Here is a 144,179-nt window from a genome sequence, read left to right as displayed (position 1 = left end):
ATAGATAAGTTAACATAAGAAGAAACATGGATAGAAACATTCAAGATTTTTTTTAGATGGAATAGTCATCTCACAGGTGATCATTTTAGATGTGGAGGAACTCACCATTCTAATAGATGAGGTAACAGAAGGAGAAACATGGACGGAAACAGACCAAGACTTTTTTTTTGGTGGACTTCCATTTGTGAACATCCTTCAGCTAACTGTAGTCCTAAAGAAAGACCTGGATCTGGACATCAAATACAAACTATCCTGCCTTGCAAAAGTGTTGACAGTAGACTAAGTAACTTCTGCAGATACATACAGAATTGCATTTATTATGAAAGCTGTAGAAGTGGCAACTTCTCTAGTGGAATGAGGCTAATACATTGCACTGAGAGGGTTGTTAGACTTTGTACAGTAAACTTCGATGCAGTCTGACAGTCACCTAGCTAAGGTAAGCACAGACATTTTTTGTCCATTCTTCCTTTTAAGAAAAAGAAGCAAACAATTGAAAGAGAAATAAAGCCCTGAAAAGTTAAAAGTGTGAGAAGAACTTCCCTTTATTTCTAGGAGGCTTATATGTAGGGTAACATCAGAGAACATTCTAACACCTCAAACTGTCTCTTCATTGTAGTGACCACCATCACTGAGCAGATGCAGCCAAAGCGAATGAAGCTGTGGAAGTGGGTAACTGAAAGGCATTCCCTGTCGTAAAAATAGTAATCACCATTCACCACTAAAGATGTTGTTTGCATACTTTGGATTTGAATTTGGTGTGACACGGTGCTGATATCTAAGACCTTGATTGTTGATTTGGAGACTAGCATCACCACCACCGGAATGGATATCACATTAATTCCAGAGTTTTAAGGCATAGTTTGGCTGAACTTTTGGTGGAGTTTTGTAACATAGAGACTTTGGATTGAAGTGATAGTATCAATCCATTGAAAGACAAACCCAACAATGAACAGCATTCAGACTGCAGACAGTAAATGTAAGAAGCTGGGGCAGGGTCAGTTACAAATTTACAATTTTTACTATAATCCCTAAAAATTATAACATTTTGCATAGAGACTCCCTGGCAACAGTTAAAGCCTGAAACAAAGCAGTAAGCTAAGAGAAAGTTATCTAGGTATGGGAAGATCTTGGCTCCTTAAAACCTCTGGTGAATTGCTACTAGGGACTAGCATATGTGAAACACTCTTGGGGTTAAGGTGAAATCACATGGAAGCAGCTGGAACTGGGGATGACTTGCTGTATTGAAAAGGCCAAAAAAAAGGCAGAAATATGCATGTCTATAGCTAGTAGGGTTTGTCTTTATTGACCTGAATGCACCTTTAAATGCTAACAAAATAAAAAGGTAAAAAGGCAAAAGGCATTCAGAAGCCATGTAGCCGAAACACCTGTATTTTCTTAAGGGGTCCTTTGCATATATTCTATAGACCTTCACTACAGAAGGTTTAAGGTTTTACAAAGTGAAGACTCTAGCTTGGCTAGGTCTTTCTTGAACACTGGAAAGAGACTCTGATAAAACAGTAAAATTACTACTGGACTACTGTGCCACAGTGTATGCAGGAGAAGGAGGAGTGGAAGATAAAGATGTTGGTGTGTAGACTGGTTGCCAGATGTGTCACTGAGCCTTGAATCATTCTCCCCACATAATGCCCCTCACCGCCTAGAAGAAACATCTGTGGTAACTGTTGCAGCTGGTGGGGAAAGGAAAATGGCCTCCTGTGGAAATTGCTTGGGGGGCAGCCACCAGTATAGATGTTTTCTGAAAATCTGTGTCATACAAATGGAAACATCCAAAGAATCTGAAAGCTGTGACCACTGCACACTTAATGTTCATGGAAAACTCTCATGTACAGGCAAATATGTGGGAGCATGAGTAATGCTTAAGTCATTAGACCTAAGACCTTTACAACCAGGGAAGCTGGAGGTGAATGATAATCCAGTAAACAGGAAATCATATATTACAGCTTGACTCCTGTCAAGAAGTCTCAATATGCACTCTGTTGTGAAAGGATGGCAACCTATGAACACTATTGACTGAATGGGCTGTAGCTGAGACTTTTTGTGAATGTCTGAGATACCTAAGGATAGGCAGAGATGCAGCTAGTAATCTCTGGCAGTCAGGAGGGACTTCGTTTATATACTTAGGAATAGGAAAATGTAGATCCCTTTGAGTTGCAGCTAGGCTGTAACTACTGCTATGTAGTTGGTGAGCATCCAGGGGCTATGGTGTGACTGAAAAGTAGGGCTCTGAACTGAGAATGACTGGCTCCCTGCTGGAAGCACAAGAACCTTCTTGATACCTTGGCAATTTTGATGATGAGGTAGGTGTTCTGGGGATCTTTTCAGCAAATCCATTTTTTGCCTTCGAGCAGAGCAATATCACTCTCATCATGACTGTTCTGACTGGGGTCTTTGTTATGCATTGATTTAGACTGCTGAGATTCAGGACTATCCTGAAGTCCTTCTTTTCTTTGAAAGCAAAATGAATCTTGAATAGAGTCCTGATCATCTTTTGTCTGGTGGGACCTCATAGATGCTCTTTTTTTTTCAAGACAGTAACAATCTCTCTTTTTGCTTCTTTGGGGTGGGATGCCTGGAAGCAGTAGAGTCTACTGATGTAAGGACAATAAATGGGTATTGTATAGCCACTCAGTATGAATCCCCTTACTCGCTTGTCCAGCATGATGGCCAATCATGCATCTGAATGAAGACATAAATGGCTCCTGATTGCCTCCAAAGGGAAGCAACCAGGCAATCCTTCAGGGGCACTGGGATGTTTTCATGAGAAGGGACCCCTGAAACCCTGGTTTTTCAGACCTCCTTTTCATCCAGAGTGGTGTCTATTAAAGGGGTCACCTCTGCCTCAGCCACACCAGTCAGAAAAGAAGTTGAAGGATTAATTCTGGGATTTGCTAAACCATAGGGATTTGGATTCCTCCTGATTCCTATTATAGAATCTTTTAGGGGTCTCAAATTGTGCACCCAAGCAAGATACTCTGTTTTCTTCCTGTTCCCTGTTCTGCAATTTTTCTTTAGCCTTGAGTCTAAATAAGGAGGCTCCATCATAAGAAGCATTGGTGAAGTACACTGTGAAATTATCCGTAAAGTCACAAAAGTGGAGCACATTATGGTTATACCAGCAACTAATACCTTTGCCACTCCATCTGCGGCATTGTATAGAAGTCCCATGAAGAACATAGAAATATTCAACATTGTAGCCATATGGGTCTCAATCTATATTCTGGACTTACGAGTGGCCATCTTTCTCAAAGAGTCCAAAGCCTGTTCTGCTAACTCTCTTTTAAAGCCATCCGTATGGGTAATATAATCTACTCAGGTTAAAGGTGTGTCAGATGTAAGAACACTACACTATTCTGTCCATTCTGTCCATTGCATGCACTGTTATGGCAAGTAAACTTACCATAACAGTACATGTCTGAATGATCACTGCTGCAGTAGCCTTAGCTATGTGGGTTATATCCTGCTAAGGATATAACAGCTGACTAGCTTCCAAAGCTTCAGGGCACCATCTATGTGTCCAACCTGTCAGGCAGCAAAAGCTGAGCTGATTAAAAGACAAGTTTGAGGGTTAAGCCCTTCAGAGCTTTCCTACCAACAGATAGTGGGAGGCTGAGTGCTGAAAAGACAATACTAGGAAGAAAAAGAAGTTATGTACCTACCATAATGTTCCATGTTAGTTGTCTTCATCTCGCCTTCTTTCTTGCTGGTTGGGATCGGAGCCGAGGATCGGCTCTGATCTCAACCAGCAAGAACGAAGGCGAGATAGACAACTTAACATAAAAAATTAAATAACCACATCTTGGCATAAACAACACACCAAAAAATAAGTGGGGGGGTTAGGGATGGAGTGGACTGCAACAGAGATCATTTGAACATCTACTGTTATGGTAAGGTTACTTACACAAATGTACTATGTTCATCATACTGATCACTGCTGCAGTAGTCTTAGCTATAAGGGTAGATTACCCCAGCTTACTACATGTAAGAGATAGAAGGAGTAGTGTCCAGGAGCCAGAGGTCCTTGCAAAGCCTGATCTGACCTAGAGAAGGAGTCAAGCTTATAGTGCTTTGCAAAAATATGCGCAGAGGACAAAATTGCAATACTTCTAGAATCCAACCCTTTCCAAAAAGCTTTAGCCGAAACCAAGGCCCTGGTAGAGTGGGCCTTAACCCTGCCTGGAATAGTTTTGTTTCAGTGAGTATAACAAAAGGCAATAGCCTTAGACAACCATTTAAAAAATTGTCTGTTTTGAAACAGGCTGTCCCTTCTTACCTTCACAAGAAAATAACAATTGATCTGAAGATCTAAAAGATTTAGTTCTGGAAAGATAGTAACTGAGTTGTCTGTGGGCATCCAAGCTATGGAGTATCCTTTCTCCCTCATTTTATGGGCTCATGAAAGAAAACAGGCAGATAGATAGTTTAGCTTAAAGTAAACTCAGATACTATTTTAGGCATAAAAGAAGGATTAGTTCTCAAAGAAACCCTGTATCTGTGAAAAATGAGATAGGATTGACTCACCATAAGAGCTTGTAACTCAAATACTCATCTTGCAGAGGTCAGAGCAATCAACAAAACTATTTCCGTTATTAAAAACCTCAAGTCAGCCAGATTTGCTAGTTTAAATGGGGTGTTAGCTCCTTTAAAACAAAATAAGATCCCAAGAAGGGACCACTGGTATTCTTGGAAGCCTCTTAAGGAAAATCCCTTTCAAAAACATTTTGACATGAGAAAGCTTTGAAAGAGGATGTCCCATGGGCATACATGCTGAAATGGCCAATAAAAGAACCATGACAGAGGAGCAAGAAAGACCATAGGTAAGTAACTCACACAAATATTATAAAACCAAGAACAACTAGCCCTGAATGGGTGATGGTTATTTTGTTGTAAGCACCGACTAGAAAACCTTTTCCATTTGCTAATATATGATTTTCTAGTTTCAGGCTGTCTTGTCTCCATTAGTACCTGCTGCATATCCTCAATAAATAGGTGCCTAAAGGAAATTAAGACCTCCCCTCATCCAGGCAGTGAGGTTTAGTTGATTGGAGCCAGAGTGTATCAAACACCCTTGATCTTGTGTGAGTAGATCATTCTGTGAGGAAGCTTGTGGTAAATGTCTTGGCTATTTCCACAAGAAGGAAGAACCACTGTTGACTGAACCAGAAAGGGAGTCACACCAATAATCTTGGGGGGGTCCTTCTGAACGTTCAGATGTCCCCTTTATGTCAGAGGAAAGGGTGGAAACTCATACAGGGGCATTCCTGTAAATGAAACAGAAAATGTATCTTTTTTCTACGGCCTCTTGCATGGAGTACTGGAGCAGAATCTTGCCGGCTAATTATTTATAGAGGAGGCAGATGAGTCTATTAGAAGAACTCCTAACAGATCGGTCAAATCTTGGAAGCCCAGCTGATCTAGTTTGGATAATGGAGGTCTGCCTTGTCCTGTTCAGCTTGTCTGCCACACAATATTGCTCTGAAACAATGAAAGCTGCCTGTAAAGTGAGATTGTACTGTGTAGCTATATCCCAAACTAACATGGTTTTCTGCAAAAGAAGTATGACTGACCTGATTTTGCCCTGCTTGAAGAGGTACTGGACAGCAATAATTCAGAGTTGAGTACATAGAATCAGGGAAAACAACTCTTATATTTATGTGCTGGCATCTATCTTAGGTGTTACTCAAATATTGTAGTATTTTCCCTCCTGAAACTGCTCCTCAAGCAAAACCAGACACATCTGTGATGACTGACTGATTCTGAACAGGGAGGGATAAGGGGAGACCTGAATTTAGGGATAGTTCCTGTCTCCACCAAGTAATTTTTCTACTGACAAACCCTAGCACTCTAGCAGTGGTATTTGAAAAAACAAGGGATGTTGATGCTGGGACCAAATAAACTTCAGATATCATTGTACCTTTCTCATGTGGAGTCTTGCCAGGGGTATCATGAGAAACATAGATGCCATGAGACCCAAAATCCTGAGGCATTCCCTCGTAGTGACCAAAGTCTAAGTAGAAAGCCTTACAAATAAATCTAGATATATATCTATTTCTTCTTGTGGAAGAAAAGCTCCTTGAACTGAGGAGTCCAGCTGACACCCGAGGAGCACACTCCTGTGTGAAGAAGTCAAAAAAGGACTTAGGTTCATAGGTTCATAGGTGTGTACTAGGCTAATGGCCCTAGAGCCTTTACAAGCCTAGCCCATAGGATTACCCTGGCATCATACCACCCAACCTTAGTTCCCAGTGCCTCTGCCGAGTAGAAGCACTAGAGTGATCCCTGGGGTGAGTTTTCTATTTCCCATCCACTCATCAAGATTTCTCTTGAAGAGGGCCAGTGAGGTGCTCTGTTTGACATGCATAGGTTCATAGGAGTGTACTAGGCTAAATGCCTTGAGACCTTTACAAGCCTAGCTATAGGATTACCCTAGCATAGTGCCACCCAACCTTAGTTCCCAGTGCCTCTGTCGAGTAGAGCCACTGGAGTTATCCCCAGGGTGAATTTTCTGTTTCCCATCCACTCATTAAGATTTTTCTTGAAGAGGATCATCAAGGTGCTCTGCTTGACATGTATGGGAAGTCTGTTCCATAGCATGGGCAGTCTCTGGGTTATGAACCTGTCCCTCCAGCATGTTCTGTTAATTGTGGTAATGAGGTTGAGGTCTCTGGAGCGTGTGGTGAGGGGGTATTGGGATTTCTTTAGATGTAGCATTTCTAACAGTGCTGGGTCAGACATGGCTTTGTAAGTCAAGTAGAGATCACCTCTAAGTAGGCGATATGAGACAGAGAATAGTTGGAGTTTTTTGAGTCTGTCCATATAGGACAAGTGTTTAAGGCCTAGGATCCTCTTTGTGAGGTACATTTGCGGCCTCTCCAGTTATTGCAGGTGTCTAGTGAGATACATGCCAAATGGGGCATTGTACTCGATGACTGGCGTAATGAGGGAAGAGTAGAGGGAGACAATGACTTCTTTCTTCCTGGATGCAAAGCCCTTAGTAATGAGATGTGCCACATAGAAGGACTTTCTGACCACAATGCGGTCACAAAGTGGCAATGTGGTGATCAAAAGAGAGGTTGCTGTCAACCTGTGTTCCCAGATCTCTTACAATGCCTTCTGTGTTCAGTGAACTACCATCAATGTGGTAATTCATGGGAACCGGGTTTTTCCCAAAGGGGATGACGACACATTTTTTGGCATTGAGCTTAAGGGCATGGTTCTGACTCCAGTCGTCGGTCTCAGTGAGGCCATTGTGTAGCATGTCAACATCACTTGGGGAGTTAATAATAGCTGCCAACTTGCAATTGCCTGCGAACTTTTGTCAGCCAGAGTCCCTTCGTGTTGGCCTGGATTTCAGAGAACTAGATACTAAACAGGAGAGGACCCAGGACTGAACCCTGTGGGACTCCACTCCTGACTAGTCGGCAGTCTGACTTGGAGTCAGCTACTTTCACACTGTGGGTTCTATCTGTGGGCCAGTTTGCAACCCACCTAGTGATATAGAGGTTGATGCCAAGCTTAGTGAGTTTTTCTATTATTCCTGAGTAGGGAATGGTATCAAAAAACCTTGGCCAGATCAAGGTAGGCTGTATGAACCACCTTGCCTTCATCCGCAGCTCTGGTGACTGACTCAAAGAAGTCGACCAAGTTGAGCAGGCATGATCTACCCTTCACAAAACCAAACTGTGTGGGATACAGAGTTTGGAGATTCCCTATATCCTTGTTTATTAAGTCCATGATGATGCTTTCCATAGCTTTGCATATCAAACTCATCAGGCTAATGAGGTGATAGTTTGCAGGGTCTGTAGTCGCTCCTCCTTTGTAGAGAGTGATGACTGTAGCAGTGCATCATTCAGTAGGGATAAAGTCTGAGGTGAGGCTGTGATTGAACTGGGCACACAGGTGAGGTGCCAGTTCATGCTGTGGTTCATGTAGAACACAACCAGGGATATTGTCAGGTCCCACAAAAGCTGTATTCTTGGCCTTGGACAGTGCTGTTTTAACCTGTGCAGCAGTAATACTGGGTGCCTGAAAATCTACTGGTATTGTGATTGGTCCTTTGGGGGGGGAAGAGGGGTAAAGTTGGCACTGAATCTGTCAGCCAGTATACTGGCAATATTTGTTGGCTCGGTATAGGAGGTACCATTGTGCAATAGCTCAGAGCAAATCTGGGTATTGCCATGGAGATTCTTTACACAACTATAGAAGGCTTTGTGGTTGTTTTTACTATCTGCTGCAATTCTGTTTTCATAGCTGGTTTTAGAGGATTTGATGAGGGATCTCAACTTTTTGTTGAGGCTGATAAGGGAGTTTTTCCAGTCTTGGGACTTCACCTTATTCTGCATCAGTTTTCTTCTTCTGTTATAGAGTTTGTTTATGGCAGGGGACCACCAGATTGGCTTCCTTTTTTTGGAGGAAAGCATCTTGGTTCTATTGGGTATGGTGAGATCCATGCATTTGTGTACGTGTTCGTACAGTGCATTGGTGTATGATTCTGCAGTCACACAGCTATTCTCCATTTGAATGGGTGCCGTGAAGTTAGACACCTCTGTCTTTAGGAGCCCAAAGATAGCTTTGGAGAAGTTTTTCATGGTGGTTACTTTTGCGGGGAGTGGGGATGGGGGGTGGGAGGGATGTGGATTTCCAAGGTGATTAGTTTGTGGTAGGATCTAACCAGGGAGGAGCTGACTACTGGTGTAGAGCAATGGTTGCCCATGTTAATAATGACCAGTCAATAATGTTGCTACCTCTAGTTGGGGTAAGAACGAGCTGGTCCAGGGCATTGGAATTAATGAACTCCAGGAAAGGCTGGGCAAGTGTATTGGTACATGAGCAGTTTACCCAGTTAATGGAGGGATAGTTGAAGTCACCTAGTAAGAGAGTGTTAGGGGTTGGACCCTAATATTCTGCAGGGTGCTTAGGAACATGGAGTGTGAGTCTTGGGACATGGTTGGGGACCTATAGCAGGCTACGACTTGAATTGCTGTCTTACCCAATGTTAGCTGCACCTGAAGTATCTCTGATGCGTTATGTTGGGCTACTAGTCTGGAGGTGTGTGCATCCTTTATGAATATGGAAACACCACCACCTTTGGAGCTTCAGTCCAAGTTCTGGGGCCAAAAGGTGTGGAATGAGTTATAACCTGGTACTGCAGGGGTGCTTTCTGCTGCCTTGAACCAAGTCTCTGTTATAGCACAAATGTTGATGTTCTCCATTTTAAGCATTGCTTCAAGTGAGTGCATTTTGAGATTTAGAATTCTAGCATTGAGCAGCATAACTTTTAGTTATGTACTTACCATAACTTCGGATGTATGGGATCCATCTCGCCTACATTCATAACTGATGGGTTCGGAGCCAATCCATCGGCTCCGACTCGGCCAACTAGTATACTAGAACGAAGTCTCTTATTGGCTGGGCTACCCACTATCCCAGGATGCACCACACCTGCTTCCCCAGATCTTGTTTGTTCGCTTTCATACTTACATGCAAACACAGAAAAATAGCAGTTACTCCAACCAACTAAAGTTCTTCAAGAGAAGATCTCCAAATGGACCTACATTTCCTCTAAATCCGAATGGAAGGGGGAAAGGAGGGTGGAGTATGAATGAGATGGATCCCATACATCCAAAGTTATGGTAAGTACATAACTAAAAGATGTAATGGGATCCTATCTCGCCTACATTCATAACTGATGGGACAGCGTCCCTAGCACCTAAATCCCGGGTGGCTCATTGGAAAACACTCCTGAGAACTGTGGAACCAAAGGAAGCCCTGCCTCGAGAAACCACATCTAGTTTGTAATGAGAAATGAAAGTGTGCGGAGAAGTCCAGATAGCCACAGCACAAATATCATCTATTGATAATTTGGAGTGAAATGCTACAGAAGTAGACATTGCCCTGGTAGTATGAGCCCTGACTGGAAAGGGAAGCTCTTTGTCAGCCTGCGAATAAATGAAACAGATGCAATCTTTAATCCATTTGGCTATGGAGGTTTTAGCCACTGGTTGACCCAACCTGTTTATTGCAAAGGACACAAACAGTTGATTTGATTTCCGCGTCTGAGTAGTGATGTTCAAATAAAAACGCAGTTGTCTATGGACATCCAACTGATGAAGGGTATATTCTGCGTTATTGGAGAATTTGGGAAAAAATACAGGGAGCTCTAGGGACTGTTGAATGCAGAAAGAAGATGCTACCTTTGGTAAAAAAGAGGGATTTAATTTAAGGGACACTCTATCTTTGTGAAAAATCAAATAAGGAGGATTAGAACAAAGAGCTTGAAGCTCTGAAACCCGCTTGGCCGAAGTTATGGCCACTAAAAAAGCGGTTTTCCAAGATAGGAATTTCATATCACAGGTAGCTGCTGGTTCAAAGGGGTGGGCAGTTAAGGCAGCCAGGACCAAATTTAGGTCCCAAGGGGGTACAGGATGAGATATTGGGGGCCTAAGGAGCCATGCTCCTTTAAGGAAAGACTTGCAAAGCTTGCTTGCCATTAATGAAGGTTCAAAAGAAACATGAAAATTAGAGATGGCCGCTAGCTGAACCTTAATCTTGGAAACTGAGGAGCCCAACTGAAAAAGAGAGGCCAGGAAATTCAAGACCTCCGGTACTGGGGCGGTAAGAGGGTCTATACCTCTTCTCTGTGCCCAAAGGGCAAACCTTTTCCATTTGCTGGAATACAGTTTGATAGTGGAAGGTTTGTGAGAAGAAGACAAAATGTGGATAACCTCCGGAGAGAGGGAACTGTCCCTGACTAAGGATGGAAGTGGAGTAACCATGCAGCCAACCTCAGGGACCTGAGAGATGGGTGAGACTGTCCTGACTGATGAGTCAACAGGTCTGGCACCGGGTCCAGAAACCATGGACCTTCCACCGCATACCTCGAAGGAAGGAACCAAACCTGACGAGGCCAGTGCGGGCAATCAAAATCATGTCGCTCTCCAGGTAAATTGCCTTCTGTATCACCCTCGGCAGGAGGGGAACCGGAGGAAGGCATAAAGGAGACCGGGGCCAAATGTGGGTTAGAGCGTCCCTGGGAATCTGTCCCTGAGAGGGGTCAGAGTGAAGAACTCTCTGCACTTGCATTGTGGGGGCTGGCAAACAAGTCGCAGCAAGGGAGACCCCAGTTGGCGAAGATTTTGCAGCCACTCTTTGGTTGAGGGACCACTCGTGGGGTAACAGGATAGTCCTGCTTAGTCTGTCCGCAATCACATTGGATTTCCCCGGTATGTGCGTTGCCATTAGGAAGCGGTTGGTAGCTACCGCCCAGTGCCAAAGTCTCATGGCTTCTCTGCACAGTGGGTACGACCTGGTTCCACCTTGCTTGTTTATATACCAAACTACCGACATGTTGTCGGATAGGATAGCAATCAGACCTTGCGGGAGAGCGTGATGGAGAGCTTGTAGTACCAGTAGCACCGCTCTCATTTCCAGGATATTGATGTGCAAGTGCGCTTCCTGGGGTTGCCATGTGCCTTGGACAGACCTGTCCAGATAATGACCCCCCCACCCTACCTGGGAGGCATCTGTGGTCACAGTGGCAATGGGGGACTGAAGGATAAAAGGTCGCCCCTGGTCAAGATTGGATCGGAGGAGCCACCAACGCAGATCTCGACGGCAACTTTTCGTAATCATAACCAAGTGGTTCAAGGGGAGTTCCTGATAGGACCATTGAACCGAAAGTAGCCATTGCAGCACCCGCATGTGCAGTCTGGCTAAGGGGACTAGGAGAATAGTTGATGCCATCGAGCCCAATACCTGCAGAATGAGATTGGCCGGAGCTCTTGATAGGGGGAGGCAGGATCGAACTTCGTTCTGCAAAGCCTGAATCCTTGCTGCCGGTAAGAAGGCGCGCATCCTTTTTGTGTCTAACTCTGCACCTATAAAGGTAATACGCTGAGATGGCTGTAGCACAGATTTTTGCCAGTTGAAAGTGATTCCTAGGAAACGGCCCAAGCTGACTGTGGCCATGAGCGCCTGAATTAGTAGATGCTTGGAGGTGGCAGTAAGGAGCCAGTCGTCTAGGTATGGAAACACTTGGAATCCTAGACTTCTCAGGTGAGCAGTCACCACTGCCAGACACTTGGTGAACACCCTGGGGGCTGTGGTGAGACCAAAGGGCAGTGCTCGAAACTGGAAATGACTGTCTCCCAGGCGGAAGCGTAAATGACTCCTGGACTTTTGACTTATCAGAATGTGATAGTAAGCATCCTTGAGATCTATGGAGCACATCCAGACATCCTTCTCCAATAGTGGGAGAATGGACTGAAGAGTGATCATTCGGAATTTGGACTTTTTCACAAAGCGATTCAATGAACTGAGGTCCAAAATGGGCCTGAAGTCCCCTGTCTTTTTTGGCACCAAAAATAGTCTTGAGTAAGTTCATGATCTGATCTGATCGGCGGGGACAGGCTGGATGACTCCTTTTTCTAGCAGCTTTGAAACCTCTATTGCTGCTTGATCCCGCTGACTGGGTGGCACGTCTGGGATTCCCCTGAAGGGAAGGGGGGGCTTGATGAAGGGAATGAGATAGCCTCCGGTAATAATCCAGAGCACCCACTGGTCGCTGGTAATAGCTTCCCAAGCTTGTGGGTGTTCCACAAAACGACCCCCGACTGGCTCCGGAGCTGCACAGTCGGGCACCAACTCAGGGACGTTGAGCATAGGAGGAACCACGAAAGGAATCACGGTCTCCAGAGTTACGGGGGCCTCTGCCACCTCTGGGGCGGCGTCTTCCCCAATCCCCGCCTCTAGAGGGGGATCACTGGGTGGAGTAGGAAAGACCTCTGAGTTTTCCTGAACCACATTTTCCCTCCTCTCTGGGCCTTGGGGTAAGGCCTAGAGGAGCGGAAAACGGGCCCCAACGGCAGTCAAGGTCTTGCCCTCCTGCTCGCACCGAGTCAGTGTGTCCTTCACCTTGGGTCCAAACAAAGAGGACCCATCAAAAGGGGCATCAGCGAAGGAAGACCTGAAGGCCTCCCAAGAGTGAACACAAGCGTAACCAGGCATGTCTCCTAAGGGCCACGCCTGTTCCTACTCGCCTCGGCCGCATAAGATGAGCCTCATGGACGAGTTCACAATGGATGATAAGGTAGTCATCTGGGCGCCAACAGTGTGGGCTAACGCCTCAGGTAGATTACCTGTGAGGGACTCACCTAGCTCTTTAAGGAGGTCCCTTTGGAGCCTAGTAAAATGACACAAGTAATTCAGCGACCGTAAGGTAAAGGCCGCTGAAGAAAGGGTACGCCTGCACCTATCCATGCTCCTGGAATCCTTATTAGGAGGGTGGATAGACGTTGAAGCCTCTGCCACGTCCTGCTGTGTGGCAGATGCCACCACCATCGCATCTACAGGAACTCCTTTTATTAAAAATTCCTTTTGAGGGGGAGCTGAAAGGAATTTGTTGGGTCTTGCAGGCACCGGTTCCACAGAGTCAGGGTGCTCCCAAGCCCTTCGAGAGATTAAATCAAGTAACTCATCGAAGGGCGGAGACACCCAGGAGGCGGAGGGCTGGGCCCCGAAGGCCTTGAGGAAGACTGACTCCTCAGCAGAAGGGGTTTTGGCCTGCCAATCTCCTCTCTGTCTCAGAATCTCAAGGATATCCGAGAAAGAGACATCATCCGAAGATGATTCTGGGGACCCCTCCGCATCATCGAGGTCAGTGTCAGATGTGACAGACTCATCTTGGGAGTCTACGTGCTTCTTCTTGCACAATTTCTTCCATGGAGGCTCATCCGAAGTGGTTTCGGACGGACCCCCCGGAAGAAGGGAACCCCCCCACTGGGGTAACCTCAGGCCCTGGGGCCCCACTGTCATGGGACTGCAGTACGCCAGAAGCACCAGTCTCCAGGTCTAGGGACGGTGAGATGGAAACCTGCTGAGCCGGCAAGGACATGGCCAGCGCGCTCCTCATGGCCTCAAAGGCAGGACCTCCAGACTCCATGGAGGTCACTGGCCGAGAGACCACGACGGCACTAGGAATCCCCGCAGCCGATGCTCCGAGGGGGAGACTAGGCACCGAGGCACCTAGTTCCAAGATGTTCCCCTCGGCCCCGGCTGAGGAAGTCCCGCACAACCCCGAACCCGAGGACAGGGTAGGAACAATGGTCGGAACCGATAAACCTCGAAGGGTCTCGGTTCCACTGTACGGCCTTGCTCCACCATCACCGACTCCAACGGCTCCGAGGAGGTTGGAGGAGGAATCAGTTTTGAGGGGGATTGGCTCCGGGGCTAATGGGCTGAAGCCGAGACCATTTTGCAAAACGGAGACTGGAAAAGCCTCTGAATAACCCTATCCAAATCTGAATCAGATAATCTGGAGGATTTAGAGGAAGTAGAAAGGGATTAGACGACTTCTCTCTCGGACAAGGTGGGGGAGGGGACCCGAAAAGGGCTCCAACACTATCGGCGCCGGCCGCCCGACACAGTATGAATAAGGATCGCAGAGGAAGAGGAGCAAGAAGGGGAAGAGTCTGAGCTGCACCTCCACCGGCTCAGACCAATGGAACCGAGGGAGGTGATTCGCCTCGATGCTCCAACCTGCGGCTCCGAACTAATGGAGCCGAAAGTCAGTGGAGCCAAGGAAGAAGAGGTCGACTTATGTTTTAGGAGTCGGTGCTTCATGAGGTGTCGGAGCCGCATTTTTTCTTTTAGTGGAAGCAGTAGCAGGAGATGAAGCCAAAGCTTCCTCAAAGGAGGGCTTAATAAGGTCCTTCAGGATCAATTTATTTTTACGTTCTTGAAGAACCCTAGCAGAAAAGGCATGACACACACTACATGTCTCTTGCAAATGCTTTGGCCCTAAGCAATACACGCAAATAGCATGACTGTCGATGATAGACATTTTATAATTGCACCTAGTGCACTTTTTAAACCCATATTTCTGCTCTTTAGACATTTTAGTGTGAATAACCCTATCCAACAATCTAATTTCACACAAAGAACAGTACTTGACCAAAACTGTTAGAGCTGAGAAAAAGGGCGAGCCTCTGAAGACAAGGTTTACCTCACAGGGGAGACAACAACAAGGGAACACAACAGCAACGGAAAGCCCTCTAACTTAAATGGGCTTTGCCGAAAAGAAAAGGAGTAAAGACAACACTTAGACCACTAAGAAGGGCAAAGGCCCTAACAAACGGCCTTGCCCGAATACCAACAGATATAAAACTGCCAATAACACTCAACAATACACGGAATAGCTGTTAAAACAGCTGTTGATTGAATTTTATGAAGAAAACCCCAGGTCAAAAGACCAGAAAAGTAATAAAAATACACTTAGCTCCAGCCAAGTCGAGACCACGTCTAGCTTGTAAAGCGGCAAACAAGATCTGGGGAAGCAGGTGTGGTGCATCCTGGGATAGAGGGTAGCCCAGCCAATAAGAGACTTCGTTCTAGTATACTAGTTGGCCGAGTCCATCAGTTATGAATGTAGGCGAGATAGGATCCCATTACATCCCTCAGATTGCATTTGTTTGTAGCTGTTACTGTGATAACTTGGTCTTTGGAACACCACCTAAAAAAAGCACTATAGGGGTGGCAAGAGCCTTGACCACTATCTGGAAGCCCAGGGGTGACAGATGCAGGCCATCTCTGGCAAACATTGAGGTCTGTCAATCATGTCATCCCAGGCAGACAGATACTGGATCCCCTTAGAATGATACCAGAAACTTAGCCAATTGTTGAAATCAATCATTTTCTGTTTGTACTGTGATATCATTCTGGGTGATGGTAGGATGCTGCTCAGGGCTAGGGTCATACCCGCCTAGGCTACATAATCCAAGAGCTCTTCCATGTCTCTTTTCATGTAGTCCAGGGAGGTATGTCTCAGGTCATTCACACCCACATGGACAATGACAGAGTCTTATTTGTACCTGTTGCTGAGGGACCTGAGTGCGTGCGTTATGTGGTAGTTCCTGGCACCTGACAGGCAGCTGACTGTTACTTTCTCCATATTCAACCTAATGAGTGGGACATCAGTGTGCCTCACTATCGAGTCACCTATGACTAGTGTTCTGGGCATGCTGTTTTGCCTTAGGGGCTTTGGTTGAGTGCCACACTGTTTAGGAGAATTATGTGTCTCGTGATTAGTGTTGTGTCATGGTGATCAAGCGCATTTCTGCCTTGGAGGTCTCTGCTGTTTGGGTGGATTTTTATTGAGAGCCTCCGTGAAGGTGGGTGTGTGGTTTGTGTTTTTATGTGAAGGCAGTGCTGGTGTGTGTTCTGGAGGGCTATGTGTTCCATGTGGTGTGGTGCAAGTGTTGACTTTCTCCTTTTGACCAGCTATTCCGGTCTTGGCTGGAGAGTGCATGGCTTCAAATCTGGATATAAAAGTGCATAGGTTCATAGGTTGGTACTAAGCTATCGGCCCTAGGGCCTATAGAAGCCTAGCCATAGGCCTCGCATGTCTGAGTGTTGGGAGTTAAGAGGAGAGCATTGTCTGTGTACATGAAGCAGTTGCTACATTGCCTCAGGATGCCCAAGTTCACCAGGTTAATAGGAGAAAGCACAGGGAACTGACCTTTAGACATGCCTGGAGGGGTGGTCATTGATACTATGTACTGGAGCTGTTGCCTTATAGAACATTTAGTGCTGGTATCACTTTTGTGTGTTACAATAATCGCTACAAGAAGTCTGGTATGGTAAAGTGCTAGACTACTAAACCAGTAAAAGTGCAGGAGAGGAGAGAACTAGCAGATCTAAGGGAAAAAGTGAGAAGCAGACTTTGTAACCTCTTGGAAGCTTACGACCAGTCCTGGATACAGCAAATCTGTATCTGGACTAGACTAGTTACAGAAACGGTGGGAAACAAGCACAAACACAGGCTTTTAAACCAGAAAGTTGAAAGAAATGGAAAAACTGCCCAAAAGGCCAATAAACTACAACACGGCCAATGATTTTTGAATGTTCTCTTGGAATCCCAGCTTGTGTAAGAGATCCCTCACACATGTGAGCAATTCCTGTCACTTTGAAAAAGACTCTGCAAAGATAAGCACGTCATATGGAAAAAAATGAATACCCTGTAGCCTGCGATGAACTATAGCTGGAACTAGACACTTTGTGAATACTCTTGGAGTAGTAAATAGTCCAAAGGGTAAGGCAGAGAACTAATAATGGGATGCAGGCACACAAACATTAAGAAACAACTGAAGTCTGGATGAAAAGGAATGTGATGATGAGCAATGTTTAAATGCAGAGTTACCAGGAAACTCGAATGAGGAAGAAGAGGTAACAAATTGTAAAATCACATAATTTTGAAGATAGGCACTATGAAAAACATGTCTAAGAAGAAAGCTCCAGAACTGGTCTCCAAGCAACTTCTTTTTTGGCACTAAAAACATCCTTGAACTTTTTTTCCATGCAGTACAAACAGAAAATGATTGATTTCAACAATTGGCTTATTACTTGGGAAGGAGGAATTGGTTCTATCACTCCATAGAACAGCATGTGATAAAGGACAGGTGGAAATAAAACAGTCAGTTGTGGTGGATTAGGAATAACATCCCAGCAAGGAGGAATATCTGTTTATTGCCATTTATACCCTTGATGACTCATCTTCCGAACCCATTTGTCCAAAGCTACCTGTTGTCAATGTGAAAAGTGGAGTCAGACTTTCTGGAAAGAAAGGGGCTGCCAAGTAGGGAGGGAGGTAAATAAAGTCCTTTAAATAGTGAAACTGACTAGTTGGATTTTTCTTGGTTTTATGGGTTCCTGAATTCATTCTGGAATGCCCTTGCCACTATGCCAAAATTGGATGAGGGGTTAGAGAATCCCTGAGAAAATTTGAAAAAGGAGAACAGAAAGATCTTAGATATTCCATGATTAGTTACCCCTTTCATCACACTTTTTGATCAACTCTGCAGCAAAGGAACCAAAATGTGAATCTATATTCAAAAGTATAATTTTTCTGCATTTTCTTGCTGCCTTTAGATAATTCCACCTAAAACGCCGATTTTCTAGAGTTTCTGTGATTTAAAATGCTTGTTTCAGCTACATATTGTACTTATTTTACAACCGTGGTGGTGCAGCGGTAGCATTGTTGCCTCACAGCAACAGGCTCTCCTGTTCGATTCTCGGCTGGAGTGCAGGGAGTGCCTTCTGTATGGAGTCTGCATGTCCTCCCCACAGTTGGGTGGGCGTTCAAAAGACATGCGTAAATGGGCGTGCCTTCGTTGAAGGTTGAACATCGAGCTGGCACCTCGGCGTTCATGAAAATCTACTGCCAATCATTAGTGGACATGAGTTCCGCTGTGGTGACCCCTAACCGGGAAAAGCCAAAAGACAACAACAACAACAACAACATTGTACTTATTTTACTGCCTGCACTTTAACAAAGTCGTTTTTGTGTTTAAATTACCTGTTTAACTGTTGTAGGCTACACACTCGTGTGATAGCCATTTCTGTGCATTTAAAGTGTTTTTTTTGATTGTATCTGCTTTATTTTCTGAAAAAAACAAAAAAACTTAAAAAAGAATACATGTTTTCCCACCTTTCTAAGCTAGTATAGTCCAGTTTTCAGGTTAGTGCTAAATTCAGGGCTGTGCTACAAGTTTTTGTGTTTGCCCATACCTTACTTGGATAAAAGGAAGTTTCTCTGTTCAGTGTGATAGAGGGAACTTTGAGCAACCTATCTGTCCCTGGAGGAGTAGTTTCAGGCCAAAAATTAGTAGTTTATTGTCCATTTTGGGCTACTTTCTATCTCTTTCATATCCCTGCTATAAAACACGCATTTGCAAGGTTTTTGAGCTAGTATACAGCTCAGCAAGCTCCTGCCTGGTGCCCTGCAGAGTTCTACAGCAGCAGAGAGACAAAAGAGAAACTTTGGAGTGATTAAGTATAATTTTTCTGCATTTTCTTGCTGCTTTAACTAATTCCACCTAAAACACCGATTTTCTAGACTTTCTGTGATTTAAAAAGCTTGTTTCACTTATTTACTGCCTGCACTTTAACAAAGTTGTTTTTGTGTTTAAATTACCTGTTTAAATGTTGTAGGCTACACATTCAAGTGTGATAGCCATTTCTGTGCATTTAAAGTGTTTTTTGATTGTATCTGCTTTATTTTCTGAAAAAAAAAAAAAAATATATATATATATATATATATATATATATATATATATATACTTGTTTTCCCACCTTTTTAAACTAGTATAGTCCAGTTTTCAGGTTAGTGCTGAATTCAGGGCTGTGTTACAAGTTTCTGTGTTTGCCCATACCTTACTTGGATAGAAGGAAGTTTCTCTGTTCACTGTGAGAGAGGGAGCTTTGAGCAACCCATCTGACCCTGGAGGAGTGGTTTCAGCCCAGAAATTAGTAGTTTATTGGACATTTTGGGCTAATTTATCTTTCGTTTCCCTGCTATAAAACCCGCATTTGCGAGGTTTTTGAGCTAATATACAGCTCAGCAAGCTCCTGCCTGGTACCCTGCATAGTTCTACAGCAGCAGAGAGACAAAAGAGAGACTTTGGAGTGATTAAGAATAATTTTTCTGCATTTTCTTGCTGCCTTTAGCTAATTCCATCTAAAACGCCGATTTTCTAGAGTGTCTGTGATTTAAAAAGCTTGTTCCGCTACATATTGTGCTTATTTTACTGCCTGCACTTTAACAAAGTTGTTTTTGTGTTTAAATTACCTGTTTAACTGTTGTATGCTACACACTCAAGTGTGATAGCCATTTCTGTGCATTTAAAGTGTTTTTTGATTGTATCTGCTTTATTTTCTGAAAAAAACAAAAAAAACTTGTTTTCCCACCTTTCTAAGCTAGTATAGTCCAGTTTTCAGGTTAGTGCTGAATTCAGGACTGTGTTACAAGTTTCTGTGTTTGCCAATACCTTACTTGGATAGAAGGAAGTTTCTCTGTTCACTGAGAGAGAGGGAGCTTTGAGCAGTCTATCTGTCCCTGGAGGAGTGGTTTCAGCCAAGAAATTAGTAGTTTATTGTCAATTTGGGGCTAATTTCTATCTCTTTCATTTCCCTGCTATAAAACCCACATTTGTGAGGTTTTTGCACAAGTATACAGCTTAGCAAGCTCCTGCCTGGTGCCCTGCAGAGTTCTACAGCAGCAGAGAGACAAAAGAGAGACTTTGGAGTGATTAAGTATCATTTTTCTGCATTTTCTTGCTGCCTTTAGCTAATTCCGCTTAAAACATCAATTTTCTAGAGTTTCTGTGATTTAAAAAGCTTGTTTCAGCTACATATTGTACTTATTTTACTGCCTGCAATTCAACAAAGTTGTTTTTGTGTTTAAATTACCTGTTTAACTGTTGTAGGCTACACACTCAAGTGTGATAGCCATTTCTGTGCATTTAAAGTGTTTTTTTTTATTGTATCTGCTTTATTTTCTGAAAAAAAAAACTTGTTTTTCCACCTTTCTAAGCTAGTATAGTCCAGTTTTCAGGTTAGTGCTGAATTCAGGGCTGTGTTACAAGTTTCTGTGTTTGCCCATACCTTACTTGAATAGAAGGAAGTTTCTCTGTTCACTGTGAGATACGGAGCTTTGAGCAGCCTATCTGTCCCTGGTGGTATGGTTTCAGCCCAGAAGTTAGTAGTTTATTGTCAATTTTGGGCTAATTTCTATCTCTTTCATTTCCCTGCTATAAAACCTACATTTGCGCGGTTTTGTGCACCGGGCAGCGCCGGTTAGCTAGGGTATAACTATTACCGGCTTCACAAAGTCTACTCTTCAATTTTTCCCTTGGAACTAGACAAACTTTCAACTTAAGCACTCAAACCATTCACTTCTCATCCCAGCACTTGCTCAAAACTCATAGAAAGCACTACTAAATCTTAGCACTATATCCCCCTATACTGTAGAGAAGGACAAGGCTCCCTATTTGACCTTACCAGCCAGTCAGTAAAAGAGTTTACTGCACCTATTCAGGCATGTCCAAATGGCAGTTTCAGGTAAACTCTTCGGTCCAACTGGTGAATGTGGGCATTTTGAGGCAATGTTACAATTGCCTCATGTACACAGACAACCGTCTCCTCCTCCCACCAAACACTAATACATGCGAGAGATGCAATTATACAGCCAAACTAGAGGCTATGCTCTCTCAACCCAATACTGGACCAGGCAGTCAAGAGGAGAAGGGAATTACTTGCATCACACTACCAGTCTCACATAGACCTATGTAACCAGCACCGGCAAAAAATACACATAAATACATGAAAACATACTCGGAGGCTCTAAATAAAAATCTGCAAAAGCAACAGAGACCTCCAAAGCAGACATCCAAGCAGCCTCCACCCCCGAACACAAACCATGAAACACATATTTCACAAAACCAGTGTGCCATGCAATCACAGCTCTTAAGGCAAAATAACATACCCAACACACTAGTAACAGGTGACTCTATAATCAGGCACACTGACAACCCACTCACTAGGCTGAACAAGGAGAAGGTTACTGTTAGCTGCCTGTCAGGTGCCAGGATCTGCCACATAACACAAGCACTCAGGTCACTCCAGAACAAGTACAAATATGACTCTGTCATTGTCCATGTTGGTGTGAATGACCTGAGCCGTACCTCCCTGGACTACATGAAAAGAGACATGGAGGAGCTCTCTGATCACATAGCTCAGGGTGGTATGACTCTGACCCTGTGTAGCATCCTGCCCTCACCAAGAATGATACCACGGTATAAAGAAAAAATTATCAATTTCAACAATTGTTTAAACTTCTGGTGTCATACAAAGGGGATCCAGTGTCTGTCAGCCTGGGATGACATGCTCGATAGGCCATGCTGCTTCGCTAGAGATGGCTTGCACTTGTCACCATTAGGCTTTCGAATACTGGCCAAGGCTTTTGCAACCCCCATAGTGCCTTTTTTAGGCAAGGCTCAAAAGACAAACCCACTGCCGTAAATAGCACAAGTAACAAAAACCTGAGGGTAATGCTACTCAATGCCAGAAGTCTAAACCTCAAAATGCACGCACTCAAGGCACTCCTCAGTATGGAGAAAATCAATACATGTGCAGTAACAGAAACCTGGTTTAAGGCTCCAGAGAGCATCCCAGCACTACCAGGCTACAACTCATACCATACATTTCAGCCACAAAACCCGGACCGAAATACAAAAGGCAGGGGAGTATCAATATTCATCAAGGATACCCACACCTCCAGGTTAGTGGCAAATCACAATGCTCCAGAGATCATCCATAAGAAACTAACAATGGCCAAAACTGCTATTCAAATTATTGCTTGCTACAGATCACCCACCATGTCCCAGGACCCTCACTCCGCATTCCTGGAAACACTGGGAAACATAAAGGTCCTACCAAACACCCTGATATTGGATGATTTCAATTACCCAAACATTAACTGGGAGAACTACTCAAGTACAAACTCCCTTGCCCAACATTTCCTAGAATTTATAAACTCAAATGCCCTGGATCAACTGGTCAACACTCCCATAAGAGGTGACAACATATGGGACCTGGTCATCACCAACATGGCTGACCGGTGTTCCACACCGGAGGTCTGCCCCTTGCTGGTTAGATCTGACCATAAACTAATCACTCTGGAAATCCACATTCCACCACCTCCCCCAGTCAAAGAAACCACTGTGAAAAACTTTTCAAAAGCAAACTTCACGTTACTTAAGACCGAGGTGGAAAGTTTCAAAACCCCCATGCTAAAGGATAACGCTGTCCAAGCTGCAAAATCCTTTACTAATGCACTCTACGGGCACCTACAAGAATACATGGATTGTGCTATCCCAAACAAAACCAAGACTCACTCCTCCAAGAAAAGGAAACCAGTCCGGTGGACCCCTGCCATAAACAAGCTATATAATAGGAGGAGGAAACTAGTGCAGAAAAGAGTAAAATCCCAAGAAGGGAAGACATCCCTGATCAGTATCAGCAAGATACTACATTCCCTCATAAAATCATCCAAGGCTAGCTTCGAAAGAAAAATTGCCATGGACTCCAAAGATAACCACAAGGCATTCTTTAGCTATGTCAAGAATCTAAATGGCAATTCTCAGATCTGCTCGGAGTTAGTGCAGAATGGCACAAAAAACACTGAACCGACTGATATAGCCAATATCCTGGCAGACAGGTTCAGTGCAAACTTCATCCCCCTCTCACCCCCAAAAGGGCCCATAACTATACCAGAAGAATGTAGTGCCCCTGAAATCACAGACACTCAGGTTAAAACAGCCCTCTGCAAAACCAAAAACACAGCATCAATGGGACTGGATGGTGTCCCAGGCTGCATCCTACATGAGCTCAAAGATAAACTAACCCCTCACCTAAACACACTGTTTAAACTTAGCCTCTCCACAGGCTACGTGCCCATAGAGTGGCACACAGCAACGGTTATTCTGCTCCACAAAGGTGGAGCCACAATGGACCCCGGGAATTATCGCCCTATAAGCCTGACTAGATTGGTCTGCAAAGCTATGGAGCCCATCATCACGGATCTCATTAACAGAGACATTGGGAACCTCCAAACACTGGACCCTACCCAGTTTGGCTTTGTTAAGGGCAGATCATGCCTCCTAAACCTGGTGGACTTCTTTGAGACAGTTACCAAGGCTATAGACAAGGAAAAGGTGGTCCACACAGCCTACCTAGACCTCGCAAAGGCCTTCGACACTATTCCCCACTCAGGTATTATAGACAAGCTCACCAGCCTGAACATAAACTCCTACATCACAAGATGGGTTGCCAACTGGCTCATGGACAGAACCCACACGGTAAGCGTTGCGGGAGCTAAGTCTGACTCTAAACCGGTTACAAGTGGGGTTCCCCAGGGCTCAGTCCTAGGACCTCTCCTGTTCGGCATATACTTCTCAGATGTACAGGCAAGCACAGGGGGACTATGGCTGACCAAGTTCACAGATGACTGCAAACTAGGGGCTATAATTGACTCTCTGGCTGACACAGACATCCTCCAAAAGGGTCTCACTGAGACAGATACCTGGTGTCAAAACCATGGCCTCAAGCTAAATGCCAAAAAGTGCATGGTCATCCCCTTTGGAAAAACAAAGTACCCACAAACTACCACATAGGTGGTAGCGCCCTGAATATGGAAGACGTAATAAGGGATCTGGGGATCCAAGTAGATAGTAACCTTTCCTTTGATAATCACATTGCCAAAGTGGTAGGAAAATCCTTCTATGTGGCCCACCTAATCACAAAAGGGTTTGCATCCAGATTGAAAGAGGTTATCGGGCCCTTCTACACATCACTCATCAGACCCATCATAGAGTACAATGCCCTATTTGGGATGTACCTTACAAGATACCTGCAACAACTGGAAAGACCATAAAAGTACCTCACCAAGAGGATCACTGGCCTCAAGCAGATGTCCTATGCAGTTCGACTGAAGAAACTCCAGCTGTATTCGGTTGCATACTGCCTACTCAGAGGTGATCTCTGCCTGACATACAAGTCCAACCCAGAATTGATGGACATGCTCCACCTAAAGAAAACCATATCCCCTCGAGCCACACACTCCAGGGATCTAAACCTCACCACAACAATAAATAGGATGTGCTGGAGGGATAGATTCCTGTCCCAGAGACTTCCCATGATCTGGAACAAGATTCTAATCTACATTAGGCAGAGCTCCTTGCTAACCCTTTTCAAGAGAAACCTTGACAAGTGGATGGGAAACAGAAAGTTTACTCCAGGGATCACTTCAATGGCTCTGCTGGACAGAGGCTCAGGGAACTAATCTAAGGGGGCGGCGAAAGCCAACACATTCTGGCTAGGCTTATAAATGCCTTCGGGCAGATAGCCTGGTACCTACCTATGAACCTTTGAACCTAAAAGAGAAAACAGAATCTGACTATTCACATCCTGTTGGGAGGTCCTAAGAATGCAGCCAGTCAAATATCCACAAAATAGTACCAGAGACCATAGCTATGGAAGAATTATCAACTGGGTCATACACACACACACACACACACACACACACACACACACACACACACACACACACACACACACACACACACGCACACACACGCACGCACGCACACTCACACACACCACAAGCAGAGAAAAGTGACTATATAGAAGAAACTAAATAATTTAAAGCAGATGTTTCCTTACAAGATGAAACTGCAGATCATGCACTCCTCATATTTTCACAATTAGTCAGAATAAAGATTAACACGTGAATCGACAATTCAAACTTCTGAAAATCAAACTTGTAGAAGCATATACCATTTTCTTGTACCCAACAATAATCCTCCCATCCTTATCAGAAACAGTAGAATAGAAGTTAACTGTTTATCAGCAGTAGGATTAACTGTCAGGGATTGGTAACATAAAAAGATTGTGGAACTTTATCCATCTACCTTTTTAGGGGCAGCAGGCTGGGTATTAAGAAAAAATACATGGAGAGACACACACACATCCTCCAAAGCTGACAGAACTGGAGGATTTGATGAAGGTTCAGGAAATTCCTTCTGTAACATCTCATAAAATTTTCTCAGGAACTGAGTACTCCCACTAAAAACAATGACACAATCTGGAAATAGTCTCAAAGAGAGAGGAACCCCAAATGGTGAATCACAAACTGAGGTCTCCTCTAAGTCTGAATCAGGAAACTGAGGATAAAACCTTTATCTGTCCCTTCATCTTTCTGTCCAGATTCAGAATCTTGAATCTCTTCAGGAAAGGAGGTATCCTTTGTTTTTACCAGAAAGCAATAAATAAGAAGGATCAAAAACTTGAATAAAAACCTAAGGCAATCCCAGTAAACTACTCCAGTCTAAGGAAATTTGTGGAGGATTAGGTATGTTTACTTTTTCTTTCTGACAGAAAAAAATGAGACCAATAATCTTACAAATGTCAACAACAGCTTCCCAAGGGATATGTACAACATCCTGACAAAACGGTGGCACCTTCACTGTTCCCTCTTCCAGAAGCAGCAAGAGTGGTTCTTCCTTGCCTGATGAGAAGACCCCAACAGCCACTGAGGATGTGGCTAACCCCCAGTTCACAGTGGCTGTAGGTGCTACACTAGAGGGATCAAGGGTAAAAGATGAGTGTACACAAATGGCCACAGCAGAGTCACCCACCTATGTCTGAGGCAAATTGCTAGCCTGCTGTGGTGGCAAAGGCTGTTTGCTTAACATTTTTGTTTTTTGAATGGAAGAAGGACTGACCATTGGACCAACAGTTTGTTACTTCATCAAACTAAAAATGGTGTCTCTTTTTCAGGGAAATTAAGCAGGAAAAGCCAGCAAAAAAAATAAGTTTAAAGGTCACTTCTTTTCACACAAAAACACATTGAAAAGCACTTTAAAACACTTTATCAGGCCCTAAAAGTAAACCAAACAGATTTTTTTCACATAAAAATGTTTTTAAATACTTTAAACAACTTTTAAACTGAAATGAAAAAAATAGTGCTTTCATTTAAAAGTCTCATGACAGTTCATTAAAACACAAATACCTAGTTTTAAAATAACTTTCCTGAAGATGAAAGTATCAATAATCAATGAAAATTATTGAGTGGAAGTTTTTTTATCCCTCCAAAGTGAAGTAATTTGCCCAGCGAAGGAACAGGACAAGCTGACCACTGATCTTCAGAAGCCTCAGAGGAGTATAGTCTTTGGCAGCAGTAAAGCTCTGAAGGACTTGGCACTCAGACTTGTCTTTCAGTCAGCTCAGAACAAGATGCCTGACAGTTTGGGTGTCTGGAAGATGCACTGAAGCTTTAGAAGCTGTCCGGCTCTTATATGCTGGCAGGATATAACCCTTATATCTAAGGTCACTGTAGCAGTGAACATTCTTTATTCAGTGGATGGACAGCTGCTGTATCTTCTGACAACTCTCTCCTGGTGGCACCTGCTACAATGATGGAGTATACCAGAAGGCCCTTACTCCAATGTTGCCTATCCTTAGGAGGGCCAAGTACCTTATCAGGTTTCTTGAGGATAGCCTCTGTGTTTTTTTTTTTGGATCCTGTCATGCCCTCCTGATGATTATGTATTTATTTATTTGACATTTGTTGACCAGGTTAGTCCAACTGAGCTGATTGCCCTTTTTCAGTGGAGGTCCAGGGAGAAAAGCTCCACAGTTAACATTTAATCAAAGTATAGTACTATAAATCAAAAAAATTGATTGTTGTTAATTTAAAATGTTAAGGCACGTTAAAGGTACACAGTCATTACTGAGAACACAGTTATAAGATTGTAGTTACATAGCAACATAATAAAGAAATATCAGAAAGCAATAATAACCATTTAAGCTAAAATCAAATAGTTTAGACATAAGCAAATTGGATTTACAAGTCAGTTACTACAGTTAAAGTTGTTGAAATAGGATGTCAGAAAAAAGGGGGGAGGAGAGAAGTAGACAGCTGAGGTGGTAAGGGTAGAGCAGTTAGGGAGAGTGTGTGCATTGGCAGATCCAGTTACTTGTTAGAGTGTTTGGTTGCAGCTTTGAATTGTTTTGGTTGCATAATATCATGGATTTCCAGGGGGAGTTTGTTCCAAGAGAGGGCAGGGGAGAAGCTATATATATTTTGTCCTATTTTTGTTTTTTTGTTTGTAAACTTGAAGTAGATTTTGGTGTGTGATCAAGTCAATCAAATAATCAGCAGGAGGTACCATCCAGGAGGCAGAGGGTGTTGTCTGAATTGCCTTAATTAACACTTCTTCATTCCAAGAGGACAAATCAGTATGCCACGATCCCCTCTGGTACATCAGTTTGAGGATTTTTCCAAAACTGGAATCATCTGGAGGGGAACCCTCATGCTCATCCAATCAATGTCTGAGGTAAGACACTCTATGAGAACTCAGCTTGAACATGGGGGTTTCTTTGAGGCTTTCCATTCTTCTTTGTCCATGGCAGGAATGATGAGAAGCTGAAGATCTGATTGCTGGGTGCTAAGGACTGAGGCCAACGTAAGTGAAGGTTCTGTGATTGCCATTATCCTGTTGAATGCCTCACACAACAACAACAACAACAATGCAAAACCAGTTGGCATCAGGAAACTCCATACAGGTGTAGTATTCACTTCCACAGAAGTGGATATAAATGGCACTGAGGATGGAAGCACCAACTCCGAAGATCTCAATGGGTCTGAAATCAATATCAGATCTGCAGCCATGAACACCACTGATTCCATCACCAAAAATGGTCCCAAGTGGGTCAGGGCAGAGGATGATGCTAAGGGTCTGGGGTTTAGTGGTCAGCTCTGAGACCTTATTTGCACTGAAGGCCTCAGCACTGAATAACTTTAATGCAAACTGGTCAGTGCCACAGTATCCACACTTCCAGGTACTGAGCTAACATGTTCTGGGCATGATATCATCTTTGAAACCATTAGTGTTAATAGTGGGACTGAATGGGAGACTATGGCCAACCTAATACACCCTACATAAGAGGAGCATGGGATGACACCCATCTCAATCTGAGTCATCAAAAATGTCCTCATCATTCAATTCTGAATCCAATTCCAATGCACTCAGGAAAGAAATGATAGACCCAAGGGATGATGTGGATGGAAGGCAGGAAGATAAGATTCTTGACAACTCTTTTTCAGAAGAGTGCCTACTGAGAATCTTCTTTTGTGAGCAGACTGGCATATCAATTGGATCTATGTGGGATATTTCAGGCACCAGGGATGAAGAAATCATTCAGGCTGGTGCTGACAGTCTGACGTTGAAGATCTTGTCTGAGTATCTTCAGAGTCAAATTTGCACATAGCTCCTCCAGTTTCCTTTTCTTCTCTTCCTTAACTTTCTCTCCCTGTCTCTCTCTCTGTATTTCTCCATTCTTTCCTACTCACTGTCTTAGTCTTTTTTCTTTGAATATTCAGGAGGAAGCTGAACTTTCAAGATCAGTTTATTTTTTTCCTTTTTGCTAAGGAGCACTGTCCAAAGACACTGCTTATGGAGTAGTCCACTTTGAAATGATCTGGTCTCAAGCACACCACATAAAATTGTTAGTGCCCTTAAGTAGGATTTTTTGGCCACAATGGCCACATTTCTTGAAGCTCCTCACCATTACTTATCCTGACAACAGCAATAACAACAATAATAACAACAATGATAATACCAAGGCTAGCTACAACAGCGAAGTACTCCAATGAAAGTAATGGCTAGCAGTACTCATGAAAGAACAGAGGAAAGAACACCCAGAAAAACAAGTATCAATGTTAACAATTCTATAACAAAGAAATATGTCTAAATATCACATGAAAAATAAAGTGTTGTTAATTTTGTAACAAAGAAGCATCTCTTAATTTCAAATGATAAATAAAGCAAGATGGTCTCCATGCCTGTCACCAACAAAGGAGCTAAGAAAATAAGAATCTCCTTTTTTGCTTGTGAAAATAATGAATGGGACAGCTATCTGCAACAAAACAAGGAGCAAGAATCATGTCCAAACTTGAAAGTGGCAAACAAGATGCAAGGCAGGAGTGCATTACACAGGTTCTTCAGAGAAACTCAGGGTTTGGACCACAAGTGAAATTGCTGTGTCAGATCCAATGAGTGGCTTTATCCCACAATTTGAATAAGATGAATAAGATGAAACAGGATCTTCTGATTACTTTTATTATATTTCACACACTGAAATCCCCCAGAATATCTCCTTATGACAAGACTATATTTCACACACTGAAATCCCTCGGAATATCTCCTTATGACAAGACTATTTCTCAACATTTTTCCCATGGGTTCATAGGTGATTACTGGGCTAATGGGACAAGAACCTTTACAAGCCTAGCCAATAATACACGGGATAGAACAATATTATCTTAATTCACCAGATATGGGGTGTTATCAGGGTAGTGGATCTTTGGGTGTTGGAGCCCTGAGTCATTTTACAGACTGCCTCCATCCATAAGGGACATGGGAAATACCCCAGGAGTGAATTTATGGTTTCCCATCCATTTATCCAAATTCATTCTGAAGACTTTGTTTTACTAAGATGGGAAGTTTATTCCAAAGGCGAGGTAGCCTTTTGGATATGAATCTGTCTCTTCAGCAAGTTCTGTTAGACTCACAAATTAGGTTCAGGTCCATGGAATGCATAACCATTGTATAATTTTTCTTGCAAATATGTAACATGCTCGTCAGGGCTGGATCAGAGAATGCCTTGAAGGTCAGGCATAAGTCACCTCTCAATAAACAATATGAAATGGAATAAAGGGGAAGGAATGTAATCAGTCTGCATAACACATGTATGTTACACTTGGTATTTTTTCAGTGAGAAATCTCTTGGGCTGCTCCAGTTGGTGTAGGTGCCTGGTTAGATACATGCAGAAGAGAGCACTGTACTCAATTATGGGACTGATGAGGGCTGACACTATGACTTCCTTTGATCTTGATGCCATGCCTTTACTTATAAGTTCAACCACACATAAGGATTTCCTCACTACTGTAACTACTTGGTGGTCAAAGTTTAAGTAGCTATCTATTTGTTTTCCTAGGTCACTCACCACTGCATCTACCTTTAGGGGTGTGCTATGAATATTATAATTTGCAGGGATATCTGATTTACCGAAGTATATGATTATGCATTTTTTAGCATTTAATCTCAGACCATGGTTTTGGCACCAGTCATTTGTTATTTTTAAGCCTGTTTGTAGGCTGGCAACATCATTTGGGAATTCAATTATTGCTCCCGGCTTACAGCTGGCAGCAAACTTGGTGTGCCAGAGGCCCACAACATTAGCTTTCACTTCAGAGAAGTATATATCAAACAGGAAGGGTCCCAACATTGAGCCCTGTGGGACACTGCTAGTAACAGATTTCTTATCAGAAGAGGATTCACCTATCCGGACAACATGTGTCATGTCAGTGAGCCAGTTGGCTATCCATCTGATGATGTACAGGTTCTTGCCTAACTAGGCAAGTTTATCTATGATCTCAGAGTGGGGGATTGTGTCAACAGTTTTGGCCAGGTATAGATAAGCAGTGTGTACTGTTTTACCCTCATCCATAGCCCTGACGACTATCACAGAGAAGTCCACCAGACTGAGTCGGCAAGACCTCCTTTTGGCAAAGCCAAATTGGGTCTCGACCAGTTTTTGGAGAGCTTCTATGTCATTACTGATCAGGTCCATGATAATTCTCTCCATAGCATTGCAGAGAAGACTGATCAAGCTTATGAGTCTGTAGCTTCTTTGGTCAGTTAATGGGCCCCTCTTGTGTAGAGGGATGACTGTTGTAGCCCTCCATTCCTCTGGGGCAAAGCCCACCTGGAGGCTGTGGTTAAAGAAAGTTTCTAGTGGCCCGATAGATTCTGTTTTAAGCTACTTAAGAAGCATCCTGAAATGTTGTCGGGACTTGTGGAGTCTGTGTTTTTGGCTTTAGCAAGCACTGTAAGGACCTGTTGCCCCATAATGATGAGTAGGTGGATGGTTGCAGGTATTTCATTGAGTATGGTTGAAGGTGAGGGTAGAAGAAGTTTGAACCAAACTTGTCAGCCAGCAGGTTTGCTATAGTTTCAGGCTGGGTGTAAGTGTTGCCATTCATGTTTAATGCAGTGCACTGCTGAGCATTTCCCCTGAGGTTATGAACATAGTTTAAAAAAGCCTTATGGTTATCTTTCACCTGGGAGGCTATTTTTGCCTCATAGTTTGCTTTGGCAGATTTGACCAGCTCCCTAATTTGTTTGTTTAGACTGGTGAGTCTCTTTTTAGATTACTCTCTCTGTTGAAGCAGTCACTACATCCCCGAATATGCATCTTTGCTATTTCTTTGATATTCTTTGTCACTAGCATCACGTATAATGATGTAGTGTTTCTTCTTCAGCAATTATTGAGCAGTGCTACAAAGTATCAACTTGCTCATTTTTGACTGGTGCACTTCTTAAAGTGCTCTATTGCATCTGCCTAAACAACATCTAGTGTTGTATCATATGGACCTGTTACTGCATTGAAATCCAGCATTTGTTCCACAGACATCCTATTTGGCTCCAGAAAAACTATGGCATCTAATTGTGTACTCACATTGCTCTCCTGAGTCATATGAGCCACTTATCCTTCTGCACCACAGAAGGCTGTATAAAACCTGCATTAATACAGTTAAAATGCAACAAATGTGTAAAATACAAAAACCTGTATAAAAACTTGATATTTTGATTTTCAGCAAAAACGTGAAATGGTTCAAGTTTTACAAAAGAACTCCGCCACACCACTGAAATACGATAGTGCTTTGGTATGTAACGTTTCCTCATATACATACTCTAGCAGGTCTTTTTTTCCTGTCTAAAGTTATGTTACCTTATTTAATGTTGGAAATTTCTGGTTTTCTTTGAGGGAAATTATTTAGATTCAAAATTTGACCCATCACAGGAAGTAAAGCATTTGATCTTCTTTACTAGTATAGAAAACAGGGTGGGTGCGTGGGGTTATTGGGTAGATGAGAAGATTGGCTTAGGGACTGAACTAACATAATATTTTCCAATGTTGTCTCAATCCAGGACACCCATCTAGAACAATTTCAAGTTAACAAGACTATATTTTCCATTTCAGAGCTCTGTTCAGCCAGCCAGCTGTAGTTTGTGCTTTGTTCTGGAAGTGTTCTATGAACTGCATTTGGAAGAGATTTTACCTAATTCAGGCATCAGCGAGCAGATGCTTATAGAGCTTGCTTATGAATTATTTGCAACTTAGAGGTGGAAAGAGTGTAGTCACCTTTGGCCAGTGCAGTGTCAGAAATAACTACCTGATATATTTTTTTCTAGAGCCATCTGTTCATCATTTTTAATTTACATTTCTTGTACAGGTATGCACTTTTTTGTATGTTTATTTTTTAAATTGCATTGCTTATTTTTTAAGGAAAATTTTTCATTACTATTTTCCAAAAAGCTTATGTCTGGCTGCTTATTAATGTATATAAAGATAAATGCACAAAAACAGGAAAAAATTAGTTCAGGCATATGCCTTTTCTAATAGAGAGAGCAAGATTGTTTTAGAAATTAATAATATGTCTGGCTCATTTTAAGACTGCACAGTGACTGTGTCTTAGGTGTGCCAGATTGGTCTTAATACTGGCAACACATAAACATGAAAGGAAGATGGAACTGTGGCACTGAAAGGTGTTATCAACCCATTCTGGGAATCATTGTGCATGTGAATGAAATTGTTTAGTCAAGATACACTTACTGTCAGTTAATAAGACACTGAGATGTACATGGGTGAATTCCTGGGAGGCCAGTAATTCTACTCTTAAGGTATACAGTGTGGAACCTAATTGAGTTGGCTGGTGTTATTCATAGTCCAAGGCAGCAGTGTATGTTTTCTATACCCTCTTAAGGCCAATTACCTTACAATTATTAATATTCTGGACATCAGTGCAGACCAAAATATCATAATCCATGTGCCTGAGTTGTTAGTTTGTAGCAGTAGTGCAGAATTAAATTCTATAGCCTCACATATTAAGTGCTGGAAGCAGTATTTACTTACTTACTTGTTGATTTAGAAATGCAGTAGTGATTTGGAAGGTAAGACTACTTCATATCCACACTAGCAGAACTTACTTTCCATCTAAAGCTATGTTATTGTATTTAGAGCTGGAATTTTCTGTTTGTCTTTGGGGAGTTAGGTGGACTCAACATTTAACAAAGCAGTGGAAAACATGGGTCTTGCCTTCTTACCTAATGAAGGAAAGGGTGAAATTGGCTAAAAGACTGAACTAATTAAATCTTCTCCTTTGTAGCTTCAATCATGGACACCCATCTGGGATTTCATTAGGTTATTGAGAGTCTTCTTTCTAAATTTAGAGCTCTGTTTAGCCACAGTCAACTCTAGAAGTGATCTGTGAAACGCAGTTGAGAAAAAAACTGAATGCTTCAACCATCAATGAGTTCATATCAATGGACTTTGCCTTTGAGTTATCAGCAACTTAGAATTAGATGGATTACAGTCATTCTGATGTATAGTGTTAGAACCAGCTAGACAGGTGTGTTTTCTACTGCTGTCAGTCTGTTCAAACATTTCTATTTTATATGCCTGTGCATACGTTTCTGTATATTTAATTTTTAAACCGAACTGCATACATTTTAAGTAAACCACTTCATTAAGTAGTTTCAAAAGCTTTATTACTGCTATAAGGGTAAGGGCAAAAAAGTTTTAACATTTTAAATGTTGGCATCCACATCAGTGAGAGAAAGATTACTTTTTTCAACACTACCACAATTTAATAATATGGTTGGCTCACTTTAACTGTGCAAAGTAATTGTGAATGGGAACGCCATATTAGCCTGTTTCATGATAGATTGTTTCCATAAAAATAAGAAGGATTTGTGCCACTGAAAGATAGCCTTTCCTGGAAATCGTTGTTTGTGAATATAACAGTTTGGTCAAAAGAAGTGGGTAATACCCTGAGAAGGTAATAGACGTAACTCTGCTCTTAGCTGTACAGTGTGCAGCCTATTTGGGTGTGGCTCACATTACTTAAAGCCCAAGATATTCTTAAGACCAATCACATCATAATTATTTTAATTAATATTTACAATAGCAGTGTGAATGAATAGATTGTAGTGTAGCCTCTGTGTTTGACCTGTTAATAGGAGAGTGGTGTGGAGTTACAGCTCATGTCTTCCTATCTACTATTCATTTTACTGAAGAGTTTGTCACATTCTTTCTTTTGTATCATGCTTCTCTGTCAGTCTACAGCTTCCAAAGGTCCTAATCCTTTCCAGAAGACACCCAAAAGTACCTTCTTGAAAAAAAGAGGAAAATGTCCCCTTTTTGCCTGAAAAACTGACCCTAACTGGTATGAATAACAGCTCTGGTTTCCCCTGAAGATAAGCTATAACTAGTGTGACTACACCAGTATGTCTTGCTAAGTTTACATTTACAATAATCTTCACCAAGAAAAGCAGAAGGAATGTGAAATAATATGGAATGTAAGGTATATGTCTAACTAGCCGAAGAGCTGTTATTTATATTTTCACACACATAGGTCACCTCCTGCTCTTAGAACTGACACTAACACATGTAGTAAGGTAAACCCACAGCACAGGACAGGAAGGATGTATAACAAGGATAAGAAACAGTAGTGTTCCAGAGCAGCAGAGTCAAAGTTCAATGACAAACAATATGAAAAATGATACTTTTCAGTATGGGACCTCAGATGCAGCATACAAAATGTGAATAGATGGAAGTGGGAGTGGAGTGACACCTATATATTTTTAAGAAGTACGTCACAAGATGGGTTGCAGACTGGCTCACTGACAGAACCCACACTGTAAAAGTTGCAGACTCCAAATCTGACTTCAAACCAGTGACAAGTGGAGTACCACAGGGTTCAGTCCTGGGACCTCTCCTATTTGGTATCTAGTTCTCTGAAGTACAGGCTAACACAGAAGGCCTTTGGCTAATGAAGTTTGCAGATGACTGTAAACTAGGAGCCATAGTCGAGTCCCCAAATGATGTGGACATCCTACAGAAGGGCCTCTCTGAGACAGATGCCTAGTGTCAGAGCCATGGCCTCAAGCTCAATGCCAAAAAGTGCATTGTCATCCCATTTGGTAAAAACTCTGTACCCATGAACTACCATATAGCCAGCAGTCTACTTAACACCGAATGTGTGATAAGAGACCTTGGGACCCAGGTGGACAGTAGTCTCTTCTCTGATAATCACATCACCATAGTAGTCAGGAAATCCTTCTACATGGCACACATCATCACAAAAGGGTTCTCATCCAGGAAAAGAGGTAATTGTTCCCCTCTACTTGACACTTATTAGACCCATTATAGAGTACAATGCCCCTTTTGGAATGTACCTCACAAGACATCTACAGCATCTGGAAAGGCGACAGAAGTACCTCACAAAGAGGATTACTGGCCTCAAACAGATGCCCTACACTGACCAGCTCAAAAAACTCCAGATTTACTCCGTAGCATATCGCATACTCCGAGGTGATTTCTGCCTAACATATAAAGCTATGTCAAACCCAGAGCTGTTGGACATGCCACACCTAAAGAAATCCCAATTCCTCCAAGCTACACACTCTAGGGACCTAAACCTTGTCACCACAATAAACAGGACATGCCGGAGGGATAGATTCCTGTCCCAGAGACTTCCCATATTCTGGAACAGGCTACCCATCTATGTCAAGCAAAGTTCTTCATTAGCACTCTTCAAGAAAAATCTTGATGAGTGGATAGGAAATAGGAAATACACCCCGGGGATCACTTCTGTGTCTCTGCTCGTCAGTGGCACAGGAAACTAACTTTCTTGGGTGGCATAAGCCAGGGAACCTTGTTGGCTAGGCTTACTTAGGCCCTTGAGCCGATAGCCTAGTACCCTACCTATGAACCTAGTTGGCTTATCATTTCTGATTGCCTATGGAAACCAGTGGAAAAACACTGGCCACAACAATATATTTAATACATTATTTACTTGTTTTCTAACCCAACTGAATAGATTTTGTAGATCCATGTTTAGCCATCTAGTATTCACCAATATAAATCTGATAGTCAGCTCCAGCTCTAAACTCTTCCATTCTGTTTCTCATTTAGACATGATATGGCTGCACACAACAGCTTGACTGCCTACATTCTAGTGGCCTGTTTACTTGTAGTTCAAGGTCATGTAGTCCATTCATGTACAGTACATAATAAATGTCAGGTATGATCCTCTCTCCTAGACAGCTATATCTTAATGTTAGGCAGCATTAGACTGATTCCTGGAAAAAGCAGAAATGTTTTTTTTTGTTTTGTTTTGTTTTTTTAAATGGACATATTTATTTTTTTTAACATCTTCAGATTTTTACAGACAAAACATTATCATTATCATCACCTCCTTTTTCAGTGTAGGGGCTGATGTCTCCAGTTTTAGGTCACTTAACCCTGTTTCCACTATTCGTATCCAGTCACCAAATTTTGTTTGAGTTTTGTTTATCATAAAATCCATTTATAAGATGTTGGACTTTCTTAAATCTGCAGTAACAATTCATTATTTCTACAAGCTGAGTTACTAGGGTGCAGGAAACTAACGCTACACTACCCCTTATCATTAACAGTGCTTGAACTTAATCTTTTCCTTGATGAACTTTAAGTGTGTGTGTATGTGTAAATATATATGTGTGTGTGTGTGTGTGTGTGTGTGTGTGTGTGTGTGTGTGTGTGTGTGTGTGTGTGTGTGTGTGTGTGTGTTTGTGTATATATATATATATATATATATATATATATATATACATATATAAATATACGTACATGTATGCGTGTGAGCATGTATGTGTTAATTGGTCACACTATGGGATTTTATAACATCTCCTCTCGTACTGCCCTATACTGTTTTTTTGTTTCCCCCTATGCTTAAAGCTTGTTGTTTTTAAATATATATTTTTGGGGGAAGGGATTGCTTCAACGTGGACTTACCCTCATCCAATATCTCAGTAGCTGTCATATGCATTTTCTGTATTTGCTAGTCATACCATATTGACTGCACTATCGCAAACCATTCAGACTGGTGTGAAACATTAATGAGTCTAATACAATTTTACGTTACTACAAATGACAGTAACAGTGTATACTAAATTAAAGTAACAAAACCAGAAGGAAAATAGAAATCAACATAGTTGTAGTAAGAATCTTTGTGTTCAACATCTTTGTATCATGTATAGTAAGGGTTAAAATGTGAAATTGCATTGCATGCAAAGAAGCAAGTTAAAATAAGCTGTTTTTCTTGTAAAGAATTTGCTGACCAAAGAGGAATGCACAGATGTTACCTTGGTCCAGGCACAAGCTTATCTTGTGACTGACCTCTGACCATCTAAGGCTCCAGTATGTGAATTTATAGCCTTGACTGAAATTCCTTGTCTAGTAACCAGTTACTGTGTACGTGCAGAGAAGGGTATAAAGACCCATGTGAAGTGTACAGAAATTAGACTGCTGACATACCATGTACTTTGTAGCATGTCTCCATGCATGTAAAATAAACCTTTTTGCTTATTTTTATCTGCGTGATTCTTCCAGTATATGTTAAGAGTACAAAATCTTTTGACATTTCTGGTGCCCAAGAACGTAGGGCCACCTCTTTATGGTACGAATCGCATAAGAGGGACTGAAAAACCTGTAGATGAGGGGAGAACGAATCTCGGGCTCCCTTGAACGGAAAGACCTCCGACAAAGAAGTCGTAAGTAGAGGCCAGTCACTCTTAGATTCGATCCGTGGGACGGTGACGAACGGGGCGGAAGATCCGCAGTAAGGTAAGCTTTTACATTTATAAAAGTACTTTTTCTTAAGGGACTAGTCATACAGGAATTTCTTTTGTTTAAATTTTACAAAAGACTGGTAGAGATCTCAGGAAAAGGAAACAGTTTTTCTTTTAAATAAGAAAAATGGGAATAGGAAGCAGTTGTTGTGCTAGTAAGGGCTGCTTAAATAAAAGGACTGAAGATGAGGAATATATGTTTAAATTACATCCAAAAAAAAAAAAAAAACGCTTAAAATACATAAAAAATGAAAGACAAATTATGGATTTAGTGGTAACTTAAATAGATCAGAATGTCAAAATTTGGTGAGAGATCTGCGTAGGGACGCAGGAGGCAAAGTTAAAAATCAAGTAAAGGTGGGATTCCCTCAAGCACAGAAATGGTTAAAAGAAGCTAATAAGAGGCATAGGGAACAATTTTCGAATAAGTAAAGTGGTGACTAGAGTGCAAAAAGGTGCATTTTTTGTCCATAAAGAAGATGACGAGACATCTGTTGTCTGTCGTAAACCGACAGCCCCACCCTTGTATCCAGAAGTCCCTAAAGAAATGGTCGGTCCACCCCAGTATCAGGAAAAAGAAGCAGAAAATCAAGAAAAGGTGTCCTCCGTAGTTTTACAGGAGGCAGAGAAGCAGGGAAAAATACCCTCCGTAGTTTTACAAAAAACAAGCAGAAGAGACTCTGGAACTACGTAACCGTAGTATAGACAAATCAGAGTAAAAACAAAAAGAAGCTAAAGTACATACCCTGTCCACAGACTCATATCCCCTTACATGCAGAAAAATATCTTGAGGAAAAGAAAAGAAAACAGGCTCAAACCTTTACGGTGAGCACAGATGAAACACTTATGTTAATGTAAGCTCCATCCAACAGAGGTAGAGGAAGGGGACGGGGTAGAGGCAGAGGGAGAGGGAATGTAGGACATTTTGAAGATTACGAAGGCAGACAAAAGAGGGGGGAATGTTTTAAATGCAGTAAGAAGGGGCGTTTCGCAAGAGATTGCCGGAATCCTGGGAAATCCGCTGCTGCTCCAGATCATAGTTCAGCATGACTATATGATGGCAGCACGGACGAACCGGACCCAGGTGCTGAGGTCGACTGGCAAGAGTCAGTAATACAGAATGAGGATGATTTTGAGGATGTGAATAAAGAAGGTAAAAGGGAATGTGCAGGATGGGAACATGAGATGACTGATTTTTCAGAAAAAGGTGAATATCAGGTTGTTAGCCTGACAGCTCTAGCTACGACTATGCAGTTCGAAGTGCAACCGGCAATCATATCACAGGTTGAAGGGAGAGACGTGGAATTTCTATGTGACTCAGGGGTTTCTAGGACCTTATTGAAACACACTGCAGTGCCGTCCAATGTGACTACTGATGACTATGTATTAGTCAAAGCGGCCAACGGCCGCATTTATAAGGAACCTTTGTCTAAACCTTTATGGTTTACGGACCCTGAAACTAATCAAACTATTAGATTTCGGGTGATTGTCTCTCGGATTTGCCCTGTTAACTTATTAGGAAGGGATTTGATGCATGTTTTTAGAATAGCAGCAGTACCAACTGCATCAGGAATCTTGGCTAAGCGTATGAAAATCCAGGATGAAATGTTGCAGGTAGGGCAAGGGGATTTACATTACTGGTATAGTAATGATCTTATTGAAACAGGACCACAAAGCGTGGCCAATGAGTTAACTAACCTAGCTTTGAGCAAATATAGTACGGCTATTCAGTTGCCAGAGGCTGCCAAACAACTACACTGTACAATGTATTACAGGAAAAATGTGGGACCTGATCCCAAGTATGAGGAACAATTTTTTAAACACAAGGTGACCAGGATCCTATTACAAAATCTTTATTGGGACAGGGCAGGGAACTCCGCAGTTACTTGTAGTCTCACAAGAGACATGCAACAGCTTTTTCAAAATGCCTCAATCCCATATGTATCTGTGACTAGGGAAGAACAAACGGCATGGTATATAGTTGGGAAAAAGGTTACCGATTGGTCAAAGATGACACCGGAACAGCTGGCAGGTAAGGGGGTTCAGGTACAGAAGTTAAATTGGGTAACCCAGGTCAGACCAACGGTACATCTTCGAGAAGATCGGTTAACACTGACAGGAGGCATGCCATCCTGACTATGCTTTCTGACCCCACAAGAAGAATTAAAACTACAGTCAGTACCAAAATCCTTATGGTCCCTAGGACAGCATGACATTGGGCTAATGAAAACAGCAGGACAGGTTAAAATAACTCCAAAATCCGATTTTAGACCTCATAAGCGTCAGTATCCATTAAGTAAAAAGGCAGAAGAAGGCATTTTTCCAGTGATCACGGCTCTACTGAGAGCTGGGGTTTTAATTCCATGTACAGATTCACTGTGTAACACACCCTTGTTCCCAGTAAGGAAACCGGACGGGACATGGAGAATGGTACAGGATCTGCAGGCTGTAAATGCTGCTGTAGTGCCAAGGGCTCCTGTGGTCCCAGATCCATCTGTTTTGTTAAATGATATCCTTCCCACGGATAAGTATTTTTCTGTTATTGACATTAGTAACGCATTCTTTTCTATTCCCCTACAGGATGATAGTAGGTTTTGGTTCGCCTTTACGTTTATGAGCAAGCGGTACACATACACATGACTGCCGCAGGGATATTGTGAAAGCCCTACAATCTTTTCGCAAGAAATGTCGACAAACCTGTCACAGTTTCAACCAGAGCATGGCTGTCATCTACTATTGTACGTGGACGACATCTTACTGGCTGCACCCACGGAGGCTGTCTGTGAGTCCGAAACTATTCGGTTATTGCATTTTTTGACGAAAGAGGGACATAAGGTAAATAAATCTAAATTACAATTTTGTAAAACTGAAGTACGGTATCTAGGCTATACCATTTCAATTGCTGGTAGACAACAAGATAACTGTAGAAAAGAAGCCATTTTACAGGCACCAATGCCCAGCACAAAAAAAAGAATTATGTCATTTTTAGGAATAACAAATTTTTGTCGTAGTTGGATTCCCAACTATGCAGAGGAAGTAAGTCCACGTTCGGAACTTATTTTCGCACTTCCCATGGCAGCACATGATGCACTGCAATGGACGGATAAGGCAATACAGGCATTTACTAGGGTAAAACAATTGATAGCAGGATCTGCAACACTTAGCTTCCCTGACTATACAAAACCCTTTGTTCAGACAGTAGATTGTAAGCAGGGCTTTATGACATCGGTTCAGTTGCAAACCTATGGAAATAAGTTGAGACCATTAGCTTTTTATTCTAGTAAATTGGACACAGTGGCACGATCATTGCCACATTGTGTACAGGCAGTAGTCGCAGCTGCACAGGCTGTGCAAGCGTCTGCGACCCTAGTTTTGTTTCATGACCTTACCTTATGAGTACCGCACTCTGTCGTGGTAATACTACTACAGGATAAAGTTACCTTTCTCTCTCCTAGCAGACACTTATCCTGCATGACAACGTTACTATCACAACCACACATGACCATTGAGCAATGCACCACTCTTAATCCAGCCACACTGTTACCTACAGCTGACGATGGTGCCCCTCACGTGTGTTTAGATTTGATACACTCTAATGTCTTACCAAGACCAGACCTTAAGGACCAACCTTTGGCAAATTCAGATTGGACCCTGTTTGTAGATGGGTCAGCATGTAAAAATGAGGCAGGCATTACACAACTGGGTTATGCAGTCACAACTGCGACTACGGTACTAGAGGCAAGACCCCTCCCCAGGAACCTGTCCGCACAAGCGGCCAAATTAATTGCTTTGTCCAGAGCATGCACCATTTCCAAGGATAAGGCAGTTACTATCTACACAGATAGTCAGTATGCTTTTTCCACAGTCCATGTCTTTGCACAGCAATGAAAAATAGGGGAATGGTTACAGCCTCAGGAAAGGAAATAACCCACAAGGATTTAATCCTTAGCCTCTTACAAACTGTCCAACTGCCATGGGGACTGGCCATCTGCAAGTGCGCAGCACACACGAATGCCAAGGATCCAGTACTACTTGGAAATGCACTGACTAACAAAGCTGCAAAAAGTGCAGCCTTAACCTCTACTTTTGCACTCGAGACCACACAGAAGGAACTTCACTCTACAGATAAATTTGATCTGCAAACTTTACAGGTAATGCAGGAACTTAGTACAGTTCGGAAAAAAACAGAGATGGGTTAAATATGGGGCTATTCAAAAGCAAGGAGTTTTTGTAGGTCCAAATGATAAGTATGTCTTGCCAACAAACCTTTTTAGGTATGCCTCATTAGTGACGCATGGCCCATCTCATCTGGGCCCTGCTGCTATGGTTCAAATGATCCAGCAAATTTTCTGGACCAAGAGCTTTATAGCATATGCTAAATGATTTTGTTTATCGTGCCTGCTTTGTGCACGATACCATGGTGGTGTGGTGTGGATCACCCCAGCAGCTTTTCCGCTGCCTCCGTATCCATTTCACACAATCTGCATGAATTTTATTGAACTAACTCCTGTTCAACAGAAGCGATTTGTGTTAGTCATTATTGACGCTTTTACAAAATGGGTTGAAGCTTTTCCGGTAGCACACCCAGATGCACTGTCGGTAGCCAAGGCCCTTACAAATAACATTATCCCTCATTTTGGGCTACCCACACGCATCTATTCTGATAATGGCACACATTTCGTAAACCATGTTATTCAAAAGCTGGCCGCCGTTTTTCAGATCGAGTTAAAATATCATTGTGCCTACCACCCACAGTCAGCAGGGTTGGTTGAACGCCATAATGGCATTCTCAAAGGCAAGTTACGTAAACTCATGGCCGAGACACATCAGTCTTGGATAAACTACTTACCTCTGGCACTCCTGTCCATGCATACCACTCCCACCTCAAAAGGGGTTACACCATTTGAACTATTATACGGGAGACTTTATTATGTCCCGCAGTGGCAAAATCTTTTGCCTGCGAAACGTGAGGGGGGGTGAAGAGATAGCAGATTACATGAGGAAATTGCTGAACAGAACTAACACTTCTTTAACGAATGATTGCTTTTCAGATTAGAAGAACAACAGGATCCTGGAAGTGAAACCCGGGAACTGGGTTTGGGTTAAAATTGTCAAGAGGAAAACCTGGGTCTCCCCCAAGTGGGAAGGCCCATACCAGGTATTGATTGCAACACCCACAGTAGTCCGAATAAAAGAACGAACATCGTGGATCCATTTAACACATTGTAAACTGGTAAAATAGTTTGAACTGGACAAAACTTGAGTTCCCCTGAGGAACAATGATCGGTAATAGTTTTGTTTTGTATGAATATCTGACTATTGTAGCAATGCAGAGAAATACTGGAAGAGAGCAGCCCTTCCCACAAAAGCATTCCAAAATAATTTTGTTGTTAATAAGTGTGATTGTTACTTTTCTGTTTTGGTCGTTTTTATTGTCAAACAAGACTAGCCAAGTAAAGAGAGATGATGCATATGCTCTATCTTTTAATGTTTCAAATTGTTGGATATGCACGGCTATCCCTACTGTACATGGTGGTCTAATGTTAGGTACAGTCCCTTTGGGGGCAAATGATACATGGACTAATTTACTATTTGAAACTTCAAATGTAGCCTTAAAGGACAAAATAGCATTACCCCTCATGGGTCGCCAAAATGGAACTGTATGTTTTCAAAGATTTGGCAAGATTAAGGTTGGATGGAGTCAGTGTAATGTAACAATAATTCATAACTGTACAATAGATGGGCACTGTGCAACGAGTTTCAAGCCTATAAGAGTGCTTGTTAATTTTACAGGGCTTATTAATGGCACAAGTTTCTTTGAAAAAATGTTAACTGTGTATGATCTTTTGTTTAAAGGGCTGCAAGACAAAGGAAATCACTCTGTTCCAGTCAATATTACACTTAAAGTAAATGATTGTTATTTTATCTGTGGTAGAAAAGCATACAAATGGTTACCGAGAAATTGGTCAGGCAGCTGCTTTTTGGGTTATTTAGCACCAGCTATAAGACATACATTTTCTCTTCCCCAAGGTAAAATACGAAATGTACGTGCTGTTAATAAACCTGTTAATCCCGTAGGTAACGTTGATGCATCCTGGATCTATCAACACGATTTGGCCCATAGTAGCAGCAAGGGGCTATCACATATGGACTTGGGCGATGATGTTATTTCCTGGGCTGGTATTCTTCCAGCGTATGGGACAGTAAAATCCATTTGGGAGCTCAGAAAGCTGTCAAAATTGTTAAAAACCCTGAGCAATGCAACTTTTTCTGCACTAGAATTGGTGACGGATGAGTTAACTGCAATGAGGACTGTAGTATTGCAGAATCGTATGGCGCTCGACTTCCCCCTAGCGGTGAAAGGAGGTACTTGCGAGTGTTGTCTGTTCATTCCAGACAACAAATATGACATTAACAGCCATCTGGAGATCCTACAACAAGTTTCTGAACTTACAAAACCAGTACAAAATCCATTAACTGACTTTTTCCAAAACTGGTTTGGAAATTGGGGAACAGTACTTATGAATGTCTTAATTGCTATATGTGTTGGTGCCATTATATTCCTACTGTTGGGTTGTTGTTGCATTCCTTGTATCCGAATGATAATATCAAGTGTATTGTCTGCCAATGCAACTAAAGCTTATTATTCTGAATATACAGAACACGAGTCATGCGAAAAACTGTATGGATAAAATGTATTACTTATGATACAAAGTGTTGTAAGGGGGGAAATGTAGTAAGAATCTTTGTGTTCAACATCTTTGTATCATGTATAGTAAGGGTTAAAATGTGAAATTGCATTGCATGCAAAGAAGCAAGTTAAAATAAGCTGTTTTTCTTGTAAAGAATTTGCTGACCAAAGAGGAATGCACAGATGTTACCTTGGTCCAGGCACAAGCTTATCTTGTGACTGACCTCTGACCATCTAAGGCTCCAGTATGTGAATTTATAGCCTTGACTGAAATTCCTTGTCTAGTAACCAGTTACTGTGTACGTGCAGAGAAGGGTATAAAAACCCATGTGAAGTGTACATAAATTAGACTGCTGACATACCATGCACTTTGTAGCATGTCTCCATGCATGTAAAATAAACCTTTTTGCTTATTTTTATCTGCGTGATTCTTCCAGTATATGTTAAGAGTACAAAATCTTTTGACAATAGTTTAATAAATATCACAAAAATGTAATACAAAGAGCTATTACTTTCACCTCTCACCTCAACAGTTAGGGGCAAGGCTGAAAATAATAAATGAAACCTGTACCCAGATTAAAGAGAATTCAAGCATCAATACTACTCATATGAAAACATCACAGAATCAAGTGATATGAATTCACATCATATTTCTGAATTTAAAAAGACAGATAATTATAATGCATGTCATTCTTTGTTGACTGGTATCTTCCTTCTTCTGTAACAAAATTAATGAAATAATATAATTATTTCAGGGACAGGGCAAAATGTTTAACTTAAAATTAACAACATTCTAGAAAATCAAGGACATCTGCTAGGTATGCCAAAACTTTTTAAATACGGATTATTGGCTAGGCTTGCAATGGTCTGGAAACTGATGCCTAATACTTACCTATGAACCTGCAAAACTGCAACAATGATAATCTTAAACAGAAAAGTGGCTTGGTGTGCCCTTATGACAAAACGTATATGACTACAACTACCTATCTGACGTTTTCACAACGTCTCACGGTCTGTTATACTCCAACAGATGTTCAGTATTATATCAGATTCTGATCAGGGATATCCCCTAAACATCACATCACCTCAACATAAGTCAGCCTATCTCTAGCCAACAGAAAAGAAGACATCTTCCAAGTCTGCATATCAAAACAGTGTCATACTTTTTTATTGAACATACTGAAACTTTTCTCCAAATAAGGGCTGAAAAAAGTCATTAAGTCTCATCTAATCAGTAACTGACCTTGTAATTAAGTCTCATCTAATCAGTAACTGACCTTGTAAGTGTAGATCACAAGGCTTCCTCTAGTTTTCTTTGCTGCACTTCTATTCTTTCTCCTACAAACCCCATCTTCACATCTTCTAATTGATTACTCTGGCCTTTTTTGACTGTTGTTCACTTTCTATCTCTTTGCTCTTACAATCCACTCATATGTACTTATGGGTCTATATTATATCCTCAAACACTTAAAAAAGCGAACGCTGATTGATCGAACTTATTTTCACAAAACTGCAAAATATCAAAGCAGCAGAAACTCGATTTTTTTTCCTAGGGAAAGAATTCAGTTGTCCGTTTCTGTTGCTTCAGTATTTTCAGTGTTATGGTGGAAAGTTACCAGTCAGATTCAGGTAAGTGTGTGATTGTGTGGATGTGAGTGTTAGGGTGATTTAGGTGAGTTAGGGTTAGGGCTTGGGTTAGGTGTGTGTGCAATTGAGTGGACATGAGGGTTAGGGTGGATTTAAGTGAGTTAGGGTTAGGGAGCAAGTGAGGTGAGCGTGCGATAGTGACGGACCTTAGGGTTAGGGTTTGGGTTAAGGTAAGTGGGTAGTTAGTGGTGTGTGCATAGTTTAGTGTAGGGTTAGGTATCAGATTTTAGGTGTATGTGTGTGGATTTCTGTTTGTTTGGTGTGCTTGTGTTTTGTGTATGTGTTTTGGATCAGCGATTTTTTTCCCTGGGAAAAAATCTCTGATCTGACAGTTCGAGATTGTAAGCTTTCGCTTAAATTAGGTTGATCAATCAGCGTTCGCCTTTTTAAGCGTTCGATGATATAATATAGACCCCTACTTATCATACTATGTTTCTGCCGTTCTTCCTATTTTCTTCACTCAGACTCCTCTACCTGGACTTTTGATAAGGTCTAATCATTAGCAAAACAGTTGAAATGATTGTTTTACCTTATTTTTGTCTAATTAAATTTCACCGAGCAACTGTCTTTATTTCATTTTTAACTGTGCTATCTGCTGCCATGGTGAATATCCTATACCACTGTTCTACTGTCACTGGTTATACATATATTTGCATTTTTTCACTATATACATTTATCTAAAAGCATACTGTGTTTAGTATTCATACATTTGTTACATTTTGGATCTTAAATATGAATTTAGTGTAAGCTTATGCACAGATTTATTTTTGCTTCCAGCATGTAACACATAAATAAATGATCTGTCACACATGAAATTAAATTTGAAACCATGTGAATATTATATACATGAATTTTTTGTCTTGCCTACTTACTGTTCACACATAACCATCTTCTTTATTGACACACTACTCCCTATGTATGCATACTCATAGAGAACTCTGAAGAAAAAAGGGAGTCTAACCATGATCAACAGAAGCTACTTATGAATAATGAGTGAGTTACCACAAATCTGAGTTGCACCCTGAAGCTGCAAGGCAGCAATCTTAAGTAGAGTGCTGCCCATGTTTGTTTTCCATGGGAATTTTTTTTTAGTGAGCAGATTAACTCCTCATATCTCCAAAATAAATTTAGTTAAAGAGGAACTGCTTCTAGCTGTGATATAGGCTTGTAGGCTTGTGTAAAGTAAGCCCTCCATCTGTAAATACCTAAAAAAAAAGGATTTGGATTATATCAATGCTGCAGGAGACAGTAAAATGATACTACTATGTCATTTGCAAACACGCAGTCATTGCATTTTAAGTTTCCTTTGCTGTAGTCTATCAAGATGGAATAAAGCATGTCTTGATGTTAAGTAGCAAAGGAAAGGAATCTAAAACTTTGAGCTTGTCTCCCTGCATATATTTATCAGATTTTGGAAAGTGATGCTAATACAGAGAAGAGCAGTAATACAGATAACAACAGTGAAGGGATTCTTTACTTTTCCAGTTGCCAAAGATCCAGACTGCTTCCTAATGGCTTTGCTGCTCATATAAATCCAGTATTACAGTATTACAGTATTATAGTATTACAGTATTATAGTATTACAGTATTACAGTATTATAGTATTATAGTATTACAGTATTACAGTGTGCAGAGATAGGCAGCTAGATATTCATTTTTTTGCTCCTTTTCTTGCTCTCTCTTCTTTTGTCCAGCACTTTTACTGGCCTGGCACCCCAGTACCTGTGCATGCCAGATCTACTGGCTACTGATCCCCTCCCTTGGACATAGACTGGTGTAATGCTGAGGCCGATCACAGAATAAGACATTTGGGGGCATGCCACATCTATGTATCCATATGGGGGGGTTACTTTTTTTGACCTACCCTTTTCAATCCCCCCCACCCAAATGCAGATCCATAGTTTACTTGGGGGAGGGGGGCAAGCATGCAGTGGAGATGTGTAGTATTTTGCTCCACCGTCACAGCAGCTCAACCATCTCTCCATCCTTAAAACCCTCTTGTAGACACATGCACTTTGTGATGTTATCAGCCTCCATCAGGGCAGTCAGGGCCATCCCTCCCTGACACTTCAACAGTTGCATAAGCCATTAATCGAACCGGGTTAGCTGGGTCATAATCAGGGCTTTAGCCCACTACACCATTGGCGCAGCTAGGTATTACACTGCTTGATTTTAGAGAACGCATATTTTGCACTTTTGTTGCCCTAGATAATTAATGAAATGTATTTGCTAAGTAAGACAACTGACTTCTAGGAGAAACAGACAGCACTATTAAGTTCTAGGAGAAAACTGGTACTCCCTCACAAGTGTACCCTTTGTTGAAGATTCCAAAACAGTAATATCTAGCAGTCAGATATCTATATTATCCTGGCCCTTGTGATCCAAGTTGTGGTTGAAAAGGACCCAAAATGACCAAGTCAAATATGCACTAAAAAAATAATTACATTAAATTATCTTTACAATCCATAATGCCTCTAGTATCTACAGCACTGAGTGTAATGAAGCTAATGACTAGGTAGCCTTTGAACCCATTCACAAATTATTGTTTTGGGCACACACAGTTCAAAGCCTATGAATAACACTAATGTGAACAGAAAATCATCAACATCACTTTACCTGAGAACACCTTTAATTTAAACAAACTGTGCTATTGTTTTGTTTTTGAAGTTATCATTTGGTAAATAGCTATTTACCTATATGAACAGCTCTTGCAGCAGTTGCTCAATTTTAAAATTCAGCCTGTAGAGTCTGAAAGCTGATTCAAGTGTTTCATGCATTAACTTAATAAAAGCCATTAAATGGAAATGTAAACAAAAGTACGGGCTACTACAAATGTTTAAATTAAACAAATGTAATGCTTTGCAAATGTAGCTGTCTTATACTGGAAGCATTTACCATGTACAAGTCTGCAAGCCTCTGTTAATGTGCTGTATAGTACAACTCATTTGATGCAAGTCACCACAATTATACTAATTTCCAGTGAACAGTCACTTATTTACTTACTTACTTACTTTGTTACTTACTCAAATTAATTTTCAATAAAGTCCTAAGCAGGGGAAAAGCTCCACTGATAGAATAAAGTACAGTTTCAGTACACCGTATAATTACACTACAATAATATTATTAGACAGTAAAACATTAAATATAGACATATTTTTAAACATCTCTATTAAATATGACATTTTTTAAAAAAAGCAACATTTTTTCAGTTTGTGTACATATTTTTTTTTTACATATGGGATGAGGAAGTGTTGGTAGTAGAACAAGAGAAGTATGTAGTTACAGAAAACCAAATGAGAATGAGATCACCAGTGCAGCTTGTAGGTGACTAACAAGGAGGAGTGAGTTGGGGAAGGAGATTAACAACTGAAAGGTAGAATAGCTGAAAAAAAGAAGTTATGTATTTACCATAACATTCCATGTGTGTTGTCCATCTTGACCTTTATTCTCACTGATAGGGGTCAGATCCAATCCCTCGGATCTGTCTAGGCCTTTTCAAAAGCTTGAGGCCTTCGGCAAAGCTCGAGGGCATTCTTCCTTACCCAAAATGCCAGTCCCTAATGTTCTCAGATCTTGTTTGCCCCTGACAACTCATATAGAGGTAACTGTTTTCATAGATTAACCAAAACATTATTTCTGAGGCTATAGAGTCCTGTGATACCCCTGTGTCTCCCAGGGGTATAGGCAGGGGGTATGGTGGGTGGGTTGTGAGAATAAAGGTCAAGATGGACACCACGTATGGAACGTTATGGTACGTACATAACTTTTTTATATGATGTTGTCAATCTTGCCTTTATTCTCACTGATGGGACCACGTCCCAAGCTACCTGACTCTTGGGTGGCTCATGGGAGAATATTCCTCAGAACCAAAGAACTAAACAATGCTCGACTCCTAGAGGCCAAGTTCACTTTGCAATGAGTAATAAAAATGTGAGGTTTTGCCCATGTTGATACAGCACAGATGTTATCCAAAGGTAACCTAGCTTGAAAGGCTGCAGAAGTAGCTACCAACCTAGTGGAATGAGCTTTAACGGGGTTAGGAAGAGTTCTGTTCTTAGAACTGTTAATGAGAATATACATTGTGAAAGACATTTGGAAAAGGTAACATTGGACACTGGTTTGGCCTTTTCTAATATCAAAATAAGAAATAAACAACTGATCTGACTTTCTGATTCCTGAAGTTCTGTGTAAGTAGAAACATCAATTGTCTATGAATGTCCAGAAGATGCAGTGAATATTCCCCTTTATTTTGGAAGTTTAAGAAGAAAACTGACAGCTTGATAGATTGATTGATGTTACTTTCAGACACAACTTTGGGTAGGAATGAGGGGTTAGCACATAAAGAAACTCTGTCCTTATGAAATACTGGGTATGGTGGCTTGGAAGATAAAGCTTCTAATTCCAAACCTCTCCTTGCTGAAGTAATAGCTACTAAGAGGAGTGTTTTATAGGAGAGGTATTTCAATTCACAGGTAGCAGATGGTTCAAAGGGAGGACAGATAATGTTTGAAAATATGAAATTCCAATCCCAAGGTGGTGACGGGTTTTTGTATGGAGGTCTATTAACTATAGTTCCTTTCAGGAATGCTTTACAAAGTCTGCTTGACATGATTCCAGACCCATTTTCTCCTATATGAACATTCAAAATTGCTGCCAACTGAACTATAATAGTGGCAGCAGCAGCACCCTCATTGAAAAGTTTCACCAAAACTTCTACAATGGAATGTATGGGTGCAGTAAAGGGATCTATCTGATTATTGCTGGCCCATGAAACAAGTATTTCCATTTACCTTTGTACAATTTACGTGTAGATGATTTATGCGAAGATAAAATATGTTTTACTGGAGACAAAAGGAGAGGAAACCTGGCAATCAGGGGAACTGGAACAGCCAAGCTGTCAGATTGAGATTGTCCAGATTGGGATGAACCATCCCTGATAGGTGAGTCAGGAGGTCCGGTGCAGGGTAAAGAATACATGGTTCATCCCACAAATGAGGCTGAAGAAAGGGCAACCAAATTTGTCAAGGCCAATGGGGAGCAATTAGGATTATTGTCTTCTCTAACAAATTTGCTTTCTGCGAAAATTTGGGAATTAGAGGAATTGGCGGAAAAGCATAAAGAAGGTGAGGAAAAAATAACAGCAGACAAGGTCTTGCCTTCCTGTTCACACCTGGTAAGCATATCTCTTACTTTATGCCCAAAAAGAGAAGAGCCATCAAAAGGGGAGTTAAAGAAGGAAGCGTTTCTCCCCGGGCCTCCGCTGAAACAGGATCTGTGGAACCTAGTCAGACTTTCCCGGTCAACAAATGTTAAATAAAAATAAAATAAATAAAATAAATAAATAAAGAAGTCCCGGGGGGCCAATTGTGAACCAGTGCATCCCTTGCTGACTCCCCCGCAGGTGGGATCAGGGCAAAATAGTTGCTGCATTTGGCATTGGTGGGTGATGCAAAGAGATTGCAGCAAGGCTAGCCCCATTTTTGGAAGATCTCTTCAGCAACTTTCTGACTGCGGGACCACTCGTGCGGTCATAAAATGGCTCTGCTCAATTTGTCTGCATTTATGTTGGATTTCTCCAGAATGTGCATTGCTATCAGAAAGTGATTGGATGTTGTTGCCCACTTCCAAACCCTCAAGGCTTCTTGAAAAAGGGGGTAAGATCTGGTCCCCCCCTGTTTGTTTATGTACCAGACCACAGATATTGTCTGACTGGATTGCTATCATTCCTAGAGGAAGGGAGTCTTGAAATGCTTGCAATGTCAAAAACACCACCCTCATCTCCAGGATGTTTATGTGCAAATGAGCCTCATGTTGTTGACAGATGCCCTGGATTGTCTTCCCAAGATAATGCACCCCAACCCTATCTGGGAAGCATCTGTGGTCACCATGGCTTGGGGTTGAATGGGGATAAAGGGATGGCTTTGAGATACCAGAGGAGAGTAAATCCACCATTGGAGATCATTTTTGCATGAATTGAATACCCTGCTTTTGTGTGTCATAGGAAGTTCTAGAATTGACCATTGTGTCAAAAATAAACACTGAAGAATTCTGATGTGGAAGTGAACTAGGGGAATGAGAACAACTGAATCAGCTATTTTCTCCAGTACTTGGAGGACTAGCTTTGCAGAAGCTCTTTTTTTCCTGATTAACAGTCTGACATAATGGCGAAGATCATCTACTCTGTCTTGTGGAAGTTTTGCTATCACTGTGGTTGTGTTTATGTCTGCTCCTATGAAGACCAAGCTCTGACATGGTTCTAGAGCAGATTTTTCGTAATTTATGGAAATACCTAGTGAGGAACAGAGTTGTAGAGTGTACTCCTTGGCTTGTAGTAGAATATGCCTGGTCAGAGCAGTTATGAGCCAGTCGTCCAAATACAGAAACACTGAGAATCCTTAGCATCTCAGGTGTGCCACCCCTACTGCCATGCATTTGGTGAACACTCTGGGGGCTGTAGTGAGACCAAAGGGCAGAGCTCAAAACTGGAAGTGGCTGGCTCCTAGCTAGAAGTGCAAGTACCTTCTGGATCGCCTTTCCATTTGTATCTGGTAGTACACATTCTGAAGGTCTATACAGCACATCCAATTGTCTTTTTCCAGAAATGGAAGTACTGACTGCAGTGTCACCATCGGAACTTGGTCTTTTTCACAGATTTGTTCAGATTGCTGATATCCATGATGGGGTCTCTATTCCCCTGTTTTCTTTGGAACTAAAAAGAATCTTGAGTAAGTTCCAGCTCCTCTCTGGTCTGTAGGGACTTCTTGGATGATTCTTAGCAACTTTTGAATTTCTAATGTTACTTGTTCCTTCTAACTGGGTGGAACTTCTGGAACTGATTTGTTTGCAGGAGTGGGGAAGAAGAAGGGAATAATATATTCCCTGGTTATTATGTCTTGCACCCATTTGTCATTTGTTATCTCTTGCTAGGTTTCATGGTGTAGAGACAATCACCCCAAGACTGCCTCCAGAGGTGAACAGTCAGGCGCCCCTTCAGGAATGCTGAAAAAGCCTACCAAAGAAAGATTCTCTGGAGCCCTGATTCTGCGGGCCTCCCCTGTCATGAGGGCAGCATCTTCCATTATTGTACCCCCTCTGCCTCTAGGGGAACTTTCACCCTGTGTGTCCTGGAAAGACCTTTGTGATTTTCTGAACCACATCTTCCCACTACCTCTCTGACCTTTGGGAAAGGGTCTGATAGGTGAGGAAAAAATAACAGCAGACAAGGTCTTGCCTTCCTGTTCACACCTGGTAAGCATTTCTTTTACTTTAGGCCCAAAAAGAGAAGAGACATCAAAAGGGGAGTTAATGAAGGAAGACTTGAAGGGTTCTGCGAGATCGCAAAGGTGCATCCATGCCTGTCTCCTAAGAGATATACCTGAACTCACAACCCTACTCATTCCATCCGCTACATAAGATATGAGACTCATGGAAGAGTTTACAACTGAACTGAGGGTGGCGAGCTGAGTGGTGACTTTATCTGCCGCCGCATCAGCTACAGCTCCTTTGAGGGAGTCTGAAAGTTCCTTCAGCAGGTCCCTCTGTAATTTGTAAAAGTGGATCAAGTACTTCGGTGACCGTGAGGCAAAATTAGCTGATGAAAAGAAGCACTTTCCTTACCTATCCATGGTCCTGGAATCTTTATTTGGGGGATGGCTAGAGGAACTGGTCTCAGAAAGTTCCTTTTTATTGGCTGCCACCACGACCATGGCATCAACTGCTACACCTTTAGTTAAAAATGGCTTGTCCTTGGGGCAGTGATGCACTTATTTGGCCTCCTAGGAGTTGGTTCTATGGAAGCTGGGGTCTCCCAAGCCTTCCAAAAGATTAACTCAGTAAGCTCATCAGAAGGAGGGGTTACCCAGGAGGTTGAGGGGTGAGAGCCAAAAGACTTCAGGTATCCTGAGTCCTCAGCTGAAGTGAATTTGGACTGTCAGTCACCTCTCTGCTTTAAAGTTTCCAGGATGTCTCCAAAAGAGGCATCTTCAGGAGGTGCCTGTGGGGACTCATCTGCCTCATCGAGGTCAGTATTGGATGTGATCGACTCCTCTGAGGAATAGAGATGCTTCCTCTTGCAGGTCCTCTTCCAAGAGACTTTCTCAGTGGGGTAGTCTGGGGAAGTTTCAGAAGAGGGGGGTGTCCCCTGTTGGACATCCTGAGGCCTGGGGTCTCTGCAGTCCTGTGGGAAGGGTATATGAAAAGGCAAACACACCTGCGCAGAACTGGAAGGAAAATCCGAGATAGGCTGTGTCTTAGACAGGAATGTAGTCAAAACCCTCTTCATGATCTCAAAGGCAGTCTGCCCCTGCTTCAAAGAACACCCTGGACCTGATAAAAGAGTTGTCGGGGCTGAAGGAATCTCCAGCACAGGAGACAGAAGCTCAGAGGTAGAGGTAGGAACTGAACTCACCCGCGCTGAAGCCCCCAGAGGCAGGATCTGATCCGGAGAAATCCAAACCAGTTCCGCAGACCTGACCAGGGAGTGTTTTCTCCAAGAGGTTTCCTGCTTCAACTGGGCAGAAATACTCAGGGCAGACATCGGATCCAAGGAACCTAAGGGTCCCGGACCTGAAACAGACACAAGCTGGACATCCGAATTGTCCGGCTCCAAAACCAGGGGACAGATTGGAGGAGGAACAGGTGCCAATGGGGATGATTTTGTCTGATGTGATTCCCTTGGGTTTGGATCCAGTAACAGCTTGGCCAAAGCCAGTGTCTTTAGGAGCCTCTACACTACCCTATCTACATCATCATCAGGCAAACTCCTGGCAGACCAAGTAGAAAGGGTTACAGATCTTGTCAAAAATAGAGCTGGGAGCCAAGACGGTACTGGTTCCAATGAAGGGGAATGGCTCCGATGTCTAAACTATGTGGGTACCGAAGAGGTTGGAGCCAAGGGTTCCGGCTGCTCTCCCAATCTCTTGGATACAGAAACAACTGTCTTCTCTGAGGGTTCTGTTGGAGCAGACAGGCTAGGAGCTTTTTGCTTTGGCTCCAAGGAAGACTTTGGCACTGAAGAAGAGCGTTTTAGTGATTTTTCCGATTTGTCAGACTTGGTAATGGTAGCAGAGTCCGGCGAGACAGCCACAGAGAAAGGAGTTTCAGTAGTCCCTTCAAAGTATGTTTATTTTTGCACTTCATAAGAGCCCTTTGGTTAAACCCATGGTATATGGAGCAAGACTCTTGTAGGTGAAGAGGCCCCAAGCAATACACACACACAGTGTGTGAATCACTAAGGGGCATCTTCTTCCCACACTGCTCACATTTCTTGAAAGCAAGAGGTTTCCCTTCTTGCTTTTCAGACATTCTTAGCTACTAACAAAAAGAAACCAAAGTAGAATTAGCACACGCACGCACACACACACACACACACACACACACACACACACACACACACACACACACACACACACACACACACACACACACACACACACACACACACACACACACATACATGTACACACATACATCAGCACAATAGAAAAGTGCTCTAATTTAAAAAGATGGAAAAAAAATTTTAGAAAGACAACAAGAAACTTTTTTTTTAGAACAATTGTCCTCTAACTGAAATGGATAAAGGAAGAAGGGAATAAGAATTAGAGGGATAAACGTCCTCTAACTTAAATGGACATTACTAGATGGCCTCTAACTTAAATGGATGCTAACAGGGAAAGAAAGGGGCCAACACCCACTCTATACAACCGAAAACTGGTTAAGGATATATATAAAACTATATTAAACTATAGCAAACTAGCTAAAAATATGAAGATAAAGTTTGACAAAGATGATATTAACAACAACAAAAAAAAAGCACTTAGCCCAAAGATTGCTTCAGAACCTCCTTTGCAGTGTGGCAAACGAGAACTGAGGAAGTTAGGGAGTTGCATTATGGATAAGGAAAAATGCCCATGAGCTTTTGAAAAGGCCAGAACTGATCTGAGGGATCGGATCTGACCCCCATCAGTGGGAATAAAGGCAGGATTGACAACATCACATTATAGGGTTCCCTAAAGCTGCTCCAGGTGAACTTGCTTTAGTGTCATTAGCAAATAGAGAAAAAAGATGAAAGGCGCAAATGTTGAATGCTGTTTTCTTTAGGAAAGCATTGCTGGTGCTGTTTCTAAGTGTGTAAGTGTGTATCTGCAACAATTCACTTGTTTTGTGAGATTTCTCCCTTCTTTGTGTTGGTGTAATCGTGGAGTTGGTATATATAAGTTGGAGATATGGGTGGCCTCTACCCCTCATCAAGCAGTGCAGGAGGGCTTGCTCCCATTTGCAAAAAACAATTATTTTTTTCCTGTCTGTATTTTTGACATTTTTTTTTTATCCTTTAAGCTATCAGCCTTCGGGAAGTCAGCACTTCTTAATGGAACAAAAAATATAGTATAATACTGAATGAAAAGGGCAGGGATAAAGGTAAGTCAAATAAATGAGAGAATGCATAACAGAGCAGGATTGCCAAAACAGTTTAACACCATAGTTTGTCTTGATCCTTTAATGCTTTACAAATGCAGCTGTCTTATACTGGAACAAGTCTACAACCTGCTGTTAATGTGCTGTATAGTACAACTTGTTTGCTATATGTCATGACAGTTTCCTGTGAACAGTCATTTATTTATTTGCTTTCTTTGTTGCTTACCCAAATCCATTTTCAGTAAATGGGTTAAGCGAGATAGTGTTAGACTTTGAGGAAAAAAACATTAGTCTGATTCCTGTGTAGATCAACCATTCATTCATTCTAGTCTGGAAGATGGAAAATAAATTTGGACAAGTTTAATTTACACATCTACGCAAAACATTTCCGATTATTGTTTGTAGCAATATGGCTAAGAATATCAATTTGACAACTGATTTCACTGAAACTTGTATTACTATCATGTCTCTTTTTTTCTTTTTTCATTTTTCTTTTTAATTGGAAGAGCTTTATTTAATACCTGGCTTCATTATCTACCATAAGCAAACCATGCAAAAATTCTGAAACATATCTAATGGATGACATGCATACCGAACCTTAAAGCAATTGCAGGCAAAATATCTTCTGTGAGACCAGATTCCCTATAATCTTATAAACATAGGGAGGGCTGTGACCCCCTACACCTTATATTAATTATAATCAACTCCAATGTCAATGCATATCTAGGAAAAAGACATTACACCACCATAGCAATTTCCCTCACCAGGCAGTCTTTCTTGACAGATACATTAAAAGTAGTATAGCTTATGTCATGTTTTTGTGATTGCCTGAGTCAGCAAACTACAAGATGGTCATATTCACTCATATATTGCTCAGTCTGCTGCAATATAGCTGAAGAAATGTATGACCCCTCTTCAAATTATCTGCGCTTTGCTGTATTTGAACTTTAGGCTTTATTAACTAAGCCTTCTAAGTCCACAGAAAACATGCAATTTTTATTTGGAAAAGACTTAACCTATTTTACTATTTGTGAACAGTCTAATTTTGCTCTGTAATAAGAGTACAGTTTACATTCAGAAATAGCTTCTTAGCATCTCCTTCACTCTGACTGTCTCCAATGGTAGGATATGACACTTGTATTGCCTTTAAGCATCATATCCACCTCATCTGGAAACCAAATCCACAAATGTGGATCTTGTTAGTAATACTTGCTAAACTTCCAGTGTTTTAGCAGCTTTACTATAGAGGTGTGAATGAATTAAGGTGACATTATATGTCTTTAAACAGATTCCTATGGGGCTGAGCAGTGAGCAAATTTGGGTACCTATTAGAACAAGTATGTTACTATCAAACCTTATATAAGGAATAGTTGAAACAGACATGCAACATTTTAATGAACACCAAATTAAAGGATAAATGTCAAGTAACTACTGCAATGGTTTTATTTGGGTGGGGGGGCATGTACCACACAATACATGAGGGGTGTTCTCCCAAAGTATACATATCAAATTCAAGGTTGCACTACTTCAGAGACAAAGGAATGTTTTTTATTTTAGTGAAACTAATTATCCTCTTGTCTCTGAGACAGCATGAATCTGAAATTAATAGAAATAGAAATCATGGAAGCAGACCCTTGCAAAGCACATTTATATATGTATGTATATATACATAATGCAAACCGCCAAGAACAACAGGGAAAAAGAGCCTATTTAATCCTCATTGAGTGCTTTCATTCCAGCTGTACACAGGAAGTTCATTAGAACTAAATCACAACTCAGCTCAGTTTACAGGAGCTGCTCTAGGATTGGTGTGCTCTCTCAGATCCTTGGAGTGAATCAAAACAAAATCCAAGGCATCCTTTGAAATCTACAGAAAAATAAGTATTTTATTCACTGTACTGCACTTTTAAACTGTATATTACTGAACTGCTACTTACTTTTAACTTTATTAGTCATTTTAAATGTTTTTCTGTTTCACTGTTTCAGCTGTTGGTTGGTTTTAGTGCTCAGATAATGCCAAACTGTCTAGATTCAGCAAATCTGAATCTAACCTATGCTACAGAGTACACAAGCACTAAAAAAATTATAAGTGCAGAAAAAAACAGTCTCAAACAGCAAACAGCTGAAACAGTGAAAATCTTCCATTAAGAAGGCCCCCCTGCACCCTTTTGGTAGGTGGTAGCAAAGGGCCCATCTGATTTGCAGATTGTTGTAATAAGGCTCATTATTGAGCATTTCCATTCGTCAACTTGTTTGAAAATTGCTTAACTTATTTTAAAAAAGGGTTCTCACAGTTGCTACATAAGCCCTGCATTTGTGTGAGTTTGTGCCTGCTTTAACATAGCTCCACAGAGTTTTGCAACCAGCCACTGCAATACTATCCTCATCTGAGCAATCTAAAGCATCTGTTTGCACGTAGAGTACTTTCACGCAGCACAGCGGAGTGGAGATGACCATTGGCAGATAAAGACACAAAAGCTGAAGCAGATTTATTTTCACTTAGAAGCTGCCCATGCTCCAACTCAGGAGTCCCTTAAATTGCACTTAGCTGCCCGGACAGCACCTCAGCTGGACATTCTACAGCATTTGCCACTTTGATTGAACTCTCCTAATCCCTAATAGTCTTGTATCCCTTGACAGCCCCAATATTATAGACCCAGCATTAAGCTGCAATTAAACCACATCCTTCCTCATTAAACTAAGCAAATTTACACCTAGTATTATGGATGGTCAGTTCTCGTCTGTTTCTCCTACCAGCCTGACTGACATTGATATCCTGAGGCAGTGTAGCAATTGCCTGGTGTACACTGACAACCCACTACTCCTAAACCACTCAAGCTCAATTTGTTAAGAGATGCATATACACTAAAAATTTGGAATCCTTCCTCTCTCATTCACAGAAAAGTGACTGAACAGGTTGTCAGCCCACATACTACACCTCCTGCACAAACCACACTCAACACATAAACCATCATACATGGAGGTACTCATCAGAAATTTACCTAAACGCCAGAGACCTCTGAAACACAAACATGCTACACCTAATACTTTGCCTAGAGCACTCGATACATATAAAACCACAAGTACAAGTGTCTCACCAAACAAGCCCCTAAGAAAAAGCACATATAAACCAAATTTTTTAGTCATAGGCGACTCTATAGTGAGACACACAGATGTCCCACTCACCAGGCTGGACAAGATGAAGGTTACGGTCAGCTGTCTGTCGAATGCCAGGATCCACTAGATCACATACGCGCTCAAGTCTCTCCACAACAAGTACCATTATGACTCCATCATAGTTCATGTTGGTGTGAATGACTTGAGACATACCTCACTGGACTATATGAAAAGAGACATGACTGAGCTCAGTGAATGTGTCTCAGGCAGGTATTGCCTTAGTCTTGAGCATCAAAAAATGACTGACTTCAACAATTGGCTTAGTTTCTGGTGTCATTCTAAGGGGATCCAGTACCTGTCAGCCTGGGATGCCAGAGATGGTCTTCATCTGTCACCTCTGGGATTTCGGTTACTGGCTAAGGCTCTTGCCTCCCCTATAATGCCTTTTTAGGCAATGTCACACAACAAAATTCCTGACGTAAAAATATTTTCAAAAAGCAACCTCAAGGTTATGCTGCTAAATGATAGGAGTCTAAACCTAAAGCTGCACTCACTGGAAGCAGCCCTCACTTAGAACATGCTGACATCTATGCAGTCACAGAGACTTTGTTTAAGGCCATGGAAGCCACCCCAGCCATACCGGGTTATAATGATTTTCACACATTCAGACCACAAACTGAAAGTGTGAGGATGAAAGGAGGTGAAATATCAATATTAATCAAAGATAAATACACCTCTAGACTGATTAAACAAAAAAATTCCCTTGAACTAATCCAGGTCCAGTTGACTGTAGGTAAGACCCCTCTCCAAGTTATTGCCAGTTATAGGACCCCCTCCATGAACCAGGATACCCACACTGCATACTTGGATCTACTTGAATTGCTCAAGATACAACCAAGCACCCTGGTTTTAGGTGACTTTAACTACCCATCCATAGATTGGGTAAATTATACATGTACTAACACACTTGCCCAAAGGTTCTTGAACTTCATCAACTCCAATGCCCTGGATCAGTTGGTTGACACCCCCACAAGCAGTCCAAACATTCTGGATCTGATGCTCACTAACATGGGTGAGTGTTGTGCCATCCCAAGTTTGCAGCCCTCCCTAGTGAGGTCTGATCATAAATCAGTCTCATTAGAAGTAACAATAACATTTGACCCCCCCCCCCATTAGCAGCAACTAGACTAAAAAACTTCCCCAAAGCAAATTACAACCAAATATGTGAAGGCATTAATAGCTTCATAGCCCCTGCCCTCACTGATTGTATGGATACCTATACTGGGATTTACATCAATGCCTTGTATAAGCACCTATACAAATGTCTTGGATCAGCCATGCCTGATAGGATTAAAACAAGATCCTCAAGAAAGAACAAGCCTACCTGGTGGACATCTGCCATTAACAGGTTATACAATAAGAGAAATAAATTGCTGTCCAAAAGCATGAAGGAATGGCCTACCTTGATCTCGCCAAGGCATTCAACACCATTCCTCACTTGGGTATTATAGAAAAACTCACCAACCTGAACATAAACCCCTAAGTCACAAGATGGGTTGCCAAATGGCGTACAGACAGAATTCACACGGTAAGAATAGCGGGCTCCAGGTATGACTCTAAACCAGTCACAAGTGGTGTCCCTCAAGGCTCAGTTCTGGGACCCCTACTGTTCGGCATATATTTCTCAGAAGTACAGGCAAACACAGGAGGACTATGGCTAACCAAGTTCACCAATGACTGCAAACTGGGAGCCATAATTGACTCTCTGGCTGACACGGACATCCTCCAAAAAGGCCTTACTGAGACAGACACCTGGTGTCAAAGTCATGGCCTCAAGCTAAATGCCAAAAAATGCATAGTCATCTTGTTTGGGAAAAACAAAACACCCACGAATTACCACATAAGCGGCAGCCCCCTTAATACAGAAGAGGTAATAAGAGATCTGGGGACCCAGGTAGATAGTAATCTCTCCTTTGACAATCATATTGCCAAAGTAGTTAGGAAATCCTTCTATGTGGCCCATTTAATTACTAAGGGGTTCACATCTAGAAATGAAGAGGTTATAGTGCCCCTCTACTCGTCACTCATCAGACCCATCATAGAGTACAATGCCCCATTTGGGATGTACCTCACAAGACACTTCCAACAGCTTGAAAGACCACAAAAGCACCTCACCAAGAGGATTACTGGCCTCAAACATATGTCCTATGCAGCCCGACTGAAAAAACTCCGGCTGTACTCAGTGGCATATTGCTTACTCAGAGGTGATCTCTGCCTGACTTACAAAGCCATGTCCAACTCAGAATTGATGGACATGCTCCACCTAAAGAAATACAAGTCACTGCAAGCCACGCGCTCTAATGAGCTAAACCTCGCCACAACAATAAATAGAACATGTTGGAGGGATAGATTCCTGTCACAGAGACTCCCCATGCTTTAGAACAAAATTCCTAACTATATTAGGCAGAGCCCCTCACTAACACTCTTCAAGAGAAGCCTTGACGAGTGGATGGGTAACAGAAAGTACACTCCTGGGATCACTTCATTGGCTCTGCTTGACAGAGGCTCAGTTAATTAATCAATGGGGCGGTGAAAGCCGACACACTCTGGCTAGGCTTATAAATGCCCTCAGGCAGATAGCCTAGTACCTACCTATAAACATATGAACCTATGAATTGTAGCATTCCCCCCTGAGCTTAATCAAGCAAATAATACACCTTGTACGACATTCTAAAGCTAACTCTGAATCCAGATTAGCCTCCTTTGCTAAGGATAACCATAAGACTGTTTTAACTATGTCAGAAACCTTAAAAGAAAAACTCAGATCTGCACAGAACTGATTGTTAATGGCACCAAATATACTAAACCCACAGAAATAGTCAACCTGCTAGCTGACAGGTTCAGTGAAAACTTCTCCCCCCTGTCCCCACCATATATCTCCCAAAGCATCCCTACCACCTGCCCTCCACCTAGTATCTCCAAGGAGCAGGTTGTAAATGCTCTCTCCAGAGCCAAAAAAGCAGTCTCTATGGGACCTGATAATATATCCCAGGGTATGCTCTAAATGGATTAAAACAGGAACTAACTGCGCTGCTGGGTACTCTTTTTAACCACAGTCTAAGCACTGTTTTTTTTACCTGCTGAATGGAAAACAGCAATCATCTTCCCATTACATAAACGAGATGCCTCCACTGACTCTGAGAACTATAGGCCCATAAGCCTGACCTGCAAGGCTATAGAAAGAATAATCGTGGACCTCATCAACAAAGGTATGCAAGACCACCAAACATTTGATCCAACCCAGTTTGGCTTCATTAAAGGCAGATCCTGCCTCTTGAACTTGGTGGACATCTTTAAGACAGTCACCAAAGCCCTGGATGAAGACAAAGCAGTGCATGCAGTCTACCTAGACCTGGCCAAGGCTTTTGACACTATTCCCCACTCAGGCATCAATTATTAAACTCACCCAGCTGGAGATCAACTCATATATTGTCAGGTGGGTTGCAAACTGGCTCACTGATAGAACACATACAGACAAAACAGGTGACGCTAGCTCCACCAGCAGACCCTTAACAAGTGGTGTTCCACAGGGATCTGTGCTGGGCCACTATTGTTTGGACTCTACTTCTCAGATGTACAGGCGAAAACAAAAGGCCTATGGCTGACAGAGTTTGCTGATGATTGCAAACTGGGTGCAGTCATCGAGTCCCTAAATTATGTCAACATCCTACAAGAGGGACTTATGCAGACAAATCAATGGTGCCAAAGTCATGGGCTAAAACTCAATGCAACAAAATGCATTATCATCCCTTCAACAAGAGCAACATCCCTGCAGATTACCACATTAATAACATCTCCCTAAGCATGCAATCAATGTTGAGAGATTTGGGCACACAGGTTGACAGCAACCTTTCCTTTTCTTTGACCACCATGTCTCCACAGTGGTAAGAAAGGCTTTCTATGTCACCCACATCATAAATAAGGGCACTGCATCCAGAACAAAAGAGGTTATAACCCCCCTGTACACAATACTATCCTTGACTGGATACTGAATAACAACCCTCACCTCTACCACAACTCTATCACACTTTCCAACACCTTAAGCGACCACCTTCCCATCTATACCGAAAGACATTCCCCACAACTATCTAGGCCTCATCTTTACATGGACTGTCGTAAACTCTCTATCTTCAACTCCACAACTTTTAATGAAAGACTCATCAATAAATTGGTCCTGCCTGTATAATCTTCCTCTTAGTGACTTCGTGCTAAAATTCAACAACATCTTCTTAGACATTCTCAACTCACTAGCACCCTTCAGAAAATTAGAATAAAATCTAATCATGCTCCCTGGTTGACAAAAGAAACTCATCCCCTTATGCATCAGAGAGATTCTGCATGGAATACTTGGATAAAATCAAAATCCCCTACCCACCATCAAATCTTCAAAGAACTCAGAAACCAGACAAAAAGACATATCCACAATGACAAGAAAACATTTTACTATAAGGCCCAAACTAGCCATCATTCTAATCCCAAAAATTTCTGGAGAGCTATCAACTCTATCCTACACCCCAGAAATCCTCAAACTCCTAATCCCTACCCTAACTTTTCAGCACAGGACACTGCCGCCCTCCTCAACCATTACTTCATTGATACTATTCAAAAACTGTCCAACACTAAACACAACTCCAACACTACTATCTCTCCTCAAATACCTTCTAATCTAACCCTCTTCTCTCTTAAACCCATACCCAGCACATATATAAAATCTCTACTCCAAAATCTAAAGCCGTGTTCCACCTCTGCTGATAATCTACCCACTCTTTCTCAAACTTGCAGCTGACTCTACAGCCTATCCAGTCTCAATACTCATCAGTAAATCAATTTGTGAAGCCACTGTACCTGACTTTTGGAAAACTTTCTATGCCATACCCCTGCATAAAGGAGACAATTCCACTGACCCATTTAACTATAGACTCATAGGTATACTCTCTGCACTCTCAAATATTCTATAAAAATGTATACATATCCAGCTCCTTAAATTTCTCATCCAAGAAAACCATCTGACACCTACCCAACATGGTTCCCATCCAAATCATAGTACAACAACCAGCTTTTATCTTTCATTTATACTATAGCTAAAGCCCATGATAATAATAAACTTGTCTCATGTCTTTTCGTAGACCCTTCAAAACCCTTCAACACGGTTTCCCACTCTAAACTCCTAACCAAGCTAGCCAACCTCACTCTCTCAGCTACTACTCTTAAATGGTTCTCTAGTTATCTCTCAAACAGACAGAAATCTGTTAGATGACATTCCTCCTGCTCTCCTTTCCTTCCCATCCATACAAGTGTTCCCCCAGGGCTCCATCCTGGGACCCCTTCTTTACAACATTTTCACTAATGACCTCTATACCTCTTGCTATCAATCCTCTCTCATTCAGTATGCTGATGATTCACACTCATCTCCTCTTCTGAAAGTATTTCTCAACTTCACACTCTTACCCAAGACTCTTTTATCTCTGTTGAAAGATGACTTACTGAAAACCAGCTTATTCTAAATCCTAAAAAAAATAAACTTTTACTCTTTCTTCCAAACTCACCTTCACACCACAAACCCACCTTCTCCATTTCTTCCTTAAATAAAACCCATCATTAATGTAGAATCTCACACAAAGCTACTCAGAATGATAATAGATGTTTGTTTGTCTTTCGGCTTTTCCCGGTAAGGGGTCGCCACAGTGGAACTCCGGTCCGCTAATGATTGGCAGTAGATTTTTACGAAATGCCGAGGTGCCAGCTCAACGCCCAACCTTCAACGAAGGCATGCCCATTTACGCACGCATATCTTTTGAACTCTACCCAACCGCTGGGAGGACATGCAGACTCCACACAGAAGGCACTCCTAAGCCAAGCCGAGAATCAAACAGGAGAACCTTTTGCTGTGTGGTAACAATGCTACCGCCGTACTACCGTGGCATATCAAAATGATAATAGATGATGAATTAAAAATTGACCTCTATGTCCAACAATCTATAAAAAACTAACCAAAAACTTGATCTCCTCTATAGAAATAGTAAATACCTAACATTAGAATCTAGAGTATCCTTGGCTCAAGCTTATCTACTCCCAAGCCTTCTCTATGCTGCCCCTATCCTTACTAACCTTCAATTTTATTTAACCACTAAGCTGGAACAGACATAGAATAAAATCACTAAATTTGCTGCAAACATACCACATACCTCTCTCAACTGCTTGGTGCTAAAAAAACCTACAGTGGCTTGAATTCCCCTACCAACTTCAACTTTCACAGCTTCATATAACACACTTCTTACTCAACAAATCCACGGCCTGTCCCTCTCTAGCTAATCTTGTATCTTATTATATCCCTACACACCCACTCCGCAGCACTGATTAACTTCTTCTTCAAATATATAAACCCAATAAAGCTATTGGGAAAGTATTATACAAATATTCCGTATCTCGTAACTGGAACAAACTCCCACTCAACATAAGAAGCATTACACACTCCAACACTTTCAAAAAAGAACAAAAAAATTGTCTAGCTAAATCCTGAATTTGCCCTTGTCATGACCACTCATAAACCCTTACCTCTTCCTCTTCTACCTTCTTTCTCCCCTAATACTTCTAATAACTCTTACAGGAGGCTTGGCTTAAATAGTTTTTAATAAAAAAATGTATAAAGTGATTTTTTCATGTGTTGGTCTTTTTGTACCTATTCATAGTTATGTTTATAACCTGTTTTTGATTTCTTGAATGTGATTGTTATCATTTTATTGTCATTGTTATTCCCATTGACTAATTCTTATTGCCAATGACTGACTATTATGCCTTTGTGTAATTTTGATTTTACTTATTTTCATAAAATTGTACAACTACATGGAGCTTTTCTCCCAGGGTCCCCACTGAAAATGAGGTTTTAGCCCAGTTGGACCAACATGGCTAATAAATGTCAAATAAATAAATAAAATAAATACTCCTCACTCATCAGGCCAATAATAGAGTACAATGCTACATTTGGTATGTACCATACCAGGCACCTACACCTGGAATAACCTCAAAGGTTTCTTACAAAGAAAATTTGGGGACTTCAGCACATGTCATACATTGACAGACTGAAATCACTGTCACTATATTCTGTGTCTTACAGACTACTCAGAGGTGACATCTGCCTTACATATAAAGCAATCTCAGATCCTGCTCTAATGGAAATGTTGCACGTTCATAAATCAAATGGTATAAGATGCACTTGCTAAAGGGAACTTAACCTAGTATGTGACATCAACAAGACTTGCTGGAGAGACCGATGTGTCACACAGAGGTTACCTCTCCTCTGGAGCAAACTTCCAATTCAGGTGAAGCACAGCCCCTTGCTGACCCTATTTAAATGTAATTTGGATGACTGGATGGGAAACCGCAAATTCACCCAGGAAGTTTCACCTGTGTCCCTCTTGGACAGGGGCAGTAGTTGCTTATTTAGTTATGCTTAATACCTTCATAGTCTTAGGAACAGGGGTTGTACTTGGCTAGGCTTGTAAAGGCCATAGGGCCATTACCCTAGTAACCTTCTATGATCCTATGAAAAGAGCTTATTTAATCTTCATTAAGTGCTTTCATTTTAATTCCACGCAGGAACTTCATCAGAACTAAATGCAACTTAAAACATTTTTTTAAATACAATCAAAAAATGTCACATGACACAGTTTAAAAATGTCAGATACAAATAAAGTTATTAAATTGTTATATATCATGTGTATCTCCAAAATTACTAAATGGTAATGATAATAAATAATAGTTTACAAAGATTAATATCCAGGCAAAGATTTTAAATAACATTTTTCATTAAGAGATTCATTTAAGCTTGGATACTTGCCTACATTTAGAAGCATTTACAATTGCAGTGTTTAACTTCCAAATTATTATTCAAATCTCCATTTCTCAAGTCATGACAAACTTGTTCTACCAGAAAGAATATTTTTTGCAGTTAACACAGACACAACAATGCTTAAACAATACATTATAACTGCTTTTTTTTCTAATGGGGTACAAATATTTATAAATTCTCTGTGAGATTTCTGTGTGATTTTACCCATATAGAAGCATTCACAGGAATAAAATCTAACCTTGCTCTCACAAAAGCACAGAGTGTGAGTAATACACACTTCCAAGTCCCTGCATGTGGCTGGAATGAAAACACTTATCAAAGATTAAATAATGTCTGCTTCCCAGTTGTTCTCATTCATTTTGAGTTATTTATATGCCAGGTTCCTATTATATGATCGAACACTAGAAATAGCGAATGATCTATTATCAAACTCAAATGCACGAAACCACAAAATGTCGAAGGAATGGATCAGCAAAATTTTCCCCGGGGAAAAAAATTCACTGATACAAAAAAAAGTACAGGCAAAACAAAGTGGGGGGGTGCTGTACCTCCCCACCCCCCACCTTAAATATACCAACTCCAAGATTGCACCACAGTGAAGAAAACAGCAAAGTATGGAGAACGGCCCAACAAATTTTTTCCCTGGGAAATAATTTGTTGATCTGTTCCTTCGATATTCTGTGGTTTCATGCATTTGGGTTCAACAAATAAGCATTTGCTATTTCTAGTGTTTGCTCATGTAATAGGAACCCTATATGTCATATACTACCTGATGAAATGTTTGGGGGAAAACATTTAATATAATGTGTAATTAATATGTTTTATAAAAAAAATAATTTTATTTTAATAAAGAACAATCAGAGTAAAGTAAAACAAACAAATAACTATTTACATATGTCCACAGATGTGTAATCTATCAATATTGTACATATTAGCAAGTTAATATATTTCAAGCAAATATTTAAGTTTTAGCCACGACATAAAGGAATGAGTAATATTAGAAGTTCTCATCCTAATAATATGTAACTCACTACTACATACAATTTTTGCCATACAGAAATTCAGTACAAGAGAGTGTAGTTTTACTCTTCCAATTCTTTATTATGTTCCTAGCTATTGTTAGTATAGACCAAATAAGAGGCACTTGAGTCCTTGCAATTATTTCAAGGATCAGAGCATTAAATAAAATCAATGACTTAGAAATATTACATCTAACTGACCACAATGCTTGAATAACATTATTAATTTATTTCCAAAAAGGATAGATGACATCACGTTCATATACCATATGTATCCAATCAGCTGTTACCTCAGAATCACATGTCCAGCATTTCATCTATTTGATTTATATATAATTGTAACCTTGTTAGGCATAACAAATGCTCTGTGCAGGAATTTCCAGGTGAAAGTTTTCCAATATAAAGAGGATGTAGGTTTTTTTTCTATTGCCTTTAATAATATTGTTTATCTTCTTCTGTAAAATCTTGTAAATGAAAAAGTCTACTCTAAGAATTCTATAAATCTGTGAGAAGTAAGACTTATTTTCCTATGCATTATTATTAATATTAATTAGGAATTCTAATATTTGAGGGAAAATCTTATTTATATTTGAGTTTACAAAATCCCTACATATTTGTAGTGTTAACCACTTATTAGAATCGTTACTGTATCTAGACATTAAGTTTTCAACAGAATGTATTTCAGTTCAATGTAAGAATTGATGTCAATAAATTAAGTTATTTTGTTCTTTGTTTTAGATATATCATTTTAGTGAAATTGTAAGTTTATAAGCATTCATTTGTATATGCTATTGGTAAAATTGAAAAGATTATATCTTTATTACAATAATTAGAATACATGGATTTCTGGAAGGAAGAAAGAATATTATTTATATAGGGAATTTGATTAGAAGAAATGTTTCCATTTAAATAATAATCTTTTAATAGTCAGACAAAACTGTTAGGAACTATTTGCTTATGACAATTAGTAATATGCTTGTTATTTTTAGATAATAATACCTGATGTATTAGTTTCCATTTTGATTCATATGATGAATTTATCCACAATGCAATATTTTTTACAATAGTTGAAGTAGCATACCATTGAATATCAAGGAATCCTATTCCACCTTTATCCCAACTTTGTGTGTGCAAATTAAAAGAAACTCTTGGTTTATTTGCATGCCAAAGAACCTTAAGTAAGATGTTATTAATCTTTTTCATTACTTTTTCTTGGTGGAGACACTGTTAATGTTTGCATAATAAATAATATTTTAGGGATGATTACCATCTTAGTTAACATTAGACATGCTTCCATAGTAAAGAAAAATGTATTCCAGCTTGTGACTAGACTTAGACATAATTATGATACCAACATATTTAATTTGAAAGTTATTTGAAATAAAATCAGAATATTTTATATGATTTTTTTTATTTCTTATTGATTAATAATGTACTGATTTTATGATTAAATTTAACGTTCAAAATAGTTTCAGATTACCTTATAGAACTAATTATATGTGTTTTTCTATATTCTCTATTGTAAGCAGAATTTCATGTGCAAATAGTTGAATCTTTACTTCCAAATCATCTTCTACTGTTATATCACAAATATCTTCGTTTCACCTAATAAAGTTAGCAAAAGGTTATATTACTAGTAAAAAAAGTAATGGAGACAGTGGGCAACCTTGTTTAGTACCTTTTAGTAGTTTAAAGAAATTAGAAAGAAAGGAACTTATTCTGACATAAGCACAATAATTAATGTAAAACTTTGAAATTAAGTTATATTCTTTAAGTGTTTTAATTAAATAATGCCAATTGACTGAATCAAAAGCTTTATCTAAATCAAGACTAATGATAGAAAGTTATTTTTTATTTTTATTTGCATAGTCTATTGGTTTGTGTATTCTTATATTATCTTGTACCTGTTTATTTAAAATAAAACCTGTTTGATCATTGTTAATTAACTTTGGTATTATTAGATCAATTATATTTGCTAAGATAGACATGAACATCTTATAGTCAACATTTAGAAGTGAAATGGGTCTAGAAGAAGAACATTTTGTAGGATCTTTGCCTAGCTTTAGAATAGGTGAAATGAGGGAATATTTCCATGATGGGGAACCTCTGAAGTAGTTTTTATTTCCCTGAAAGCTTTTTCTAGTATAAAAACTGCATTATCTGGCAATAGTCTATATAGTTCAGGTATTTATTTTAAAGTAAAAGGTCTATCAATTCTATTTAATTGTTCATTTGTTAATTTATTCTTTATATTTTTCCTTTAGGAAAGTATCTACTATCTCATCATTTACTAAACTACTTGAATTTTTATTTGTATTTTAATAGAATATTTTAAAGTACTCAAGAATACCCTTAACATCTGTTTTCCTTTCTTTTTTATTATTTATTTGAAATGCAATTTCTTTAATGTGATTTAGTCTATTAATTTTCTTAGATCTAATAGCAAGTTTACGTAAGCTTGATGGGTTCCCTGAATATATCTGATGTTTTAGTTTTTCCAGGTTTATTGACACTTTATGATTTAGCTTAGAATGTCAATGCCTTTTGTATTCATTTTTTTTTAGTTCAGACTGACTAATAGTATCATTTTGTTTTAGGTCTTTTTTATCTATTTTAGTTTGTAATGTATTCTAAATCTTTACCAAATTCTTTTGTTCTATTCATATACCAGCATGTAATTGTACCATTTAAGTAAGCCTTTAGTGAGTCCCAAAGGATGATATAATTTATTTCACCATTTGTATTTATTTCTATAAAGTTCTTGATCTCATTTACATACAGTCTTTAAATCCTTCTATTTTAATAATGTATGCTGGTAGTCTTTTGTGATTAATTAAGACATTATTTTTTTAAAATAATGTTGAATACAGTAACATTGTGATCTCATAATGGACATGACACTATGGAAACTTCTCTTATATTTGAAATTGAATTGCCTGTAACAAAAACCTTGTCAATATTTGTCTGAGTTCTGTATCTATAATAGTAATGGGTGTATTGAAGTGAATTTACTTTTCTAAGTTCCTGTATATCCTTTAAGTTCATAAGGTTTATAAAATGTGATGTGTTTAGCTGAAGATATGATTCTAGGCTTCTTATTAGCACTGATGTCCTTATCAGATAAGATACAGTTAAAATCACCAGTCATTATGACCTCACCTTTCATGTAATAGGCTATGGTGTCTAGATAATTTTTTGCATCTTTAGCTCCTATTCCTGGAATACAATAAGAGTTTACCAAAGTATATATTTTCCCATTCATTCAATTACAACAATGTTTAACATACTATTTTAGCAACATAAGTATCCATTACATTAGGCATAACTGGAGAATTCTTCCACAAATGAGAGTGCCTCTTCTTTTAGATCTAAAACCAGAGCCTGTCAGAATTAAATAATTCTTTAATGATAATTTATTAACATGAATAAATGAGTTTTTTTGCAAAAATACTATTTGAGCTTTATGTAACTTCATGTATTTAAGCAGGCTTTCCCGCTTTACTGGATTATTTAATCCATTAATATTAATAGATAAGCATTTAAAATCAGACATTTGTAAGAGAACATATTATTAAAAATACTTTCATGTAAAGAACTATTATTTACTTCAAATATGATGATAAAGAACATTCAACTATGGACAAACATTTAAAACAATTAGAGTATTATCTAACAATATAACCTTAAAACATTCTACTGTGGAATAACATATCCCTTGTGTGTTGATAAAATCAAATCAACTACATCTCAACTTCCCCATTAGACTAACTACACTTAGCTCATGCTTTTGCTTCATGCATGAATGTTCCCTATCTTGATATGAATCGTTTTAAGCACTTCTATGTGTTAAGTAAGAGGGAAACGGCTACTTAGGTCCCATTTAACTTTAAATAAGACAGATTAGTTATCACTGTTCCCTTCTTCTCTTATAAGTTCTTCTTGGTCCTCAGACTACAATAAGAAGGTTAGCAGATGTTAATTTCAACATTTTTATAAAGGTCAAAAAGTTGCATATTATTATTTATTTTATTTATTGTGTGTAAAATTATTTATAGAACAGTCTACTAGCTATATACATGTATATTTGTCCCTATCTCCTTATTTCCCTGCTTATACTATCTATCTTATACCATTTACTATTTACATGAACTCCATACATCAGTAGTAATCCATATGTACTATGCTGTTTGAAAGAACAGATATACCATCCATTATGTACCAGCAATCATTATTCTAGTTCCTTCTTTTGTTTTTCATTTCTTGCAAACAATCCACTATCTTGTTTATCCATTACCTCAGAGGGAATTATCAATTTTATTAATAAAATATATCAACTATAATCTATCTGTGATTTTAAATCAAATACCACAAAATATAATAATTTGTGTCTTACTAGAAGTTTCTTATTATAAACTACAGTGTGGTCAATCTGTTATTATATAACAAGCAATCAATCAGTTAATATATAACAAGCAATCAAAACTACAAACCAATTACTATTAGTTTTAGAGCTCATTTTATATTTTAATTTATTGTATTATACAAATTACCTATATTCCTTATGTATGATTTAATACAATGTGTTCTGATTTCCAGATATGAATGATTTCAAGTTAATTTATCAATGTTAATGATTAAAACGCACTGCATTTCCCATTTTAACATTCTAATATAGCATGTTCTGCTCAAATGGTGAGCTGAAAGGACATCTTTCACAAAGGACAGCAATGGGATTCTGTTATTAAATGCTCAACTTCTCTGTCCTTTTTTTCCATATTTATTGTCCCTGCTATGAAAAAACAGCAACACACTTTTTAAAATATTTTAAATTTACTGTTTCTCTCCACTAGAACAGTACCTCACTATACTGTGGTGGTTTCACTTTCAAAAAACTTTTATCCCACCCTGGAAAAGTCTCCAATTCATTGATATTATCAAGTCCACTGAATGCAGGTAGGTTTCTGTCCAATTCCAACCCAAAACTGACATCACCATGACCATCCTAAAAACCCACCCATGCTGTGATGTCACAGCTCCTTGGTCCTTCCCCTACCCATAGCAAAGGCTAGAACAAGGAAACAGTACATGAGTCAAGTCTTCTGCTGTGAGCTGTCAATCACAGCAGGTAACAGCTCAAATTACCCTTAGCACTTTGACAGCTAGGGAAGTTAGGTGTGAAGGGAGATGGGGACGAGTCAATGTAGTACAATTCAGGCTTCAGAAAAAAAACTGCAGTTTAGCCATTCTAAAAAGAAACATCAGTAAAAAGCACTTTGAAAGTCTGTTTTGTGGCAACTGCACTGTTTGTGTTTTAAGTAGTCATTGAATGGCATGAAATGTTGCTTAAAGCTAACTGACTTAAAGACAGCATGTAAAATAAATGCAGTGCAAGAACTTTAGGAAGAAAGAGGCCTGCGTGATGTAACTTTTTACAGACTAGCACTGCATTGTGGGATACCTAGAGGTAGACTAAACAATCAGGATTACTTCAAGATGCCAGACCTCATGTGGTCAGACTCAGAAATTACATATAAAATATTTAAAAACCTAGAAATAGTCCCAGAGTGGTGTTAAAATGTAGGAAACACCAAACCATGATGAAATAAACATGATTTTTGAGTCTGTGGGTGCAGTTCTCCTTTAAGAAAGAAGGTAAAAACAACAATTTATAGAACCTTTTAAATCTTAAAAAGCCTGACAAAAGTGCTCGCACCACCAAATAATTTCTTTTAAAGCTACATTATGTTAAAGGTGTGAAAACAGTTTGTTTAGCTTTATTTAAATGCACATAAACATTTGTGGAAATCGCAAGTGAATTTAAACACTTCAGTCTTAAATATTAACCCTTAAAAGCCATCTAATCAAGAAAAAAATCAAGAAAAAAGCACAAAACTTTTTAAACTTTCAAATACTTTCACAAATAAAGATACATTTTTTTCAGAAACTCTGCATATACAGATAAACTAGCTACAATCGCTAGCATTCGTTTTTAACTTTAATTATAAAGTAAAAGCTTAGCAAGTTACTTTAAACAGCAAATAACTACTAAATATTGTAAGAAGACAGTAACTAAAGATAATCAGAAATAAAACAATGATTTGTACATTTCATATGTGGATGTTTTCTTGGGTTTTCATGTGTTGTTTTATATGAAGCAATCTTTAAAGGAGACTTAACAATAAAACTTGTGTTGAAAGAATGCCAAAAATGTGTGACAAGAATTCAGCTAGTAAATGTGTTAATGATGTGATAATTGTTTAGTGACATTCCAATACTTTATTTTGTGTATGTAAAACAGCCACTTATGTGAATTAGAATGCAACTTAGCATATATATAATTTATATCTATATTATATATATATCTTTTTTCTCTCATTTTAAATTCCAAGTACTGTGTTTAGTAACACAGCACAAAACCATATTAAGAACTTAAAATGTTTGTTCTTTACCTAAGTTTTATCATATTGATATTTTGCATTTAATGATATGTTTGGAATGACTGATTAAGCTCTGTTTGAAATCAATTAGTTTCACTTATATATGTAACCTAAAATAAGTATACTTGAAATAAGGAATACAAATGATTTACCTTGTTAAAAGTGGTATTATTATCTGATCCTTACTATTCATACACTTCTTTGTGTTACCAAACCAATATTACAATGAAAATTAAGTATTTTTCATTTATCTTTCAGTTTTTTACTGCTTTTATCTTTAACTGACCATCCATTCCTTGGTGCACTTCTTTTGAGAGATGTGGGCAAACTCCCGTCCATTTAATTTATTTTTTATTTTAGAATTGTATTCCTTTGTAAACACTGAAGCATCTTCCAAAGTGTTAAAAGTTCTCTGTCCTTCTGTAAGATGCATCTTTATTTTTTGCTGGAAACACAATTTGTGCTTTAATATTGTTTTTCTTTAAGTCCGTTATAAGAAGTACACATGCTGTTTGACATAACTGAGAAACCCTGAGTACACTGCTGTCTATGCAGAACTGTTCACAGAAACCCTGTACAAGCATGTTAATAGCTGAATGGAGGCAGCAGTACCCACCAAGAAGAAGTACAGAAATAACTAACAAAACAAGCCACCCTGGTGGAATCACAAAATCAATAGACTGTATATCAGGAGGAAGAAAATCATAGCAAAAATTAGGAGGTGCAGCACCCAGCAGGATAAAAGCACTCTTGTCAAACTAAACAACCATCTCAGAGGACAAATAAAGTCTACCAAAGCCAAATTTGAGGTAAATTTGTCCTCCCAGATCAAGGACAATACACAATTGTGTGCAGAGCTCATTGTAAATGGAGCCACCTATACTGAGCCAGAAGACATAGCAAACCCCAACTTTACCCCTCTCTCCCTCTCAACCTTCTCTCAGGAAATATCATCAAATATAACTTCCCTTACTATCACTAGGGAACAGGTCCTTAATGCTCTCTCTAAGACTAAAATCACTGCATCAATGAGTCCAGACAATATCTCAGGCTGCCTTCTAAAGAGCATGAAACATGACCTATCAGGACCTCTGGAATTACTATTTAACTATAGCCTCCAAACAGGTTTTGTGCCTCATGAGTGGAGAAAGGCAACAGTTATCCCTCTTCACAAAGGTGGGCCATCTACAGACCCTGGAAACTACAGACCCAGAAGTCTCACTAGTCTTATATGTAAAGCTATGGAAATAATTACCATGGAGATGATCAACAGAGATAAAGTAAATCTCCAGACACTGGATCCAACCCAGTTTGTTTTATCAAGGGCAGATCATGCCTACTCAACCTGGTGGACTTCTTTGAGAAGGTCACCAAATCAATGGATGAGGGAAAATTGTTCACACTGCCTACCTTGACCTGGCCAAGGCATTTGACACAATACCCCACTTGGGCATTGTTGACAAACTCAAGAGGTTAGGTACAAACCCATATCTCATCCAGTGGTTAGCCAACTGGCTCACAGACAGGACCCAGGAGGTCAGAAGTGGGGAGTCCACCTCTATAAATAGGCTAGTCACAAGTGGAGTCCCTCAGTGTCAGTCCTTGGACCACTCCTTTTTGTCATTTACTTCTTTGAATTCCAGGCCAATGTCAGTGGTCTCTGGCTGACTAAATATGCACATGATTGCAAATTAGGAGCTGTCATTGAATCTCACACTGACACAAAAGTTCTCCAGGAGGGGCTGGCACAGACAAACAACTGGTGACAGAGCCATGGACTAAAACTAAATGCAAGAAATGCATAATAGTATCCTTTGGGAAGTCTTCTATCCCTGGTAACTATCATATTGGCAACACACCCCTAAGAGTTGACCCAGTAGTCAGGGATTTAGGGACACACATAGATAGTAATCTAGTGTTTGACCATCATGTGTCTACAGTGGTGAGGAAAGCATTCTATATTGCACAACTTATAAACAAAGGCATGGCATCTAAGTCCAAATAATTCATTGTTCCACTGTATTTGGCATTCATCAGACCTATCATTGAGTACAATGCCCCCTTTGGTATGTACATAACCAGGTATATCCAACAACTGGAATGTCCACAGAGGTTCCTCACTAAAAGAATACAGGGCATAAGTAATATGTCATATGCAGACCTCCTCAAGGCCCTTTCCCTGTCTCCTACAGTCTTTTAAGGGGAGATCTATGCCTGTCATACAGAGCATTGTCAGTCCCCACTCTAATGGACCTCCTGCATATCCACAAAACAAGCAGCACCAGAATTACCCATTCTAAAGACTTAAACCTTGCCTGTGATATAAATAAGTCCTGCTGGAGAGACAGGTATGTATCCCAGAGACTACCACGTCTATGGAACAGACTCCCTATCCATGTGAAGCAGAGTTCTTCCCTAACCCAATTCAGGTGCAACTTGGACAACTGGATGAGAAACCAGAAATTCATCCCTGGTTTGGCACCTATGTCTCTAATGGACACAGGTAACCTGTAAATGGTTCATCTCCCAAACCCCTGCTTATACTTATCAAGGGTATAAGAACTTGTCAGAGATTTGGGATGTATGGCTAGGCTTAAAAAGGCCTTTGTGGTCATTAGCCTAGTAAACACCTATGAACCTATGAACTGAAGTTGAATAATCATTGTCAAATCATATAATGTTTTCTTTTATTTTAACTGGATAATTAGTCCATGCCATTTTTAAAACAAGATCTTTATCTTGGCTGGAAAAGAATCTAGCTATCATTGACCTTGGTCTAAGTAAAATTTTCTCTATTGATGTATTGGAAAGCGATCTCTGTACCCTCTCAATGCCAAAGGAAAGAGCTTCAGGCAGGTTCAATGTCTTAGGCAGCCAGGTATTTAGAAATTGAATCATACTGTCTCCTTCCTCTTTCTCTGGGATGCCATTAATCCTAATGCTGTTCCTTCTAGATCTCTTTTCTAGATCTTCTATTTTTTCCCCGCAATAAGTTATTTTGTTTCAGAAGAAATTCAGTATTATTCTCACTCTCAATCATTCTTCCATCTAAATCAGTCATTGCCGCTTCTATATTTGAAATTTGTGAAGATTGTTGTTTAAGAGCTTCACTCAACACTTCTACCTGCTTTTACATTCCTCATTAATGTTGCCTATTTTGCTTTCCAGTTTACCCATCTTTAAACAATGTTCATTGATGTTGCTGAGTACAGACTGAATGTCTCTCTTCATTGTATTGTCCTGTATACTGGGTTTACACTGACTCATTCCGAGGAAATTCGTTTCTTGACAGGAAAAAGAGATGAAAACGTTTTAAAACTTATTTTTTCTTGCAGTAGTTTATTCAGAAGTAGTTTAATTATACATCCACAAAGTTTTGAAATGTATTCTTTAAAATTTTCTGTAAAAACCTCCCAGAGATGTTAAAATGAAGCAGAGCAAAAACACTGTCCTGTTAACTGCTCACCATATTGGCCACAACCTCTGTAATTAATATTTTTTGATGATAATTTTTTGAAATATAGACATACTATTGTTTTTTATTAGTGGTGGCCAGTTCAAAAAAACGGTTATTGCATTTTACTGAAGCCAGTTAGTTTAATTTCACAAATATTACCTGTTTGCTATTATTTGCTTTTGGTTGACAAATATAAACATAATCAAACAATAGGCAACCTCGGTGAGATCAATAAGCGTGCCAGTCACATAGACAATGTCATAAATGGTACGCCTGTCGTGCTCACAAAATTTCACTCCACCTCTTCCATCTGTAAAAGATCAGGGTTTCTGCATAATCTTCAAATAACAAAATGAGAACTGCAAAACTAAAAGTAAACACACGCACAGGATTCTATGTCCTAATAACGGTACAAAATAATCCTAAACACACTAATGTGAGCAAGACAGGCGTACCATTTATGACATTGTCTATGTGACTGGCACGCTTATTGATCTCACCGAGGTTGCCTATTGTTTGATTTAGTCGTTTACTCCAATTGGTGTTAAATATAAACATAACACCTATCTCATGATCAGCTGTAAGTAAAATACAATGATTATCAGAATATGAATGCATTTGTGAGCAATTTACATTCTTATGAAGCTGCAACATTTTAAAAAGGTTAACTGCACTAATTTACACGGTGTGACCCCTGTCAATCTATCCATTTTTCCAATAACCCATTTTATCCTTTACAGGGCTGCAGGGGACTCAAAACCCTATCCTTGCAGACACTGGGTACAAGGCTATGAAAATCATTCTGGGTAGGCCACTAACGTGCATGTTCAATCATACAACCCTCCCACATGCACACATGCACATATACACTCACATATACATACATATACACACCTATGGGCAATTTGGAAAATTGCCAGTCAATTTAATGAAAGCCTGTGGGAGACACATTGGAGCAAAAGGAAAAAAAAACGTGGACCTGGATATTCAGATTCTGAACAGACTACACCCCATCCAAGAACAGAACTGAAGAGCTTCTTGCTGTAAAGTGACAGTGCTGCTCACTGTGCAACTGTGATGTCCCCTAGTAAACATTTAATTAACCACAGCTTTGAAAAAGAATACAGATGTTTTGGTGAGAAATACCTTTATGAAACATGTTTAACAAAAGATTGCAACACTAAACCTGTTAGAGCTGCTGTTTCAACAGAGCTTTAGTAGTCACACTCACACCAGCAATGAATTTCAAAATAAAGTAAGAAAAATGTGAACTTGTGAACATCATATTATGGACAAGATTACCTGTTGTTGTTGTTTGTCTTTCAGCTTATCCCGGTTAGGGGTCGCCACAGCGGAACTCCAGTCCGCTAATGTTTGGTAGTGAATTTTTATGTGCCGAGTTACCAACCCTGATGCACAACCTTCAACGAAAGCACGCCCATTCACGCATGCCTCCACACAGAAGACGCTCTAGCTGAGAATCGAACGGGACAATGTCTTGCTGTGAGGCGGCAACTCTACCGCAGCACCACTACCGCGGGTTGACAAGATTACCTGTACAAACTCTAAAATAAACAAACTCTAAAATATGTATTATTGCTATTACAGATGAACAGAACATCTTTAATTTTTAAGCAAGTAAAATTTCTAGAAGTGCAGTTTTATGGAATTTCCTTGTCTAGAATAAATAAAAAATTCAGTTCACTTGTATATAGTTAATTCTTTTTTGATTATCTTTATGCAGCATTTCAGTAAATTGTCTACTTTCTGTTAACTAATGTGAATTTTGATGGTGTGAAAGTCAATAAGTCATTCTTTTTTAATAGGTACTAGTAAATTCAATACAAAGATGAAAGGAGAAAGGTGAATTACCTACTGCAAGAACAGTTACAAAAAACAAGAGATCAGAGAAAGTGAAGAATGCCTTTCTCCCCACATGATTCTTCAAATGGCACTCCCCCTATGAAACTGACTTACGAGGCTCCACCAGGAAAATCACACTTCTCTGAGTGCATCCTGGTCACTGGCAACCCTTTCCACTACCTGGGAGAGAGGAGTGGGCCATGCTTATTTCACTCCTCTCCCTCCCTCCTTGGCTATTCCAGTGCTGAGGCCACTAATCAACCTCCTCTTGCAGTTGTCACAGTCAGGATTCCATCTCTCTAAGCCAAAGAGCCAGGCTTTACCCCATCTGAATGGCTAATTGTAAAAAGTTAAAATCAGTTGTAGTCTCTGCTCTTGTTCCTATTTGAAAATCCTATAAAAGTGCACCCTATACAGTCGTTTCACAGCTGTTTGCTGCACAGCTGTCCAGTGTCTTTTCTTCAGTACTTGCTCTTGTGAAGGATTAACATGAGACATCAAGCAGCAAGATGGGTGGTGGCAGGAGGAATGAAGTGATGCCACAAATATATGTATCAACTATAAGTTACAAGTTATGAATTGTAAGATAGTTGGCATGTTAGTAGTGTCTGCAATATTTCATTACCTTGGGATGTTTGCTATTACCAGGAAACAACATGATAAAAGTCTGTCTGGAAGTGCAGGCAACTAAGAGTTAAGCTTACCAGTTATATGACTCACAATTTGATGGATCAGCATAACTGATTTATCAACTCCAGCTGTCTCACCTCTATACCTCTTGTAAGACATACTGCTGTCTGTTGAAAACAGCAAAGATACGGCTGTATACTTTATCAAATTTGAAATGCAATTCTCCTCTTTTGAAAAATGCAGTGAATACTATACTATTGCCTTTCAAATGTTAGTGTGACTATTACTGCTATTTGTACATTGGAGCCTTTTTCACCAGGCCTACACTGAAAATGGGTCCTATGCCCAGTCAGACTTTCCTAGTAAACAAAAGCAATGAATAAATAAGTAAGTAAGTAAATGAATAGCTAAATAATAAACAAACACATACATAAATAAATAATAGTTTGTAGTTAATGTAAAATTTCAGGAAATTATAATCAACTTTACTATGCTACATAAAACCAAGAACCATAACTTGAAATAATACACAAAGTATAGATTCTAAAAAAGAAGGTAAATAAAAATGGAGCAAAAAATAAACACAGTTTTGGCAGGATTGGCTATGCACCTTTTTCTTTCGATATGTGAGCTATAACTCCACACCCCTACTCACTATATATGTATTAACTCTTACGTATGCTACCTTGGAATAAAGACGATACATGGTTTAACAAGAAAATGCAAAATTCCTTCTATCTTGAAAGTAGTACTATCCTCATACTAATGTACATAAAGTGGAGGTGTGAAAAAGGGCACAACCTTCATGTAAAAACACACTTACACCGCAAACTGGTCAGCTTAATTTTGCAATATTTTTCTTTTTCATTTGACAGTCGTTTTCCAGTTCAGACCCACATACATGGCAGTCATGTTACTTGTAGGCATCTCAATGGATTTACTTATTGTGTATAGCTGAGCTGTAGGATTCATAGGTTCATAGGTTCATAGGTAGGTACCGGGCTATCTGCTTGAAGGCATATATTAGCCCAGCCACGTTGTGCGGTATTCACCGCCCCTTTGGTTAGTTCCCTAGGCCTTTGATCTAGCAGCTAGTACCCTTGGCCCCTATCTAGTAGAGCTGTTGGTATGATCCCTGGTGTGAACTTTCTGTTACCCATCCACTCATCAAGGTTCCTCTTGAAGAGTGATAGTGAGGGGCTCTGTCTTATGTAGATTGGGACCTTGTTCCATAGCAAGGGAAGTCTTTGCAAAGGGAATCTATCCCTCCAGCAAGTTCTATTCATTGTTGTGCTGAGGTTTATATCCCTAGAGTGTGTAGCTCTAGTAGATTTGGTTTTGCTAAGATGGAGCATGTTCAACAGTTCTGGGTTGGACATGGCTCTGTATGTTAGACAGAGATCGCCTCTGAGAAGGCGGTATGCAACAGAGAAAAGCCTTAGTTTTTTCAATCATGCTGCATAGGGCAACTGTTTGAGGCCAGTAATCCTCTTAGTGAGGTACCTCTGTGGTCTCTCCAGCTGCTGGAGATGCCTAGCCAGGTATATTCCAATTGGTGCATTGTACTCAATAATGGGTCTGATGAGGGAAGAGTAGAGGGGCACCACTACATCCTTAGATCTTGATGCGAACCCTTTTGTGATCAGATGGGTCACATAGAAGGATTTTCTAACCACCTTGGCAACATGGTTATCAAAGGAAAGCTGACTATCTACTTGGGTCCCTAGATCCTTTATTACTTCTTCAGATTTCAGGAGGTTACCTCCTTTGTGGTAGTTCGCGGGTACTCTGTTTTTTCCAAAGGGGATTACTACACATTTTTTAGCATTTAGCTTGAGACCATGGTTTTGACACCATGCATCAGTCTCATTAAGGCCCTTCTGGAGTATATCCATGTCGGCCGGAGACTCTATTATAGCACCCAGTTTGCAGTCATCCACAAACTTGGTCAGCCACAGCCCTTCAGTGAATGCCTGTACTTCTGAGAAGTATATGCCAAACAGGAGGGGCCCCAGGACAGAGCCCTGAGGCACACCGCTCATTACTGGTCTGGATTCGGACATAGATCCCGCTACTCTTACTTTGTGGGATCTATCTGAGAGCCAGTTTGTGATCCATCTTGTGACGTAAGGGTTTATGCCCAGGTTGGTGAGTTTATCAATAATACCCGAATGGGGAATGGTGTCAAATGCTTTAGACAATAACCTTTATATGTATAGTTTTATGAAGAGTTGTTCATAATATGTATGCTTTTGCTATAACAGGCTAAGTCAGAAATAACTGATGGGCATTGTATAATAGGTGGGAGTCAATGAAATCAAATGTACTAAAATGGCAATTTAGGGCTATTCCCTAGTAGAACTACACACATAAACTATGGAGTATTGTCTCTAGCTAATAGTCCTTTAGTCATGTTCATTTAGTTCAAACAACCAATTCCATCCATGTCTATTTAGCTCCCGGTGAGTTGAGAGGAGAAGATCTTGGCTTGGAATTACTCATTCAGTGGCATTATGGCCTACCCTGAACTGTCTGAGTTGGGAAACACACAGGAAGGGGCCATTATAGTCAATAAATGGCCTAATGAGGGCTGTATAAAGGGGCGTAATTACATCCTTTGATCTAGACACAATCCCTTTGTTTATAAGCTATGCAATATAGAAGGAATTTCTTACAGAAACAGACACATGCTGCTCAAAATTTAGGTCACTGTCAAGATAAGTTCCCAAATCCTGTACAACTGGGTCAACTCTTAAGGGTGTATTATCAATATGGTAGTTCCCTGAGGTTGACAACTTCCAAAATGATACAATAGTGCATTTTCTGGCATTTAGTTTCAGTCCATGATTTTTGCACCATTTATTTATTTGGGACAAACCTTCCAGCAGGATGGCTAAGTTATTTGAAGATTCAATGACTGCTCCTAGTTTGCAGTTATCTGCAAACTTTGTCAGGCAGAGCCCTTTGGTATTGGTTTTTATTTCCAGAAAGTAAATGCCAAACAGGAGAGGTCCCAGCACAGAACCCTTGGGAGATTCCACTGGTGTTGGGTCTCTTTGTGGTGGTAACTTTCCCTATTTTGATTATCTGCATCCTATCTGTGAGCCAGATGGCAATCCAGTGGGTGACATAGAGGTTTATTCCCAGTTTATTTAGCTTTTCTACTATACCTGAGTGGGGAATTGTGTCAAAAGCTTTGGCCATGTTGAGGTATGTGGTGTGTACCTTTCGCTTTCATCCATTGCTTTGGAGAACATTTCAAAAATCCACCAGGTTGAGTGAGCATGACCTGCCTTTTACAAGTCCAAACTGAGATAGATCCAGTGTTTGGAGATTTCCTATGTCCTGATTGATTAATTCTTTGATAAATCTTTCTATGACTTTGCATATGAGGCTGGTCAGGTTATGGGTCTGTAATTGCCTGGGTCTGTGGAAGGTTATTAACTTATACAGGGGAATGACTGTAGCTGTTCTCCATTTGCTTTGTACAAAACCTGTATGGATGCCAAGACTAAACAGTGTTGTTAGAGGTATACAAGATGCATACAAGGATATTCTCAGGACACATCAATGCAGAATGTTTAGCTTTGGCTAGCACTTTTAGGACTTGGTCTTGTGTGATAGCAGGGAGCAAGCTAGTTTTAGGTATATCTTGAGTAGCAGGCAGAGGGGACAAAGTGGTAAAGTTAAAACTAAATTTATCAGTCAGTAGATTCTCTATATCGTCAGCCTCAGTCTAGGTAACATCATTTACAATCAGCTCTGTGCATTGCTGTGTTGTGCTTTTGAGATTATGAACATAACTAAAAAATAACTTGTAATTGTCTTTGGCTTGGGTTACTATATTAGCCTCAAACTTGGCGTTGGTGGATTTTATTAAGCTCCTAAGCTGTTTGCTTATTATAGTGACAAAGACTCTAACATTCTGGGAATTGCGCTTCTTACTTTTGGTCAAAATTCTTTTTTTTATTATAAAGCTTCCTGACATCATGGTTCTACCATGTGGTTTGTTTCTGGGTTTGCCCTGCACTTATTCCTGTGGGGTACAGCTACATCTATGTAGCTGTTTACATGTTGGTATAGTGTGGTGGTATACTCTCTGCATATTCAGTGGAGGTAATTGGGTTTGGTTGGGATTTGAAGATTGCCAATGTATCACTTAGGAGTAAGCAGCTTGTCTTAAAAAAAATTCTAAAGGTACCTTATGAGTAAGGGGTCTCTGATTTTGGTTTAATTTCGAAGAAGACTGCTTTATTACAGTCAGACCTAACAAGTGATGAAGATATGCAAGAACGGTGCAATATGTTGCCATATTAGTAAAGACAAGATCCAATATGTTACTCCTCCCAGTGGATACTCTTACTAATTGTTCCAGTATATTTGTATTGACAAAATCCAGGAATGTCTGTGCTTGTGCACTAGTGATGCTGTAGGTTTCCCTGTCGATAGTTGGATATTTTAGATCACCTAGGAAAATGGTAATGGGTTTAATACTGAGTGATTCTATTTCCTGTTGTGGCTTTCTTTTGTCACAGAGGGAGTTCTATAGCTAGCTAATTTATGGCACAGGACCTTTCTAATAGTTATTTGGACGTGAAAAAGCTCCAGTGCATCATGCTGCTTTATCAACCCTGATGTGAGTCTGTTCTAGATGGTGACTGAGACACCTCCACCTTTTTTACCCCTTCTGCGCAATAGCTGGTCTAAATGTGTAGAAGGTATTATAGCCCTGCACAGCCGGAGTGCTATCCACTATTTTAAACAATGACTTAGTCACTACTCAGATGTCAATGTCCTCCAGGGTGAGAAGGCCTTGTGGAAAGTGGAATTTCTTGTTTATTCTCCCAACACTGACCAGTAACAATTTCCTATATTCCTTTGTTTATTATTCCATTATATGGTAGGTTTATCAAGTTGACATTACCTAGAAAAGGTACTATGGGGGTGGACAATGTCTTTGCCAATAATCAAAAATCTGAGAGGAGATAGACGCAAGCCATCCCTGAAAAAGCAGCATGGTCTGTCAATCATATCCTCCCAGGCTGACAAATATTGGACCCCTTTTTAATGACACCAAAAACTGAGCCAATTATTGAAGTCAGTTATTTTTGGTCATATTGCAGCATCATACTTGAAGAAGGTCTAATGCTGCTGAATGTTAGGCTTATACCTACCTTGGGCACATAGTCTGAGAGCTCCATCATGTCTCTCTTCATATAGTCCAGGGAGGTACAACTCAAGTCACTGACACCGGCATTAACTATGACAGAGTCACACTGGTACTTGTTCAGTGACCTGAGTACACCTATGATCTGACGGATCCTGACACCATACAAGTAACTAAGTGTCACTCTTTCCTTACACAGCCTGGTAAGAGGCACATATGTATGTCTTGCAATAGAGTCACCTATAACAAAAATGTTTGGTTGGGTTGATGCCTGCCTTAAGGGTTAAGCATCTGTGACTTTGGGATCCCTTGTGCTATGTGAAGAAACAGGCTTCATTTGCTTTGTGCCTGTGCTGTGTTTTGCAGGTCTTTAAAGTTTAGGCAAGTTGATCTTTAGAACTTCAGCATATGATGGGTTATGTGTATTGTGATGGCCTTGGAGAGGTGTGATATGTGGTGTACTTCTGACGATGTCGAAGCCTGAGTTTACTGTGTGTGAGATTTTTGCCACCAAGGATATTGCATACGTACATCTCTCATATGTTATGTTTCAGTAATGGACACCATGAGACAATTCCTACACTGTCTCAAGATACCTATCTCAGTCAGGCTGGCTAGAGAAGTTGTGGGGAAGTGCTAGTCCATGATACTGACAGTGGTGACTTTGGGAGCAGAGGTAACTACAACTGCTTAGAGTTCGGTTTTAGAAAAATGTTTGGGTGGACATGCTACTGTAAAATTTAAATTTCAGTTCAAAACAACAAACCTGAAAACCTTCTTCTGCCACTAGCAATTAAAAAAACAGCAAACTAATTACTGTTAAAACCAACTAATTTGATAATAAAAATCAGTAAAAAACCTGATACTAAAATCAACACACTCGATATCAAGCAATTTTATGAAAGGTCTTTTAGCCTGGAGAGTTGCCTTAAGGGGAGAGACTTTGCAAAACGATACTTATGTGCTTACTGTTAACAGCCAATAAACAGAGAGAGGGAGGAAATTAAGCTGTCAAATTATCATAAGGGGCGGGCAGCAACAGATACACTGAGTTTAAGAACACAACTGCAACAGAGTTGGTGGCAGGGAAAAACAATTAGACCCTTAGCTCTGAGATGACTGGACTGGAACTATGTTAATGCAAAGACAAGTCCTGAACTAGCCCGACATACACTTGGCACATTAAGAATGAAACTTGGTCTCAATAACAAGTTAAATCAACTAAACAGCAAAAATGCAGTGCAACCTGGAATTAATAGCATATACTTGAAGACCTTAGCTAAAGCAGATGGAGACTGTTAAAATGAATTTAAAATCAGATCAAGAAATCATGCATGTACACAGGTCATTGAACCACAACTACCAGTAAGACTCAGTCATAGTCCATGTGGGTGTAAATTAACTGAGACATACCTCCCTAGACTATATGAAGAGAGACATTTTGGAGCTCTTATCTGTGTCCAGGCTGGTATTAGCCTAGCATTGAGCAGAATTCTATCTTCACTTTGGATGATGCCACTATACAAACAGAAGATGACTGACTTTTAACGACTGGCTTAGCTCCTAGTGTCATTCAGAGAGGTACAATATTTTTCAGCAAAGGAGGACATGGTCAACAAGACCACATTGCTTTTTTCAAGGATGGTCTGCACCTGTCTCTGCTAGGCTGACTAAAAAAACAGGTTTGTGTGCCAAGTCCTTCACAGCTTTCATGCTAACAAAGTGAAGGAGGGTGAACCCTGAAAGGGCAATGATAGGAACAACAAAAAATATGTATTCACACCCTGGCATGAACAACATACCAAAAAACAAGGGGGTTTGAGGGAAGGAGCTGCTACTGCAGCAGTGATCATTTGAACATCTACTGTTATGGTACGTTCAACCTACACAACATGACTACTGAGTAGATTACCCTAACTTACTACATTTGAGAGGTGGAAGGAGAAGGGTCCAGGAGCCTTGCATTACCAGATTTTTAGCTTCCTTTTGGTCCTACCAACATAAAACTGGTACATGAAGATAGCTAGCTAAATAAACAACATCACTTGTTTCGCAGTTGTAATGGCCTGGGCAACCTATTATTTTATCATACCCTTGTACACTAATACTGGGACTATAACTTACAATATTTATAACAGTAGCATTTTGCCATCCTATTTAAGGAAAAGAAGCTAAAAACTACATTTATGAACACTGTAGAGACATTAAGGAAAGAAATTTAAATAATAAGTTATATAAACATACAATGTCTTGTAGGCATTTCCAAAGGTTTTTATTTTTTTTCCTTGAGCAAGTGTGGATCCTAGAGGAAGGTCATGGGAAAATAAAGGGTCTATATTAGATATTCAAATGCTTAAAAGTTCAAATCACTAAAGAATGAACTTTAGTGATCAAACGCATAAATGTTCGAATATACATAAAAATTAAAATAAATAAATAAATAAATAAAAAGAAAAACTAAAAGGTGTAAGAAGGGGACAAGCCCCCCTGCACCCCCCCACCCCCCACTACTTAAATATACTAACTCCAAGCTCCCTGAAGTGCGATCTCAGAGTTGGTATATTTAAGTAGCGGGTGATGTGGGGGTGCAGGGGGGCTTTCCCCCCTGCTTAAACCCTTTACTTTTTCTTTTTTTTAAATATTCTTTTTATAGATATTCGAACTTTTAAGAGTTCGATCACTAAAGTTTGTTCTTTAGTGATTCAAACTTTTAAGCATTCGAATATCTAATATAGACCCAAAAATAAATTAGAATATCGAGAACTGGTATGCGATTAAACAGAACAACTAAGCCTGGACAGAACGGCCATATCTCAGTCTCCAGTGTTCCAAAACTTGGATCAGCACGGCAAAAATTATAATCAATGAGGACTGTTAATTTAATGATATGATTCTATGTATTTAAGATGTTGTATGAAGTGAACCGAGTATTTTTTTTTTTTAGGACAATGTTTTCAGACTTTTAAAATGATGTTTTTAAATGAATTCATTTATACTGCGGTAATGGAATTTGTGATATTCAGTCACATGGCAATGGATTTTTTTGTAATACGGAATACTTCTAGTGTGCAATAGATTTTGATGAAGATTTTTTGAACAAAAACACTAATTTCATCCAGGAATTATATGGTTTCAGCTTGGTTTTATTTTTGCTGGTTCAGGGTGATACGCTGGTGGTACACAAAGGAACATTTATTTGGTTTTACCATTGTATCTTTCTCATGTGGAGTTTTGCCAAGAGAATCATGAGAATCATAGATGCCATGAGACCCAAAGTCCTGAGGTATTCCCTTGCAGTGACAGACGTCTGAGTGGAAAACATTAGAAATAGATATAGATATAGATCTATTGTTTTCCAGTGAAAGAAAAGCTCTTTGAACTGAGTTGACTAGCTGACATCACAGGAACAAAATCCTGTGCAAAGGAGTTAAAAAAAGACTTTTGAATGTTCTCTTATAATCCCAACTTATGTAAGGGATCTCTCACCCAAGTGAGAGATTCATGACACTTTGAAAGAGATTCTGCAAAGATAAGTAAGTCATCTAAATATGGAACATGTGGATACCCTGTAGCCTGCAATAAGCTATAAATGGATACTTTGTGAACACTTTTGGTACAGTGGATAATCCAAAGGATAAAGTACAGAAATGATAATGTGATCCAGACACACAACATCTTAAGAAATTCCCAAAGTCTGGATAAATATGGATGTGATGATAAGCATCCTTTAAATCTAACGTTACCAGGAAACTTGAATGAGGAAGAAGTGGTTACAAATGTATTTATTTATTGCATTTGTTTAACGGGAAAATCCACTGGGCCCTAAAAGAGCCCGTTTTCAGTGGAGACCAGGGGAGAAAAGCTCTGACAAGAACATAGATACAGAAAATATTAAACATTAATTGGTACAAAAGCAGACACAGTGTTACACATAGTGATTACAGTAATGTTGTTGTTGTTGTGTCTTTCGGCTTTTCCTGGTTAGGGATCACCACAGCAGAACTCTGGTCCGCTAATGATTGGCAGTAGATTTTTACGTGCCGAGTTGCCGGCCCTGATGCAAAACCTTCAACAAAGGTACGCCCATTCAGGCATGTCTCCACACAGAAGACGCTCTAGCTGAGAATCGAACAGGACAACGTCTTACTGTGAGGCGACAACGCTACCGCAGCACCACCACCGTAGTAATATATACAGAATATAAACATAAAAGCAGGAATTGTGTTGGTTGCCAGATTAATTCAATCAGAGAGGTGTAAACAGAGATATATATTAATCAGTATTATGTATCAGTATCAACAAGTGATAAAAAATAATAATTATAGAGAAAATATCATCTGTCAGCAGTAGCAAAAAGCGTAGGAGTTTAGTTATATAAGGAGAAGGGGCAGGTTAGGTTATAGAGCAGGTACATAACCAGGAAGAGTTGAGATGATTTTTCAGTATTTGTTTGAAGGTGGAGGTGCTGCCTGTGTTTCTTATAGAAGGTGGAAGTGAGGTCCATAATTTGATGACGGTGAAGGAATGGAGGAGTTGACCAGCAGGTAAGGTGGACTTTTCTACTTTTAGAACTGCATTATTGTCAGATCTTAGTTCCCTGCTGGGTTGGTATTGGGAGAGTAGTGTCGAGAGAGCAGGACAGTCTGTGGGTCTGTAGATTATTTTGTGTGTTGTAGTTAGTTCGGTGAATGAGAGATGGTGGGGAAGTTCCAACCAGCCTAATTGTTTCAGTGAGTTACAGTGGTGGAATGAGAATTTGGCCTTGGTGGCAAATTTGGCTATTCTGTTGTAACACATTTCAAGTTTGGAATTTGCAGAATTTTGGATATTAGTGTGGAGAAGGGTGCCAAAAAGGAGAGGACGTAATAAAAAGGTGGTTGCAAGGGTTTGTCTAGTAGATAGGCTAAGAAAGTGTTGGTGCCTGTAGAGCATACCAAGCTTTTGCTGTGTTTTTATGATGTTATTGTTTAGGTGTAGGTCAAAGTTAATTTTTTCATCTATAATTATAATGCCTAGTAGTTTAGTGTGTGGGGCAACTTCTATAGTGGTATTGTCTTGGGCTTGTACAGTGAAGAGTTTTTTTATCTAAGGGAGTGGTTTTCTTAGGGGTAAAAAGTGCTAGTTTAGTTTTTTGGGGGTTTAGGGCAAGGTGATTGTTAAGCATCCAAGATTCAGTAAAGGTGAGGGCATTCTGGGTGATTTGCTGGAATTCAGAGCTGGAATTTGCAATGCATATTATTGCAGAGTTGTCAGCATACTGCATTACTAAGCATTGTGGGAGAGTGGAGTGAAAGTTGTTAATAAAGATGCTAAATAAGAGAGGATCTAGTATGGAGCCTTGGGGTACCCCTGTGGAAGTACTGAGAAAAGGAGAATAAGATTGTTGCCTATTGGATAAATAGCTGTTGAAGCATTGTAGGGTAGGTGGGGCAATGTGAAGGGTGGATAGTTTGGAAAGGAGGATGGTGTGGGAAATAGTATCCAAAGCTTTGGAGAGGTCTAGGAAAAGAGAAGTAATTATTTTGCCAGAATCCTGTGCTCGGTTGACTGCATCTAGGAAGGAGAGGAGGGCAGTAGTGGTGCTATGTCCTGGTCTGAAACCATGCTGAGTGGGTGATAGAATTTAGTTTTCAAGCAGGTGGTTGAGGAGTTGGGCATGGATGCATTTTTCCAGTATTTTAGAGAAGGGTGAGAGAATTGCTATGGGCTGATAGTTTGTGGCATCTGTGTTGGTGCCACCTTTGTGGAAGGGGAGAATGTATACTTTTCTCCAGATGTCTAGAACTAGGGCTTCTTTAATCGATCTATTAATGAGTATGCTGATGGGATAAGCTATAGAGTTTGCAGCTAGCTGCAGGAAGTGTGGGGATAGACTGTCAGGGGCCAGACTACAGCGTTTTAGCTTAAGTGGGTATGGGGGAAAAATTTAGGTTGGAGTTGAGCTTAGGATTGTTTTCTGGTACGATTTGGTCATCAGCTGTCTTGGTGGTGGTGGTGGTGTTAACTGTAGGAAAGGTGGCGGTTAGGTTAGTGATGGTGTCAATGAACTAGGAATTGAAGAGGGTGGCAAGTTCAGCTGGGGTTTTGTCTGGATCAGGGGATGGGATGCTTTGAGATCCTGGGTTTAATAATTGGTTAATGGAGGACCAGAATTTTTTGGGATTAGAATGTTTGGGATTATCTTTATGTTGACTTTGTAGATTGGAGGTAGTGTTTTTTTATCTCTGGTTATTAGTTGCTTTGCCTGGTTATGGAGTTGCTTCTATTGTAGTAGAGTTGAGGGGTGTTTGTTTTTCTGCCAAGGTTTCATTAAATATGAATGGTTGGAACTTAGTCAAATTTCTGGTTGATTTGTTTTGTGTTGTCCTGGGGTTGGGGAAGATTTGTGTAGGATATAAGCTGGGTGGTGGTCGCTAATGGTATTAGGTAGTATGCCTGCAGTGGTGATATTGTCAGGGTTGGACACTAATATCCAGTCTATTGTGGAGCTCCAATTATTATTTTTGTGGAGTCTGGTGATGTCTTGAATTAGTTGTGAGAAGTTGTAAAATGTTATGTTATCTGAGGAGTTCTTTTAGGCAATGTCTAGCCAATCAATGTTTACATCACCTAGGATGATGATTTCATTATCTATGTTTGGGATGTCCACGCAAGTATGTTCTCTAATATTTATATGTTGTTTCCTGGAGGAATATACAGAACAATTATGAAATGTTTTTATGACTGTTAAGTTTTAATATAGAGATTAGTACTTTGGCTGGGGAGAAGTTGGGTGCTGGTTTTGAGTAGGGAACTAAAGTGTATTTGCTAGGAAAGAGTACTGTCACTCCCTCTCCTCTCTTGTGGACCTGATCAGCTCTTACGCATGAGTAGCCTAGGTCAAGAAATTCTGTGTCTTTTACATATGATTTCAACCAGGTTTTGGTAGCTGCTGTAAAATCGGAATTGTTTTGTGAAATCCACGCCTGGAGTTCAGGTATCTTGTTTCTAAGGCTTTGGAGATTTATGATTGATAGCATGAGAGATTTGCTTGATTTGCTAGGGCATAGGGGGTTGTGCCTGGGTTGGGTTGTATATCACCACATCGAGATCTAATGCTTTGGCAATTTATGTGGGTTATACTTATCAGGTTTTTCCTAAGAAAGTTATGGTTGATGCTGGTGGTGTGATAGTGTCTTTGGTGAGGTAGAATTTTGACTTTGGATAGTACAGAGGTATTAGCTGTGAATAAGCTAGGGTGGATGTCCGAGTAACTTGATAAATGTGGTTTATGGGTGGTGGTTGTACAGGTGGGTGTAGGAGGTATGTTGGGTGTCTGGAGAGTTGTGATTATTGTTAGGAGAGAGATGTAAGTCAGAGAAGTGAGATCATAGTAATAGTAGTGATGGACATGATGGTGGTTTAGTGCAGTGTGGTAACCAAATGACTATGAGCATGATAGCTAGAATTTAGGGGATGGAGCACTATATAGCCCTATTTAGAATGGGTGGGGAGGAAGAGAAGTTGGGAGGTATGGTATGACTGGGAGAATAATTAAGAAGGTTATGGGATAGATGAAAGAGAGGTGTGGGAGGGGTCATGTTAGGTATAAGGTTAATGTTACGTGGGGTGGACAGGGTGGAGAGCAGAGTGAGCGTATCAAATGGAGTGGGCCGGCCCCTGCAGGGACAAGAGCTGAAAAACTATCAGTTTAAGGTGAGTAATAAGCTTAAGATATCCGTATCTGACAAAAGATTAATCTAAGAAGCTCTGGAATGCTCTAAATAAGTAACACTGTAAGCACACAAAAAGGGTTGTTGGGCAGTTATAGATAGGGTTGTGATTAGTATAGAGAATGCTGAAAGTAAAAAGCAGAAATGTACTAATTTAAACAGTGACTGCCTGGGACTAGAAAACTGTGAAGTGACATCATTTTGAACTTGGGCACTATCACAAACAGGTTTAGGAAAGACAGAAAAAGAGAAAGAAAGAAAGAAAGAAAGAAAGAAAGAAAGAAAGAAAGAAAGATGAGGGTAAGGTGCTTCACACAGCCTATCTTGACCTCGCCATGGCTTTCGACACCATCCCCCACTCTTGAATTATAGCTAAACTCACTAAACTAGGTATAAATCCCTATGTCACAAGATGGGTTGCCAACTGGCTATCTGACAGAACCCACACTGTAAAAGTTGCAGACTCCAAATCTGACCTCAAACCAGTGACAAGTGGAGTACCACAGGGTTCAGTCCTTGGACCTCTCCTGTTTGGTATCTACTTCTCTGAAGTACAGGCTAACACAGAAGGCCTCTGGCTAACGAAGTTCGCAGATGACTGCAAACTAGGAGCCATAGTCAAGTCCCCAAATGATGTGGGCATCCTACAGAAGGGCCTCACTGAGACAGATGCCTGGTGTCAGAGTCATGGCCTCAAGCTCAGTGCCAAAAAGTGCAGTGTCATCCCCTGTGGTAAAAACTCTGTACCCATGAACTACCACATAGGCAACAATCTACTTAACACCGAATGTGTGATAAGAGACCTTGGGATCCAGGTGGACAGTAGTCTCTCCTTTGATAGTCACATCGCCACAGTAGTCAGGAAGTCCTTCTACATGGCACACCTCATCATAAAAGGGTTCTCATCCAGGAAAAAAGAGGTCATCATTCCCCTCTACTCGACACTCATTAGACCCATTATAGAGTACAACGCCCCTTTTGGAATGTACCTCACAAGACATCTGCAGCAGCTGGAAAGGACACAGAAATACCTCACAAAGAGGATTACTGGCCTCAAACAAATGCCCTACACTGACCGTCTCTAAAACCTCCAGCTTTACTCTGTAGCATATCGCCTACTCTGAGGTGATCTCTGCCTAACATATAAAGCTATGCCAAACCCAGAGCTGTTGGACATGCTACACCTAAAGAAATCCCAATCCCTGCAAGCTGGAGATGGGAGGATGGCCTAATGGTTAAGGTGTTTGCCTTACAAACACAAGGTACAATGTTTGAATCTCACAGGGGATAATTGGCTAGGCTTAAAGTGGCTTGCAAGGGCAGTTAGCCTAGCACTAATCTATGAACCTATGAACCTGCATGCCCTAGGGACCTAAACCTTGTCACCACAATAAACAGGACATGCTGGAGGGATATATTCCTGTCCCAGAGACTTCCCATACTCTGGAACAGGCTACCCATCTATGTCAAGCAAAGTTCTTCATTAGCACTCTTCATGAAAAATCTTGATGAGTGGATGGGAAATAGGAAACACACCCCGGGGATCACTTCTGTGGCTCTGCTCGACAGTGGCACAGGAAAATGACTTTCTTGGGTGGCGTAAGCCAGGGAACCTTGTTGGCTAGGCTTATGTAGGCCCTTGGACTGATAGCCTAGTACCTACCTATGAAAGAAATATCCAAAACTAGTTTCCAAGTATTTTCTTTCTTTGGTACTAAAAACATCCTTGAATAAAAGCATTTCCCAACCTGGGAAGGAGGAACTGGTACTATCAGTCCCTGGGACAGCATGTGGTGTAGGACAGATGGAAATAGAAATGTCTGTTCTGGTGGATGAGGAACTTCCCCCTAGATAGGAGGAATTTCCTCCTACTGTCACCTGTAACCTTCAGAACCCATTTGTCTGAAACTATCTGTTGCCAAAGATAAAAGTGGAGATCCAGACTTTCTGGAAGGGAAAGGAGTGTGCCAAGGTGATGACAAGGTCCCTTGAATCGTCATTCCAACTTCTTGCACTGTTTTTGGTTTTGGAGGGATGCCTGAATTCTTCTTGAAACCCTGTTTACATAAATTTTGTTTTAACTGTTTATTTTGGAGGGGTTCTGCCAATATTAGATTATGGGTTAGAGAATTCCTTTGTAAATTTAGAAAAGGGGGGCTGAAAAATCTTAGAGATTCCCTGTATCGGCTTATCCCTTTCATCACACTTTTTGATCACCTCTGCAACAAAGGAATCAAAAACTAAATCTTTTTCTAAATCTGAATTTAAATTACCACTGTTAACATAATCTGGAAGGTTTTAAGACTGTAGCCAGGCAAACCTCCCCAAAACAGTACCATTGGCCATAATCCTGAAAGAAGTATTAACTGAGTTATACACACACTGAAAACAATGTGCAGTGACTTGTAGAACTGAAAAAAATAAACCATTTAAAGTAGATTTTTCTCACAAGATGATTCCTCATACTATCACAATTAGTCAGAATAAACTTTGCCACATGAGCCTGACAATTCAAAATTCTGAAAATCAAAGTTGCAGAAGTATACACTTTCCCCCATACTTATCAATAATCTTTCTATCCTTATCAGAAAGAGCAGGACTGGAATTAACTAAATTTGTAGCACTCAAACTGAGCTCTCCTTTGGGTCTGAATAAAAAATCTGAGGAGAATACCCTTCCTGCCCAGATTTAGAATCTTGAGTCTCTTCAGGAAAAGAGGTATCTCCCCCTTTTTTTTTTACCAGAAACTACCTTCTAAGAAGAATTAGTAGTCTGAATTAAACTTTGTGCCATACCTAAGGAAATTTGAGGAAGAATAGAAGCAGATACATGTTTAGATTTCTGCTTCTTTTTGACAGGGAAAAATGGGGCCAACAGTGTTACTAATGGCAGCAGCAGCTTCCCCAGAGATGGGCACAACATTCTGACAAAACAGGGAAGTGTACCCTGTTCCCTCTCTCAGGAATGAAAAGAGTAGCTGTCCCTTGCCCAGTGATGGGACCCCAAAAGCCGCACAGCATGTGACTAACTTCCAGTCCATAATGGCTGTAGGTACTACATTGAAAGGATTCAGCGTAAAAGATGAGGGCATGAGGAAAGTACAGTTTGTACACTTACCATGAATGTAGATATTCAAGTGCATTCACTGTTGCAGTCATCACACTTGGGGTTATCGGCCTGCAGGTAGCCCTCAGTCAGCCCAAACACCAGAGACTTAGTATTTCTGCATCAGATGCTGTCACTCCAGGACTCATGTCGGGTCATCAAGGGTATAAAAACAGGCAGCCAGTGCCATTACATCAGTTTTTTTTGCCCCAAATGTCAGGAGCCCCCCAAATAGGGAGCTAAGTTATGGTGGGGAAAACACCACCAGTAAAAAGTAAATACCAATACCCCTGAAAGGGGTGTGTAATAGCCATAGAGAGGAGAGACAGAGAGAGAGAGAAACCAGGGGGCTGGAGGGAGGGAAACCAGGACTGCAACAGTGAACTTGAACATCTACATTTATGGTAAGTGTACACAACTATACTATGTTCTTCGTGTTTCACTGTTGCAGTCATCACACTTGGGTGGATTCCCAAAGATGAAGAAGGGTGGAGGCAGTCAAGAAGAGTTAGGGCTGGCTAGTATGCCTTCCAGGACTGCTGTTGCAAAACCTGTCCTGGATTTGAAAAAGACAGGCAGGTGGTAATGGCAGCTTCCAGGATGTCCCTGGTAGGGACTCCCCTGAAAAATGATGTAGAGGTAAAAGTTGCCCTAGTGGAATGTGTTCTGACCCCCTGGTGGGTTGGTTTCCCATGGTGCTTGTAGCAGAAATGAATGCAGTGTGCTATCCATTTGGAAACTGTTTGTTTTGAAATGGCCTTGCCCTCTGCCCCTGTTGCAAAGATGACTAGTAACTGTTCAGAATTTCTGATGGGCTTAGTCCTACCAAGGTAGAATCTGAGCTGTCTGTGCACGTCCAAGGAGTGCAAGATCCTTTCTCCTTTATTCTGAGGATTAGGGAAGAAAGTTGGCAAATGGATGGATTGGTTTAGAGCCACACTGGACACCACTTTAGGCATAAAGGAAGGGTTAATCCTGAGGGAAACCCTGTCAGCATGGAAAATAATGAAGGGTTCCACAGCCATATGTGCTTGTAGCTCAGACACTCTTCTAGCTGAAGTGATGGCCAGAAGCAAGGCTGTTTTCCAAGAAAGGAATTTTAACTCTGCTGATGTTGCAGGTTCAAAGGGGGGAAGTATGAGCTTTTCCAGTACAAAATTAAGGTCCCGAGTGGGGTGGGTGCTCTCCTAGGCGGCCTTAAGTTGTTTGCCCCTCTCAGGAACTGTTTGATAAGAGAGTGCAAGAAGAGAGGTGGCTCCATGTTGTAATGAGCCAAAATGGCTGAGGCATGTATCTTAATGGAGGAGAAGGACATGCCTCTGTGGAGTAGATCTGCTAAGTAATCCAGGATTAGAGGCAGGGAGGGCAGAGTTGTGTCCTCCCCTTTAGAATTAATCCAGGAGCAGTACCTTTCCCACTTATTAGCATAGGATTTTCTTGTACTGGGTCTTCTGGTTTCAAGAATGACATCCAGCACCTGTTTGCTTAGGGTTGCTAGGGGGGATTCAAGGAATAAGCCAGGCTGCAAGATTTAGGGTTTGCAGTTGCGGATGGTGTTGTGGTATCATTGTCGCCTCACAGTTAGAAGTTGCCCGTTCGATTCTCAGTTAGAGCGTCTTCTGTGTGGTGACATGCGTGAATGGGCGTTCCTTCGTTGAAGGTTGTGCATTAGGCCAGGCAAGCCAGCACGTAAAAATCTACTGCCAATCATTAGTGGACCGAAGTTCCGCTGTGGCGAACCCCAACTGGGAAAAAGCCGAAAGAAAGTTGCGGATGCAAAATCTGTCCCTCCTGCTGAGAGAGCAGGGTTGGGTTCTGTTTTTGGTGCCAGAGTGGCACCGGTGACAGGCTGCGCAGGAGTGGGTACCAGTGATGGCGTGGCCAGTCTGGGGCAATCAGAACTGTCCTTAGTCTGTCCTGTCTTATCTTGAGTAATACTCTTGTGAGAAGGGACAAAGGGGGAAATGCATCGATTGAGAGATTTACCCACTGAAAAGAAAGGGCATCCACTTTCCAGGCCCTGCTATGAGGGTTCCTAGTGCAGAATTTGCTGAGCTGGTGTTTGTAGGGGGAGGCAAAGAGATCCACCTCTGGGGTCCCCCATTTCTGAATCAGAAGGTTGAAGGTGCTGGGCTCCAATTGCCACTCGTGTGGGTCTAGGTGATTTCTGCTTAAGTTGTCTGCCAGTGAGTTTTGCTTGCCTGGCAGAAATTGAGCTTGCAGATGGAGTTGCATGTCCAAGGCCATGTTCCACAGGGCCATGGCTAACCTGCAGAGTGGGTAAGAGTGGGTTCCTCCCTGCTTGTTGATGTACCACATAGCTGGGGTGTTGTCTGTTTTTATTAGAAGTTGTTCTGGAAAGAGTAGGGATCTGAAAGCTGACAGGATGTTCTGCACAGCTAGCATCTCTTTTTGGTTGATGTGCAGATGAATTTGACTTGGGCTCCAGTGGCCCTGAATGCATTTGCCGTCCATGTGTGTTCCCCAGGCATAGTCTGATGCATCTGTGGTTAGGGTCTGGGTGTGGTGGGGTTGAGTAAAGGGCAGTCCCTTGTTGTGGTTGCATGCTTCTGCCCACCAAAGGAACTCTGTCCTTAGACAGGGTATGATAGGAATGACTGTTTCCAGGTCCTGAGAATGTTGGCACCAAAGACTTTTTAAGTACCATTGAAGCTTCCTCACAAGCAGTCTTGCATATGGAATTAGCAGTATACATGAGGCCATGAACCCTAGGGCCTACAGTATTCTTCTTGCGGATAGCTCGGTTCTGGTGGCCATTTGTTTGAAGTAGGCTGTCAAATAGACTTGTTTTTCTGAGGTGAGGAATGCCATCTGGGATGTTGTGTCCAAGCTTGCTCCCAGGAATACAATCTTTTGACTGGGTACCAGTTTTGATTTATTTTCATTGATGGTGTATCTCAAGGAAGTGAGAAGATTTTTCACAAATGTCAGATGCTGCAACAGCAAGTCCTGACTCTCCACCTGAATCAGGCAATCGTCTAAGTACGGGTAAATTTGGATATTTCTCTGCATGCAGTAAGCAATGGCTGGAGTCAGGCATTTTGTGAATACTCTGGGTGCAGTGGATAAGCCAAGGTGAAGTGCAGAGAACTGATAATGCATAGATCCATCCCTGAAACATAGATACTTCCTGCATAACTCCCTTATAGGGATGTGCAGATAGGCTTATTTTAAGTCTAGGGTGACTAACCAGGCATCCTTGGTTAGCATAGGTAGAAGTTGTTGCAGGGTAAGCATTTTGAATTTTGGTACCGCCAGGAAGGTGTTGAGAATTGAAAGATACAGGATTGGGTGCCAAGAGCCCTGTTTTCTGGGTACCAGGAAGAGTCTGGAATAGAATCCTTGACCTATCTGTTCTACTGGAACCAGCTGAATAGCTCTAATGGAGAGCAGGGAAAGAACTTGGCTTTGTTTCCCCTGGTCTGGCTTGAGATGGCCTGGAGGGGGCTGGAAAGGACCAATGTTTGGAAAGGCAATGCCTACTGAATCTAGGGGGTTGCACTTGTAAGAATTCTTTAACACTCTGCATAGACTTAGCTTTTTCCTCAATTTGTTTAAGAACCTCTTCTGCTTTAGAGCCAAACAAACTGTCCTTGTTCAAAGGAGCATCTAGTAACTTTGATTTGACATGGTCTGACAAAGTCTGCTCCTTGAGCCAAGCATGTCTTCTCAGTACAGAACCAGTGACTGCTGTCCGGCAAGATGCTTCTAGGGTGTCAAAGCCACACTGCAAAGTATGCTTGCTGACTTTGCTTGCAGAGTGCATAAGCTCCTGCAATTCTTTATTTTCTGCACAGTCTGTTAAGGTAGCCACTTTTTGTTTAATAAGTTCCGTAATCTGTTGCTGGTACTTCAGCATGTGAAACTGACAATTCAATGCCCTAATAGCAAGAGTTGCAGATGTATATACTTTCTTACCCCATCTGTCCAAAGCTCTGGAATCCCTGTCTGAAGGGGTGTAATTCTTGGCTGTAGTTGCCTTGATACCTTTAGACCCCTGGGAAATGATCTCTGGGTCAGCAGTAGGATTCTTGAAAATAAATTTGTGAGTGTCAGGTACTCTGTAGTACCTGTCTGCTTTCCTAGGGACAGGAGGTAAAGTATCAGGAGAAAGACTGGATTCCATAAAAACATCATTAACAACTTCCAGGACAGGGGGTATTGCTTAAGGCCTGTGCTGTGGCAAATCTAGGAATTCTCTGAGTCTCTTTTTGGACTGAGGATAGTCTTGGCATTCCCAGTGGAAATGCTCTCTTAAAGTATGTAAGATTTCACCAAATGAAACATCCTCTGGAGGGGAGGCAGAGGGAATGGATTCCTCTGCATCTGAATCCTCATAAGCAGATAAGGGCATGTCTTCATAATCAGATACCTCAGAGTCATTGGACTTCTGGTCTGTTGAAGCTGCAGGGGACTGGTCTCTTTTCCTCTTAGCAGGGGAAGGCTGACTTCCCCTAATCAGCGTAATAAGGTCTTCTGTCATTCTAAGCATTTGTCGTTGTAGCATGGGAGTAGGTGCATGTGCTTTGGTCATCAGTTTTCTAGGCATAGCATGTACTCTAGGCCTAAGAAATCTGGTAGTTTTAGGTAAAAAAGAAGTCATCGGTTGAGTGAAAAACTGCCTCAGAAGCTAGTGCTTGCATAGCGTCTCCGGACCCAGCCAAGGTAGAGATATCCACAGGTTCCATAATCGAAGAAGAGTCTTGAGGCATACCAGACTCCGAATGGGTTTCAATAGAGGCCTGCGAATCCATTGAAGCAGGCATCAGGGACTGCGAAAGCGCCTCACTCAGTACCAGTGAACTGGCAACTAGCTTAACGGAAGCATTGTCAGCAGCTTTGGACCTATGTGGTCTGTCTCTGTCTTTATCCTTACGTTTTTTCAGAATATCAGTAGTCGGATGGCTTACCGAAGCCATTTTGGAATACGGAGATTGAAAACAAAAGAATTTAGTGACAAGGAGAGCCCGACAATGAATAGTTCGGGCGTTGAACAAGGCACAAAACCGACAGCGAGGTACGTCGTAGTCTGGGCCTAAACAAGTGACGTAGTAAGAATGAAAATCTCTGTGTGGTATTTGCTTTCCACAGGAAAGACAATTGTTAATTTTTTCTGACATCGGTTAGAGCAAGAAAAAAGGATCCTCAACAGGGTACTTAGCTTTAGAAGACTTCAGGATTATTGAATTCGTAAACGAAAATTCAGGTAGCAGCCGACCTGCACTTGCGAATTGCTTCTGCTTTGGGCTCCTCGGCAAGAAAGACTGATGTAATGGCATCGACTGCCTGTTTTTATACCCTTGACAACCTGATGTCAGTCCTGGAGTGACAGCATCCGGTGCAGAAATACTAAGTCTCTTGTATTCGGGCCGACTGAGGGCTAACTGCAGGCAGATAACCCTAAGTGTGATGACTGCAACAGTGAAACACGAAGAACATCAACTAATGTCTGCAGCAAAGAAATCAACCTGCAGCTAAGGCAAATTGCTAACCTGCTGTGGTGGCAAAGGCTGCTTCCTTAACTTTTTCTATCTGTGGCTGGAAGAAAGACACGCCATGGGACCAGTAGTTTGTTCCATGGGCACCAAAAATGATGCCTCACTGCCAGGAAAAACAAGCAGGAAAAGCCAGTAAAAATTGTAAGTCTTTAAAAGTCACTTTTTTTCTCACAAAAACACAGTACATAACACTTTAAATCACTTTGTCAGCCCAAAAAGTAAAACAAACACAATTTCTCCAGAGAAAATACAGTTTTCAATTACTTTAAACAACTTTTAAATTGACAAGAAAAAAAGTGCGCTCTTGTTTAAAAGTTCAGTACAGTCTCATGACAGTATGTTAAAACACAAACTGTTAGCTTTAAAACAATCTTCCTGAACAGGAAAGTATTATTAAACAAACAACTCTTTAAAACGGAAGGGTTTTTCCTCAAAGGAAGCTTATCTGTCTGCAAAGGAACAGCACAAGCCAACCACTGATCCTCAAAAGCCTCAGAAGAGTGAAGTCTTCAGCGTCAGGAAAGCTCTGAAGTGCTTTCTGCCCAAACCTGTCTTTTTAATCAGCTCAACTTGGGCTGACTGACATCTAAGGTGCATGGAAGGCTCCCCTAAAGCTTTGCAAGCTGGCCGACAGTTATATATATATCCTTGGCAGGATATAACCCATAAAGCTAAGTCTACTGCAGCAGTGATCAATATGAAGAACATTGGGAAATTCACCCTAGGTATAACACCTATGTGTCTAATGGGCACAGGTAGTCTGCAAATCATAACCTAGCTTACAAATACCCTTTAAAATAACTTCAAATGCAAAATAAACTTGTGGGATGCATTTGGGATGCTTGGCTAGCCTTACAAGGCCACAGTGGTCATTAGCCTAGTATACACCTATGAACCTATACATTCATGATTAGGTTGAGCTCAAGTTTCTTGAGTGGCATACCTTTTGAAGTGTAATACATTGGCTATCAGAATAAAAATGCATCTGTGAGCAAATTATATTCATATGAAACTGAAACATTTAAAAAATGTTAGACGCAGTAACTTAGATGGTCTGATCTCTGTCAATCCATCCTTTTCCCAATAACCTGATTTATCCATTACATGGTTGTAGAGACTCAAAAGCCTACCCACTCAGCCAATGCTTGCAAATCTTTGAGAGTTTCTTCAAACGTAGGGTGGGCTTTGGAGTGACTATTACACCTGACAACACTGTCAGTTGTTTCTGTAAATCAAAAAGCTTATAGCCAATTGTAATTTTAAAGTCTAACTAATATTGGTATTAGTTCCTCCAGTCCATTGCTAAAAAACAAAACAGGCAGAAAGCACAGCCTTCTTTTGCTTTTGGTGGGGAAGGTTAACTCAAAAAAGTTTTGTTTGCAGGCTATGTCATGGTAACAAAGTCCAGGTAATTTGGCATTAGTCACTGCCAAATTTTGCCTGCTGCTCTATAAGTGTAACAAGACAACAAAGAGGATGCACTTCGCACTTGACAGGTTTAGTGCAGCTTGTTTACAGTAACAAAATATAGAGGTTCGTTATTTGCAATGGCAAAATGTAAGAGTTCAATCTTTGCCGCAAACCTTTCACACAATATAGATCAGAGCTCAATTCATTCAATTGCAGTTTGTCAAATAACTCTCAATTCATAGGATTGATTTGCACTCTATACTGCAGTCCCCTGCTGGATTGTTTGCCAGGTTTTCATGGGATCTAGCCACACTGAAGTTACCTAAAGTTCCTACTCTTGCCATCAGGCTACCTTTACAAGAGAAAAGCTTCCTGATTTTTTGTACATTCAGCCCTTTCTTTTTACAGGGTTTCTTACTCAAGTGTTTCTCATTATGGGTTTTACATTAATTAGTACAGGTACCATATTTTTTCTTTAGTATCTATGCCTCTACCACATTGTTTAACATATTACATATGATAAATGTCTATTACATATAGATTTTCTAACCCGTTATACAACAGTTTTCATGTAAATTACCTGAACTAGTATTTTTTCTTTAGTATATCTCTGTACCAGTATTTTACCATATTATATAAGGTACATGCAGTGTTAGATACTGCACTTTTAACAAACTACACAACAGATTTCATGAACTTAACAGTCAGAGACATATAGCGACATTCAAAAGCATTAAACTTTGACAAGCTCCCACTGATATTTTCAGATTCAATAAAACATTATTCAATGAGATGCGCTATTCCTTCTGCATACACTATCTGTCCAGCCATTTTGATAGGTTGCATTTGCAATGTGCTTACTTAAAAAGGTGATTTTTAAGTAGTGTATGGATGTTACCTTGGTTGTGATGCTCCCTCCCACATTTTAGAACTGATAGGGAAGGCATTTTTGATGCAGTTCAGATTACGCTGGAGTGCCTAAAAGTTTGGCATGGACACTAAAAGAGGCTTTGGACTACAAGGCAGAAAAAGTTACATGTATCTGCAACATACTTGTGTGCTTGAAAATGATTTTTATTAGACCTGTTACTCCTACTGTTATTGGAACTATTTAAGTGTCTTTATTCCACCTTGCCCTTGCTGCTGCTTGCATAGCTCAGTAGTTTATAACTTTGTGTTTTTCACTACTTAGGACTCTGAAATTGCTAAGTGTACTTATTTAAATGATTAATATTACTTTGGTCCTTTTTTCTTCTGTTACAAATATGCTTTTTATATATCATCTGATAATCAGGAAACAGTTATATTCTTTTCCTGTCCAACTAATCCTATACTTTTGAGGCCAGTCTATCTCATCAGAGATATCAGTTAAAACAGGTAAAGCAAGCTGAATTATAGATTAAACTTTATTTCTTTATGTTAAGATGGTTTTCAGTATGAGTTTTCTTTTCTGTATAAATCCTCCCACATCCTCTGAAATCTTCTTATGTTTATAGCCCATTGAAATGTCATGATGTCATGAGACTACAGCAACTGAAAGCGTGCACCAGAGCGTTAAAGAGAGATGCTTCACAAGCTAGCCTACCCCTGCCTCTTTGAAGCTTCAACAGAAATATTCAATAGAATTAAGACCTTGACATTTGGAAGCAAGTGATTGCTCTCCTTCTCTAGACGGAAAAACCCTTCGGTTACCGCTTACTAATTAACACTTAGCAGCTCTTCACGTACACCTTGCCAAATTATTACAAACAGCATTACACAGGTAACTGCTCTCTTATATGGAAAATAACAATCCATTCAGTAGCACAGACCATAGTATTAAATCTCACCATGGAATAAATACAGAAATATATGTTGTCACTGACCTTATCAAGTCACAGCTTAATAAAACTAAACTTATGACTGCTGAATTTCTAGAACTTTTCTTTATAGTCTTCATGTATTTCAGTATTCATCCATACTATCTCAACTGGTTCTCAAACTATCCAACAATGTTAAGTGTCTCCATTATGTAAGCATTCCACAGGGCTCTGTCATTGGACCTCTCTTATTTACAGATTTTGACAATGGCACATATTTGTCTTGTACAAATACAAGGGCAGTATTCACAGACCCTCAGTATGCATGTGCCAAGGGCAATCAGTGAAGAGTGGCTCTGCACCTTTATGTAAATGTGATGAAAGCCAGTGAAAGGCACTGATTACAGGAAAGAGAAGGGCTGTGCAAAAACACCACCAACATGTTTGGCTGTCTGACACGCCATAAATGCATTGAGTAATGTAGTAATGTGAGATGGAAGCCACAAGAGTGTAAAGTTAAGATTTCTTTCTACTGTTTTCATTGTTTATAAGTGAGCATGAGCCTGCACAAACATACAGATCACTAGCAATTACATGAAGAAAGCAGCAGAAGTTTGTTTAATAATAGAACTGCAGAATTGACATGGACTGCTACCTTTCTTTTAGTAGCATTGTTTTATTTTTTAGTTAAATTGAATACTTATTGCAGTATAATACCTGTACAAATTGTTCCTTTCCTTTTTTGGGTTAAAGGGACGGCATTCCTATACACACACAGACACACACAGACACACACACACACACACACACACACACACACACACACACACACACACACATATATATATATATATATATATATATATATATATATATATATATATATATATATATATATATATATAAACAATGTTCAAAAAAGACAAAGCTGGGAAACCCAGAAAAAAATTATTCAGTAAATCTCTCTAGTCCCTTGGCTCTTCGGCCTTTTCAGAGTACACACTTCCAAAAAAAAACATAGTGCTTAATATACTACCACTAATTACCACATAACATAATTAAACAATTGATTAATTAATTATATAAAAACTCTCCAATTAACTTCAGTATTAAGACCTTTAGGAATCAATATATCATATTTCAATATAAAAATGGATTCTTTCTATAACAATCTATTTTTATACTCATCATCATCTTCTTTTGGCTGTTCCCATTAGGGGTCGCCACAGCAGATCATCTGTTTCCATTTCTTCCTGTCCTCTGCATCTTGCTCTGTCACACCAACCACCTGCATGTCCTCTCTCACCACATCCATAAACCTTATCTTAGGCCTTCCTCTTTTTCTGTTACCTGGTAGCTTCATCTTTAGCATCTTTTTCCCAATATACTCAGCATCCCTCCTCAGCACATGTCCAAACCAACGTAATCTTGCCTCTCTGGCTTTGTCTCCAAACCTTCCAACCTGGGCTGACCCTCTAATATACTTATTCCTAATCCTGTCCACCCTCGTCACACTCAGTGCAAATCTTAACATCTTTAACTCTGCCACATCCAGCTCAAACTCCTGCCTTTTTGTCAATGTCACTGTCTCCAACCCATATAACATATCTGGTCTCACTACCCTCTTGTAGACCTTCCCTTTCACTCTTACTGGTACCCGTCTGTCACAAATCACTCCTGACACTCTTCTCCACCCACTCCATCTTGCCTGTATTCTCTCTTCTTCACCTCTCTTCCACACTCACCGTTACTCTGAACTATTGATCCTAAGTATTTAAACTCATCCACCTTTGCCACATCTACTCCTTGCATCCTCAGCATTCCTCTATCCTCTCTCTCATTCACACACATATATTCTGTCTTAGTCCTGCTGACCTTCATTCCTCTTCTCTCTAGAGCATATCTCCATCTCTCCAGGGTCTCCTCCACCTGTTCCCTACTCTCACTACAGATCACAATGTCATCTGCAAACATCATAGTACACGGGGACTCCTGTCTGATCTCGTCTGTCAACAATCTATTTTTATACTCACATCATCAAATTGTCCAACACAATTTTTTCTAAAACAATGGCTTGTAGTTCTTTTACATTATTATTGTGATAATTAAAATCCATTGCAACAGGACTCTCTACCCTAGATTTTCTTACCTGTCAGGTGTTCCTGTAGTCTTGTTTATAAAGCCCGTTTATTTTCTCCTATATAGCATTTATTACAAGTGCATCTCAGGGCATATATTATCCCTTCTGTGTCACAACAGTAATTGCCCTGTACTATGTATTTCTTTTCATTAATCTTATTAAAACCTCTCAACACATATTTACACCAACAACATTTTCCACAAGGTATAGTACCCACACTTATTAACATTACTTATGATAGTGTCCATGGGAGGCAAAAACCTCCCATGAACCAACATATCTCTAATATTCCAACCTCTTTTGTATGCGATACCTGTTTTTATTTATTTAACACATTAATAAAATCTTTATGTTTCACTAAAAACTCCAATAAAATGTTACCAGGTTCACTATTTCCATACTGAGGGGGCTATATGTTGTCACAAAAAATATTTGTTTTTTTTCTTTCTCTCATCCACCATTGGATATCCATTACCAAAATAAACATCACATTTTATTTAATCTTTATTTATCTTAAAAATATCAGCACTTACTAATGCATTCCCCCGTCATAGCCTCTTTTAATAAACATGTCTAATGTAAGCTGCATTTCTTCCCAAAAGTCTGCATCATTTTTACACAGTCAAAGTAACCTCAGAAACTCCCCATATGGTACAGATGACAATGCACATGGAGGATGGCAACTACACTCATGTAAATATTGGTTACCATCTACAAATTTCCTATAAATTCTCATATGTATCTCACCACTACTCATACCCTCTAACAGGGCCCTCAAAAATGATATTTTTGACCAAATTTTAAACCATCAAACTGTAAATTAAACCTATTAGTCTCTAAACACTCTACAAAATATGGTACAAGTTCTTGTCCGCCACAACATATGAATATTAAATCATCTATGTACCTAAAATATTTAATTACATATTTAAAAAAAAAAACTGTAATATATATATATATATATATATATATATATATATATATATATATATATATAACAATCTAAAATAAATCTGGTAAGCGCTTTCGTTTCCAAGACCATGGAACTTCATCAGACCATGTTACACCAGACCCCAAGCACACTACACGGTCTATATTAAATGAACGAATGCTTAAAAGGTCGAATACAGTATTATCAACACCTTTTAAAGTGAATGTTCATTTACGCCAACACTCACATATTCGAAAATCATGTATTTAAAAAATATTGCTTGGCCAACACCATTCTCCTAATGCCGTATGTCACGGAGCCATACACAAACAAACACAACTTCAGTACCTTAATCAACTGGGGGTGCTTTGCCCCCCCACACCTCCCCTAACTAAATATACCAACTCCGAGATCGCTCTGCATTGAGGAAAAGGGAATGCCCAATAACAGCCAACTTGAATAGCGCATGTGCATCACAACTTCTACATTAACTGGCTGTGTTTTATATAACACTGAAAGGTAATAAAATGCTACGATTTGCACATTTACTTCTTTTAAATGTCTGAGTTGTAGAACACTTTATAATTTCATGATGTTATTCGCTCGTACTGTTTATAGAATACAGTACTTAAAAAATTATTTATATTTACAAAGCTATCACAGCTATTCACAATGTGAATGCCTTGATGTCAGCCAGGAGTTTCCTGAGAGTTGGCCAGCTATAACTTTTCGGAACTTTGAATCTAGACATTATAAGCTTTCAGTAAACTGAATGTTTACCTAAAAGGTATCAATAATACCGTAGTCGACCTTTTAAGTGTTCGTTCATTTAATATAGACCCACATTATATATGTTTTAAAACAGTCACATGACATCTTTCCAACCACATGACTCAACAATATGTAATGTTTTAACCCTTTCTTTTGAAATTCTCCCTATCATTCATACCAGGAGCATTACATGCATTTAGTCTAATCTGCCAACAAAATTCTTTCCACTCCAAATCATCTTCCACATCTAGCCTTTTACTATAATTTAACATGTGATCTGTAACTGAAAAGGGAAAACTCACTTCACTACTATCCTTATGTTTTTGTATGTTTAGGTTCATAGGTTCATAGGTTCATAGGTTCATACTAGGCTATCTGCCCGAGGGCATTTACAAGCCTAGCCCCCTTTAGTATGGGGAACTATACCCATTATTTTGCTGTGCCTCTGTCGAGCAGTGACACTGAGGTAATCCCTGGGGTATATCTGCAATCTCCCATCCATTGGTCAAGATTTCTCTTGAACAAGGCCAGCCAAACCATTACTCATATCCTGTACCCCTGTTGCTCTCCTATGCTCATACATTCTTTTGCAGAACTCTCTAGTAGTTCTTCCTACATAAATCACATAGAGCAATGTAAACTACAAATTTGGATCTACAATTAAAACTAGAATTTAAACAAATTGTATAATTCCTAGCCTCTATATATACTTCTTGACCTTCCAATACTAGGGAACAAAACTTACAACTCCTACATTTTGTCATCCCTTTATTTACACATCAAACGTCATTATTTTTATAGAAATTCTCCTTCAAATTTTCCCCCCTTTTGGATACAAACTGAGGCTTCTCACCAATAATTCCTCCCAATTCTTCAAAATTAGTAAGAAACCTACAGTTATTAATAATAATCTGCTTCATATTTCTTTCATCCACTGTATTGGATAATACACAAGCCAAATTAAAATTCTCTTGACTTCCTTTAGGTTTATTTTTATCTTTACTATAACCCCTCCCCCAGTATGTGAGGCTACAACTTCATTTTTTCATTTCTTTTACTAGATCCTTTGGATAACCCCTTGCATAAAATCTATTTTCCATCAGATATATATATCTATATATATATATATATATATATATATATATATATATATATACTCATTTTCAAAGAGGCCCATAAATAAATTGGCATACACGGGGGCAAAAGGTGCCCCCCATGGCTGTACCTTGAATCTGTTGGTATAACCTCCCATCAAACTCAAAAAATTATTAATTAAATAGAAATACAACAATTCTATAATATAATTTGATACTGGACTTTCACCACGAAAAAAAAAAAAAAAAGAAAGAACTTCAGGCCAAAAGTATGTTGAATGTTAGTGTATAAACTCACTAGACCCAAAGTAATCCAGTACATATCCTGGCCTCACTGAATGTCAGATTTTTTTTTCTAAAAAATTAAATGTATCTTTAATATATGGTGGTAATTTCACTACTCAAGACAACAGATACTTGTACAAAAAAATTATAATTTATGTGTAAAATAATTACTTGCAGATACTATTGGATGTCCTGGAGGATCTCACAAGACTTTATGTACCTTAGGCAGACAATAAAAATAAGCCATTGTACAATTTTCAAAATTAAACATTTTCTCCACATCATTTTTTGAAAAGTAACCAAGTCTATATCCCTTACTCAATACTTCTTCAAACTTCACTGTAGTAGACATATTTGTCCATATCAACAATTCTATAAACATCATCACTAGTAAGATGTTTATAACACATCTGTAGATATTGTGAAAAATGCATTACAATTAATTTATTAGGAGACAGAATACAGGGATAAGTTCCATGTGACAACAATAATTGCCCTTTATTGTGTATTTCTTTTCATTAATCTTATTAAAACCTCTCACTACATATTTACAGCAACAACATTATCCACAAGGTGTAGTACCCACACTATTAATATTAACAATGTTTTAGGTGCATGTGCTAAGGTTCTTCCTTGGTGCATGCATACTAGGTCATCAAAGTTTCAGTTCGACATACAGTGGTTTACTTTCAGGATGTCGATGTACATGTTAGTCAATCAACTGATGGTACATTATATATATATATATATATATATATATATATATAGATATAGATAGATTAATATGTACACAAATATTTATGCGTTTATGTTTTTAAATCTTTTTTAAACACACTATTTGTGTTACCATGGGGTGATATTTTTTAATGCATGTTGTGGTTTCATCCTGCAGTAATTGTCAAAGAAGTCAGAAGGTGTTTAGCAGGGGTCTATATCAGTTCCGCGAAAATCCATTTCAGCAAATAGCAAAAGAGCGACACGTATTAATCGAACCGCGAATAAACCAAATGCATTAAACTGCAAAATTTAAAACATTGAACTGTCATAGTCGGCCAACCCCACCACCCGCTACATACCACCTACCCAAACAAAATAAATAAACCAAACCAAAATCAAAAGAACAGAAACTTCCAGTCGCTCTCCAGTAGATAAAAAAGTCAGTAAGATGTCATAAATTCTCGAGGAACGTAAATTACACTCCACACTTTATTTTTAAGCTTAAAACATCCAGCTTTTCGTCGGTTAATGAAAACCAACTTCCTCAGAACGGAAAACACGTCATGGACATTCAAAACCTTACTTATAATTTTAACTCCCCTCACATGGTTTATAACAAAAAATTATATTAATACAATTCTAAGAACACATCAGGTAAATTCAAGGTATAATATCTTGAACAAATCAAATAAAAACTGTAAAAGCTGTAAGCTGACAACATTTAAAACAATCAGTATGCTAAAATATTTAAAAATGTTTAAAATGTATATACATATAGACACTGCAACCTCCAACAGCTGAATGCTCCATAAAAAAGTCTTGCTAAATCGCTACTCAGCAATGAATTAATACTGATAAATATGGAGACAGAATTAAAAAATGAAAATACAAAATACTTAATATTGAACAAACTGCACGGTCATTCAGTGATTATCAGTAAGTGTCTGAGTATTGTTCTACATCGACAATACTTTTTTATCTACCGGAGAGCGACTGGAAGGTTTCTGTTCTTTTGGTTTGGTTTAGTTTTTACTTTACTTGGTCTGTCGTGAAAATAAATAAACCGCATAAATACACTAACCAAACCCTACTCCTAACCCTAAAGTAAAGCACCAAAACCAAACTTCTAACCCTACACTAAACCCCACATACACAACTATCTATGCACTATCCTTAACCCCTCCCTAACCCTAAGGTCCGTATCTACCGTACACTTCCCCTACGGAGGTATACCCTACCAAAATAAATAATACATATAAAAACATTTAACAAAACCCTACTTCTAACTACACTAAATCTTACATATATTACCTATCTATACACTTACCTTAATCCGCACCCTACCCTAAAGTCCATACCTATTGCACACTTACCTTACAGAGCTATACCGCAGACGAGCCAACCAAAACACTTTGACATTTCGGATTTCACTGTTTTGGACCTTTGGCGTTTACATAGTTCGCACAATACGTGTCGATCATTTCGTATTCGTGGAAATGGCGTTTTCATCATCTGATAGGGAGCCGTTTAGCAGTAGCATTACTCAGCTCTGTCCTTTTTATTCTCCCCCCTTTCCCATAAAATATAGATATTTTTTAAACTACAGTAAGGGTGTTAATAATGCAGTGGTAATATGACAGAATCAAGGTCAATTTAAAGATTATAAACTACACAGATCTACTGAAGATACAGCACACATTGGTGTAACTGAGGCATACTATTACCTCATTCACATTCCTGCACTCAGCGCCCATATCAGCAACTCGCCTCCAAGTAGCCAAAGTCATTTTCCACCATTTGGAGGGGATCAACACTGTGCAGTACAAATCACAGAGCTCAGCTTAGCTCAGTTTAGGCGAGCTTCATTTGCTTAATATGTTTCTAAATCTCCTCCAGTTTACAGCAATAGACATAAAGCCACCATTTTCAACTGCTCTGAGCCACAGTCATCATCAATAGTCTTGGTTAAGTTTAAACAAATTGAAAGGCATTAGTAACAGAAGGAGTAAGCAGAAAGTAGTAGGACAGCACAACATTTTGCAAAATTATGGAAGATCTACTGGCAAAAAGCATTTATGTACCAGTAAGACATAAAAGGTAATAGTAGTTTAAAGCATTATTAATGACAGGACCTACAATGTCTAAGGTGCAATTTTTACTGCTGCCTGGCCTTAAATTACTTTGGTAATGGTTACAGACAAATAAGGCATTGGTACAAGAACAATTATGCTGTACCACAAACTACCTAGAAGCATACCATAACATACAGCAGTTATACACAACACTTCACAGTTAAGTACATGTTGGAATGACTTTGAAAGGACAAGTAATAATTCGGTCAGTACTCATGTCATTTGTATTAGTAAACTATTAGTAAACTGTCATGTGTGGTTGACAAGTTTAATTGTGGGACAAAATATGTGCTTTCAGGTTCCAATATGCTGGAGCAGCATGGATCAAGATACTGGAGAGACTACCACATCCTCATGGATGCTCTAAGTTTATACAGGAAACGTCAGTTTGGCAAAGGGAAACAAAGCAAGCAGACAGAGCAAAGGCATAGAATCAAAATTCTGGCTGATATTAATTCAGCAGGGGGAAGAAATCACACATTGCCACAGTGCTGGAAAAAAGGAAATGACCTAATGCAAAGTGCAAGGACCAAAGTTAGGCAGAATGTAATTGTCTGTAGCAGCACTAGTGGGAGGCACCTCCACACTCCATCCATTAACACCTGATGCAAAGTACCTTCTATCCATAATGGATGATGACTTTGATGCAGATGAGAATGCCACAGAAATCAGAAGTGATCTGGACACCAGCAGTTTTAAACCACTGCACCATCTACAGACATGCAGTGCATAGCTGATGGCAATACTTCATGCTAACATATACTGCTTCAAATACCTCTGCACACATAATTCATAACATTTCCATCACAGGGTACCCCATTCACATCAGCTCTACAAGAAAGTGTCTGTTATCTGCAGGGTAAGTGTGGTGCTAATCTGTTTACTTATAAATTGCTGTTATTGTCAAAGGTATAAGTAATCATGCCATCACTTATTCCTTCACAGGGCCAGCACCAGACCCAAACACTTTCAGTGTGGTAGCACAGCAGGCTGATGTTGGCAGCAGAATGGCTGACTACAATGATGCCAAAGCTTTCATAGTCATGGCACAGCCTGAGGAAACCGGCAGACAATCACAAAGTATTCTGGCATAACCCCCAGCTCCCACAACAACTGGATAATTCCAAAGACAGTGACATGGGCTTACACACTCAGCAGAATGAGGACATAACATTACAAAAGGGGGAGAGGACACCATGAAGCCCAACACCAGTGTCTTGCAAACATCATGAACATCTTGAGGAAGATGCTACCATTTTAGTGTTAGCAATACCCAATGTCAGGCTTGAACAAACAGGTGCAAGGCGAAGACATATTTCAGATGTCCTGTAACATAGTTCAAGTACAGGCCACAACAACAAATAATCAGGTAGAGATGGTTAGAGCATTGCAGGGAAAACATGAAGAATTTCATCAATACACGGGAATGATGTTGGCAACAGACAATGCCACGGTGATTCTCATGCAAAGTACGGTGGCTCACATAGCATCCATGTATGCCACCATGTGCACAATAGTAAAGACTTACCAGACTCACACTAGGTATATCACTAGACATGAATAGGTGACTGTCCCCACACATGCTGGATGATTAGGCTGCACACTCAGTGATTCTAAGAATGTGCTACAAGGAATGGGGAGAATAACCAAAAAATAAGGCAAGTAGGCTTCCTCAACTTTCCACAGCATATGATGGAACCTCTCAGTCAAGGTCTCTGCCCTGCAGCTCTGTCAGATTTGTGTCTAGAGGTTGCCATGTATCCAGTACATAACTCCATTGCAGCACCTCAGCTTCAAACTCACATGCCAGCACTTGTGCATGATTACTTGGACCAACATCCACACTTTTGTTAGTCCAATCTAAAGGTTGCCTGAGCTGAACAAACCCTTGTTTTGGGTATCCAAACCTGATTATGCTAATGAAATCACCAGCCAAAATTAAGAAAACAAACTTCAATAAGGATACGCCAAGTGGAAAATGGTATTCCGGTAGACACAAGTAGATAAAACAATGTAAGCACAGTGACCAGTGTGGCACATTGACACTAAGTATATAAAAATAGATATTCCTCTAAGTCTTTTCAAGATGATCAGCCAAGCATCAATTTCCTTGATCAAACTTTTAGAAACCTGATGCACAGCTATCATTTTGAGTAGACTTAGAGGAGTACTTAGTGTTTCTGCCACAGTGGTCACTTTACATGCCATACTGGTCACTATACTCACATCATTTTATTTGCTTGCTTTTATTGGAATACCACTTTCCACTTGGCTTACCACATTATCTTTAGGGGACATTGTGAATGACAACTTAGATATATAATTGGCAGTACAGACTACATTGAGTTAAAGCCAGAAGTCACAAAACTGGACCTTTTCAGGCATGAATATCAGTACATAACTGCTGACATCATCTGGAAAGAATTGATGATATTGTACAAAAGTAAAGGGGAAAAATAAATAACAACTGGGACAAGTATATATGGTCATAGGTTCATAGTTTTATAAGCTAAGTACTAGGCTAACTGCCCTTGCAGGCCATTTTAAACCTTGCCAATTCACTTTTCATGCTTGAAATAACCTATCCCATTTGGTTATAGATTAGCCTTACTCATCCCATGGTTGATAAAAAGAAGTTATGTTCTTACCATAACGTTCCATCTGAGTAGTAGACTTCATTCTTCTGCACATATGGGTATACAGATCTGATTCGGATCCGAGCTGGCAAAAACTTTTCAAGCATCAGCTCCAAGCTCCAAGCTCCTTCCCTACCTATATTACCTCACTTCCTCCTATCTAGTCCCAAATCAAGTTTGCTGTCACTAAAAAGCGACGTAACCAAAAACCCTAAACAGAATAACCTGAAGAGTGAGGGGGGCGGAGGGAAGGAAAGTGCAAAAGAATGAAGTCTACTACTCAGATGGGACGTTATGGTAAGAACATAACTTCTTTATCTGAAGTAGTTGACTTCATTCATTCTGCACATATGGGACAGAGTCCCCAGCTACTAGAATTCCTGGGAGGCCCTTATGGAAGGATATTTCTGAGCACCGCAGAGCCAAAGGATGCTCTCCCTCTAGAAATAAGATCCAATTTGTAATGGGAGATGAATGTGTGCGAATTTGCCCAAGTCGCTGCTGCACAAATATCATCTAATGAAACTCTCGACCAGAAAGCTGCAAAAGTGGCCATAGCTCTAGTGGAATGAGCCTTCAATACACCAGGAGGAGATAACCCTTTGTCCTTATAGACCTGCGCAATACACAGGGTGATCCACCTTGCTAAGGACACTTTCAAAACTGCTTTGCCCAAAAATGGTTTAGAAAAAGAGACAAACAATTGATCTGACTTCCGGAAGGGTTTAGTCCTATGGAGGTAAAAATGAAGCTGTCTATGGACATCCAACAAATGAAGCTTACGCTCACCCCTATTCCGGAAATTTGGGAAGAAAAACTGGCAAATTTATGGATTGATTAATATTGGCTGCTGAAGACACTTTGGGAAGAAAAGAAGGGTGCGTGCGCAATGAAACCCTATCCTTGTGAAAAACGAAATAGGGGGGCAAGGAGGATAATGCCTGCAACTCAGAAACTCTTTTAGCCGAAGTGATGGTGGCCAAGAATGCTGTCTTCCACGACAGGAACTTCATCGGAACTGAACTGGATGGCTCAAAAGGGGGAGAGGTTAGGGCCTGAAGGACTAAAGTCAAATCCCAAGGGGGCACTATTTCTTTAACTGGAGGTTGCAATAAAAAAGTGCCCTTTAGGAAGGCTTTACAGAGTTTGGCCAAAGCTAGAGCAACCTTATTTTCACCCACATGAAAATTAGAGATGGCAGCCAGTTGAACCTTGATGGTGGAAGCACTAGAGCCTGACTGAAAAAGATCTGCCAAAAAATCCAGTATGACCGGAACAGGGGCTGTAAACGGGTTCTGATTGCTCTGAGAGGCCCAAACGCAAAAACATTTCCACTTGCTATTGTACAGTTTCCTAGTGGAGGCCTTAAGAGAAGCTACCAGAATATTCTTAACAGGAGACAAAAGTCCGGGAGTCCTGATGATCATGGGAACTGGAGCAGCCAAGCCGTCAGCTTGAGACTGCCCAGGTTGGGCAGGGGCAAGCCCGACGGGTGAGAAATTAGATCCGGACATGGATCTAGAGCCCATAGAGGGGCCAACAGGTGAGACCATAGGAAGGGAAACCATACTTGACACGGCCAGAAGGGAGCTATGAGAATGGCTTTGCACTGCAGCTGGAAAGCTTTCTGAAGGAAATTCGGAACCAGAGGCAATGGAGGATAAGCATACAGTAGCCCAGGAGGCCAAGCCTGGACTAGAGCGTCCCTGGGGGCATCTCCCAGAGGGGGGATCAGAGCGAAGAATTTGCTGCACTTCGCGTTGGAAGGAGATGCGAAGAGATCGCAGCAAGGTTGACCCCAAACATGGAAGATCTTTTCCGCCACTGACTGTTTCAGGGACCACTCATAGGGAAGAAGGATAGCCCTGCTGAGACTGTCCGCCAGAATGTTGGAGCTTCCCGGGATATGCATTGCTACGAGAAACCGGCTGGTGGATATGGCCCACTCCGAAACTCTCATGGCCTCGCAAAAAAGGGGGTAGATCGGGTCCCTTCCTGTTTGTTTATATACCAGACTACAGACATGCTGTCTAACTGAATGGCTATCGTCCCCGGAGGTAGGACCGGGTGGAAGGCTCTCAATGCTAACAAAACTGCCCTCATTTCCAGGACGTTGATGTGTAGCTTGGTCTCTGGAGGGGACCACGTGCCTTGGACCGTTCTTCCCAGGAAGTGCCCCCCCCACCCGAGCTGGGAAGCATCTGTGGTCACCATGGCTTGAGCCTGAGGGGCTAGAAAGCTGTGTCCCACAAATATGTCCGCAGAGTGAAGCCACCATAGGAGTGCCGTTCTGCATGCCTGATTGATACGGATGTGGAAACTCATCAAAGGTGTAGCCAGGACCATTGGACTGCCAGATTCCACTGAAGGACTCTCATGTGAAGACATGCAAGAGGGAGTATAGAGATTGCTGCTGCCATGGAACCAAGGGCCCTGAGAACTTCGGCTGCTGTGACGACCACGTGATCCAAGATCACGGAAACATGGAGTCTGAGATTCGCTATCCTTTCCGGTGTAAGAAAAATCTTTGACTGAATTGAATCCAACTGAGCCCTGATGAAGTCTATGATCTGAACCGGAGTCAGGTGGGACTTGTTGAGGTTGATCGAGATGCCTAACTTGTGAGCCAGACCAAGAAAGTAGTGTAGGGCACGATACAGGAGACGCTTGGTGGATGCAGTGAAGAGCCAGTCGTCTAGGTAGGGGAATACCTGAATGCCCTGAAGTCTCAGGTGAGCCGCTACGACCGCCATAACCTTGGTGAACACCCTGGGGGCTGTGGTGAGACCAAAGGGTAGGGCTCTGAACTGAAAGTGACTGGCCCCTAGCCAGAAGCAGAGAAACCTCTTGGAGCTCCTGTGGACCTTGATGTGATAGTAAGTGTCCTGGAGGTCTAACGAGCACATCCAGTCGCATTCTCTCAGAAATGGTAGAATGGACTGAAGAGTGACCATCTGGAATTTTTGTTTCTCTACCGACAGGTTGAGGATAGACAGGTCCAGAATGGGCCTGAGGTCCCCCATCTTCTTTGGCACAAAAAAGAACCTGGAGTAGATGCTTGATCCGGATTGATCTTGGGGGACCGACTCAATGGCTCGTTTTTGTAACAGCTTCAAAACCTCTAAAGCTGCAGCCTCCCTGTGAGTGGGTGGGACATCTGGAAGGCGAGCTGGAGATATGGGATGTAAAATGAAGGGGATACAATATCCTCTGGATATGATGTTTAACACCCAGCAGTCTGCAGTAATGGACTCCCATGCCGCTGAATGCAAGGAAAATCTTCCCCCGACTTCCTCCAGAGTAGAGCAGCCGGGCAACCCCTCAGGGTTGCTGAGCAGGTCTGTCGGAAAAAGGTTCCTAGACCTGAAATTTCTGGGACCCCCCTCTGCCCCTGGGGCGGCATTGGTCTTGTCCCCCTCGGCCTCTGGGGGACGAATACTCCTGAGTGTCACGAAAGGACTGTGATTTCCGGAACCACATCTTCTTTTGCCCCTTTTGGTTCCTCGAATAGGACCTCTGGGGGTTAGAGAAGTGGATTCAGACGGCCGACAAAGTCTTTCTGTCCTTCTCACTCTGGGTTAGTGTGTCACGTATGGTCTTCCCAAAGAGGGATGATCCATCGAATGGGGCATTGATGAAAGATGCCTTAAAGGGGTCCACAAATTGACACAGCCTGATCCAGGTGTGTCACCTCAAAGCAACGCCTGTACTTGCAGCTCTAGCATCACCCTCCATGGCATGAGAGAGGAGACGCATAGAGGTATTAGTCAGTGATTTCAGTGTAGTTATCTTGGCAGTAAAGGACTGCTTGTCCTGCTGCGACAGAGATTCCAGGGGTGACTCAGTTAGCTCTGATAGACATGTGCCAAGTAATTCAGCGCATGAATAGAAAATGTTGCTGATGAGTACATGCACTTCCCAAAATGATCCATCGACCTGGACTCCTTGTCTGTTGGATGAACCGAGGAACTCTCCTGTGCTAGTTCCTTCTTTGTGGCAGCTGCAGCCACCAAAGCATCTACCGGGGCTCCATTGGACCATGCCTGCCTGTCCGATGGTGGAAAAAGAATTTTGTCTGGCCTTCTGGGGATAGGCTCTGCGGTGTCAGGATCCTTCCATGCCCTAGTGGTGATGAGGTCCACCAAAGGGTCAGCTGGTGGGGAGACCCAGGAAGTAGATGGGCCCGCGCCAAAGGCATCCAAGAATACGGAATCATCTGCAGAGGGTTTGGGAGCTGACCAACCTCCTCTTTGGCGGAGGATCTCCATTATGTCTCTAAACAAGACATCCTCGGGAGGTGATCTCAGGGGACCCCTCTCCTTCCTCCAAGTCCATATAAGTGATAATGGACTCAGGGGAGTCCAAGTGCCTCCTCTTGCACTTACGCTTACAAGGTTCGTCTCCAGTGTGACTCTCTGGAGAGGATTCGTAAGCCTCCGGGGGTTCCCTGAGGGGAATGGCCTGGGGCTGCCTTGGCATGGGCTGTCCCTGAGACAAGGCAATGGGAGCAGAATCCAAAATCAGAGGGGGGGGTCTGGGCCAGATCCGAGGATGTGAGCTGTGGTCTCAACCCCTGGGAGAGGACCCTTTCTACTGCCCCGAATGCCGATGGAAAGCACGCCTCCATAGAGCGTAAGGGAGAGGCTCTCCACAGCACCGAAGCCGGAACTGGAGCCAACTGCGGGGTAGTCCGAGCGCCGAGGGTGGGATCCGAAAGAACGAGATCCCGACTCTCGGGTCCGACTCCCCAACCACATCTCCGAGAGTCCCCTGGATCTGAGATTGGATCCAAGGAACGCAAGGTGATGGCTGGCATTGAGGAAACGAAAACCATCGACGCCCACCCCACGGCTCTGAAAGGTCTCGGACCCAAAAACCCCAAAGCATCGGGTCGGATCAGGGAAGGAGCAATAGGGTGGAACATAGTAGCAGAAGAAGAACCCTCACCAATGAGAGAGGGTCCTGGTAAGACCCCCATCTGAATCTGGTTCTGGGTGAACCTCCTTATAAGCCTGTCCATATCAAGTTCGGATACACTCCGAGTTGATCTGGAGGAAGCGACCGACTCGGGTCTGGGTTGGATCAGAGGAGAGTGCCTCAGCTCCGATGGCTCCATCGGCTCCGGCGAGAAATGGGGAGAGTGGAGCCGAGGAGAACGAGACCTAGATATCTTAGCAGAGGGACTGGAAAAAGACTCCCTGTCCGGAGACCTTTTCCTGGGCCTGTCTCTCTCTTTATGGCGCCTCTCTTTCTCCCTTTTGTCCCTACCTCTCTGGGATGACTCCGAAGAAGCAGGCCTGGTGAGAGGTTGAGTCTCTGCCTGTACTGAGTCACTGGCTGGAGAGGAAACCGAGGCAGACTCCAGAGCAGAAGCAGGTAGCAAGCCTTTGGCCACAAGCTTAGCCCGACGATCCTTCAACGCCCTTGGGTTAAACCCCGAACAAATGTCACAGGATACTGACAGAAGGGTGACCCCTAAGCATAGAACACACAGAGTGTGGCCATCGGCTGGAGAAAGCTTATGACCACACTCTGTGCACTTTTTGAAGAGAACCTTAGTCTGTTCAGCCATAACAATGACAAAAAAAAGCCCTAAATGGACCACACACACACGCACACTAAACCGGGATGGGCCTAGGCTGGAACCAGAACACAAAACTATCACTAGAGAATACAAACTAAAAACTAAAAACTTTTTTTTTTTTTTTTTTTTTTAATAACACGACGACCAAATGCGATGTAAGGGAGGAAAAGGGGAAGGAATTCACACTCAACAAATAGCAAAAGGTACCAAAAACCTTACCACCTAGCTAAGAGCTCAGAGACCACGATGCTGACTCATAGAGCAGCAAATGAGATTTGGGGCTAGATAGGAGGAAGTGAGGTAATATATAGGTAGGGGAGGAACTTGGAGCTCGGAGCTGATGCTTGAAAAGTTTTTGCTGGCTCGGATCCGAATCGGATCCATATACCCATATGTGCAGAATGAATGAAGTCAACTACTTCAGATTTATATGTTACCTGTAATGAGAATAACTGGGATCATACCATGGATAATTTGAGGGGAAACATGCATGGGATAAAGCATTTAGGAGCTGCCCCTGTCCAATAGTAGTACAGTGTGCAGTCCTGTGGCAAATTTTCTGTTTTCCATACATAGAACCAAGTTGCACTTGAATATGGACTGGGATGAGATTTGTTTCATATGGATGTGGGAAGCCTGTTCCAGAACATCAGTATCTTTTACAAGATATACCTGTTCCTCTAAACCATTCTATTGATGTTGTACAATAAGTTTAGATCCTTGGAATGAGAGTTTCTGATACCATTTGAGTTGCTGATGTGCAGTAGGTCTATCAATATTAAGTTGAAGGATGCCTTGTATACCTGACACAGGTCATTCTTAGCAGTCTGTAGGATACTGAGTATTGTTACAGGCCTTTGAGGTGGCCCACATAGGACATATTGTTTAGGCACTGAATTTTTTTAGTAAGGTATCTCTGAGGGAATTTCAGTTGTTGCATGTGTCTAGACAGATACATGACAAAGGGGGCTTTATACTCAATGACTGGCCTAATAGACAATAAGTAAAGGGAGACAATGACATCTCTAGATCTAGTCACAATCCCTTAATTTATAAGCTGTGCAATATAGAAGGTTTTTTCTTATGACAGAGGACAATGTTGGTTAGAAGTTATGTCACTGCCACATATATTTCTAAATCCCAAACAAATGGGATAACTGTCAGCAGTACACTTTTAGTATAGTAGTCTCCCAGGGTAGATGACTTCCTGAAGGATACAATAATACATTTTCTGGCATTTTGTTTCATTCCATTATTCTGGAACAAGTTATTTGTTTGGGACAAACCTTCCTTCAGAACAGCTAAACCATCTGGGGATTCAGTAACTGCTCCTAGCTTGCAGTCATCTGCAAATTTAATCGGCCAGAGCGCTTTGGTTTGGCTTTTACTTCAGAGAATTAGATGCCAAACAGGAGAGTTCCCAGCACTAAACCCTGGGGAATCCATTGGTGACTGGTCTCTTTGTGGAGGTAGCTTCCCCTATTTTGAGCAGTGGGGAAAAGGGTAAATTCCCCAATCCTCACTACACCACAATCTCCATTTAAAAGCTGTGAGTTTTCAGAAACACGATCCTATGGTCTCGACCATATCAGTTTCGAGTTTCTGAAAACTCAAGTTTGATAGATATATATATATATATATATATATATATATATATATATATATATATATATATATATATATATATATATATATATATATATATATATATATATATATATATATATCACACACACACACACACACACACACACACACACACACACACACACAAAGTATATATGTATACACACACACACACACACACACACACACACACACACACACACACACACACACACACACACACACACACATATATGGGTCCTAAATTTCATTTGACCAACACCCAATTGACCTAAATTTCATTTGACCTAAAACTCATTTGACTTTCACCCATTTCACCGACATGTAAGACATAGACTTGTTGTGGGTTTTCCTTCACCTGTGACTTGTGTGTGATAAAAAAGAATTACTGTACCTTATAGTGCTGACTGTTAGAATTCCGATAGTCATGTAGAAAGTAGTGTTGTGGTGTTTCTAAATGTGGGTATTTCTAGTTACATTTTTATGGGCAGTATCTACAGTAATTTGGCAAATATTTTGTGTGTTCCCAGCAGTAGTGGCAGCTTGTAGAGTACTGTAAGGCAAGTTAAAGGTACATGACATTTTCCTCACTGTAGTGCGATCCTGGAGTTAGTATATATAATTGGAGGGTGTGGGGGGTGCTAACCCCCACCTAGTTTGGTTGTACATTGTCTCGTTTCTGTTAAGAGGGTTAGTAAGTAGTTTTTAAGTTCTGGAAAGGGTTAGTTATTGGTGCTCTAAGTGTGCTTGTCTATGGTTTAAGATTTAGTATGATGCAATTCAGCATTGTAAGCTGTCGGTGAAATGGGTGTCAGTCAAATGAGTTTTAGGTCAAATGAAATTTAGGTCAAATGGGTGTCAGTTAAATGGGTGTCAGTCAAATGAAATTTAGGTCAAGTGAAGTAGACCCACATATATATATATATATATATATATATATATAGATAGATAGATATATATATATATATATATATATATATAGATATATAGATATAGAAATAGATACACACACACACACACACACATATATATATATATATATATATATATATATATATATATATATATATATAAAATATATATATATATATATATATATAAGGATCGATAGATATCTAACATTCACATTATTAAAAGTTATGTACTCCCAAGTGATACATTGGCAAGCTTCAAATCCCCACCAAATCCAGTTAACTCCACTGAATATGCAGAAACGTACAGCACCACATTTTACAAGCATGTCAACAGCTGCACAGAGGCAACTATACCCCATAGAAACAAGCACAGGACAAACCCAAAAACAACAAAATACATGGTAGAACCATTAATATCAACAAGCTTTATAACAAAAGGAAAGTAATTTTGACCAAAAGTAAGAAGACTAATTCCCAGAATGTTAGAGTCTATGTCAGTGAAATAAACAAACAACTCAGGAACTTAATAAAAATCCACCAAAGCCAAGTTTGAGGCTAAAATGGCCAAGCCAAAGACAATCACAAGGCATTTGTTAGTTATGTTCATAATCTCAAAAGCTTAATGCAGTAATGCACTGAGATGATTGTGGACAATGTTACCTGCACTGAGACTGAAGATATGGCTAATGTACCGGTCAATAAATTTAGCTCTAACTTTACTCCTCTCTTCAACTCTGTCTCTCCCTCAAGATATACATGAAACTGGCTTGCCTCCAGCTATCACACAAGATTAAGTCCTAAATGTGTTATCAAAAGCTAAAAATACTGTATCAATTGGTCTTGGCAATATCCCTGGATGCATCTTAAATAGCATGAAGCATAATTTAGCCACATCCCTAGAAATACTGTTCAGTCTCAACCTCAATACTGCTTTTGTACCAAGTGAATGGGAACAGCTACAGTTGTTCAACTGCATAAAATAGAGCCTTCCCCAGACCCAGGCAATTACAGACCCATAAATCTGACCAACCTCATATGCAAAGTCATGGAAAGACTTATCAGGAATCTACTCAATCAGGACATAGGGAACGTAAAAACACTTGACCCATATCATTTTGAATTCGTCAAGGGCTGGTCATGCTTACTTACCAGGTGGAAAGGTCACCAAAGCAATGGATGAAGGCAAAATGGTACACACTGTATACCTCGACCTGGTCAAAGCTTTTGGCACAGCTCCTCACTCAGGCAGAGCAGAATACCTACATAAACTTAGAATATACCCCTATGTCACCAACTGAATTGTCAACTGGCTCACAGGTAGCTCACAGGAAATCAAAATAGGAGATGTTATCTCCACAAAGAGACCAGTCACTGGTGGAGTTTCCCAGGGTTCTGTGCTGGGACCTTTCCTGTTTGGCATCTACTTTCCTGAAGTAAAAGTCACTGCTAAAGGACTCTGGCTGTCTAAGTTTGCAGATGACTGCAGCCTAGGAGCAGTCATTAAATCCCCAAATGATTCATCCATCTTGCAAGAAGTTTGTCTCAAATAAATAACTGGTGTCAAAATCATGGACTGAAACTAAATGCAAAAAATACATAATTGTATCCTTTTGGGAAGTCATCTACCCCAGGGAACTACCACATCGAAAATACACCCCTAAGAGATGAACCAGTTGTTCTAGGTTTGGGAAATTATATGGACAGGGACCTAACTTTTGACTGGCATGTGTCCATTGTTGTAAGAAAGTCCTTCTATAATGCACAACTTACTCAGTCCTTATTAGGCCATTCATTGAATATAATGCTCCCTTTGGCATGTATCTGTCCAGATACATGCAACAATTGGAACACCCACAGAGATATTTTACTAAAAGGATGCAAGGCCTAAGCAACATATCCTACATAGACTGACTCAAAGCCCTGTCACTATACTCGGTATCCTACAGACTGCTAGGAGGTGACCTGTGTGTGGCATACAAAGCATTCTCTGATCCAATATTGATGGATTTACAGGACATCAACAAGTCAAACTGCATCAGAAATACTTGGTCTATGGATCTAAATCTTTTCTACAACATCAACAGAATGGTTTGGGGAGAGGTATATCTCACAGAGGATACTGTTGCTCTGGAACAACTTTCCATCCACATAAACAAATTTCATCCCTGTCTGCATTCATGTGAAACTTTGATCTATGGATAAGAAACAGAAAATTTACCCCAGGACTGTCCCCTGTACTACTAACAGAAACAGACAGGTCCTAAATGCTTTATTCCATGCACGTGTCCCTTCATATTACCAATGGTATAATCCCAGTTATTCTCATTAGGGGTAATATATAATTATCGACCAAGGGATGGGTAAGGTCTATCTCTAACCAAATGGGATAGGTTAATTCATGCACAAAAAGGGATTCTGGCTAGGGTTAAAATGGTCCACAAGGGCAGCTCGACTAGTACTTACCTATGAACTTACAAACCTATGAAAGCCAACTGATCAAGCACAACCTGTCACTCAGCAGCCTATTGAAAATAAAACAAAGAAGAAAAACTGTTTTTTGCAGAGGCAAGCCCATTCCCTGCACCCCTAGACTTTCTGCTAATTATATATACCATCTCTGAGATAGCAATACATCGAGGAAGGAGCAAATTCCCCAATCCACACTATACCATTATCTCAAACAGTACAAAAGCTGGTACAGTCAATTGGCTGTACCAGCTTTTTTTCTTGTTCAACAAGTCATCTTTCGACAGTTAGTATGCAGTCTACACATATTCTCCCACATACACATGCAGACGCATAGATATTCTGATAGACAGAGAGATACTCATTAACTGGGTTAGAGCATTTATACATATGGATCATTTACAGGGCAGAGCCTGGGATAGAAGCAATGAGAAGTGAACAAACATACGAAATATGAAAACATAGTAGACAGAAATGGAATGACAGGAAATAAGTGGCATATATATGCAGAATACGATTAAATTATTTAAGAGAAAAACAAACCTATGCATCCTAATATATACAGTATTAATCTGTAGGCAAAGGGAAGGGAAATAAGGGATAGTAAAATGAGAAGGGGGTGGTACTTCAAGGCAAAATAAAATAAGGAAGTGCGCATACTTAATAGCCGCAAATGCCAACATTAGCATGGAAGTGAAGATAATATTGATGACTGGAATGAGCTAAGTTATAGCTGTGATATGAAAAAAAGGTACACTTAGCAGACTTTGTTAAATACCATTTTAGCTGTGAATGAATTCTGTGAAAGGACTGAATGCCTTTTAGTTTGAAAGACAAGGATTCCCAAAACTTAGGCCCTGGAGAAAATGTGTAGTCATTACAGTGTAATCTATTACCAGATGGTAGGAGGACAGTACTAGATAAAAGAGGAGATCTCAGATGGTATGTGGAGGTTGGCATAATGGTTAAGGTATTTATTTTACAGACACAAGGTGAAGCATTTGATTCTCACATGGGGTAATTGGCTAGGTTTAAAAAAATGGCGCACTAGGGTAGTTAGCCTAGTACAAACTCTAACTGTAAGCATACTTGACAGAGTACTGAAAAATTTGTGATTTAGTAGTCTGAAGAATAGACATTGGAAAAGTAGTTGTGCTCTTTGGGTAGCCATTTTGCTTTTGTAAGGTGAATAGTAATAACGTTCTCTCTGTTACAGAAGAGGATCATGAACCTAGAGATCTAACTGGAAATTATTTGTGGGGTTGATAGGTTCTTCTTAAAACCAGTGGAAATTAATGGTAAGCAATTCTAAAGATGACCTTGTAGAATACCTTTATTTACCACAGTTTTCCTTTCAGTTTATAGCTGACCAAGTTTGCAGATGACTGTAAATCTTGTGCTGTCATAAATTTCTCAGAGGACCCCACAATCCCCAAAGAAGGCCTTTCCCAAACAAACAGATGATGTCAAAATCATAGGCTAAATGTGAATGCCAAGAAATGTATGAGAGTATCCTCTGGCAAGCATGACATCTCTTGTAACTATCACACTGACAACACATCCATGAAAGTTGATCTAGTAGTCAGGGATCTGGGAAGCTATATTGACAATAAACTGTTCTTTGACCACCATGTATCCACTATTATAAGGAAGTCCTTTTTTCATTGCAAAACTTATTTCTTAAGGTATGGTGTACATGTCCAGAGATGGATCACCTTTAAAATCCTGAAAGCTCAAAATCCTGAATCTCAAAATCCTGAACACAAAATCCAAAATCAAAAAAACTGAAAACTCTCATAATCTTGAATCTCTATAATACTGAAAAATACAGGACACACCAACAGACTATATTGCAGCTACACTACACTACACACACATCACCTATCTATCCATATTCTACCCAACCACTACCCTAATAACCCTAAGGTCCTCACACTATCGCTACACTCTCCTCCTCCTGTGCTGCCCTAACCTAACTCTCTTCCTATCTCCCCCTAACCATCTCCTGTCACTATCGCACCATCACTCACCAAACACACTACCCCCCATCAACCACACCCACCCACCCCTAACCCTAACATTTCTCATAACCTCAACTCCCACTTGCCTCCTAACTCTAACCACACACCTCTAACCCACCTAACCAAATACTATCACACAATCACCTCACCTCCCTCACCCCTCTAACCTAACCAACACACCTATCCCTAACTAACACTAACATCACACGTCGACCTGCCCCCTACCCCTAATGTCCCACAATCACACATCAGTCACATGAGAGTGTTGGTGTTTTGTATGTTTTTTTTTTTATTTCAGGATTTTTTTGTATCAGGATTTGTAGATAATCATTCTCATTAGTCTGATCACTGAATATAATTCCCCTTTCAGTATATACCTGTCCAAACACTTGCACAACTGGAACAACCACAAGTCTTTATTATTAAGAAAATCAAGGGCCTAAGTCATAAAACAACAGACTCCTCAAAGCATTATCCCTTTTCTCAATATCTCACAGCCTACTAAGAGGTGACCTCTGCCTCCTTACAGAGCCTCAACTGACACCTTTCTCTCAGAGCTGCTATATATTTGCAAGCCCAGTGGTAGTAAGAGCATGAATTCAAGGAATCTCAATATTACTTGCAACCTAAACAGGACACAATGCAGGGACAGGCATGATTCACAGAAAATACTGCTTCTATGAAACCAATTCTACTACACATGAAGCAAAATACCTCTCTTACCCTGTTCAAATGCAAATTGGATGTATGGTTGGGAAAACACAAATTCACTCCCCCTCCAGTTTACCACCCATGTTCCTCAAAGATAGTGGCAACAAATTGTCACAGCATATCCTTGTTCTGCCCACATCTGGACTATTCATATGAAAAATAAAGACTAAAAACATGGGAATATAAGGCTAGAATTCAAAAGACCCTCACAGATCAATAGCCTAGAAAGTACCTTTGAACATCCGAGAAGAAAAAAGTCTAAAATCTTCCTGGCCCAGAACAGTGTTTTCTAAGTTTTGGCTTTTGTTATGTTAATATAGTGCCAGAAGTTTAGTTGAGGGCCTGGCTAGATATTGTAATTACAGGAGTGATATTTTAGATCTCTGGGGACTTTAGTTTTTATCTGGTCCCAAATATCAAGTTTTGTTTTTTTTGTTTTGTTTTGTTTTTTTTTTACTTTTTTCAGGCTGAGAAGGAAATTCACTCTTGTAGCTAGAGGAAGACAGAAGGTTAGATAATTTTCTTATACTATCTTGGTAGAGAATAACTATAATGTGAAGGAGGCCTGAAGTTACTTATTTTTAAAGATAGATAAGAACAAAGAAGATAGGATAGAGCCCTGAGATATTCAATGGCGGTAGAAGCGGTGCTTGGGACTATAATGACTTTGAATGTTCTGAGCAAAAGGAAGTCTTGAAGTTATCCAAGGGTATTAGTACTAATTCTGACAGTAATTACTGACTCTAAGCAGAGACAGTGGTTTGTAATGTCAAAAGCTTTTGTTAGATCTATAAATTAGCACCTGTTAGGCTGGCTTTGTGCTGGTTAGAATATTATCACTAAGGGTAAATAGAGTAGTTACAGTGGTGTGGCCAGATAAAAAGCTACAGTGCTTATTGGATAATATAGTGTATTACTGCATATACATGGTGAATTGAAAGTAATTTTTTTTAAAGAAGTTTTCCTAACATGAGAAGTATGAATATGGGACTGTAGTCTTGTGCTGAAGAAGGTTTGGACATTTTTGGAAGCTGGGAGATGGTTGCTTGTTTCCAGTTCTGATGTATGATTTTATTACAGAGGCAGAGATTAAAAATGTGGTATAAGAACTGGAAGATGTGCTTCCAATATAAGGTGAGAAATCAAGGTAGAAGTCCATCTGGACTAGATGGGAAATCAATAGCTACTGACTCTACAAATATTTTTGAATAGCACTTCTTTTTATTGAGGAGAACCAGAAAGGAAGGATATCAGATGGGGAAAGATGAAGAAGCTGAGGTTGGGATAGATTAGTAAATTCATTTAGGAATCAGAAGGAGAAAATGAGCAAGGAAAAGCAGTTATTGACCCATTTGTTTTAATGGTACTGATACCTCAGAGAAGTATAAAGAATACATTTAGTTTTTACATAGCAAGAAGAGATTTGAAGAATCATAGACTGAAAAGTCTAATATCTGGATTGACCATAAAATGGGGGAAAAGTCACTCTTATCTTAATGCTGAACATTCAACGTGTGGGTCTGGTACGTGCAGTCTAATATTTATGAGTGGAGTACGTTCAATTGTCCGTGTGATTTTGATTTTGTAATAAAGGCTGTGAATGTTTTTTTCCAAATATGAGCCATAGTAGCTTAACAAAAATACTCTTCAGCTTGACTATTAACACTTGCTTAGTAGAAAGGATTAAGAATAATCTAAGTGACAGAGGTAACAGGTTTTAGTGTAGATAAGAGATAGTTACCAGAAAAATGATGAGCTATGAAGTTCTGTAGAAGCTGAGTCCTACGTCCTGAGTTCTTTCATTTTAATTTGCACACTAGACACCTGGACATGGCTAAATCAGTGTGGAACCATTAACAAAGACAGGTTAAAGGTATATTTCTAAGGATATGAGTGAATTAGTGACAGATCAAATTACACACCCCAGTCGACCTTACACATGCATCACTGTATGTAAAATGTAGGCTGAAAAAGACACTGTATATTGGGTGTGCGAAGATAGGTGATGGCTGCCAGCCTAGCCAGATAGAATGTTGTAGATAATTATGTCATTTGTAAATATTAATGTAAGCCACAGGCTTGTTCTCTTAAATGTGAAAAGACTGCATTGTGTATTGTACTGCAAAAATGTAGCAACAGTGCATTCTGCTGTAAGAAAGCTAAGCCAAGCATTTTATGACTGTCTTTGATGTCAAAATTTGGAGGTGATATGTCTGGAGGGAGACATCCTGCCTATTGTTTTAAGACCAGAGGTAATGGCTAGAATTTGCATGTATAAATTTCCTTTATTGCTCTGGTTTCTGACCAGGTGTAAAGAATGTAAATGTAGTTTCTGTTAGTATGGGAAAACCAGAGAAGTGTGAAGAACAATGTCATGTGAAGCAGCTCTGTGTTATCAATTTAATGAGAGAGAATCAGAGAGCTCTGAGCATTTTGTCTTGAAAACATCCATCACCAGCACTGCCTGTTTCTATATGTAAGTTATTTAGAACTGTGTTTTCTCTTAGAAATAGGAGGAATTAGGAAGATTAGACTAAGTGTTTTTCTGTGTTGATGTCAGAACTTTTCTACGGTATTATTTTAAGTATTTCTCTGTTATCTCTGAACTCTTGACTAGCACTGTGTAGTAAGAAGTATTGTCTTGTGTTTTTATTATTTATTATTAAATATTTTTAAACCTTTCAACTGTGGCTGTTTTATGTAGAATTAATTTATGGTCTAGAATACCTTGCATGTATATAGTGATACTGTACCAAGTCACTCTAAGAACCCTTGACTGTTCAGTCACACATAATTTTGATAATAATATTGCACAATAATAATTGGACACTATTTCAGAAGGGCCTTTGAGTAGCTGATATTAGTGGGTGGTGGCAGCTGGTATTACCTTTTAGACTGGGTGGAAAATGAGCACAGCTGGAGAACCTGTGCCAGCCTTCCCCAGGAGTGTCTGTGTGGTTGTATAAACTCTTAAGCACAAAAGGTCAGTAAATTTCTTCCACAGTTTAAAGAGGGGGATAATTCTGACAGTTTCATTCATATGTTTGAGAGGGTATGTAAACAGTATGGTGTTAACCAAAGGCTCTGGGTACGGTTCCTGACCCCCTTACTCCATGGCAAAGCTGTAACTATGTTGTCTAAAATGTCTGACATTGACTGTTTTAATTACACTGTTGTTAAGCATTGCTTTTTAGAATGTTTTAAGTTGACACCTAAAACTTACAGGAAAAAGCTTCATGAGTATAGATGCAAGGCAGATGAAAGTGTGTGTGAATATGTTGCTGAACTGATCACTTATTTTCATAGGTGGTTGAATGGATGTCAGGTCACCACTTTTGAAGGGCTAGCAGACCTTTTGGTGAGGGAACAAGTCCTTAGCACTTTGCCTGAGGACATGAGGATCTGGTTAGCTGATAGACAATGTGCTACTTCAGATGAGTTGGGGAAGAAGGGGGACCTATACCTAGCAATCAGGGCATCCCTGCACAGGAAAGGGACCCCCAGTACTGCTCATGGGTCTAAAGTAACCTATGGTGGGCAGCACAGACTGCCCCAACAAAATCTGCCAGTAGCAGGGGAAGCCACTAGTCCAGCCAGGTACATGTCCAGGACCTAGGGTTAAATGCTTTGAATGCAACCAGTGGGGTCATGTGTCATACAGATGTCCACAGAGGCAAGGTGGGGAACAAAAGATGAGAGAGCCAGTAAGTGGGAAAGACAAAATGCCAACAGTAGGTTGTCTTGGGACAACAAGGGTACCAAACTACCACAAGAGGTTATATCCTATTTTAGTGAATGGCAAAGATACCATTGCTAAGAGAGACACAGCTTCTGACATAACCATTGTAAAGCCTGCAATGGTTATAGAGGAGCACTACTTACTTTGGCAGTCTACTCCAGTCAGAGCTTTAGGAGGGACCCTATTCCAAACACCTTAGGCTAAGGTTCACCTTGACTGGGAGGGTGAAAATGGAAACCAGCAAGTAGGTGTGTTTGAGGATATCCCTGCAGATGTACTGATAGGGAATGATTTACACGTAGTCAGGCTTAGAGACAAGCATGTGTGTCTGGTAGCCTGGGGAAGACCCAGACAGACTGCATACTTGCAGCCAGGACCGGTGAGGTGGTTACTTCAGGGAGGGAGCTACTCTGTAGCAGTGAGACTGAATGTGAGCCACAGCTGCTTGTGGGTACTGATGTTCCCTTGGACAGAGTGACTGCAAAGGTAGAGGTGAGTAGTAATACCCAGGCTGACAGTGAAGCACCACTGTCAGAGGATGCCAGACTTCCTGTGGAAGGGGATCTGGGAAGGGTTACAAAGAGAGAGTTGAGACAGGTTCAGCTCTCAGACCCTACATTGCAAGGCCTGAGGCAGGTAGCTAGGGAGGCACCTGATTCTCAAGGGAAGGGGGAATCTGTATACTGGGACAAAGGGTTACTGAATAGAGAGTGGACCCCTGAGGGAGGGCTAGAAGGTGAGAGAGTACAACAGTTGCTAGTGCCTAGAGCTTATCATCTGATGCTTCTAGCCATAGCCCATGATATTCCCTTTACAGGTCATATGGGCATAAAACATACCAAGAGACTTATGCAAAACTTCTATTGGCCTGGAATTTCCAGAGATGTAAGTGGGTACTGCAGGACCTGTGAACAAAGCCAAAAGGTAGGCAAGGTAGGAGACAAGGTGAGAGCTCATTTGATGCCTTTGCCTGTGATTGAGGATCCATTTCTGAGGGTAGCTATAGATATTGTTGGCTTTCTGAGTACCCCAAGTTCCACAGGGAAAACGTATATCCTAGTGGTAGTGGATTATGCTACATGATACCTGGAGGCAGTGGCTCTGTCCTCCATTGAGGCAGAAAAGGTGGCAAATGCTTTGTTAGAGATTCTCATCAGGGTATGTTTCCCAAAAGAAATACTGACAGAGGTGCCAATTTCATGTCAGACCTGCTGGCTTGTCTGTGGAAGTCCTGTGGGGTGAAGCACCTGAAGACCACCCACTACCATCCCCAGACTAATGGTCTTGTTGAGAGGTTAAACTCTATAATCAAGTCCATGCTACGGGCATTTGCAGACCAGTTTAAGAGGGACTGGGACAAATATTTGCCCCATCTGTCGTTTGCTTACAGAGAGGTTCCCCAGGAATCCACAGGTTTTTCACACTTTGAGTTGCTGTATGGGCATAGGGTGAGGGGACCTCTAGATTTAATTTGAGATGAGTGGGAAGGTGAGTGTGAATCTCACAAGGAGTCTGTTGTGGCATATGTTCTAAACCTCAGGCCAAGCCTCAGGGAACTCATGGGCTTGGCCTAGGAGAACCTTGCAGAAGCCCAACAACAGAAAAAGGTATGGTATGACAGGAATGCTCAAGCTAGAGAGTACGCTGTAGAGCAGCAGATAATGGTTTTCATTCCTGTCAGACACAACAAGCTGCAAGCAGCTTGGGAGGGACTCTACAAGGTGGTAAGGAAGGTAAGTGATATTAACTACATGGTGGAACTGCTAGGCAGGAGGTAGTGGCACAAATTGTACCATGTTAGCATGATGAAACCTTACCATGATATGGAGGCCCTTGTGCTGATTGCAGGAGGAGTCTGAGGGAGATCTGGTGATTGATCTCCTCAGTGAGGCTCGGACTGACACCTCAGTGGAAGGGGTAGCAATGTCCCAGCAGCTATCTCCTACCCAGGTTCAAGAAATCCGAGCAGTGTTACCGGAGTTTGGGGGCATGTTCACTGGGAAACTAGGGTGCACCCACCTGGTGCAGCACCAGGAAGATACATGTCCCCAAAGGCCTATTAGGCAATTCCTTATAGGGTGCCTGGGAGAGGCAAACAGACTCTGAGGGAGGAGATACAGGAAATGTTGGAACTAGGGGTAATTCAAGAGTCCAACAGTCCCTGGGCCTCCTCGGTGGTACTGGTGCCAAAGAAGGATGGCAGCACTAGGTTCTATGTGGACTACAGGAAATTAAATAGTCACACAGAGTCAGATGCTTACCCTTTGCCTAGGATAGATGAGGCCCTACAGCAGTTGGGTGGGGCTAAGTATCTTACAACCATTGATCTTACCAAGGGTTACTTGCAGGTGCCCTTGGCTCCCAGTGCTAAAGAGAAGTCAGCCTTTGTGACTCCTTTTGGCTTGTATGAGTTCACAAAGATGCCCTCTGGGATGAAAAATGTCCCAGCAACTTTCCAGAGGCTGGTAGATCATATCCTAGCAGGAGCATTAGGGTTTGCCCTTGCTTACCTGGATGCTATTGCCATCTACAGCCATTCCTGACAGGAGCATCTTCAACATGTCAGGGAGGTGCTGGGCAGACTACAGAGGGCAGGGTTGACCATTAAGCCCAGCAAATGTCAGGTGGGTATGGCAGAGATCTCCTACCTGGGACATAGAGTGGGGAGTGGTAAGATCAGGTCAGATCCTGCCAAAGTAGAAGCCATTCAGGCATGGCCTGCACCTTTTACAAAAAAGCAGGTGTGGGCATTTTTAGGGACAGCAGGGTACTACAGAAAGTTTGCCCCCAGTTGTAGTACCATAGCTGCTCCCCTCACAAACCTGACAAGGAAGAACACAGCCAGGCAGCAAAATGCCAAGTTGCTAAGATGGAGCCTAGGGTTGCAAGCATATGATATGTCAGTGCAGCACCGCAGTGGGATTAGCAATGCCAACTCAGATGGGTTCTCAAGACAGGAATGGGGTAAGGTATACTCAGATAGACCTAACCCTCTCAAGTAACGTTTCTCAAGGGTCACTTGAAAAACTGGCTTGAGTTCTCCAGGGTGGGATATGTGTGAAGATAGGTGACGGCTGCCAGCCTAGCCAGATAGAATTTTGTAGATAATTCTGTTATTTGTAAATATTAAGGCTTGTTCTCTTAAAGGTGAAAAGACTGCATTAGATATTGTACTGCAAAGATATAACAACAGTGCACTCTGCTGTAAGAAAGCTAAGTCAAGCATTTTATGACTGTCTTTAATGTCAAAATTCGGAGCTGATATGTCTAGAGGGAGGCATCCTGCCTATTGTTTTAAGACCAGAGTAAATGGCTAGAATTTGCATGCATAAATGTCCTTTATTGCTCTGATTTCTGACCAGGTGTAAAGAATGTAAATGTAGTTTCTGTTAGCCTGGGAATACCAGAGAAGTGTGAAGAATTATGACGTGAAGCAGCTCTGTGTTATCAATTTAATAAGAGAGAATCAGAGAACTCTGAGCATTTTGTTTTGAGAACATCCAACATTATCAGTACTGCCTGTTTCTATATTTAAGTTATTTAGAACTGTGTTTTCTCTTAGAAATAGCTAGGAATTAGGAAGATTAGACCAAGTGTTTTTCTGTGTTGATGTCAGAACTTTTCTACAGTATTATTTTAAGTATTTCTTTGTGATCTCTGAACTCTTGACTAGCACTGTGTAGTAAGAAGTATTGACTTGTGTTTTATTATATATTATTAAATATTTTTAAACTTTTCAACTGTGGCTGTTTTATGTAGAGTTAATTTAAGCTCTAGAGTACATTGCATGTATATAGTAATACTGTACCAAGTCACTCTAATAAGCCTTGACTGCTCAGTCACACTTACCATTTGGATAATAATATTGCACAGTAATAATTGGACACCCTTTCAGAAGGGCCTTTGAGTGGCTAATATTAGTGGGTGGTGGCAGGTGGTACTATCTTTTAGACTGGGCAGAAAAGGGGCACAGCTGGAGAACCTGTGCCAGCCTTCCCTAGGAGGGTCTGTGTGGTTGTATAAACTCTTATCTCAAAGTGTGTTTGTGCCAGCTGCTTGGGCAGGGACACAAAGCACTGGTTGGACAGAGAGGGTGCTGGAGGTTTTAGCTTACCCACTAGTCTGAGATCTGGACCCTATAGCTGTGTCAGTGGGGAGTCTTATTGGGGACCTGAAGAGAAAGGGAGAAACCAGCCCCAGACTGACTGTGATCTCTGTGTGCTCTTAAGGGAAATTGTACTTTACTCTGTGTTTATTTATTATCTTTTCCCTATATAGACACCCCTCACCAGTGTTACTGGTGAGGATTGAGGCTCCTTGATTGCTGGGCCAGTGCACAGGTGTCATGAGAGGTGTAGAAGCTCACATCAGTTTTGGAAATTGTGGTGTATAATTAGCTGTCATTTAAGGGCCAGATAGTAATGGTTCACAGTAAGGCCGAGTGGCTTTATCTACACCTCTGTAAGATCAAGGAACCCTATGTTTTACTTCTTGTATGTAAAGTGTGATGGTGGATTTTATTCTCATCATATAACAAAGGTTCATAAATGTTAAGAGCATTCAATGAAAAGTTAAAAGTTTGTAGTGAATTATATATTTTTTCATATAATGCTTGTCCAAATTTTTACACTGTAGAATTGAATTTGTAGGAAGATGTGGGGTGATCTAATTTGGGCATATACAACAACACATTTTGAATTTGTGAGGGATTTTTTCAGTTGGCAAGTCAGCAAAAATCTTAGGAGTGGAGTAAGAGTTAAATATACTTCAATTAAATATATTTGCAGATCAGCTACTAAGAGGACTTGTTGTAAGTGATACATTCTTCTTTAGAAATTATTGCACTCTTTCTCTATACCAAAAATACTTCTGCACTTATATTAAATTAAGTTGGATATTTAGAGATTTACCTGTATTGTTGACTTTTTACTGTCTTGAAGGTTGGCAGACTGAAGTACCAGGTATTTGCGAAATGCTTTTGCAGTAATTTTTAATATAGTTGAAATACAGAATTCTGAAGTATTTTTTTGGTTTCATTCACTATATGGATGGTTGTGGTACAGTTTGCTTACAAGGAAATAGATCACGTATCATTTGAACAGAGTGGTGAGACAAGTGGTCATTTTCCATTGACAGATTGCCTTTATTGTGTGGTTACAAAGTAAATAAGTACTTTAATATTATAATGGAAGATTCCTTCACTGTGATAATCCAAAAATATGCACACATCTTTTTGTATGTCTGCCAGCACATCTGGCTAAATTTCTTTCAAGGACATATTGCATAAACTAAACAAATTCATGTATTCGTAAGTGTCCTATGAGCATGGACAGCTACTGAGGCAGTCACAGCTAGATATAATTTATACCTGCCACTCACTTTTAAGTGACATTCATGTTATTATTCATATTATCAAGCCTGTTTATTCAAACGGATGACTGTGGAAGATTTTTAAGAAGGAAGCAAGCTTCTCAACCCGTCAGTATGCAGCTTTTTTACCTGTAACCTTTAAAGGACAACAATGGGATTCCATTATTAAATGCTCAATTTCTCCGTCCTTTCTCCCTGTTTACTGTCCCTGCTATAAATAAACAACAATACAGCATTTAATATATTTTAAATAGACTGTTTATCCCCACTAGAAGAGTACCTTACTGTACTGTGGTGGTTTCACTTTCAAAAAACTTTTATCCCAGCCTGGAAAAACTTGCTGCAGTCTCCAATTCATTTATGTCATCAAGGCCACTGAATGCAGGTACTTTTCTAGCCAATTCCCTCGCCAAACTGACATCATTACAGCTGTCCTAAAAACCTACCCATGCTGTGATGTCACAGTTCCCTGGTCCTTCCCCTATCCATAGAAAGTAAAGGCTAGAACAAGGGAACAGTACATGAGTCAGGTCTCCTGCTGTGAGCTGTCAATCACAGCAGGTAACAGCTCAAATTATCCTTAGCACTTTGACAGCTAGGAGAGTTAGGTGTGACGGTGGATGGGAGATGAGTCAAAATAGTACAATTCAGGCTTCACAAAAGACTGCAGTTTAGCCATTCTAAAAAGAAGCAACAGTAAAAAGCACTTTGAAAGTCTTTTCTGTGGCATTTGCATTGTTTGTGTTTTAAGTACTCATTGAATGGCATGAAATGTTACTTACAACTAGCTGTCTGAAATACAGCAGTGTATTCATGTAAAATCAATGCAGTAACAGCAGCTTTAGGAAAAAGCAGGCCTGTGTGATGTAATTTTTATAGACAAGCACTGCATTGTTGGATACTTAGAGGCAGACTAAACAATCAGAATTACTTCAAGATGCCAGACCCCATGTGGTCAGACTCAGAAATTACGTATGAAAATATTTAAAAACCTGTAAATAGTCCCAAAGTGGTGTTAACATGTAGGAAACACCAACCCTTAATGAAATAAACATGTTTTTGAGTCTGTGGGTATGGTTCTCCTTTAAGGTACTATAATTCTGAGACTGTAAAAAAGTTTTAGTAAATATCTGTTCATCTAAGTGGGCTCGGTCATTTGGGTCTCACTAGTTGAGGACATAAACAAATATCAGCACAAAACACAATAACTGTTCTGTTGTGATATTTAAGCACAGTTCCCTTAATCTGCATTTCAATATTCTTTATGATATGTTATAAACTTATCTAAACAGGGATTATGCCAGAAAAGGACCTCATAAGATAAACAAGGAAAGCACTGTAATCTTACATTCTTTAAAAATATATATTTAATTTACCATTTCTAAACTTTATTTTTTCTCATTAAAACTCTTCTAGGTCCCACAATTAAAACAAAGTAATAATTTGTATTTCTACAGTTTTGACAATATAAGTTTTGAGTGACAACACCATCCTTATCTGCTTATTTATAAGAGTTTACAGAACTATATGTACTTATCTTTAGGAGTTCTCTGTAGAAGGAAAGTGTTAACTCATTAGCTGGTAGTCATGTGATTTTGGTGCACATTATTTAAATGTGTTCTAATTAAAAAATAATCAGGTCTAGAAGTTCTACGTACAGAATGAAAGTGCTTACCGATTTATGTTGTTTTTAATATATTAAAGTTGTAATATATCAATTGTTTAACCATTTTTTGTTTTATTTTTATCAGTCTAATGGTTTCTTATTGAGTTTGTTTGTGGTTTTTATTATTTGGGGAAATTCTATTTTCTTTTAACGTTTTCAATATATTTTTGAATAGAGAAGTATTATTCAGGCAGATGACTGACATAAGAATGTATACCTTAAATGGGAAGTGTGGAATTTTAGTGTGGAATTTTCAAGTTAGGTATTTAAGGTACTCTTCTGTTAAACTGTTGTGTGAATCTTGACAAGATGCTTAGACGCTGGTAGAGAGTTTAATTGTATACTTAAGTTTAGCAAAGGCAAATAGCAGTCCTATTTTTAAATATTCTTTATCTGTCTTGTAACACTACTATAAAAAGAAACATAAGTATAATTTTCAAAAATCAATATTCAGAATCTAAAACAATAACCATAATGCAATATTTTTGTTAATACCAGTGATGTCACCTATCTATAACAGCAGCAATAAGTGGATGTATCTCATCAGGCAATAAAATTAAAGCATTATCTTCTAGCCATAACTTCATTCCTCCCCATTCATTCCATAATATCTGTAATCATGACAGATACTCTCTGCTTATTACCTTATGTGATTAATTTTCTTCATCTCCATCTACTAAACTCCTCATTTAGTGATTCTTGCTTTTAATGGGCCTCTCTTTGTCTTCCACTGTTCCAGTAAGTATCATGTTTTAAGCTTTTTATTCATTGCAAATAACTGTTAATGCAGTTTCAGCCTGACCAATCACATATTTAGTTCTGTGCTCAATTAAACTACCTGCTGCATGGTGGCAAACTGTTGATCACACAAGAACCCAATGTCACCAACTTCAAGTACTTCCAGTCTGTTTATAGATCCTTTCAACAATCCAAAAATATGACACAAATCAATCTTCATGTCTTACAAAACTTTACTTTGTTTCACTAACATTCAGTCAAATCATTTTGATCCATAGAACACTGCTGTGGTAGCCAGTCTTTGACTTGTTTTTCATGTACATACTTTTTCTCTTCTGGGCTCACTGTTTCAGCTAAAGTTTCCAGTTTTAAACCACAATACTTCAGTGTTGTAACTTCACACACTCAGGCACCATTGCTGACACTGACTTTTCTTTTACTAGAATAACATCACTTCCCAATGTAGAGCAAACATGAAGCATGCAGCCTCCTCAAGCACTATGAGACTTTCTGTGACCACACTTCCTGAATTTAAATGTACTGTGCTTAATACAAGATACCCACAACATTCTAAAAAAAACACTCATTACAGCATATGGTTTCTACAGCTGATTGCCTTTGGACAGCAGATTTCATTGCTTAGTTTGCTACATTGTCTTCACCACCCTGTCTACATTGGGTCTATATTATGAAATCGAAAAGTGATGTAATCAAATGGCATTTACATTGAAAATGCCGTTTATCGAAGTCACTCTTGTGAGGGCTGCCCCCCCAGCCCTCGCTAATTATATATACCAACTCCGAGATCACACTACAGTGAGGAAAGGGCAAATTTTCTAATCTTCACTGTACCGTGATCTCACTATAAACACCTCGATGAAAGGCAGTTCGATGTCAAGTGCCGTTCGGTTAAATCACTTTCGATACCATGCTGTAGACCGGTCAACATTCTTTCTTTCCTCTGAAGAACATGAAATGCGTATTCAGGTGTAGAATTAATATTTTGTATTCATATGACTCAGCATGCCTTAATTTGCATAGTCTTAGTACTTTGAAGTTGTTTCCAGTGCCCACAAATGACAAACTAAACATAGTTTCCTTAAAAACATCATTCTATTTGGAATACTGCTTGATATTTGCATTTACTATATTGCATTAAATGTTAGCTTTGTAATCACAAAATATGAAAAAAAAATTGCCTTGTGGTAGGAGTTTTAATTACATTTTCTGTTAAAGTAACATCTTAGTGAGTTACACGATTACCAGCAGACAGTAAATGAATGCATAAATAATTCATCTCCTTCCATTTGCTAATCAATTTTTTTCTTAGTTTTTCTACTGTTTGTATTGATGGTTGTTCTTTCCTGGAAACTTAAGCAATGATCCCAATTTTAAAATAATTACTCTAAAATGAAGCAAAGACCTGTGCTATGGTGGTGTTTGTATCATTTTAGGTGATATCATTTTGCAGATGGACTTGTCAATGTCCACTCCTTGTGACAGATTCTTCACCTTATTAAACATGCTAATTCATGTAGCACAGACTTTGGTGAAGTACAGAGGAGTCTCTGTAAAACTGCCATCATTCATGTAGCACAGACTTTGGTGAAGTACAGAGGAGTCTCTGTAAAACTGCCACCATATCTCACTAGCCTTCAAATCTGCTATTTTAGAGACACACTGTTTATTTAGGTTACATTGAGCCATCCTTTTGGAATTTCTTCTGCAAAGACTCTCTCCTTGCTACCTTGAACTGGACACAGTTTTAAAAATCTTCACTTCACTGACCTCACATATGATGATGATGATGAAGGTATGTGCAGGGGGTCTACTTCTGTTTATCGAAATTACACATTACCGAAAGTGAAATCTCTAAGACAACACTGAACATCCACTATAATAAAACCTCAGAATGCCGAAATGTAATACAATGAAAAAGCAACTACATAGATTAAACAGCATTTCAACTAAAAAACTTACACGTACTTACATTCTTGCAGTGGGGCAAGCCCCCCTGCGCCCCCCACACCCCCTGCAAATTATATATACCAACTCCAGAATCAAATTACAGTGGGGAATAGGGTAAATTTCATGCTCTTCACTGTTCCACGATCTTTATTCAGAATCTTCAAGTGCTGTGTTACATCCGCAGTTGCTTTTTCACTGTAGTAAGTTTCAGCATTCTAAGGTTTCATTGAGGTGGATATTCAGTGTTGTTGTCTCAGAGATTTCACTTTCAGTAATGTGTAATTTTGATAAACAGAAGTAGACCCATGTGCAATCATTCTTTTCTGTATATAATACCTTCTTTAATTCTGGCTTAGCTGCAGCCAGGTTCTTCAGTTTTAACCCTAACCCAGGCCTAACTATTCAGAAACTGAATCCCCAGAACTGCGGCCTACAAAATCTGCCAGACAATGAAACCACTGTGAACCAAGAGGGAAATGTTGTCCTTTCCACTCCACTAACTGCCCTCAGAAATGGGTCTGGTGATCAAATTGTAGTCAAGATGGCATTGCTTCTTTTGTTCTCTACCAGCTGCTGTTTCAGTTTCACTTTGTACCCCTGGCATGGTTCTGCATACATAAAATG

This window comes from Protopterus annectens, chromosome 9.part0 (genome assembly GCF_019279795.1).
Source record: "Protopterus annectens isolate FY-2018-M chromosome 9.part0, PAN1.0, whole genome shotgun sequence".
Taxonomy (NCBI): domain Eukaryota; kingdom Metazoa; phylum Chordata; order Ceratodontiformes; family Protopteridae; genus Protopterus; species Protopterus annectens.
Note: the sequence above shows the minus strand (reverse complement) of the source record.